This window comes from Mchenga conophoros, linkage group LG7, assembly GCF_057382185.1.
Source record: "Mchenga conophoros isolate Kocher_MC1m ecotype Shallow Benthic linkage group LG7, M_conophoros_male_GT1.1, whole genome shotgun sequence".
NCBI classification, from domain to species: Eukaryota; Metazoa; Chordata; class Actinopteri; order Cichliformes; family Cichlidae; genus Mchenga; species Mchenga conophoros.
In genome coordinates, this window is record NC_140532.1 from 52,867,876 (window position 1) to 53,011,123 (window position 143,248).

The 143,248-nt window shown below is 41.5% G+C and overlaps 7 protein-coding genes across 12 annotated transcripts; 4 read left to right on the forward strand and 3 right to left on the reverse strand.

Moving 5' to 3' along the window:
* Positions 1–20,818: 20,818 nt before the first annotated feature.
* agpat2 (1-acylglycerol-3-phosphate O-acyltransferase 2 (lysophosphatidic acid acyltransferase, beta)) lies at positions 20,819–40,619 on the forward strand. Of its 2 annotated transcripts, none has more exons than XM_085280108.1 (6): positions 20,819–21,365; positions 28,892–29,025; positions 35,079–35,254; positions 35,365–35,460; positions 36,761–36,798; positions 36,918–37,091. In XM_085280108.1, the coding sequence occupies exons 1-6, from the start codon at positions 21,181–21,183 to the stop codon at positions 36,949–36,951; spliced, it is 663 nt and encodes a 220-aa protein (XP_085136234.1). In that variant the 5' UTR covers positions 20,819–21,180; the 3' UTR covers positions 36,952–37,091. The 2 variants fall into 2 exon arrangements, with proteins under 2 accessions (XP_085136234.1, XP_085136233.1); XM_085280107.1 differs by having other exon boundaries at positions 20,822–21,365; positions 36,726–36,798; positions 36,918–40,619.
* A 163-nt stretch (positions 40,620–40,782) lies between these two features.
* On the reverse strand, positions 40,783–52,016 carry egfl7 (EGF-like-domain, multiple 7). 3 transcript variants are annotated; one of them, XM_085280104.1, is made up of 9 exons: positions 51,831–52,016; positions 48,482–48,739; positions 47,805–47,927; positions 46,769–46,881; positions 45,077–45,172; positions 44,781–44,993; positions 43,026–43,102; positions 42,539–42,701; positions 40,783–41,289 (listed from the first exon to the last, which is right to left on the reverse strand). In XM_085280104.1, exons 2-9 carry the CDS (start codon positions 48,559–48,561, stop codon positions 41,270–41,272), a joined length of 885 nt encoding a protein of 294 aa, XP_085136230.1. In that variant the 5' UTR covers positions 48,562–48,739; positions 51,831–52,016; the 3' UTR covers positions 40,783–41,269. The 3 variants fall into 3 exon arrangements, with proteins under 3 accessions (XP_085136230.1, XP_085136231.1, XP_085136232.1); XM_085280105.1 differs by lacking the exon at positions 51,831–52,016 and adding an exon at positions 50,673–50,798; XM_085280106.1 differs by lacking the exon at positions 47,805–47,927.
* A 22,565-nt stretch (positions 52,017–74,581) lies between these two features.
* tor1 (torsin family 1) lies at positions 74,582–78,726 on the forward strand. Of its 2 annotated transcripts, none has more exons than XM_085280112.1 (5): positions 74,582–74,933; positions 76,461–76,726; positions 76,817–76,992; positions 77,325–77,452; positions 77,533–78,726. In XM_085280112.1, the coding sequence occupies exons 1-5, from the start codon at positions 74,735–74,737 to the stop codon at positions 77,775–77,777; spliced, it is 1,014 nt and encodes a 337-aa protein (XP_085136238.1). In that variant the 5' UTR covers positions 74,582–74,734; the 3' UTR covers positions 77,778–78,726. The 2 variants fall into 2 exon arrangements, with proteins under 2 accessions (XP_085136238.1, XP_085136239.1); XM_085280113.1 differs by lacking the exon at positions 74,582–74,933 and adding an exon at positions 75,192–75,497.
* A 1,658-nt stretch (positions 78,727–80,384) lies between these two features.
* On the reverse strand, positions 80,385–83,303 carry nsa2 (NSA2 ribosome biogenesis homolog (S. cerevisiae)). The gene is made up of 6 exons (XM_085280114.1): positions 83,144–83,303; positions 81,719–81,906; positions 81,482–81,632; positions 81,165–81,344; positions 80,847–81,039; positions 80,385–80,654 (listed from the first exon to the last, which is right to left on the reverse strand). The coding sequence occupies exons 1-6, from the start codon at positions 83,144–83,146 to the stop codon at positions 80,587–80,589; spliced, it is 783 nt and encodes a 260-aa protein (XP_085136240.1). The 5' UTR covers positions 83,147–83,303; the 3' UTR covers positions 80,385–80,586.
* A 36-nt stretch (positions 83,304–83,339) lies between these two features.
* gfm2 (GTP dependent ribosome recycling factor mitochondrial 2) lies at positions 83,340–89,317 on the forward strand. The gene is made up of 20 exons (XM_085280109.1): positions 83,340–83,826; positions 83,922–84,006; positions 84,372–84,417; positions 84,511–84,608; positions 84,727–84,852; positions 84,923–85,011; positions 85,113–85,201; positions 85,302–85,362; positions 85,720–85,905; positions 85,998–86,078; positions 86,184–86,332; positions 87,078–87,218; positions 87,337–87,436; positions 87,533–87,719; positions 87,814–87,890; positions 87,972–88,110; positions 88,203–88,388; positions 88,537–88,652; positions 88,734–88,916; positions 89,014–89,317. The coding sequence occupies exons 1-20, from the start codon at positions 83,785–83,787 to the stop codon at positions 89,140–89,142; spliced, it is 2,310 nt and encodes a 769-aa protein (XP_085136235.1). The 5' UTR covers positions 83,340–83,784; the 3' UTR covers positions 89,143–89,317.
* On the reverse strand, positions 89,314–97,485 carry hexb (hexosaminidase B (beta polypeptide)). Of its 2 annotated transcripts, none has more exons than XM_085280110.1 (14): positions 97,169–97,485; positions 96,870–97,024; positions 95,163–95,228; positions 94,270–94,316; positions 94,040–94,150; positions 93,846–93,947; positions 93,627–93,759; positions 93,358–93,538; positions 93,185–93,271; positions 93,024–93,096; positions 91,516–91,696; positions 91,144–91,234; positions 89,835–89,939; positions 89,314–89,685 (listed from the first exon to the last, which is right to left on the reverse strand). In XM_085280110.1, exons 1-14 carry the CDS (start codon positions 97,417–97,419, stop codon positions 89,622–89,624), a joined length of 1,647 nt encoding a protein of 548 aa, XP_085136236.1. In that variant the 5' UTR covers positions 97,420–97,485; the 3' UTR covers positions 89,314–89,621. The 2 variants fall into 2 exon arrangements, with proteins under 2 accessions (XP_085136236.1, XP_085136237.1); XM_085280111.1 differs by lacking the exon at positions 91,516–91,696 and adding an exon at positions 92,081–92,255 and having other exon boundaries at positions 97,169–97,484.
* Positions 97,486–101,889: 4,404 nt separating this feature from the next.
* On the forward strand, positions 101,890–114,679 carry enc1 (ectodermal-neural cortex 1). The gene is made up of 3 exons (XM_085280115.1): positions 101,890–102,209; positions 107,307–109,122; positions 112,216–114,679. The coding sequence occupies exon 2, from the start codon at positions 107,313–107,315 to the stop codon at positions 109,086–109,088; it is 1,776 nt and encodes a 591-aa protein (XP_085136241.1). The 5' UTR covers positions 101,890–102,209; positions 107,307–107,312; the 3' UTR covers positions 109,089–109,122; positions 112,216–114,679.
* Positions 114,680–143,248: the final 28,569 nt, after the last annotated feature.

Here is a 143,248-nt window from a genome sequence, read left to right on the forward strand (position 1 = left end):
TCGCAGCGAGAGGGCGTCACCCGTCACCATACACAAAACATAACTGTACAAACAGCCCTGACCCGCTACATAGCCCCCACCTAAGGGGTCAGTCGTCCCCGACGACCCCATGACCCCACACAAAGTCCTGCAAATGTCCAGGTGCCTTCTTTTGGCGCACCGGCTGGTCACAACCGGCGGCGGAAAAGTCACTCGGGTCAGAACATGGGGTGCCACCATCATCCTCTGCCCCGCCGTCTGCCGGAGCGAGCGGTCGGTACGGTGAGAGCCTGTCCCGGTGCAACACCACCATGCGCCCGGGCCCTGCATGCGGATACGGTACACCACGTCTGTTAGCCGCTCCACGACCTCCGCCGGCCCTTGCCAGTGACTGCAGAGTTTGGGGGACATTCCCCTCTTGCGAACCGGGCAGTACACCCAAACCTTGTCGGCAGGCATGAAAACCCCCCCTCGGCACTTGGTGTCGTAGGCTCTTTTCTGTCGTACTCCGGCGTTGGCCTGGGCCTGGCAGGTGTAGTCATGAACCACCTGCAGCCGCTCCCTCAGCCTCCTGTAGTAGTCCATCTCTGGCCCACCATCAATCTCCGGCTCGGGGGGGGGGGACCCGAACACCAGATCCACAGGCGTCCGGAGCTCCCGTCCAAACATCAGAGCGGCAGGTGTGCACTGGCTGGACTCCTGCACCGCAGTCCGATACAACCAAAGGACCAGGGGCAGATGTCGGTCCCAATCCTGCTGGTGGTGGCTGGTGAGAATGGCGAGCTGGGTGGCCAGCATGCGGTTGAAGCGCTCAACCAAGCCATCGCTTTGTGGGTGGAGCGGTGTGGTTCTCGTCTTCTCCACCCCCAGTCGCCGGCAGATCTCCCCGAAGACCTTCGATTCGAAGTCACGCCCCTGGTCACAGTGGAGCTCGGCTGGGACCCCAAAACGGGTGAACATCTCCTCCACCAGCTTCTCGGCCGTCGTCGTTGCGCTCTGGTCCGGCACCGCGTAGGCCTCTGGCCACTTTGTGGAATAGTCCATAGCTATCAACACATACCGGTTCCCTGACTCTGTGACGGGGAAAGGCCCTAGGACGTCCACTCCCACTCTTTCCATTGGGGCCCCCACCAGGTACTGCTGAAGGGGAGCAGTGGAGCGTTGAGTTGGGCCCTTCTGTGCCGTGCAGGTGTCACAGCAGTGCACATGAAGTTCCACATCCCGTCGACAGCCAGACCAGTAGAACCGTCCCCTGAGGCGGCGGAGAGTTTTGGCGTTCCCATAGTGTCCTGCCCCCACCGAGCCGTGGACCAGCTCAAGCACCTGCGACCGCAGCGACCGAGGCACCAACAGCTGCAGGAGATCTCTGCCCTGACCGGGGGCCCGCCATCTCCGGTACAGGAGGCCGTCGTGGGTCTCCAGATTGTTGTGCTGGGAGTAGTAGGCCTTCACCTCGGGCTCCTGTCCCGACACCCCCGTCCAGGCGGGGCGTTGCGCCGCCTCCAGCCAGGCCCCCACCTGAACCAGCGTCGCGTCGGCCTCCTGCTCCCGCTTCAGCTGCTGCGTTGTCAACGGGAGCCACCCCCCTCTGCCGGCTGTGGCCTGAGCAGTAGCCACCCCCAGCACCTCCTGGGCCCGCTCCTCCTGTTGCAGGCAGTAGCGGCACTCGACGGCTTCGCAGGGCCGTCTGGAGAGGGCATCAGCGTTGCCATGCTGTCGACCTGGCCGATGCTGGATCTCGAAGTCATAGCCCTGAAGGACCTCCAGCCATTTCGCGGGGTTGAGCCACAGCCCAGCTCGTCGGATGGCACTCAAGACCTCGCTCAGGTGAGACAGTGCACTGTCGAAGTCGCCACTGTGCACCAACAGGTCATCCAGGTACACAACGCAGCGGCTACGAGGGATATCCACGAGCACCCTCTCCATCAGCCTCTCAAACGTCGCTGGCGCATTGCAGAGCCCAAATGGCATGACCCTGAACTGCCACAGCCCCTGTCCAATGGTGAATGCAGTCTTAGGCCTTGCGTCGGGGGCTAGCTCCACCTGCCAGTAACCGCTGCGTAGGTCGAGGGAGCTGAACCAACTGGAGCCGGTAACGTAATCTAGGGCCTCGTCGATCCGCGGCAGCGGGTACGAGTCCTTCTTGGTGACTGCATTGAGACAGCGAAAGTCCACGCAGAACCTCGGGCTGCCATCCTTCTTCCCCACCAGAACCACGGGTGCCGCCCATGGGCTATTGGACGGCTCGATCACCCCAGCCACAGCCATCTCACGGATCTTCTCCTCCGCTACCTGCCGTTTTGAGAGGGGCAGCCGGTGTGGACGCAGACTGATGGGCTGAGCAGAGCCAGTGTTGATGGTGTGCTGGACCAGACTCGTCTGCCTACAGTCCTTGTCACTGGCGGCAAAGATGTCCACATTCTCGTCCAGGAGGCACCTCAACCGCTGGCGCTGGTCGACGTTGAGGCCTACGCAACTGCGCTGCCAAAGGTCATCGACAGCCTCGATGGTCTCGGTCGAAGGAGGTTTGTCGGGCTGAGAGGCTGAGGCTGAGGTGAGTGGAGATCTGGTGACTGGGGGTGGAGATGACCCAGAGCCACCGGCATCCGAAATCTGCTGACCAGCAGCTGCCTGATGCCTGTCTCGTCTGGTCCCCGCTCCCTGCTTTTGGCCGCGCTGGAGGGCAAAAGTCTCTGCGCCAAGAGTGACAGCTAGCTTCGCAGTGTCGACGCAGGCCCCCCAGCGGCTCAGCAGATCCAGGCCAATTATGCACTGGTCTTGAATGTCGGCGAGCCAGAAATCGTGCACCAGCTCTAGATCCTTCACTCGGATCCGCAACGGTTTCTTCCCCCGCATAACAGTTTTCTCCCCCGTCACTGTCATCAGCTGGGTGTCCGTGGGCAACCAACCCTTCACCAGTGGCCCAGATGTTTCAGGGAGCACGCCAGGTTGTAGCAGGGAAATGGTAGACCCCGTGTCCACCAGGGCCTGGCACGGCTGGTCCTCAACACAGCAGCTCAGGTAGAGTCCTTTGAGGTGCCCAACTCGGCCCACCACCGTGCATCGTCCTTGGAGGGGGGGCAGGAAGCTGGAGCGGTGGTCCCCTCGCTACACCGCTCCCTCCTCGTTTCCCTGAGGCTGCGTAGTTCTGGTCTTCGGGGCTGGTGCTGGGCAGTCACGCGCCACGTGGCCAGGCTCATCGCACCGGTAGCAGCGGTCGGTCGACGAGGACGCCTCCGGGGCACCGAGGGTTGCAGCTGGGAAATCTCGGCGACCTCCCCCTCCCCGTCGCAGTCTGCAGCTCTGATTTGGGGGTAGTTTGGGGGGGGCACCTGCTGGTTAGGTCGCGAGGTGAGCACCGGCTCGGCCCTTTCAGCCTCAAGGAGCGCCTCACGGAGGCATGGCCAGGCAGACGTGTTGGCGTAGTCGCTCTGGGAAAAGTCCTCGCAGAAAAGCATGCAGGCTAAGCTCCTCACGGGCTGCTGCTGGAAACTCCGGGTAGCCACGACGAGCATACAGCAACACGTCTGCTGCAAAGGTGCCCAGGCTCTCCCCCGGTCGACGGCTCCGGTTGGTCAGCTGCTCTCTGCTCTGATCAGTGGAGTGCCGCTGCCCGAATCGCCTCTCGAGTGCCGCGGTGAGGGCCTGGAGCTCATGCTGCTCTGCCGGGGCTAGGTCGAGGAGTATCTCCAGTGCATCTCCCTCTAATGCTAGCGCTAGGTGTGTAGCAGTCTCCTCTTCGCTCCAGCCACTATGTCTGGCGGCCAGCCGCACTTGTGAGAGGTAGGGCTCTAGCGGGGTTAGCCCGTTGTATTTCGGCACCTTAACTGGCGTGGTAGGCATAACTGCTCGCGGCTGGGGGCTCGGCGTGCGGGTCGACAGAGGTAGCCCATGAAGCATTGCCCTAGCATCTGTCGCGACGGGCCGCCGCCGCGGTGCGTTCGCGCCACGCTCGCGCCACGCTCGCGCCACGCTCGCGCCACGCTCGCGCCACGCTCGCGCCACGCTCGCGCCATTGGGACCCGTCGGGGGACTTACATGGCCGCTCACATCCTCTCTCTTCAATCGCCAGTTTCCCAAGCGGGAAATGTTCTCCTCGATAGCTTGCTCCAGCCTCTGAATGTCTCTCTCCATTACAGCGAGGGTGAGCTATCCCACTTCTGACACCAATGTGGCGAGCTCAGAGATGGAGGAGACGGAGGTATCGTTTGGTATTGCTCCCCATGAGCTAGCCAGGGAGCACAGCCATTTATTAACAGTTGGAGAAGAACACACTGCCGCTAGCTAGCTGCTCAGCGCGGCAACAACAACAACACACAAGACATCACATATTTGCAAAAGTGCTCCGACGTTTTCGGAGATCTGACACCCACTATCTCGAAGCTAACGGGAAGTCGAGACCTACTACAGCCGGGAGGAACACCGCTTTCCCAGCACATCGTGCCTCGACCTCCCAGTCGGCTTCGAGCTGAAAGAAACTGATGAGGGTTAACTGGTATTTGATATAAGTCAGGATTTAAAACCAAACTGGAAGTGGGAGGAGAGAGACATTTATTTTTGTTTTGTTTTGGTGTTTGTTGACTTCGTTTACACATTTTTATATATATATTTTTTTGTATAAAATCTCTGCTTTTCATCAGTCTAAATAATGCATATTATGCATGTGTTTCTCTTGTATTAAACATCTGCTGAAATTCTGGCCTGTTACATAAGGGAAACATAACTGTGTTACTTGTCTATCCCTTTCTTTATTGAGTGAAACAAACCACGAGATCATGACAGATACTGGTAATAATGTAAAACATAAATGTGATGCCCCACTACACATGCAGCTATCACCTGTTTGTTGCTTTTATTCTTAAGATGAATTATTCTTGAATGAAGACATTCATTTGACACAAGTAAAAATATGGTTGATGGTGTGTCAAGAGATTTATTCTAAATGACACTTCTTCAGCTGAGAGTCTAAGAGTGAAGACACACACAGGCGCTGCAGTTTTAACTTGCAAGGGGGTTTCACAGAGCACTCACATCAGAGAGTGGGGCCCTGTGATCAGCGCCCTGTTCTTGCACTTGTCTTTTATTTATACAGAAGGAAAATGATACGTGAGCATGTGCGTATGTGATTGTGCGTGTGTGCGTGTGTGTGTGTGCGAAGTCAGAACTGCTTGTTCAACTTCCTACTATCGCTGTGGGAAAATTCAGATACAAATATCAGAACACGTTTCATAAAGAACAATCAGTTCTGAGCAATGAAAAGGACAATCAGTTCTAAGCAAGGAAAAGATCATCATGCAGCATTCTATCACAAATAAACTTATTTCATTAAAAGCTTATACTGGCTACTCAGTACAACTTTCCCTTAACATTCCCTCCTGTTGTCAGTATAACTTTTAAGTGAGATATCAGTATGTAACATCTTGTACATTTTCTGTCACATCATCATTAACCACACAAAGTCTTCACATTCCAACAGGTCGGGGTCATCATCATCATCATTTGTCACGGGTATGCATGCAGCTACAGTGAAAACGATTATGCGCTTAATCATGAGTTTTAGACATGGCAGGATACATGTTCCAAAAACACAAAATAAAAGTACTCCAACTCCGATGAGTAAGATAAGATAAGATAGAACTGTATTAAGATAAGATAAGATAAGATAAGATAAGATAAGATAAGATAAGATAAGATAGAACTTTATTAATCCCTCGGGTGGGTTCCTCTGGGAAATTCGACTTCCAAAAAAAGCACAGCAACGACCAAAGTTACAGTTACAGAACTGTTATATATATACACACACACACACACACACACACACACACACACACACACACACACACACACACACACACACACACACATATATAAATACAGAGACAAATATAAATAAAATATACAAAGGGGATAAATAGAATAAATAGGAATAAAAAATAAAAATACAAGTGAATTGCACATTTCAAGTATTGAGTCTATTGCACTGTTGACTATTTACAAAAAGTATTGCACAAGGTATTGTACAGTGAGGTGCAGAGGCACTGCAGCTTAGTTGTTCCCCCCTCCTTTGTCCTCCTGTTTCCCCTCCCTCTCCCCTCCAGAGAGGAGTTAAACAGTCTGATGGCGTGTGGGACAAAGGAGTTTTTAAGTCTGTTAGTTCTTGTCTTGGGGAGAAGCAACCTGTCACTGAACAGACTCTTCTGGTTGTTTATGGTTGTTTTTATTAATCCTATTAACTGTAAAATTCAGTTTCCAAATAGCACAGCACCGACAGAAGTTACAGAATGTGAGCATAATACTATATATACACATATATAAATACAGAGACATATATAAATAAGAGTATACAAAAGGGATAAATAGAATAAATAAGAATACAAGGGAATTGCAAGTATTTCAAGTATTTCAAGTAGAGCTGGGCGATATAAGATTTTTTCATATCACGATATGCTTTTTTCATTTCAGGCGATAACGATATATATCACGATATAAGCCAAATAACTATATTTGTAAGATTTAAATGTGCTGTTGCTCACAAGTAAAATGTGAAATAATCAGCAGCTTGTTTTGATTTAAATATTTATTTCCCATAATAAGTTCAACAGGGCAGATGTACTTAAAATGAGGCTTCAGTTTAGGCAAAAATAAAGGCAAATATTACAAACTACACAAAAGGTAGCCGCTAAAGCATTTAAGTTTCAAAATAGAACAAACAAAGCAGACTACTAAATTGTCAGTTCCACTTAGAAACAAAATATTAATTCTAAAAATAAATCTTTATAATAAATCTAAAGTTTATTTTACAGAAGAAGAGACAAAATTGACTAACTTATATAATATTGCTTTGGAAGCGCCATCTGAGAGAAATGTTTATGTCCAGGGAGTTGGTAACGAGGATCCATTACCTTAATTAGCTGCTTGAATCCTTCATTTTCGACCGTGTTTATTGGTAGCATGTCTTTAGCAAGACAGTAAGCTATGGCATTCGTTATGTTGCAATGTCTCTTAGCTTTTTTGTCATATGGTAAGACGCTGGAGAAAGCCGACTCAATTGACTGTTGCTGCTTCGCAGGGATTCCCCTGGTTGTTTTCGATGACGAATTAGCGCTTTCAGTCAGAGATTGAGCGTGCTCTAGTGGGTGGCACTGCTTCAGGTGATAAAAAAGGTTTGTTGTATTTCCAGACTTTGTGGGAACATGCTTTCGGCACAATTTACAGTGCGCATTACTGTTTTTTGTCAAACTTCAAATAGCCAAAATACCTTCACACTACGGAACTTCTCTGGCCTTTCCTTTTGATAATCTCTCCGGCATTGGAACCGTCATCTGTGTTCTCTTCGGTAACCTGGTCACCCAAGCTCTCGGTTGATTTTTCTCTAGTCGGCACACTCATTTCCTCCATTACCCGGCCGCACGGCGGCTGGCTGCTTCCCAAACAAATACACATGTGCGGCTTGGCACTTGAGCTGTACGTAACAAGTTAGGTGACGTGACGCTGCGGCTGTGATTGGTTCGGCTCTGTGCTACTTAATTTGTATTGGCTTTTCATATTTTTTATAAGAGAGGAAGAGAGAGAGAGATGAGGTCTATCGCAATAGTTTAATTTTTCTATCGAGAAAAAGTTATTTTGCAATACATATCGTTATCATTCTATCGCCCAGCTCTAATTTCAAGCTTTGAAGTCTATTGCACCGTTGGTTATTAACAAAAAGTATTGTACAGTGAAAAGGCAGTAGTAGTCTTTTTAGCACCTGTAGCCAGGAGCCAGTGTAAAGCCAAGAAAACCAGTCACTTGTATCACTTACATAGTCCTGATTTTGGGCCTGCTGGATCCGTCTCAAGGCGTTCAGGGCGCCAGTCATGTTTGATGAGTGTACATTGTCTGGTATGTAAGTGCAGCAGGCATTGTTGAAGAGGACGCAAAGTCCCCTTTTCTCTGCTAGTATCATGTCCAAAGCTACTCGATGTTGCATCACTGCGATCTGTAATGCATTGATTTCCTGATTCTGCTGATCATTGATCTTGCACGAAGCGTTCAAGAAGAGTCCAAAGCGGTAGTCCGGAGTTTCGATCCTCGGCATGTTTTTTCTGGTTCCCACCCAGGGGAACAATGTGTGGAGTACTTTCTGTCTGGTAGTCCACAGTTTGAATTCCTTGGGTACGTTGCTTCCCCATATCGGGTCATGTGGTTGAAGTTTAGGGAACGTTGACCTTCTTTTTCGGTGTGCTGTAGAAGTGGTATTTACTGCGGTCATCCTGAAAGTGTGGTCTGACAGGAATATAGGAGCACATGTTCCTGTCCAGCCTGGGGGCAGTATGAAATATGCCCGTTGTCCACATAGCCAGGCCATTCCTTGCACCCAGTACGTGCCGTTAGAAGGTCCACTCATATTCACAGGGGCGCCCTCTCCGTGGCCTGCAGTTTAGACACAGTTTGTCGTGTTTCCAACGGGTGTGTTACCTTTCTCTTGTTGATAACACATGGAGTGGTTCTTCCCTGGGAGTTGGTCCAGAAACACTGGGAAGTGGATGGATGTATTCCAGTTTGTCACGTTGAAATCGATCCAGAAGAGTCGATCACATGTTCCATTACTAAGTCCAACAGCGTGTGGGATTGTGTCGTTGGTGATGATTCGGCTGTGTTGGAATCCAATGCCAGCGAAGCTGGCTGCACACTTTGCTTGAGTGTTGTTCATATATTCACCATATAGTGTGGGGTGTGTTGATGTGCTGGGCATATGAGAACAGACATAACAGTCTGTATTTGCTGATTCTGCCTTGGTCCTATCGTGGATATAACGGTACCAGCCATTGTTCATCCAAGGGTGTATGTGGTCTTGCGTCATGTCTCTCAGGTGGGAGTTGTCGTGCGTCCATCTTTTCTGTCTGCCTCGTGATTCGGCTGTTGTTGGTGTCAGCTGGGGTCCTGTAAGGGTGAGCGTCGTAGTCAAGGTAACCAAGAGGGTCCACCTTCCCATGGTTGCACACAGGTCTGTCACACCATGTCACTTGGCCGCCCTAGAGTTGATCAGCGGCTGGCAGAGGTGGGACCAAGTCATTGTTTTGCAAGTCTCAAGTAAGTCTCAAGTCTTTATCCTCAAGTCTCAAGTCAAGTCTCAAGTAATGTCAGGCAAGTCAGAGTCGAGTCTCAAGTCACTGGTGTAAAAGTCCGAGTCAAGTCACAAGTCTGAAACTTTGAATTTCAAGTCCTTTCGAGTCTTTAAAAAAAACCCCGAAAAAAGCATGTTGCAGTTATATGCCAAATGTAAATATTAGACCATGTAATTTTTAAATCTGTGTTTTTCTCAACACATGACAAAATAGTGAACTTAGAAAATATACACAAATTGTGATTTTGCACCTCTATAAAATGCAGCTCAATTAAACCTAGCTCCAAGAATAATTTTCACCAACAGTTCTGAGATAAGCTGCATGTTATTCTTGGATGCGCTTGTAGGACCGGCTTTAAAATCGCATGACAAAAATATCATACATATTAAAAAAAACTGCATCACCAACTTAGCCTGGACAACATTTGCTAGTTAGATGAAGTCAGGTATCTCATCGTAGCATATTTATATGCATATTTATAATTATACGCTTCTTGGAGTGAGTGCATACACTCATGAAGTTTAGTAACTTCAGGTCACTGCAACAAGCCCAGGTACAGTTTACCGCCGGATGGGTACAGGACCTTGAAATGCACCGTGTAGAAAGTAAAGACCATCGTACGTATCATAAGTTTACCAGTCTCACAAATCGTCGTCATAAATACACATTTGTTAACCGTTTATTAATAGGACCTTTGAGCTCAACGGTAATTAATTAGTAGTGGAAATAATTTCTGGTAGCATCACAGAAATGTAGCAGTGACAAAAATACTGTATGCTGTAATCGTACTGGGCAATTAGTGATACAAAAAACCTGTTTTATCCTGTGAATAAAAGTATATGTTTTTGTCAATGTACCATAATAACAGAAGCGAAACGCAATATTGTGTCAGGACAATTCACTATTTATGCACAATAAATAAAGGAGCATAGCGCGACAATTTCTGTTCAGCGCCAGACTTGCTTGTAACCTATATCACTAATTATGTTATGAAAATGACGTATTAACTACAACAAAACTCTGACCTTTGTGTAAATGCTTGGAGCAGACTAACCTGTGAGCTGGAGTGTTCTGGGACGTTATATTTGATCTTTGAATGGCTGCAATCCAGGCCATCTGTCGCCTCTTTGTCACTTCGGAAACATGGCTCGAACAATTTCTCTTCAACGACGTAATCCGATAACAACCGATCTCTTTACCCGTCGGCTTCTCGTGGCTGTCATGCGACCGGCTATTGCAGTTAATAATACAACAGCTTCTTGATATTTTTGTGTTTCGTTTTATCGCTGTGTGACTGATTTCAATTGAAAACCTGCGTGCGCTAGTACCTCTTGCCACGAGTTCCCAGAATCCTTTGCGATTCTACCCGTGAATGACGTCACATTTTCAATCTCTATATAATATGCATGTTAAATTTTATATTTGGGGTAAAATATCAAGTCTTTTCAAGTAAACCGGTTCAAGTCCAATTCAAGTCCCAGGTCATTGGTGTAAAAGTCCAAGTCAAGTCACAAGTCTTAGAACATTTTTTCAAGTCAAGTCTAAAGTCATAAAATTAATGACTCGAGTCTGACTCGAGTCCAAGTCATGTGACTCGAGTCCACACCTCTGGCGGCTGGAGGTTGAAGTGCGAGCAATTCCCTACGGGCGCCCAATCAGCACTTCCCCCTCACCACTGAAGCAACCAAGTGAGGGTGAGACTTTCCTTTACTAGCTGATTTCTGTGAAGAAAGTGGAATCCTCGGGGACCTCAACTTTTTTGCAGTGGCTCTGATGTATCCAGGAGGGTCTCTCCGCTATTTTGCAGGCAGTTGGAGTGGTCAGAAGCACTTGGTATGGACCCTCCCACCGTGGCGAGCTCCAATTTTTCCTTTATTGTTAGTTAAGAAAAGTTAAGTGAGGGTGAAAAAAGAAAAGAAAAAGGATGAAGAAAGCAGGAGAGAAAGAAAAAAATGGAGAGGTGGTAGGAGAGAAAGGGAGAAGAGATGAAAATAAAGGGATATAAAGGAGGAAAGAGACAGAGGAGAGAAAACCCCAACAATCCCCTCTGAGCATGCACTAGGCGACTGTGGTTAGGAAAAACTTCCTTTTAAAAGGAAGAAACCTATTGCAGAACCAGGCTCAGTGAGGGTCATCTGCCATGACTAGTTGGGGGGTAGGGGGGAAAAAAGAAAAGAAAAGAAAAAGGATGAAGAGGAGAGGGGAGAAAGAAAAAACGGGGAGTGATGGAGAGTTAGGGGAGAAAGGGAGAGAAGGGAGGTAGAAAAGAGGTGGATGAAGAGGAGGCTATGCCTTCGTGTAATCAAGTGAGGAAGCAGAAGGGCCCCTCCTCCTCCTGAAAAAGCAGAAGCATTTTTCCTTCTTTTTCAGGCACTGTTCCTGGAGCTCAGTTCTTCTATTGTCATTGCATTTTCCTCCTCAAGTTTCTTGCATTTTTCCTCTAGTTCTTGTAATTTTGCTTGTTCTTCTTCACTCTTTTCTTTCAGATCTTTAGATTTTGCCTCCTGTATTAGCATGAATATCTGTATTCCGGTGTTATACTTTGTCGATTTCTGCTCTGGATTTCCTCATGCGTAAAGTGCAGGTCATTGCGTGTTTTCTCCAGTTCTTGCTCTTGCACCTGCATTTCATTGTCTTTGCGCATCAAGTTGTTATTAAGTTCTGTTTTTCCTGAGAATTTCATTTTTTTTGCACTTTAAGTTGTTATTAAGTGTCTCGAGCTCTGTGTTCTTTTTCAGCATTTCATTGTTTTTGTATTTTAGGTTCTGATTAAGTTTCTTAAGCTCAGTGTTTTTCCTAAGCATTTTATTGTTTTTGCACTTTAAATTCTTATTAATTTCCTCGAGTTCTGTGTTTTCCCTGAGCATTTTCTTGTTTTTGTATTTTACGTTGTTATTATTTCCTCGAGTTCTGTGTTTTCCTTGAGCATTTTCTTGTTAATATATTTTAAGTTGTTATGAAATTCCTCAAGCTCTGTGCTCTTTCTCAGAATTTCATTGTTTTTGTATTTTAAGTTCTTATTAATTTCCTCGAGTTCTGTGTTTTTCCTGAGCATTTTCTTGTTTTTGTATTATAAGATGTTATTAAGTTCCTCAAGCACTGTGCTCTTTTTTAGGATTTCACTGTATTTGTAGTTTAAGTTCTTATTCTGTCCCTCGAGCTCTGTGTTCTTTCTCAGGATTTCATCATTTTTGTATTTTAAGATGTTATTAAGTTCCTCAAGCTCTGAGTTCTTGCTTAGCATTTCATTGAAAATGTACTGCATGCCTGAGCATTGTTTTATCAGTTTTTCCCTTTCTCCTTCTAGTTCCATGATTTTCTCCTTCATTTCATTATAACATGCGTGTAGTTGTAGATTTTTCCTTTCTAAGTCTTGGAGAATAAGTTGTGTCTTTTTGTGCATTTTTTCCTGTTGCTGTTTCTCTTGAAGAAACTCTTTGTTTTTCTCCAGGGCTTCATCAAGTTTTACTTGAAGCTGCAGATTCTTGTTCTCAGTGTCTCTGAGATTCCCATAGAGCTCCTGATTAATAGCTTTCTCTCACCCTCTCTCGCTCTCTCTCTCGCACTTTTTTGCGCTTCACTCCGCATGCGAGCCTTGTGCTTTGCGCTGGGAGGAGGGGGGGGGGGGGGGGGGAGGGAGGGGCGGTAGTTAGTAGTTACACTCGCAGTAGCGGGAGGAAGAGAGAGAGAGGAAGAGAGCCAGGGACAACAACGTCACATTAGAAAGGTATAGTAATCATCCACAACTATTTTTAGTTGCGGATGATAAAGGATTCAGAAAGTTTATTCATGCAGGCCCATATGACAGAGAATGTGCATCTTCTTTTTGTTTTCATATTTTTATTTATATTTAATTGTGTTGTGGTTTGCAGTGTTTTGTGTTGTTTCACTTTAAATTTGTTTAAAAGGAAAATGCTGAAAATGTAAATAGTTAAAAGTTGAAATGTAAATAGTTGGTTTTTGTATTATATGATTTATTTATGACTTTTTATGTGGAGTGAATAAATAAAAATATATTTACGGTGGCCCCTAGAAACAGACAAAGCACGTACAAACTCCAAAACATGTAAAAACTCCAAAACACGTACAAAACACAACAGAAGTGTTCCAGGATGCTCGGCGCAGTGTTGAGCTTTTGTTACCCAGTGGCTACACAAGCCAGGCAGTACCAACGACCAGATTTGATGTGTGGTAGTAACAGGTAAATGAACATTTTTTTAAAAATTATTTCAGCATCAGAATCAGAAACTTTATTGTCATTGTCACGAGAACAACGAAATTAAGAATGGTCCCCGATCATTGCATCATCCCTAGCAACATCAAAATACAAACAAAACAACAAAATTCAATAAATAAAATAGATAGAATACTTAAAATACTAATAAGATGTAACAGTAAAACATTCACATACATTCCCACACACATGCTTCAGACCGTGCATAGATTAACACAAGAGTGGCGTGATGGACATTTTTTTGTAGTATTCAGATGTGTTATTGCAGTTGGATAACAACTGTGTTTGAGTCTATTAGTCCTTGCTCTGATTGCCCTGTACCGTCTGCCTGAGGGCAACAGTTCGAACAGGGAGTGGCCAGGATGTGAGGTGTCTTTTATGATGTTTTGGGCCTTTTTAGAGGCAGACATATATACACTTTTATTTATTTGAATATATATAGAATAGAATAGAATAGAATAGAATAGAATAGAATAGAATAGAATAGCCTTTATTGTCATTGTACAGAGTACAACGAAATTGGAGTGCCACTCCCTTGGTGCAAGATAAACAATAAATATAAATGTAAAATATAAAAAGTACAATAAAATAATCGCAAGTACTCAAACAATAGTATGTACAATATATACAGGATAGCAGCATTAATATAATGACAGTATGAATAGCAGCATAATATAATGGCAGTGACGGTATGGTATAGTTAAGCAGGTTCAATTGTTTTTGTGCTTATTTACTACGGTGATAGCTCTGGGAAAGAAGCTATCCCTGAATCTGTTTGTCCTGGTTTTATGTGACCTGTACCGTCGGCCTGACGGTAATAGTTCAAACAGTTGGTTGCTGGGGTGAGAGTGGTCCTTGATGATAGTGCCAGCTCTGCTGAGGTACCGAGAGTTTGCAGTGACCTCCAGGCTGGGCAGAGAGCAGCCAGTGATCTTCTGGGCTGTGTTGATGACCCTCTGCAGTTCTTTCCTGTCCGCAGCTGAGCACCCTGCATACCATGTTGTTATGCTGTACGTTAGGATGCTCTCTATGGTGGCTCTGTAAAATGTCACCAGCAGCCTCTCCTCCAGGTTGTTCCTCCTGAGCACTCTCAGAAAGTGGAGATGCTGCTGGACCTTTTTTACCACCGCCGTGGTATTTGCAGTCCAGGAGAGGTCATCAGATATCTGCACGCCCAGAAACCTCATGGAGCGTACCCTCTCCACACAGTTCCCGTGAATGTAAAGTGGGGCCGGGTCTGCTCTGCCCCTCCTGAAGTCCAAGATAAGTTCTTTAGTTTTCGTGGTGTTCAGTTGGAGGTTGTTAACTGAACACCACTCAGTCAGTCTGTTGACCTCATCTCTGTAGTCCGACTCATCCCCCCTTGAGATGAGTCCAACCACTGTGGTGTCATCCGCGAACTTTATGATGGTGTTTGAGAGATGGATAGGGGAGCAGTCGGATGTGTAGAGCGTAAACAGGAGGGGACTCAAAACACATCCTTGTGGAGACCCGGTGCTGAGTGTGATGGTGCTGGACCGGTGGGGGCCGAGTCTGACAGACTGTGGTCTATTTGTCAGGAAGTCCTTGATCCAGAGGCAGATGGGGGTGGAGAGTCCCAGGTGAGACAGTTTCTGGACCAGGATCTCCGGGATGATATGATTGAATGCTGAGCTGAAGTCCAGAAAGAGCATTCTCACATAGCTTCCTCGGTGCTCCAGGTGACTCAGCGCAATGTGGAGCGCTGTGGTGATAGCGTCCTCGGTGGATCGATTTGTCCTGTAGGCAAATTGGTGGGGGTCCAGAGTGGGAGGCAGACCCGCCCTGATGTGCTGACAGACCAGTCTCTCAAAGCACTTCATCACTACAGGCGTAAGTGCAACAGGCCTGTAGTCATTTGGGCTGGCCACAGCTGTCTTCTTGGCGATGGGGATGATGGTGGAGGTTTTGAGGCAGGGCGGGACGTTTGGGTGTTTGATGACAAGGAAAGGTTGAAGATTTTAGTGAAGACTCCGGTCAGTTCGTCAGCACATGCTCTGAGAATATGAGTGCTTGTGTATAAATACACAAACAATACAAATATGCTTTCAACTGTGTAATTTAAGTGATCTAGGTAGCTCTGTTTTGGAAGTTCAGTTCATGCTAGAAATGTGTTTTGGAGTTTGTAAGTGCTTTGTCTCTAGGGGCCACCGTATATATTTATATATAAACATTTATAAATAAAACCACCGTTTGTTTTTTTTTACATTAGTAATTCCTTTTGTGCATAATTTTATATTGTTGTTAATAGTAAATTAATTAAAGCAACAAAACAACCTGAAGAGCCATTTGGGAGCCGAAAGAGCCAGCTCTTTTTAGTGAGCCGAGCCGAAAGAGGCGGTTCTCTAAAAAGAGCCGGAAATCCCATCACTAATTAAGACTCGACTGTACACCGTGTTCGTGTTTTCCTCCGAAACAGTAAGTTCCGTTGGAGCAGGCTTTCAACGCTCAGGCTTTCTCTGTCTCTCGCTAGCAAAGTTGACCCAGACAACAAAGTAAAGCTAGTTTTCAGCTACGAGCCCGACACGAACCCGACGTATTAGCCAGAGGTCCCTTTACTACGGTTCGGAGCCACGGACCTTCAGTAATAGTAATAAATCATATTCATGTAGTTGTAAACATCATGATAATATATTAAATAATCCAAAGTATTCAGAATACGTTACTCTCATTGAGTAACGTAACGGAATACGTTACAAAATACATTTTGGGGCATGTATTCTGTGGAATACATTTTAAAAGTAACCTTCCCAACACTGGTTGAGAACACGCTCTTTACATAGCTTTGGTTCCTCCTTTCAAGGACTTGAAGTGCCTCCCCAAAGAGTGACAGAGAGAGAGAGTGGATAAATGTTTACAGAGTGTTTTGTTAACATGAATGTTCAAGATGTTCAATAAACATATTAAGTGCCTAAATTTTCCCTTTTTTCTCGATTGTTTGCTCATGCAAAATGAAATGCGATTAATATAGAATAAAAATGGATGATATCTAATCGTGATTAATCAAAATTAATCCACAGTAACCCTGTGATGAATCTGATTATATTTTTTTAATTGTTTGACAGCACTAGTATATATAATATATTAGTATATACTTACCTGTTAATATAGGTTTTTTAAACAGTTGTACTTCACAGGAGATAACCTATGCTAAAAGACTGAAGAAAACTATTCAAATTCTCTTTGAATCTAAGCATACATTCTTTGTGTTTATTCTGCATTTACTTCATTATATTGCATAAATTTCAGTTACATGCTTAAATATAAAGTTGAAAAAATGTAATTACAACCGGGCTACTGATCAAGTAATTGCGATTAATCACAATTAATTACAGAAAATTGTGCAATTAATTATCTATTGACAGTACTAATATGCATTTGTTTTTTATATAATGTTTAATAGGATATTGTAACCCAGGACAATATGATTTGGTGTGAATTGTATTTTATGCAATTGGGAATTGTATTCACATGAGTGTGAGTAGTTGTAATTTCATTACTGTGGTTCTTTTTTTCCATTGTCAAATTTGCTCATGGCAGCCAAATAATTTAACGTGGGCAACTAATCGTCACTGTTGTTACTAGTCACCCCAGAAAGCAAACAAAAATTTAATATACGTTAAATCAGAGTTATACTGTTATGGAGTTATGTAAGGATGACACGAGAACTTATCACATTTTCCTCCAACTTTAATCTGAGCTTCACTCAACTGGTTTCACAAGGTGCCAAAACATCTCCTAGAACCCAGAAACATTACTCCTCCCACTTTTCTTCTTGCTGGGTGTATGTGGAGTCCCCTGATGGTCTGCCACGCTGTCAACTTAATTTTCATTGAATTCTGACCACTTTTGCACCCTCAGTTAATATTAAAACAATGTGAAAGTAACTACTAAAGACCAAGAGGACATAAGTGGAAATTCAACCGATGTTAAACAAAACAAATTACTTAAAATACTTCAGATTAATGTATTTTACTTATCTAATATTACAATTAATGATGTAATGGTGTTGATTAAAACATTTTAACAGTTCTATTAAAGACTAGGCTCTAACATATAAGCAGCAAAAGACAACATCAGGCTATTTAATTTATGAAATCAAGATTAGTTTACAATCATTTTGGTAAATTCACTCCTGCACTGAATGATGTACTTCTCTGGTCTGGATCATCCTAACTGTGAGCTACTTATAGTTAAAGGAGAACTCACAGACTGTTACTGCTTCAATTTGCCGAGTTGCCTCATCTACAAAAGAAACCAAAACCAAAAAGTGACTGAAGGACATGAAAAAGTTAAGGAAAGGGCATAATTTGGTCAGATTTTAAATTTTCCACCTAAGACATGTCTCTCTGTTTCACTAACTCATCCTAGCTAATATAATCCGCCTGAAGTATCAGTTACGTTAGCAATCTAACTTCAGTTAATGACATTTTTGATGTGTCTAATAATGACCATGGTGACAGTCATACATCTACAATATATGTCAATGTATTGCATGTTCAGCAATATGTACAGATGGGGTGTACCACTGTGCGAGGGGTGCAATGGAACAGTCTAACTGATAATAGCTTTTATTTCCCGGTTAACTAGAACGCCACAACTTTTCAACTAAATCACACTGTTATACACATACACTGTCAGATTTCATCAGTATTTTAACATTGATCCAACATTTATATAGCACTGAGATTTCAATCTTGACTATAATGATAATGTGGATGAAAACTCTGCATCAGTTTAATGTCATCTTACTATCTGGGGCATTTTATCTACCTCACATCTATACCAATTTAGAATCACCAGATCTCCCCTGTGCTTTGAACCTCAGTATGTATTTAGTGCAACAGAGAGCTTGGATAACCTCCAGCTCTATTGCAAATTGCAAAATCATGCCACCTTTCCTAAGCAGTGGTTCCACTGCACATTCAGACTGCCAGTTTCCACCGTGTCCACCTTGCTTTACCCGTCCAAATGGATGAACTCATAACCACTGCTACATTATCAAGTGGAGTTATACCGTACACATTTAGTACGGTACCGTACTAAAGATATCACTAAAAGACCTTTAATCTCTTCACTGTTTACCCTCTTTAACTTGGAAAGTCATATATTGTATTTCTGACAATAAATTGTACTGTTAAAAAATTCAACTGTGAACATGTGAGCCATTATATAGATACAGTGGGGCAAAAAAGTATTTAGTCAGCCACCGATTGTGCAAGTTCCCCCACTTAAAATGATGACAGAGGTCAGTAATTTGCACCAGAGGTACACTTCAACTGTGAGAGACAGAATGTGAAAAAAAAATCCATGAATCCACATGGTAGGATTTGTAAAGAATTTATTCGTAAATTAGGGTGGAAAATAAGTATTTGGTCACCTCAAACAAGGAAAATCTCTGGCTCTCACAGACCTGTAACGTCTTCTGTAAGAAGCTTTTCTGTCCCCCACTCGTTACCTGTATGAATGGCACCTGTTTGAACTCATCATCTGTATAAAAGACACCTGTCCACAGCCTCAAACAGTCAGACTCCAAACTCCGCCATGGCCAAGACCAAAGAGCTTTGGAAGGACACCAGGAAAAGTATTGTAGACCTGCACCAGACTGGGAAGAGTGAATCTACAATAGGCAAGCAGCTTGGTGTGAAAAAATCAACTGTGGGAGCAATCATCAGAAAATGGAAGACATACAAGACCACTGATAATCTCCCACGATCTGGGGCTCCACGCAAGATCTCATCCTGTGGGGTCAAAATGATCATGAGAACGGTGAGCAAAGATCCCAGAACCACACGGGGGGACCTGGTGAATGACCTGCAGAGAGCTGGGACCAAAGTAACAAAGGTCACCATCAGTAACACACTACAACGGCAGGGAATCAAATCCCGCAGTGCCAGACGTGTTCCGCTGCTGAAGCCAGTGCATGTCCAGGCCCGTCTGAAGTTTGCCAGAGAGCACATGGATGATACAGCAGAGGATTGGGAGAATGTCATGTGGTCAGATGAAACCAAAGTAGAACTTTTTGGTATAAACTCAACTCGTCGTGTTTGGAGGAAGAAGAATACTGACTTGCATCCCAAGAACACCATACCTACTGTGAAGCATGGGGGTGGAAACATCATGCTATGGGGCTGTTTTTCTGCCAAGGGGACAGGACGACTGATCCGTGTTAAGGACAGAATGAATGGGGCCATGTATCGTGAGATTTTGAGCCAAAACCTCCTTCCATCAGTGAGAACTTTGAAGATGAAACGAGGCTGGGTCTTCCAACATGACAATGATCCAAAACACATCGCCCGGTCAACAAAGGATTGGCTCCGTAAGAAGCATTTGAAAGTCCTGGAGTGGCCTAGCCAGTCTCCAGACCTCAACCCCATAGAAAATCTGTGGCGGGAGTTGAAAGTCCGTGTTGCTCGGCGACAGCCCCAAAACATCACTGCTCTCGAGAAGATCTGCATGGAGGAATGGGCCAAAATACCAGCTACTGTGTGTGCAAACCTGGTAAAGACCTATAGTAAACGTTTGACCTCTGTTATTGCCAACAAAGGTTATGTTACAAAGTATTGAGTTGTATTTTTGTTATTGACCAAATACTTATTTTCCACCCTGATTTACGAATAAATTCTTTACAAATCCTACCATGTGGATTCATGGATTTTTTTTTTTTCACATTCTGTCTCTCACAGTTGAAGTGTACCTCTGGTGCAAATTACTGACCTCTGTCATCATTTTAGGTGGGGGAACTTGCACAATCGGTGGCTGACTAAATACTTTTTTGCCCCACTGTATAAGTGTGCAGATGTCTATACATGCATCTTTTACAGTGAAAGAGTGAGCCTGTGGTTTCTGTTTGAATATTTCACCCATGACCAGTGTGTTTGCTTAAACTCCAGTTTAAACACCATCATACCCTACCAGTGAAAAAGCAAACATTACCAACTTGTAAACACAGTTAAGTCATTTAATTTGTGGGTAATATAAAGTCGACATTAAAAAAAAAAAACAATTAAAAAACAAAAAAACATGCTGATCAAAATATTCCATTAATCTTTTTATCACAGTTTTGTTTTCATAAGACTACACATTACATTTTATTCACTGCTTACACAAAGTGCAAATTAGACAGCCTTGCTACTGCCTCTAGTGCCAAGTTTAAAGTCCTTGCTTAGGATATTAAATTAGGATTAATGACCGATTGATCCTAATCTTCCAAATCATGTCAAGCAGAGCTCTTGGACGTCGCTGAAACTTCACGATCATCGCTACGGACAGTGTCAGATTATAGTTGAGGACTGGATTATCACTGCTAATCCAATTACACATGGTGTGCTGTAATCGGCTGTGAAACTACTGTAAGTAAGGATGACCATTTGGAGACTGAATAAAAAATTGTGAACATGCACTCGTACCAAATAAATAAATAGGAAAGCTGTGGCTGTACCTAGAAATTATTTCCAAGTTTAAACGCCTACTGGCATAATAATTGATGTGTGGTTTGTAACGCCCAAATCTCGGTCGATACTTGACTATCTCTAGTGACATCGGACCATTTAGTGGTCAAGCAACCGGAAATAGAAAAACTCACAACCGATGACGATTTGACTCCACCTCATGATACCATTTAGCAACAGATGAGCAGCGCTTCATGTTCATTTTGTCGGGCCAGAGTGAAGCACAGCTGCTGCCGTGGTTTCCTGTACTTCACTGTGTAAATGTTTGTCGGGGTTGCGGTCCGTCCCTCCGTCCCTTGCACCGTAGCTGGCTGAAACCGTTAGCGGCTTCCTCATCCAGAAACACCCCGCGTGAGTCAGTGCTGCTGCTAGTTTCTGCGGCGGTTTCGCTATGGATGTGCTGTGGATGATACCGCTGCTGCTGCTCATGATTATTCCGCTCCTGATGTGCACCAGCAGCACGTTTGTTTTTTATTTCAAAAAGTTCTTTTACGTGGCCTGGATGATGGTCTTGGCCCTCATCGGTATACCTCTGTGCATACTAAAGAGCGGAGGCAGAGACATTGAAAACATGAGGTGAGTTTTGCAGAAATGTCGCTCGCGGCGCCGTCTGACAGCTAGCCCTCGCTAGCTCGTTAGCTGGCTAGCAACCGTGGTTGTTTATATTGAAGCATTTGGGTTTTTACTCTCAGCAAAAACAATAATGGCCTCATTGTTGCGAGGAGTTAAGTTGGCGTTACAGCAATGTGGCGCAGGAGGTGTTTCCTGCCAAACTGTGTGAAATTTGAAATAAATAAATAAGCAGAAAATGAAGAAATCCCTAATGCAGTTTTCTTTATCATTCGTATGCTACTATTAGCTCGCTTGGCACATTGGCAGTAGCGGCGTGTGGACATTAGCTAAAAATCAGGGCGCTAATGTGACGTTGCGTTCATGCTGGGTTAATGTTTGGTAAATCTTAACGCCAGAAAAGCAATAATATCTTTAGATGACGGATATTTTCAATGTATTTTCTGCAGGCACTTTCTTAGAATCCCAACCCATACAAGTATCCACTAACTTGTGCCCTCTGAACGTGTAATCCAGCACTGTATCCGCTCAATTTGTCCTGTCTCTTTAAATCTGTGTGTGTGTGTGTGTGTGTGTGTGTGTGTGTGTATAAAGGAGTGACTCATTTATTGAATCCATAGTTACTAGTAGTGCTGATTTAACTTTATATTTCTTTCTTATTCCACCTCATTTCATTTCTGTATTTTATGTATATAAGTTTAGATTAGTTATTTATAGTTGGTTTACACAGCGTTGTGTATGTATGTGTAATGTGTATATATAGACACGTGTGTGTGTGTGTGTGTGTGTGATTTACATTGCTGTGCTTGAGAGCCACCATCTACCGGAACCAAATTCCTTGTATGTGTGTGCACATATATTTGGCCAATAAACACGATTCTGATTATCTGCCTCAGTTTACATCTGTGTTGGGGGCAGAATGTTAAACATTTTACACCTGACACCAAAATCAGTCACCAAAACTGATCCTTACTGTAGGAATGTAACGCATCTTCAGTGTTGGTGTTCACGTTGTAGGGGGTGTTGTTGTGTGGTTGGTTAAATCTAGTCAGTGGTGATGGCTTGCTGCACACAAATGACTGCATTTCAGTAATTACCCTGAAGAGACAGATGCCAGATGGCACTTTCCCCTGATTGGAGCTGGGTTACTGAATAGTTATGAGACCCATCCTCAATGCAACCTCACTTGGCCCTGAACTGCTGACAGCAGCAATGTCGGTTACAACAGTAGACCTTACTGCCTCAGTGCTCCAGGAATAACAATGTCACAGTCATGTTAGCTGTGCCAGTGGTGTCATGTTGCACCAGTGTACCGTTCTATCAGTGCAGAGGTTATCTGGACCGGTTGTCTGTGACAAAGTGACCGAACTGAGGTCAGACCTTAGATGAATGAATAGACTTTTTGGATGGATATTTTACACGGCAGACAGGACTGGAAGAGAGAGCATTGTAATTCAGAGGGTTCTGTCACCTAAATTTACTGTTACACCAAAGCCTGAAGACTTGCTTTCCAGTCACTTTACCTCTGAATTAAACCTGTAGGCCACAGCAGGTATCCCTGAGTTCGCTCACTCAATAACATCTGTAAAGCATCAAGTTACAGCTTGTTGTGCTTTCATTTCTTGAAACACATCCATTAATTTACGTTTAATTGAAACTGTTTTATCCGTCACTTATGTGAATGGCTACTTCTGGGTAGAGCAGGGCGATATGGCCAAAAATATTTATCACGATATATATTTGAAAATTTGCGATAACGATATAACTGACGATATAATTGATGCGAGACAAAATACAACTCCACAACATTACTAGCGCAAAAAGACAACCTTCCATTTATTTTCACTTAAACAAGAAGCTGGTTTTTATGTACATTAAAGCTTTATAAAAATGTAACCGTGCAAATGCAAATTCCTTGCTGACAGTTTAACCAAAAGGCATTTCCAGTAGAAATGTGCTGACATATCCTGAGCATAACCATGTATAATATCCACTGAAGTTAAAAAGAGGTGCTTTGCAACATTAAACTGCAGTGTGCAGTACGTATTTTTCGGACCATAAGGTGCACGGGATTATAAGGCACATTAAGCGAAACAAAGCAGTCAGATAAATCAAACTTTATTAAACTCATTCTTCTTGCTTCCTCCACTTCTGTACCATTGATTCATTAATGTTGAATTCTCTGGCAACAGCTGCTCTATTCCCATGTTGTTGCAGTATATTAATGACTAACCTCGTATTGTGGATGGATTATCTCAGTTGTTCTCCTGACTGAAGTTTGGTCCGTTTACAGCATCCTGCCATGCGATTGCATTTGTCTCCAACTATCAGGAACTTTAACGTTAACTTTTATAAGTGGAAAAGTGTTAGTGTTCGTCCTCCAGCTTCACTGTTTATGTTATGCTAACATAGCTGTGTCGCTAGCGATCACGTAGCACATCATTATATACCAGCTAGCCCAACTTCAGTAACCCTACAAACATCACTGCTGTTTAGTTTCCTGTCTTCATTTATGTTGGAAGTGATAGCAGAGATGTACGTTTGAATTTTTTCAGAAATCTCTCAGTCAGAACATGCTATATCATGCTTAGGTAACTAGCGAAACTAGCAAGCTAACTTCCGCTAGCTTCCTGCTAACTTCTAACTCCGTTAAATGTAATAAATTTTGTTTTAATGGATGCCTGGAAGCTAAACTTCATAGTTACACCTGGTAAAGCAGCAATGCTGATCGTTTTATTAAAGATGAAAGAATTTAGACAGTTTTTAACTCTAAGTGATGCTGCAGTGTTGTTTGACCTGAAGCATACGGAGTTTAGGACCCAGATTACTCCCAGATTTAAGAGCATCTTAGTCCGACAAATACGACAATAACGACGGCCGCTTGCATGTTCTGCAAAAAAATGTGCTTTGTTGTGTATCTGACGGACAAACACCAAACCAGTTCCACATCACGGAAGTTGCACCATTTTTACAAACCAATTCTGGTTCATCTGTTTCACTCAACAATCGGCCATGTGCGTATGAAAACAAAGGCACTGCGCATGCGCGTTTTACTCCCATTCTATCGCGATATTTCATTTTCCTATCGTTGCCTAACATTATACCGGTATTACCGTGAACGGTATAATATGGCCCAGCCCTACTTCTGGGTATGGGTTAGTTATTAGGTAGGATCTCATGACAACAGATAAAGGACGGGTTTAGTTTTCTCACTCACAATTGCATGAGCTCATGTTCTGTGCTGTGTAATGGTGTCGAACATCAGTGGGAGATTAGTGGCCCTGTCTTTTTCGTAAAGGAGTAATATTGCCACTCAACTTACTGTATTGAAAACAACCAGTTTTTTTTTTTTTTTTTTTTTTTTTTTTTTTGCCATAGTATTTCTGATGGAAGTAATTGTTAGCTCTGTCACCCTGAGACTGTGATTAGATGCCTGTCCTTTGGACAACCTACTCACCTTAAACTTGTGAGTAAACTCAATAAGATTGGCAGTTTTACATTTTGGCAAAACAGGTCAGGCTGACCTTTGGAGTGGCCACATTGCATATGATTTGTCCTCTTGTTCAAATTTGATTGCACTCTCAGGGTTGCAGATAATGAAGTGAACCAAAGTAAATGCTTAGTGGACTGATCATAAAATATAATTCAACAGCGGTCACTCATTACCCTTGAACATAGAGTTGCTGCAACACTATATCGTTGCATAACCTGTGGCTTTTACTTCAGACCGAATGTGTTATCACTGCACCACTATGTTGTAAGATAACCAAAAGACTACTCTAGTTTAAAGGTTAACAACATTTTTCCTGTAGATTACCAGTCAAGCGCAAGTGGAAACAAAGTCTACTACAGTCATCAGAAGATAGTGCTGAGAAATAGCGTACCACCACTTACTACTTTATATTTTGCTTATAAGGAGCCGGACTGTGTTGCATTTTTATTTAGAAGTGGTTGAGTAATGGTTCTGCCTGAAGGTTGCTTAAAACATAAAAAAGGGCACCTGTTATGTCCACACATTATAACTTATCAAAGAACCAATTTTAAATTGTTCAAATGGTGAAGAACGATTGTCTAAGAGAGTTTAGGCTGTGTTGAAGAATAAAGCTGGTCATACCAAATATTAACTTTGCAGCTTGTTAGAATTGTGCAAACTCAGTTGTTTTTTTTTTTTTTTTTACTCTTTATGTTGTAGTTGCATGTATGCTTGCACATTTCAGTAAATACAGTACCTATGTCCTATATTTCCTACCAAAATCTAAAGACATGAATTGTGGTTCAAGACTTTTTTTTTTTTTTTTTTTTTTTTTTTGCTATATTTTAGTAAGAAACTAGGTCCAGTGTATATTTGAAAAAAGAATAATCTGGTAGTTCTTTTTTTATTTTTTTTATTTAATTTTTAAAGTGTAGAGTAGAATCACTATAAAATTCTTAAAAGACTGCATGTGAGGCCTTTGTCAGCAGAAAAGGGTGTGAAATTTATAAAAAAAAAAAAAATACAGTTAAAAGTATAAAACATTTTGCCCTTCATATTTTCCAAAGCCCTCTAGCAAACCGAACTGGAGTCTTTGCTGGACCAATTCTAGGTCCTGAGCCTTATGTTTGACACTCCTGCTTTCGAGTTGGCAGTATTGAGTTGGGATGTGCCTAAATCCTTAAAGCTGCTCCTTCATGGCACATTATTAGCATTAGTGGTGTAGTTTTAATGAGTATGTGTGGCATCAGATGCACGTTATGGCTGAAACTTGCTCAAAGATGGTTTTAAGTAGTTAGGTAGATGTTTTAGTCCATCGACACATTTTGTGTACAGTCATGAAACTGAGCTTAAATGAAAGCAGAGTTGAAGGTGAGTTTGGTTCCTGTAATAGCTGGTTTAGCAAGAAAACTACCCCATGTTACAAGAAGGATAGTTTGTTGTTTTTGTGACAGCAAACAGAGGGAATATGATTCAGGGATGAGCAAGGTCTCTTTTGTAAGTATTATGTATAGTATTATGTATAGCCTCTTCCTGAGGCCGGATTGGTAGTGCCTCTGCTCTTTTTCGGAGAAATTTCATTCAGATTATTGACAGAAGCCAGTTTTAGTGTGTCACACAGCTAGTTTGCTATCCAAAATTAGTGGTACAGTTTAGCATGGAGAATGTTATGGGAGTATGATTGTTCAGCTGCAAATGTAAAGTAGCATTTGCATGATGTGTGAACTCTGCCTGAGCACATCATGGTTGTTAAGAATCACACTGAAAGTTTTCCAAGCCAAGGGGCACCTTGGATTTGTCTTAACAGAGGTCAGAGCTGTTATCATGTTTGTGTCTATAAAGGTTAAGCTTTACAAGTCCCAATAGATCTCATCTGGTGGATCAGACAGTTTCAGGCTTTTAATAGTTGCAAGGGGGAAAGAAAAGCTTTAAAAAAATGGTTTTGTTAGATCATCAAATCACATTTATAAACAAGCACATGCTGACTAACAAACAGCTACAGTAATCACGTCATTATTGAACTTGAGTAATCATGCACAGTGCACCCCAAAAAAAACCTTGTTTCTGTTGAATTTTTTTTCTTCTTCTTCCCTTTTTTCCTTGTCCATTGCCTCATTGCATCAGCGAACCTCAGGTCACGAATGCCCTGACAGTAGGGCTGCACGATTTTGCATAAAATGAGAATCACGATTTTTTTTTTTGGCTTAGAATTGAGGTCACGATTCTCTCACGATTTTCTTTTCCAATCCATCCATCTTCATCCGCTTTATCCGGGGCCGGGTCGCGGGGGCAGAAGCCTAAGCAAAGAGGCCCAGACCTCCCTCTCCCCAGCCACCTCCTCCAGCTTATCCGCGGGAATACCAAGGCGTTCCCAGGCCAGCCGAGAGATATAATCTCTCCAGCGTGTCCTGGGTCTGCCCCGGGGCCTCCTCCCGGTGGGACATGCCTGGAACACCTCACCCAGGAGGCGCCCAGGGGGCATCCTTGTCAGATGCCCGAACCACCTCAGCTGGCTCCTTTCGATGTGGAGCAGCAGCTGCTCTACTCTGAGCCTCTCCCGGATGGCCGAACTTCTCACCCTATCTCTAAGGGAGAGGCCAGCCACCCTTCGGAGGAAGCTCATTTCTGCCGCTTGTATCCGCGATCTCGTTCTTTCGGTCACTACCCACCGCTCGTGGCCATAGGTGAGGGTAGGGACGTAGATCGACCGGTAAATTGAGAGCTTCGCTTCTTTTCCAATATAAATATTTATTGCACTTATTAACTGCACATTAACTTCGCAACAGTTGAAACTGAACATAAAAACAATAAATAATCATAAAAACAACAAATGTCTCACGTTTTGTTGTTGCCGCAAAATGTTGTACTGCTTGAAATTCCGTCTCCACCGTTGCTCGACGCTGCGAGTATAGAGCAGGTAGTGCAACAATAGAAAAATAGTTGCGGGACGGCACTGTGTAGCGTTGGTCTAGGGTGTTGATCATTTTCCTAAATCCCTGGTTTTGCACAGTGTTGATGGGAGCCATATCTTTGGTCAGGTGATAAGTAATAGCCTCCAAAATTTCTTTGTGCCTGCGGGAGTTCGACGGGTATAGGGAAGCGCTGTATAAGGTTCCCGTTATTGATGTTTGGGTGGTTGACCGGGACGGATTTTCTCCTGTCACTTTTTCGTCATCTCTGACGTGCTCTCCGTTGTTTTTTCCCTGCTAATTTTAGCATCACACAGCACAGCTTCTGTATCACGTGGTATAAGGCTCCGCCCTTGTCATTTGTTGAACAGGAAGAGTGAGCGCTTGTTTTCATGCAGATTACGTCCCGGATAAAAATGCGGTACAGTCGTCGTTTTTTTTTTTTTTTGTTGTTGTTTTTTTTAAAATCATTGTCATTTGGAAATGAGATCGCACAGAAGTATGAATCGAGATCGCGATTTTCTAACGATTAATCGTGCAGCCCTACCTGACAGTTTCTAGTAAAATTTCCTTGTAACATGTTTTTTTTCTTTTAACCCTAACTGCAAACAGATTACTTTTTTGTGATACTTGGAGAGCGCTCCCATGGAAGCCTATAGTTTTGTGAGTTATTGTAAGGTCAAAAGACGGCTGCTTTTGTTGTTGTCAGCAGACTAGCTCTGATAAACGAACTCTTCACTACCTGCCTATCAGAGTAAGACAGATAGTGACTATCTTGCAACGAGATAAAAAAATTAAATGTTCAGATAAATAAAAATGTGCATCTACTTTGACTAATCACAGCCTGTGTGTTCTTTTATGTAATGTTTGTCTTGAGGCAGGTGGATGAACATTGCTTTGTCAATGGTTACTGGAGCGTTATACTTGGTGAAAGTAATTATTTCCCCAACCAGGAAAAAAAACAATGCTTAAAGGGGTGTTGAACATGATTAATTTAGCCTATGTGTTTAAAGATAGTTGTGATTATATTGCCTGACACATTCTGCTTTTGTTTCTACCTTTCACAGGGCTTTGGTTAGTAATATGCAATACACTGGCATCATAAGTAACCAGTACATACTCACTGTATTTAACCTTTTTCTCTCTTTTAGGATCATCCGTTTCATGGTTCGACACGTCAAGTATTTGCTGGGTCTTCGATTTGAAGTGAGCGGTTGGGAGCATCTGCAGACCGAGGGTCCCTATGTCGTCATCTCGAACCACCAGAGCTCCCTGGATGTTTTGGGTGAGTCTTTTAGTGCTTCTCTGAAGACGGACGTTTTTGATATTGATTTAAATGCTTTCAAATACAGTCATACAATCAATTTCTTTTGGCATTTTAGCAAAAAATATAATTGGTGAAGCAGATAGAAAGGGCATGTGGATAAAGAGAAGGGTGTGCAGTAAAGGTCCAGCTGGCTGGGAATTGCTGGGATCCTGCTTGGGGCATTTGCACCCATGCAGGATGTCTTTACTGCTCTGTCACCAGGTAGGCCTGTTTGATGACACACTTAAAGGTTATTTGAAACACATTCAACTCTCTACTTATAAATGGTCATAAACATCAGATTGAAACGTGTTGAAAGTTTAGCAGTGACAGCGTGTCTCATCTGTTTCTCACTATACACCGACTTTTAATCTGAGAGGAAGAATGAAGCAAGGCAGTCATGCGGACGGCAGATTTGTCTCAGCTGTAGTTTTTGTGCTTTTAAGCCCTACAGACTCAAGAAAACAAACCAAGAGTAGGAAAAAGAGAGAATCCTCACCGGGGAAGAGTTGTTTTACAGTGAGTCCAGTTCATCCTGAGCAACTTGATACCAGATATGATGCATGCGGTCCTGAACATTTTAGTTGGAGGAGCAGCATTCCTCTGCAGTAGATGCATGAGTCCCAGATGGAAGAATTGTACCGTTAAGTAGGGCTGGGCGATATATCGAGTTTTTTTTAAAAATATCGATATATTTTCATACGAGATATAAGATGTGACAATATCGTTTATATCGATATAGTCTATGTTACGTTATAATTATACTTGTGGAGCCGCAGGTTTGCCTCTCTTTCGTCCACTTTTGTCTCTACGCAACGTTACTCGGCCTCGCCTCTCCTGCACTGAACACAACTCCCCCTCCCCCATAGCTTCACCTGCAGGCAATGACAAGATGAAAGCGGAAAATCTCCGTTAGCGAGTTACCGTGCGTGGGGCTGGATGGCGTCAACGTGTTAGCGAGCTAACCGCGCTAACGAGCTAACCGCGCTAACGACATGCAGCCCAGAGGGGCTGCACGGCCTAAAATCCTTTCCTTTTCTCAAAAATCGACAGTGCGCCTTATGTATGAATTCTGGTTGTGCTTACTGACCGCGAACCGATTTTATGTGGTACACAGCGCTCAGCAATCTGTCAAAAAATGTTTTAATATGACTTTGGTAAAATGGTAAATGGCCTGTATTTATATAGCGCTTTGCTAAGCTATGGAGCTGCACCGCTTGATGGATTGTCAGAGGATTACGGCTACCGGGGAGGAGCCTCGCGGAGTGATACGTACTGTGTGTGTATAAGGACCACAAATGGCACCTGTTCAGAGAGGTGGTGCAGCTGTGAAATCTGTCTCTTTGTTATTATGCTCAGCGTCTATTAGTTTACGTTTTGACTGCACAATTGTGAGCTTTTTGTTATGCACAAAAACAACATTGTTTTCTTTTATTTATGGACCATGATTATTTAATATATGCTGATAATTTATTTTTGAGTAATATCTACGCTGTATGTAAATAAAAGTGCCCGTGTGACATCTGGGACACAGTGTGACTAAGAACTCTCTTTTTGTTCTTAACTTATGGCTTTAAAAAGAAAAATCGAGATATATATCTTATATCGCCATCCAGCTAAAAAATATCGAGATATGAATTTTGGGTCATATCGCCCAGCCCTACCGTTAAGCTCCAACCATGGGAATTTTTGAATCCCACCTTAATATACGGTACATGTGACAAATCTCTACCTCATGACCTAAAGTAGGAAAGGAAAAGCTGATATTGAGCCTCGTCGACTGATGGCTAATTTAATGTCTGCTCCAATCACACAGGCCGAGAGACCAATCAGGGACCCAATAGGGCTAAAAATGTATTTACCTACTGGCTTTAGGAAGGCGCTTTTGTGTCTTGGTGAAATTGAACACAAAGAGGTTTAGGATTACTGTGATTGCGCTGGTCACTAGCAGATTACTCTCGTCACCTGTACATTTTGTAAGATGGATGATGCCAACTTGTCTGCAAACAGTTGCCAACTATTCACCAAGCAGTTAAGAAAATTTGAATTGTAAACACAAACTGAAAATAGGAAAATGTTGTGCTTTTGGAAATGTGTTCAGTGGCCCAACTTTACTTTGGAGGCATTTTGCAGCTCCAGTTTATCGCTCTTCTTCAAGTTTTACTACCAGTCTGTGGTTAGTTCCCCGGTATCTACAGACAAGTTGGCTTCTTCATGCAAACCGCTGGCAAAACCACAAAATATGCATATTAAATAATACAAGAACGAATCTTGAATATCAGAAGAGTTCATGTCACCTGTATTCTGGTCAGCATGTAGTGATAGCTAAACTCAAGCCTGTGTGAAAGCACAAAAGCAACCAGCTAACTGGTACAGATGTTTGCAGTTGGCTCAGTTCCTGCACATGTAGTAACAGATGCAACTTGTTTTTGTGTCAAACTTTATCCTTGGTCTCTCCTTTTGAAAGTCATATACTACTATCTAGAGCAGGGCGATATGGCCAAAAATATTTATCACGATATATATTTGAAAATTTGCGATAACGATATAACCGACGATATAATTGATGCGAGACAAAATACAACTCCACAACATTACTAGCGCAAAAAGACAACCTTCCATTAATTTTCACTTAAACAAGAAGCTGGTTTTTATGTACATTAAAGCTTTATAAAAATGTAACAGTGCAAATGCAAATTCCTTGCTGACAGTTTAACCAAAAGGCATTTCCAGTAGAAATGGGCTGACATATCCTGAGCATAACCATGTATAATATCCACTGAAGTTAAAAAGAGGTGCTTTGCAACATTAAACTGCAGTGTGCAGTACGTATTTTTCGGACCATAAGGTACACGGGATTATAAGGCACATTAAGCGAAACAAAGCAGTCAGATAAATCAAACTTTATTAAACTCATTCTTCTTGCTTCCTCCACTTCTGTACCATTGATTCATTAATGTTGAATTCTCTGGCAACAGCTGCTCTATTCCCATGTTGTTGCAGTATATTAATGACTAACCTCGTATTGTGGATGGATTATCTCAGTTGTTCTCCTGACTGAAGTTTGGTCCGTTTACAGCACCCTGCCATGCGATTGCATTTGTCTCTAACCATGAGGAACCTTAACGTTAACTTTTATAAGTGGAAAAGTGTTAGTGTTCGTCCTCCAGCTTCACTGTTTATGTTATGCTAACATAGCTGTGTCGCTAGCGATCACGTAGCACATCATTATATACCAGCTAGCCCAACTTCAGTAACCCTACAAACGTCACTGCTGTTTAGTTTCCTGTCTTCATTTATGTTGGAAGTGATAGCAGAGCTGTACGTTTGAATTTTTTCAGAAATCTCTCAGTCAGAACATGCTATATCATGCTTAGGTAACTAGCGAAACTAGCGAGCTAACTTCCGCTAGCTTCCTGCTAACTTCTAACTCCGTTAAATGTAATCAATTTTGTTTTCATGGATGCCTGGAAGTTAAACTTCATAGTTACACCTGGTAAAGCAGCAATGCTGATCGTTTTATTAAAGATGAAATAATTTAGATAGTTTTTAACTCTCAGTGATGCTGTAGTGTTCGTTTCACCTGAATCTTACTGAGTTTAGGACCCAGATTACTCCCAGATTTAAGAGCATCTTAGTCCGACAAATACGACAATAACGATGGCCGCTTGCATGTTCTGCAAAAAAAATGTGCTTTGTCGTGTATCTGACGGACAAACACCAAACCAGTTCCACATCACGGAAGTTGCACCATTTTTACAAACCAATTCTGGTTCATCTGTTTCACTCAACAATCGGCCATGTGCGTATGAAAACAAAGGCACTGCGCATGCGCGTTTTACTCCCATTCTATCGCGATATTTCATTTTCCTATCGTTGCCTAACATTATACCGGTATTACCGGGAACGGTATAATATGGCCCAGCCCTACTACTATCATTATTCTATGTCACAATGGTTATACATAACAATTCCTTTTTTTCTGGATCTAAGTAGCTACTATTTCTGAGCCGTACTCCAATTTTAACGCTCGTTCCTTTGTATGCAAACAGGAACTGGGGAATATGTAAATAATGACAGCTACATTGTGGGTTATGCCATGCGAAAACACTTTGTGATCAGACTGCAAGATTGTCTGCGGCAGCCGTGATGGAGCCAGACTGTGATCTGGTCTCATCCTGTCACAGTTTAGTTCTTCTCAGCCAGCAAACAGTGGAGCAAGACTTTAGCTGTGCCACCATCTACAGCTTTATAGCTCAGTTCATTAAGGGAAAGTCTGCACAGGCTACTCACAACTTATTGGAACCGAATGTTAAGGCCTTCCAGGTGTATCTCACTTTACACTCCCACCTACTTAAGCAACGGTCACCTTTTCTGGTTTGTCAGACAGGCAGTAGGCATGTTAAAACTAGGCCAATTGTTAGATTACTGCATTCCAGCTTTGTGTTGGTACACAGTGCTTGTCAGAACAGAACAGTTTTCACAACCTCTGTTGATACAGGATCACGTGCTGTTTGCTTCTCAGCAAGCTGAATAATACAAAACCTGGTGAAGAAACAAAGCACGGGCACAGAAAGAACCTGTTACATTGGTATGGGTTTTTAAACATTCTTTACATACTGATCACTTACTGTATGAATGAAATGTAGGCCTCGCAGAACCCTGTCTGAGCTACACACTGGTCGGAAACAAAAGCATGTTGTAGAAAGGCTTCGATTCCTCTTTTATTTATTTTCTTCAGCTTGTATTGTTGATAGTTGAGATGTCTTTTAACAGTATCTCATTCTTCCCTGTTCTAAACCTGAGTGTTGAGGGACGGTTTCTCTCCATCAGTGTGTGGGGGAGAGGGTTTTTCAGCACCGGTGAGTGATGAGGGCAGGCTCAAGGCCAGGGTAGTGATAGCAGGAGGAGAGCTAGGCGTCTAATTAGCACTGACAAAACTCAGCATGCGGTTTGTTTGGCGTCCAAGTTGCCATGCCGACTGCTTCACCCCAGCCATTAGGAGATGCTGATCCTAGAGCAGATGTTATATTAGTTTCTTCACCTTTCTGAGCTGCTTTTTCAGCTTGGTTTAAATGCATCTGCTCACCTGCTGTTTTCAGAGTAACATCTTATAAAGAGATAAGACAAAGAGGCCAAAGCATGGATGTTTTCATCTGGTCACTGATCCTTCTCTGAATGAGCTCCAGTCAAAAGGCAGAAACATGTGATTTCAGTTTGGGTGTTATCCCCTTCTAAGAAAGCGCCACTTCAGACATGTAGCGGTGCTACAAATATCCCATTCTGACCACTTATCAGGGTTCATATCCAGCTCTTCGTGGAGGTGGACTCTCTGCTTTGAGAGGGCGTATTTTTAAAGTCTCTATGGTATAAGTGCATTGCATTTGGGGTATTATTTAATGACTGAAAGGAAGACAATTTATTATAGTACAAGTTCTTATTGACTCTCTGTAACTTGTCATATTAGCAAACTTTGAAGCTACAAAGCAGTTGCTCGTAGAAAGCTGTGCGCTTAACTGCAATGTCTTTAACTTTTATTTTAATTTATTATTTTTATATTTTAGTTTTAAAAGTAGTTTTTGTGAAAACTGTCACCACAAGGTGTCACCGTTTCACTAGGTTGTAGTATAGCATTACATTTTTATTTTTTTATGGACATTTGAAATATGTTTAATTTTGAGAAACTGCAGTCTCTGTGCTCTTCTAGCTGCCAAAATAAGTCGGGTGCGTGTGATAGAATCATGAACTCTTTACAAGTATTGAGCTAACATCTGGTATATCTCATTTTGGACACAGCAGATTGGACTTACTGCACCATCTTGCGGTTCAAAGTGGTATTACATGGAAGTACAGCCAAGCCCTGTTTGTACTACAGTTGTCTCTCATACACTGCACAAAGACATCTTGGAAATGGAAATGATGAGCTGTTGTTTCTTTGCCAAAACCAAAAAACCTCACTATGTACATACAGTAGCTGTGATGGTTCTAAAAGTTTCATGATCCTGACGGTTAAGTCTCGTTTTGTCTCTCAGGCTTGATGGAGATCCTACCAGACCGCTGCACCACAATTGCTAAGAAGGAGCTGATCTATGCCGGTACAGTGGGCCTCATTTGCTGGCTGGGCGGGATCGTCTTCATCAACCGCAAGAAGACGAGCGATGCCAAAAGCGTGATGGCTGATGCCGCCAAAACCATGTTGGACGACCAGGTAACCTGCCTCCAGTTAACACAAGAAACATCTTCATCTCAAGGTTCTGTTGTAGTCTTTGTTAGAGAATGTGAGCTGGTTAAATCAACCTTGTCTTATGACTTTCACAGATTCGTCTGTGGGTATTTCCAGAGGGAACCCGTAACCAAAATGGCGACCTGCTGCCCTTCAAAAAGGGTGCTTTCCATCTGGCAGTGCAGGCACAAGTAGGTTTATTTATTTGCTTTAAAGATCTTAAATCTTACCTTGTACGTAGAGTGAAGGAGCGTTAGAGCTCTTCTAGCTTTTTGCTTCATCCATACATGTAAACATCCTGTTTATTCTCTTTACTCTGTCAGGCTGTGATGATTCTGTTGGTATTTCAGGAAGCTTCTGCCAGCTTAGGGTTCCCAATAGTGAGGGGGCCGATTCCAGACATGTGGGGGAGCTAGCAGACTTATGTGGGGCAAGACTAAATTATGAAATCATAATTTAGTAGAGAGCACAGCTTGCAGCCAGGTCATTTTCTATGATATTTTTTCGGCATTGTGTTTGACACAATGCTAGTGCGCTCTCACAAAGTGATTGGTGGGACAGCAGCAGACATGACCTCCAGTTCAGAATGGCTGCAGCTCAGCTGTGCAAATTTATGAGCTTTATCTCTGCGTGCATGCAGGTGGGAGGTCTCTGTTCTCCAGTTAATTCATATTTTCATAGCAACACTCGGGGTCAGAAAGGTGGGATAAATTACACATACGCAAAAAGAAAAACACTCTCGAATGAGACCTAGCCATGAAGCTACAACGGTGTGTGCATGTGTGAACCCAGATTTTGTAACTTGCAGCTGAAGATCGATATCAGTCGGGTTCAGATATGCACCAGAGTCTGCAAAAATAAAGCCCTGCTGCTCCTCGTTAGAAAACACATTAATATTTTGGTAAGAGGTTCTTACGCTTTAGAGCGCTTGCTAACGCATTCTCCAAACAGTGTTTAGTGGATGTTAACAAAAGCACTTTGTTTGCATTTGAAGTGCCGGAGTAACTCCATTTGAAATGTGTTGAATACAGTCTGTTTCATCTTTCCCTGATGGCTTTTTTCTTCTTCTTTTTTACACACTTGAGACTGTTTCTCTCTCTGCATTTGCTTCTGCTGAGTTAGGCCAGCCTTTTCATTCGTACCCGGCCGGCCAGATTGAGTGGAAACAGGACAGCCCCCAGGGGGAGCCGCGTTTGGCTCAGTCAGCCCCGCTGAAGGGCCACTCGGGGCCTTGAGACAGAGCAACTCGGCCTCTATTAGCGGGAGTGGAGGAGATGGAGAATGCTTGTGTCATGCTGAGTTTGTGTGTGTTTGAAGAAATGTGCTGCTGGTTTAATCAGGCATTTCGGCCTTTTTTTGATTGGTTTAGAAAGCATTTCCTTTTAGGGCTTCTTTTCTGTCTCTTTTCTTATTTTTGCCTTCGTTTTTTTTTTTTTTTTTTTTTTTTTTCTTCCAGGTACCCATCATACCTGTCGTTTTCTCCTCCTACAGCAACTTCTACCTACGGAAAGAAAAGCAGTTCAAATCAGGTAACTGTCCTCAACTTTTTAATTTGTGTTGGGTGAAATGACAATAACATTAAAACAACAGCTTGATGTTCCCCGAGACTCCTGACTCTAAAGTTTTTTGGGGTTTTTTGCCCCTGCAGGAATCATCAGATTGAAGATCCTTCCAAAGATTGAGACAAAGGGGATGACTTCAGACGATGTGGCATCCCTGTCTGACAAATCCTTTGACCTGATGCGCGCTGCCTTCCTGGACATCTCTGACTCCATAACCCGGAGCAACGGGCCCGTAAGGCACTGAACATTGATCTTCCACCCGCCCTCTGTTTTTTCAGCCCCATGTCTGAGATCCACCCCTCCCCAAGGCCCCCCCACTCTCCGCCCCAGGTTGTCCCACCGCCTTCAGGAAACAATGTGACACAAGTCTTTTTGTGACGAAAGCGCTTCATGTCTAGTTGACGCCTGGTCCGGTCCACCTCTGGCCTGAGCACACAGCACAGTCAGTCCTGACCCTCACTGTCGCAGCAGCAGCTGCTCTGCACTTTGTGAGCGGAGTGACGGACGGCGAGCCGAACAGTCTGGGTGTGTGTTGTTCATGCATGCCTTTTGGATGGCTCTGTCCACCTTTCATCCTTGCTTTGGAAATCTCAGCTTTCTTATTGTCTTACTTTATTGCTGTTTTCTACTTTTCTTTGGTTTTTTATCTTCACCTGCTTTTGTTCGTTTTGCCTTCTGTTCAGCAGATAAACTTTGCGGGGTGGTTTTTTTTTTTTTCCTGATCATAAATGTCAGTGGATATTTATGTTTTCCTCTCATGCTGCCTTGGTTTTAGTTCTCTTCGGATGCTTAAACAGACATACACAAAATCAAAGTACCCCATCTCATTTCTTCGCTTTTAGTTCTTTTCTGTTTCTCCCCTTTATGCATTCCAGTCTTTTGCCCAAAGACAAAAATGAGTGCGGGTCTCCACAAAGTGCGGAGCGTGTGGAAGGAAAGGACACCCACGACTTTCTATAGCTCTGTCGCTCTAGATTGAACTCTGTATCCACATTGGCTCATCAACCCAATGACCAATAGCTCCATGACACGCTTCATGATGTCAGAAGGCAAGGAATGCAAGATACCGTGTATAACAACAGCACCCATCTGTACTGGATTTATGGACTTCAGTGAACTGATCAGTTCTCAGTGTCGTATGTTGGTGTATCCCTGTACATTCTTCCAGTTTGTCTCTCTCTCCAAAAATGAATTGAAGCAACCGGTCTGCAGCAAGTGTCCTCCAGCAGTGCTCTAAACTCAAACTCTAATTTCACACTCTTGCTTTGTTGTTGTTGTTTTGTTTTTTCAGGATCACCTTTATGCTCCTACTCATATACAAAGTGTCAAAAGAAGTGAATTCTTTAAGTGCAATGTCCAACTGTTTCAACGTTACTACTGTTCCAAAGTGCGAGCTACCTGCTGTGCCATGACAAAGATGTTTTGGGAGGTTTCCAATGTGCGTGGGGTGGTTTATTTTTGTTTGTTTGTTTGGGTTGTTGTTGTTTGTTGTTTGTTTTTTTGTTTTTGTTTTTTAATTACTATCTCCTTACGGTCTACTTAACTGGTGACCCCTGAAATTATTTAAGGCATTTCTTGCCATAAACAGGGGGAGGAAACCTATGAGATGATTTAGATCTCTAGTATTTGTTCATTTATTAGGATTAAATCAAGGAATCCCAAAGTACTAACAAACTCAAGGATCTAATGACTGAAGATGTGTTATGTTGATTGGGTGTGATGGGAAGCCTGTTTTTTTTTTTTTTTTTTTTTTAATCCTATGAGAATAAGTTATTATATTTAGTTATGATGTTCTGATTATTTAACCTCACTGGAAACTATTAGATTATTTAAACAGGAAAAAGTGCAAAAATTTGGCCTGAATTTTGATTGTTGGCATCATTGGGTGAGTTTTGGTTAAAATGGATTTGTTGTATGATTTGTACTGAAAATGTCTTCGGACCACTGACTGAACCGCTTTCGTTTACACCCAGGTCTTAGTTTCACTTCGCTCAGAGTGCAGCCACAAAAATTATTAATTCTGCCCATCAAACACAATCTGAGAATGTACCACAGCATTCAGGACAGTTGTTTGTTACTAATTGCAATTTTTGAAAAAAATGACTTTTGCTTTCTTTATTAAAACTGTGACGTTGCTTTGCATGTACTTGGCATCAAATGTAGGTGACTTATTGGGTTGAGCACAAGGCATTAGGCTTAGTCTAACCTTGTTGTGCGCACTGACCTCCTGAGGAGCTCATGTGAATGGATTTATGGATACTTTGGTAGTATGCCCTGCTACGTGCGTTGCTGTTCGTAGTTGAGTGCACTTAGTGAGCCCTGCTTTGGTGACATGTGAGAGTCTGATTTCAGACAAGTTCCTAATCCAGTTTGGATCATAAGCCCTTACTATTAATCAATACTAATAACTCACCAACCTGTTCTCTATTATTATTATTATTCCTATTATTTTATGATTATTATAATTTTTTGTTATTTTTCTTTTTTCTATTCTTTTTTCTATTTTTTTTTTTTTTTTTTTTGGATGGGGGGGGGGCTGTCTAAGACCAGTTTATACCTTTGCAGCAGGTGTTTCGAATGTTCAAAAAGCACTCTACCAAATCGGTTTCTTTCCAAAAACCATCTATACCATATACATTTATTTAGTGGAGTGTGCTATCCATTTATTCCCTGTTCATTGTGTGTGTGTGTTGGGGGTGTTTTGTACAACAGATTGTGATTTGTTAGCTTTGGCTAACAGGCTCTGCAACAGTCCTGCCTGTTTAATTCTCCCCCCCCCCCCCCCCTTTTTTTTTTTTTTTAAATTTATATATATATATAAAATCTTTTGTCTCCCCCCCCCCCCCCAATAGGGCCGTTGTTTACAAACTAATATGTAAGATATTGGAAAATGTTCAAAGTATTCTTAAAGCACTTTTCATGCCGAGTTCTCGTGGGCAAAAAAAGTTTGTTTTCACCAAAGCTATTAATGTGTAATTTAGATGGATATGAGAAACAGAGCTGACATCCTGCAGAGCCGTGTGTGTGTGTGCGTGCGCGCGTGTGGCCCTTTATTGTATGTGTGTACATATGCACACATGGTATAGATGCCCATTATAAGTATCTGGTTAATATTTAATGTAGTGTTCTTGATTTCACATATTCTGGGTAAATGTGAATGCCTTGCATAACATTAAGTAAATAAATTCTTTTTGTTTTTTCTTAATTGGTCGTGTACTGAAATGCCTGTCTTGCCCTCCTCTGGGACTCATTTTAAAATCAACAGTGGAAAAGGTACTTACTGTATGAGACTCGGCAGTAATGGCTTTAATCTGAGGCACGACAGAACTTAGTTTGTTCCAGCTGTTTCTAGAAGTTCTCAAAGTTCACCGCACACCATCAGACCAGATCCACACATAAGCTTCGTACAGTTGCAGCAAACTACGCTCCGACTTAAAGTTGGGGCATAACGACCTGGAGGTACTTTGTTTCTATTTTCACTTTCTGCTACTTCATATTAATATTCCACATTAACTCTGTGACATTTGACTGCGTGTTTGCAGACATGTTGCACTGTGAAGCACAAAAAGTGTTCTGAGACCTAAAACCTTTTAATTTCATGGAGCAAAAAGGGGGGAAAAGACATTGCATTGATGTACTTTTAGGGAATTATGAATTTTCTAGAATGATTTCTGATTCTAAAGCAATGATCCCATTTATCTACAGAAAACAATCATTGTACAAAACTGTATCTATGTAAAGCATCATTTCTCATAATGTGGACTGTAGATATATATATTTTTTCCAAATCCCATTTTTCCTGGTGTGCTTTTACTGGAAGTATCTGAATACTTTTACCACTGATTGCAGTATTTCCTGTACACACATGAGGTCAGCAGGTTTGTAATTGCACTCTTCCATCAGCATTGTAGACAAGCTCACATATCTGCACACATTAATCAGTAAGTCGTGTTTTTGATTAGGAAGTTTTATTACAAAATGTTACAAAACTAGTTATAAATGTCTATTGGAGCACTGAGACAGACCTACAAGTAATCATAATTTAAATACATAAATACAGATGCCCCAGGTCACTTTGGGACAAAGCTGCACTGGTGAAAAACAAACTAAGTAGCAAGTTTGACCTCTGACTCTAACAGGGGAGTTTAATTGAGACGTTCCTGGGGTGGTGTAATAGTGAAACTGCCCCCTACCACAGGTACTGTTAGAAAATCAACAACGTGACAGTGATTCAATGAGAAAAGTAAATGAATCTGTCAGGAATAGTAAAAATCTCAAATGATTTCCGAGGCGATTACATCACGGCATAACGAGGACCGAGGCACTTTCTGACATCTGCAATCTCTTTGCTGCAAATGCCAGCAGTCTTGGCACGTCCAGTCTGGCAGGTTTGCGTGGACGGTAACTTTACTGGAACAATGGTGGCCCTGTTCAGAGGCTAATTCTCCTGACATGAACCTGCAGGGAAGAAGATGAAAAGACTTACCACAAGTATGTTTATAACTGTGGATTTTGAAATATGATTGAAAACACTGGGCGCTATCCGACAGGATTTCCATTAAAAGAACGATACTTTAAAAAAAAATAGAACTGTATTCCTGGCTCGGGAGACCTTTTCAAAGAATAGAAAAGAGGTTGGTTTCAAATGCTTTTATTTAAGTGTTTGGATTCCCGAAGTAGCTATTATTAAAATGCAATCAATCTAAATTTGGTTAAGTTTGTTTATATAATTAAACATTTACACTAATGTTGATGAATATATTCTGGTTAAAAACAAGTTAAATTTGATAGAAGACTTGGTTGTCTTCATCTTGTATGCCATTTATTCTTCATCTACTTTAAAATACCAGCATGACGGTGCAGGTTGTTAAGCCGAATGGGATGTGGGCTCGTGTGGCTGCACAGTAGCAAGAAAGTGTTTTTTAGTGAGCACAGCAGAGACTGGAGTGTTTAAATAAAAAGCGGCATGTCTGCCGCACGGCTAACGCTGTTTCAGCAGCTCTTCAACAGAACACCATTCTCCAAAAATCCCTTATTGTCTTTTACATCCCGTCTCCCTCCCAACAGCCCAAACCAGCTGTGGCAGACAGCTGCTCCTTGCTGCTCCTGGTTCTGTTGGAGGTTTCTTCCTGTTAAAAGCGAGGTTTTCCTTCCCACTTTTTCCATGTGCTTGCTCATGGGAGGTTTTCTCTGTATCATTGATACGTTTTTACCTTTTAGTGACTGTTGTTGTGATTCAGTGATATATACTAAAACTGAATTTAACCCCTGGTTACTCCTTTAGAGCCACTGTTTGTATTTTTTTATGATAGTTGGATAGACTGCAGTTCCGTATAACCAATACACAACTTGTGATTAATTATAACATTTCTGCAACGTAGTTTGTCTAACATAGCTGTCCATGAGCTTCAGCTGTGCCTAATTAGGTTAAACTTTAAGAGCAAATGTGTCATTTTTAGCTTGTACAGTTTACTGTATTACATCATAATCAAAGCTTATTACATTAGAGGCACAAGATTGTATTATATTGATGGATTGGATTGTGAATTTTATTACATTTGAGATTTTGTGTGGCCTCTTGTCTTTAATTTGACTTTTTTTGTTACAGATCCTACTTTCCCAGGAAACCAAGTTCCCGTGGAGTTCAACAAAATACTGGCTTTTAACTTATGAACAATAAAAAGGGTCAGTCTGTGTAGTCACTCACATGTGCCAAGGCGCTCCTCCAGAAAGCCGATCTGCTCGCTGAGGGAGTCAATGCGATCTAGCTGCTGGAAAGAGTGGGATAGCAAGGTGGTTTTCTCCGACATGCCCTCATCCAATGACAGTGGGAAGAAGCTGCTGAAGGGCGTCAGCACCAACTGCAGCTTCTTAACAGAGAGATGAGAGGAAGTTAGGAAAAAGAGAAAAATGTTCCACATGAGGACCATTACACATCGTTATTTTATATATTCATCCATTTGCTCTTTATAATTGTTTAACATGAGAAGGATTTTAGTAAACTCGTGCAAGTTTTAAAAAGCCACTGTGCAGGCCTGGCATATCTAAAAATCTTTGGTTGGGGGATTAAAGAGCAGCTAAGACGTCAGATCACACACAAGGCTCAGAGGTTTTCCTGGTGAGCCAGACTGGGAGGTATCAGAGTAGGTGGCTTTTATATGGTTGAACATGTGTTCTTGAGTTTTCCTGTGTACCTTTTCCAGGAGCTCAACTCGGTTCCTCAGGCTCTGTACCTCCTCTGTCACATTCTCCACCAAGCCAAACTTTCCATCTATAGAAAACCACACAAATGCAGACATACACATCAGAGTGTGGTGACTTCAGTCTGAATCTGTAGAAACAAACTGATGAGGAGCAGAACAGAGAGAGGGGTAAGGGCATGGATGTGATGATGCGTGAGAATGATGCAGAGTATATATTGCATTGGATTCCTTGGAGCATCTAGGAAGCCCCCTTCAGTCCCTCCTCGAATGATTCATGACCACTGCAATGTCTCCAAAGTATAAACCAGGAAGAAGACGGCAGGGCTGCTGAGAGAGAGGGGGAATGCAGGGCACAGAGGGGGGAATGGCCCAAAAAGCCAGTAGATAAGCTCAAAGACAGATCATGAGAAACATACAGGCAAATATTCATTCCTCCTGTGATTTGACTGTGAGGAAAAGCCTGGTTGTCTCCACTCGAAGGGGAATGTGTCTGCTGCAGGCCTTCGATCTGTGCCAGATGTGGCCCATTACTGAGACAAGAATAAGTTGAGAAACAGGGTGATGAAGAGGTGGAGGTTCAGGAGAAGAAAGGGGAGGGGGAGCTGGCGATGGCCCCCAGCAGACGGGGTTGATGTGGCTGGAATGAGAACACAAGTGTTGGCCAAGAACAGGGTGAAAAGAATGCAGGCGAGAGGGGGGGTAAAGACTGCAGCATAGAAATGTAGTCCAACACCCCTGGCATAATATCACTCTGATATGTGCATATGAACACAAATAACAGAAAACTGTCTCAGGAAAGACATCTTACAAAAACATTGCAATAATTATTTTTGCCTCTGACACAGAACACATTGCTTTCTTAAAGTACAAAAATTTGTCATATTGGCTTTTTATTTCCCTTTCCTCTGAGTGTTTTTCTGTCCTTTTCGCAGACTCAGCAATGCTTCCACTGATCTATCACCCCGAGTCACGGAGACGAGCACTTTCCTTTGAACAGAGAAAACTCGCTCAGTGTGAAACTCGATAAACAGAAGGGAGTCTGGAGCAGAGCCTGAGAAATTTGGCAATCTCACACACTTTACAGAGAAATATTTCTTTTTCTGCAAGTACAGGAGACACTCTCTCCTTTTGGATTTTAACAATGTGGTGACTCACAAAAAAAATCCCCCAAGTTTGAAAGCTCAGGATGAGGTACGTCTTCTTTAAACTTTCATGTTACATAAATTTCTGAGAGAGCAGATAATGTTGACACAGAATTGGAGTTAAAAGGAACATCCTCGGGTCAACGACCACATTTCTAGACATGGAGAGGGAGGGGGGGTTTGTATTTTTCTGTTGTTGCTAAGATACAGTAAGCACACACAGGGAAAAATGACTTTTTCTTGGTAGGAGATAACATTTAAACTTTTTTTAAGAGAGCTAATGGAGTGTGTGGGATAAAAATATGTCTGTATTAGCACGGGAGCTCTATTAGAGGCAGATGTTTGCTTTGCTCACAGGACTCATAGGAGTCATTATCAAAGCCCAATCGGTCCCAGTCTCGCCGCACGGGGCCAGACCGCAAGACATCTGTCTGGAGTCGGCACCAGTCGCAGTGCATTATTACTCACGGTACGAGTTGAGAGTGGCATAGCGCGTACCAAAAGTAATAATGGACCGCGAAGCTGGCCATGTTCCTCTCTTCTGTCCAGACACTTTGCTGCTGCGTAACACAAAATTAGACACACTCCTATCCTGGTCATTTACCTGCATCAGTGTGATGACTCACACCCACTGTTGCCTGGCTGCTCTGTGATGAGGAGGTAGGAGTGGCAGGAGGAGGAGATGGAGGAGGAAGGCTTTGACAGGAACGGCCGTCTCCAGCAAGGGCGAAGCCCTCTCTGCATGCACATCGATAGCTGCCAGCTGTGTTCACGCACTGCTGGGCGCACCGCTGCCGCTCACTGCACTCATCCACATCTGACAGGCAAGAAAGACCACTGTGAATATACACGCAGACACCCGAGAGTGGCTTTGCAGGTAAATGGTATGAGCACATGTACCTGTTTGGCACTGGTGTCCCGTCCAGCCTAATGGACAAGCACATTGGTTGGGTCTTAAACAGGTACCGCCATTCAAACAGGGTTGTCCGCACACAGCTGTGAAAGACATTTATGAAGCGATCATTTGGTTAAGAGATCACTCTTGTATATGGATCCATGGTATCACAGTTAGCAAGGGTTGGTTTATGCTAGCCTGGCTTTCTAACATTTTAATTGTTGTCAAATTTAATGTAGTTTGTTTTAATCTGTACAAGTGACCTGTCTAAGTTCTAGGAAATATGCAGTTTCACTTTCTCACTGAGATGAAACAGATGTTCTTGCTGAGACAGAGACAAAAAGATCGACATCAAAATAATAAATCAAAGCAAATTAATACAAACAATAAAAAATACACCGCCTCAGAACTTCAGAAAAAAAACAGTTAACTCATTCACTGCCATTGACGTCTATAGACGTCAATTACGTTTTTCAATGGGAGGGGCCAGAATACAACCTCGGGCAGCTTGTCAGTGAATTTTATTTTTTCATATATTTGTAAATAAATTGTTTTGATAAAACATAACCTTTCTCAGTGTTATTTCTGTTTTATAGAAGTGAAAAACTATTTTATATGTTAGAGGTGTCACAAAGCAAGAAATATTAGTGTCAAAGGCACTTTTCTGCTTGAAATGTATTTTTCACAAAAAGCTCGTTTTCTCCCTTTTTTTGGTCAAAACAGGCATTTTTGGTGGAACCCACCTCTCTTCTACAGCTGATTACTAAAGAATGGAAAATGGTAGAAACAAGCTTTTTTGTTTGGATGAAAGAAGAGAGTCTGTTCTTCATTTTGGTAGGTTCAGCGTTTATATGATCATAATACACAGTTTTCTGTGGCTCTTCAAAAATGAGTAAAATTCTCAAAAACCCTGGCAGTGGGGAGTTACCTGATTTGAAAATGGCTGGCAGTGAATGAGTTAATATTGTACAAAAATGGCTCAACTCTGCATTTGTGTTGGTAACTGCAACTTTTTAACATACAGAATGACTTCCCATATGATTTGCTATTATTTAAATTCAATAAAATGCTCTAAAAGGCAAAAACAGCATAAACACAGAGCATAAACACAGAGCTTAAATGCAGAGATGAAGCCTAGCAGGCAGCCATGACAGTTGTCACTAAAAGTTGCCACACCCCAAATAATGCAAACTTTAAGCCTTACCAACCTTACACTTCTAATAGAGTAAGAAATCAGTTACAAATAGTGTAGCGGGATGTAAATACGCTTATTTCTGCTCTAAATGTGAACATTTAAATTTGGGTATCTATGTGGAGTTTTAAAAGCAAGCCTAAAGTGGACATTTGAGGAACTGCAGTTTTGTCACTTGTATTTTTTATATTAACTGCCTCCAAGACTGGAGCTTGGACAGGGCCTTTGACTTCCTGGAATTTCTGCTGATCCAGTTTTTTTTTTTTTAAACTGGGCTAATATAGCTCTTTCCTCATTATTCTAATTATTATGCTACATTAAGCTAGCTGTAGCCTACAGCTTCATATTACATTTAAACATATAAAGGTGGGATCGAGCTCTTTATCTAACTCTCAGCAAGAAAACAAATTGGCATTTTTCTAAACTCTCTATTAAGAGTTGATGCTACACAGGGAAAGAAAATGAGGTAAACAACCCTGAAACTCATCACATCCCACTGAAATACCTTGGTTGCAGTTGTGAGAGTAAAATCTCCTCCAGCCCGGGCAGCAATCTGGGTAGAAATGCAAAGGAGAAGCTGCTCTGTTCACCTGTCGGTATGCCACCAAGTACGTAGTCCTGCGGAGACGAAGTACAGACACCCACAGCGTTTAGGCATTTCTAATTATTCATGCTGTCATCACTCTCATCTGTAAGTGTGTGTGTCTGTGCGTGTGGGGTTCAGCCTGTGAGGCCTTTTCCAGGATCTGTCACACAGCAGGAATGCTGATGAGAGGATGGTAATTTGGTGGAATACTGAACCACGGACCACTGACTTCCAAGAGTGTGTCAGAGATGAGAGAGGGGCTGGAGATCGTATCGAAAATCAGAGCTTTTGCTGCAGCCTGCTGAGAGCTTGGTATGTTTAGCTTGCAGGGGGTGATGAACCGAAAGCTAAAGGAACCCGTTTGGGATGTGCTTTCTTAAAACAAAACAAGGAACTATTTTCTAGGGCTGTAATCGTCTACATAATGAGCACACAAGTTACAAATACTTTAAAGTGAAGCTCCATTTTGGTGGCAAGAGGAGTTAAAGAGAAAAAAATGGGGAGAATGTAGGGGTGGGTTGGGGGGGGTCAGAGCTAGAAAAAGGGAGAGAGAGAAGTATGGAGGGAGATAGAGTCCAAAATAAACACGACCAGTCTCTGTGGGCAAGCAGTTCATTTCCCGTCGTTACACAAAGTATTCGATATTTAGATTCTACCCAAATATGTGCCACCATGACCCAGTTCTGTGAAAAATGCACATGTATGTGTATATGTGTGTTTGTGTGAAGTCAAGATCTATTTATGATTGTATTCCTAACCCTTTCCCTTCCTAAACATGTCAAGCACTGTTTACTCCTTAATAAACTAAACATCTTCAGATAAAGGCTGACTCTCGATGTAAACTGACCGTGCAGTTCGGCTGGTTTTTCTCCCCCAAAAAGCTGTAGATGTCTGATTTAGTTGTTGTGTCTTTGTGCTGATTCAATGTATGGAGGGCTGAGAGAGTTTGTCTCACTTGTATGTGCTGCAGAGGCGATGCCCCTGACACAGGGTGAGGTAGGGCTTGTGCACTGGCTGGACGAACGACTCTGTCGTAGTGACAACACTGTGACGGAGGTCTCTGCCGCACACCCTTCTCCTGTGAAAGGCAGACGTGAGATTTGATGTTAAAAACTGACCAGAAGTGCACATTTGTAGGCGCTCCAGCTGCACCGGAAGCTGAGCTGGTTTTTAAATGGAGACATTTTTACAGCTTTTAAGTCATTCCAGACCCAAGTTCAAACAGTTTGAGATATTTAAGCCCTAAGTGGTCCCCAATTCACATGAAAAACTCCAGATTGGAGTCTAATTGCTCCTGAATGACCTATGTAATCACTCCTGAATGTATCCGAGTTAAGAGCTGATCTTCGACCTCCAAGTTACCACTTGACCTTTCATTCACCTTTCAGTTAATTTTGGCCTATGTACAAATCAACTGAAAAGGACAAAATGAGCCTGCCCATACTGATGTGCATCTAAGAGTTGGAACAGAGACTGAGGTCATTTGACCAACCTGTATACATTCACATTGGCTGAGAATGTCACAGTATGAATGACAGCTAAAGGGGAGATCTGCAGCTGAAATCAGGACAGAGCTACTGACTAAATGACAGGCCATTACAAACACATGAAGAGTATTAAGTGAGCTATTACCCGTGGTGAGCGAAGAACTGGGGAGTGGCCATCACATGAAGGATGAAGAGGGAGGAGGAAAGGAGCAGTATTTGGTACATCGTCTTCCTCTTTCCCACGTTCCCTCGCTGGGTCTCTTGGACTCTTCTCCGTGCCAGTCGGAGGGAAGAGGAGAGGAGGATGAAGAAGGGGTGACGGGGGGAAGGGTGTGGATTGAATCCAAAGTCTCCTCACGCTGAATATCTATGTGTTTCCTTCAAGGAGGACCACTCCAGCTACCTATAAGGAGAGGGCATGGGGAGAGGATGTGTTAAAGCAATAAAACGGAACAAAAAATTATGCGAACAAGGGGATAAATAAAGAAACTTAAATGGAATACAGTTCATTCTTTTGCAGCCACAGAGCAAATCCTACTTCCTTTGAAGCCATGGACCACTAGAGGGAAGGACTCTGGTGTCAGTGTCAGCTGTGTCATGTCTGCATTAGCAGATTTCTACAGGCGACCACACCAGAGCCTCTGCACTCCTTTTCAAAAAAGGATTAGCACCCATTAAATCTGTGTAGAAAATGTTAATGGGTCTGGAGAAGCTCTGTCACTTATGATTAGTGGGGTCGCTGAGGACAGGTAAAGGGGAAGCCTGAGAAACAGCAGATTACTGAACCCGGAAGTCATTAAGTAGCAAATAAAAAAAAAACTAGCTGAAACTGGAAAGTGGTCACATTTGTACGGCAGGGAGCAGCTTGAGCTGAGAAGTATGGGTCTGGGCAAAAGAGACACGCGATTGTGTCAAATAAAAATGAGAGACTTTACATCTGGAAACATCTCAATTAAAAAATGGATCGTTTATAGCTCTTTTCAGTTTTTACTTTCAACTTTTAACATCCCTGATTTGTATTTTATATCACAAATAAAGTTGTTGCTGTTGGGTTTTTTCTCAGTGAATGTTTCTAAAAGTTATTCAACAGGGTGCAATGAGAAAACAGCAATAAAGACCTAACATGTATCTAAAGAGTTCATTTGCTCCCACTGTACATTTGGATTTCTGCGCTAACCCTAAATGTCCAGTTGACATTCCCAACGACACAGAAAAGCCTTCTGGAAAGATATTGGAGATCTCGCTGCTAGGCAGATGTTTGAATGCATCCAATAAGAACATAGAGGGGCATCGATGACCTGCACCTGCCCTGCCTCTGAGGTCACAGGGTAAAAGACAAAAAAGCCAGAGCACTCTCATTTCACAGATATGTTCATCCACCCTCACACCATTAAAAAGAAAGACTGAGCCACCCATTCCCAAGTAGGACTGTCAGAGTGCATGACAGTCAGCTTGGACCCGCTCCTGCCCTAATGTAAGCCTACAGGCATGTTTTAACACAGCCGATACTAAACCCCTGGGAAATCTCTCAGAGCACATTAAATCCATCCAGGCGGTATCACCAGTTTTCAGGACCGAAGCCTGCTGGAGAGTCCTCAGTTATCCTGGAGGTGACACTAAGCCACGGATGACAGTTTGCATGTCTCTCTGATCTCTGGCTGGCTTTGTGCCTGAAGACGTGACATGCACTTCTAAAGCCCTGCATTCATTCACAAATCACTTCAGAGAGCAGGACGCTGTGCAGCAGGTAGCCACTTTCAAGATGATATGTGTTAACGATTCAGCATCATTACACTGGCAGGGGAAGATCGCCACAGGGGGAAACACTTGTCCAAAAAGTTAATGTCGGTTAGGACATTGGAGTTTTATCAGCTTTATTTTAAAGTCTTTTGGGTGTCAGGAAGTACATCAGGAACACCAGAGACTTAATCCGTGTTTGTATATGCACATGCAAATGTTTCAAAGCATAATCAATCCTGGCCTACTGACACATTAAAAAGCAATCGGACCATTTTTAGATTCACCGCGAGAGGGCGCTGTTTTACAGGCACTGTATATAAAGTCTAAGAGACCCTCTCTCCTCCGCGCTATTCTCACGCACACAGAGTCACGTTAAACGCATGGTTTCACGAGAGAATCGGAAATAAATACAAAGAAAAACCAAAGAGTCCTACATCAAAGAACAAGCGGGCATGCCGGACACACCATTAAACACGAGCCAAACTCCGGGGCGCCCGCATGGATACATAAGAATAATGACAAACCGTGCAATAAACTATCAGCTCCTCTAAGATGACTCCCGCAAAACAATTTAAAAAATTAAAAAGCACACACACTTGTACACTGCTGGTAGTAGAGAAACAGCCGGAGGTCTGATAAAAGTTAGTTTCCTTATATTCCGCCAAGTGAGGGGAGAGTCCAGTGATAAAACTCCGCCAGTACTCAGGTTTGTCCTAGAGCTCGGACTGTCAGAGAGCATGGGGGGCGATGGTAGGACCTCCTCCCACTCCTCCAGCTGGGTGTCCCGCAGCTCACTCTTGCCTTCACTGGGGGTGGGGGGTGGGGGGGGGGTTCACTCGTGTGTGACATCAGTAGGTAGACTACTCAGCTTTTTCATTCATAAACTATCGACTGCCGACTGGTTGGTAAAGAGACCCGAGAGAGGCACGCTGCCCCTCCCTTCAAGCAATTTACCCATCACAAGGAGGCAGATTTTGGGTGCTGGGATCACTCCTCCTGCTCTGTCTCACACACACATAGGACAAAATAATCCAATCCTTTAATTAACTGCTAAAGCTGAAAAAATAAAATAGTCCAAGGAAATCTATATCAACAATACTTATAAATCATGTAACCTATTATTGAGACTTTAAACATTACAACCCTGTTATGTGAAAACAAATGGCTACCACCCCCCCCCCCCCACCCAACCAATGGAAATGAGCTCAGAAAGTCACCACACTGATGAAAAACAGCGTATTTTTTCATCCAGGTCAGAAAGTGTTGGACCTGGTCTATCTACCAGATTACTCTTTTAATGTATGTAAGTTGTACAGGCCCGTGATTCGGTATTTGCATGTACTCTGGTGATTTTAAACGAAAAAACCCCACCAATTTGAAGTTTTACTCTATACGATAGTTAAGCACACACGGTGCAATAACACATATAATTATGTGATCCTACAGATCCGCAAAATACACTACTCTCTTGTGATTTGCGGCACTTTTAACCCTGTATAGATTTTTATCAACAACATGGATAATTTTGCTAAGCAACTCTTCTCAGTACAGCTAGCCAATGCTGAATTTGAATTAGGTTGTTTTATCTAGCTAGCCTTACGAATTTCCCTTCTTTGAAGCGCACCTGTGAGCGAGCTGAAAAGTAACGAGCCCACTGTTTGTAGTATGTGAAAACTATCATTAACTTTGAAACACGGGTTAATGCAGTGTCCTACCTGCAGGAATGTGACCTTTGAAATAGGCACAAATCTTACCCTTGCAGTATGAGGTCGTCAGGTGCGTGTGCGCGCGCAGGCTGAGCGGCGGCCATGAGCACGCGCCGCTGGACCGGCGGGTAACGAGACATTTCCATGGTGCCAGTTTCTTTTAAGAGCTTCTAGCGTTGGTGCATCGAATTAAAAAACCCTCGCTCTTCATTCGAGGTGCTCCCTCTGAGTCGACTGGCGGCAAATGAAATGTCTTTGGGCGTATTTCACTTGCTTTTTATGCAAAGCTTCCTGTGGAACGCAGGAATTGGATGGACAATCCCAAACCGGAATTCCTGTGAGTGTTTGCCGCTGATAAAACCCCCTCTCATGCACAAACACTCTCCATCCTGCTCAAACCGCTTGGCGAATCTGATTTTGAAGCATTTTTTTCTCCCCCACCACCACGTCCATTGTGACATTTTTAGTTTTTTTTTTTACGGCAAGTGCCTCCAGTCTTCTCACCTCACGGCCTCCTGCTGCCTATGCAAATATAGAGAACAGTGAAGCTCGCACTAGGCCCAGTGCAACAGCACTTACTACTATTCCATTAGAGGGTAGAGTCGAGTTTACAACTGTTTAAGGTCACTGCCAGATCAAATCTGTGAAATTGCAGCTTGTTACATGATAAGTAAGTAGATTCTTTTCCCTGCTTGCATGCATCCATTGTAGATCAGTGCAGTGCAGTGGGACAAATGGTAGCCTGTAACTCATTGTCAGACCACTATTATTATATTAAGAAAAAAAAGAGACTTTCCTGATCACCTCCCTTATATGTCTCACTCCCACCTCCACAGTAATGACCAACAGTTTGATAAACTGCAAACCCCAAACTTCTCCTGACATTTTCCAGATGCATGAATTCACTTTAGAATTCCCATTTTTAGAATTCCTTCCTTGTGATTCACTTTTTGAATCCTTGTTTGTTTGCCTGACGTGTGAGAACTCATTCGTTTGTTGGGTTAAATCGCCGCGCTCAGTCTTGTAAAGCTCCTGGAGCGTGTTGGATGTGTTCCTGCCTGTGTTCATAGGAATCTCATTTGAACCAAAGTGCATTTCGGTGGCTGCAGCTGACATTGTATCAGCAACAGGCTCCTCAACCTTCTCATTTAAACTGAGTTTAACTTTGACAAATCCGATGAGAAGGATTTAGTGTGCAGAGCTGCTCTGCTGCACATGCATTTATGTGTGCGTGCACACTCAGACAACTTCAGTGTGTGCATTTAGGGTGAGCTTTAAGTGGCAGAAACCGGAACTTTCCTTCTGCACTAATGATAAATGCCTTGATTTTTAAAAAATATGTATTTGTGTTCTGGCTTGTTTCTCTTTGTTATGCAATGATGCTGCTGTGGGGGATGTTTGGCCCTTTTTTAAGTGTTTGTTCAAGAGCTTATATTGACTAAATCAGACCCTCCCAGCATACAAAGAACTATTTTCTCCGATAACAAAGAGCCTACGTGCTGAGGCACCATGGGAACCTTTGACTTTGGGGTCGCAGGTGAGCATGCACCTTCAGCTCTGATTGCTCAGAGGGGGCGCATTAGAATAAGATGCAAAAATCAGCGTGGGCTTGTTTGTCAGCGCATTAGCCTGTGTGTGTTTGTATATTAAGGCTTGTGTAACAAAGTGGGAGGGTGCCTCTTTTTTCCTTTCTTTTTTTTAAGGAACTTTCATTCTTTGAAATCAAGACTTGGCTGACAAAAGCAAAATCATGTAGCTACTGTTCCAGATTTGTCCCAGAGAAGATGTGGGGGGAGGGGGGGGGGGGGATGAAAAAAAGAAGCAAAGCAGCACTTCCTCTTCAAAAGGAAACAGGAAAAGGCTGGGGGAGTGAGATTCTGGAGCCTGCTCCCTTGGAACAATAAAAATCTCACTTTGACAGGAAACGGATCTGCGTCAAAGAAGGCCTGACAGATTTTACTAAAGGGCAGTAGCAGTGACCCTGGATGGGGCATGAACAAGAGGGCAGCTGTTCCCCGACAATAACTCATTTAACTCAATAACTTATTACTTGCATTTTGAAAACACAGATTCCAAATCAGTGCTGAGGAGAAAGCTGCGTTAGTATGAATGCAGAGAATGGGGAGTAATGGGCAAACTTTTACAAGAATACACGGCTAATACGTGCACATCAGATACTTCTTAAAAAGGGAGTCAAGGAAAATCTAAATTATTAAAAGAGCAGCGAGTTGTTGCTCCCAGCAAGCCTGCTAGTCTGTTAGGCCATTCGCAAAAGCATGCAGACCTTTTAGAGAAACGTAAGTGTGGAGACGATTCCTTTTCCTACCAAGTGTTAAATTCAAGTTTTACTTCAAGTTTTTTTTAAAGCTTGCGTCATCCTTAATCAGTGTCGTGTGCCAGTGGAGCAACATAATCAACATAAAAGCCACTTTTAGGGTGAGATCTAACATTTTAGAAAAGGGACGCCAAAGTAGTGACTGATTGTGTTTTAGGTTTTACTGTTAAATAGTCAGTATGACAGTATGTAGATGCAGTAGTTTCACATAGTTTCTCTATTTCCAATCTCTGTGTTAATATAACCTTGGAATTTACAGAGGAGTTGCGAAGTATTTGATTTTGCCAAAGCCCTGCTGATTCATTCTGCTGAACAAGACTAGAGGTGCAGCCAGTGTCTCTGCTCTGATTTCCATGCTGAGCAGCCAAGCAGGACATCCTGTTGTCCAAGTCCTGCCACTAGTACCATCACTCCCCTGTCACCCCCAAAGCCAAAGCATGCAATCCTCCAAAACCATCGTGTTAATGACTTCATGTTGGTGGTCTCAGTGCTTCCTCTGTTCCGGAGCCAGACTATATCACACTATAGTTTGAGACTGATTGTGAACTCTTACAGACCCAACAAAACTATAAAATATCTCGTGAAAAATTTGTCTTATTTAGTTCTAACAAGTTTCAGGAAAATATTGATCGAGTGTTAGTCCTTCTTAACGACTCTATTTACTCTGTGAGATCTCCCAAAAAAAATTCATGAAAAATTTGCAAACTTCCATATGGTTCCTTAAAAATCACTTCCTAAAATATGGCATATTCTGGTATTTGTCCACTGAAAAACACATTTGGTACACTATTCTACTGAAATAAGTTAATTAGGTTGTCACTTTAAAAAGAACTCTAAAGAAAAAGGTTTCACTGTTGTGCTTTAGAAATGAGATCTGGGAACCGCTTTATTTAATTTCTGAAACAGGGCATAGGCCTGTAGAGTATTGTCTACATTTGTTCATTTATTTTATTCATTTGTTTATCCTCTGATCTCTTCTTTTTCCATCACCCCCAACTTGTTGTTGCAGTTACTTGCCTCTCCCTGTTAAAAGAGACTTTTTAATTGCCACTGTTGCTAAGTGCTTGCTCACAGGGGGTTATCTAATAATTCTCTCAATTATTATACGGTCTTGACATTACAATGTATGGCAATTGTTGTTGTGATGTGGTGCTATATAAATAAAGCTGAACTGAATTGAATTGGTGTGTTTTCAACAAAAAGACCACTATTTGTTAGATCAGCCACAAGAAGATCTCTTCATCTTGCCCTGTTTTGCAGAAAAGGTGTCAAATAATACTGTTATTCTGTAAGGGTTGCTTTCATGTTTCTTTTCTGGCCTGATTGATATACCCCCTTTTATGGCCTCTTTTTCATAGAGTAATTTTTTGCTCCTCCTGCCAGCTCTCTGTGTCAGTCTGTCAACAGTGTGGACTTTAAGCACATTCCCCAGAAACACACGTGAGTCTGATTGGTTTATTTACCGTAGTAATCACATTCTCCTGCTCTGAGGATATTCTGAACAGTGGCCATGTTAGTTGTGGCTTAAAGTCGATCCAACATTTGTTCTTGTTGTGTGTTAAGTGTGGGTGCTGTCATTGCTTAGCCGCACAAATCCTAAAATATTTTCTCCATTCATCCAGCATGATTTAATGTTAGTTCACACACAGATATTTATTGCCTAGGTGAGGTGTCACAGCGAGGAGTGATGTTTTATGAAGAGAAATGCTAATATGTCCTGGATATGAGATCCACGATACCATTGCCAGCTCTAATGATGTATTTGGTGTTTTACTGATGGGTTTTTTTCCGCTATTCTTAGATTTACCTTCTGTTTTGTTTTTTCAAACTTTTGCAGAAATAGGAGCGTTAGGAGCGCTTTTTATTTTCTCTTTGGATGAATAGGCATGATCTTTACAGAATATTACATTAAAATAGTAATTTCTTTCCAAAGAGTGCTGCTCATAAAGATTTCTAAAGAGTACATTTTCCTGGCTAGAGGACAAGATGAGATTGCTTAAGTCTTTAGGATTCCTCTACATGACTTTAAAGTCTTGAATGGCATTCTACCTAATTCATGCTGCTTGTGTACAAATATTTTACTGAGAAAAGAGCAAACTAGATATTTTGGCAGGATTTTGACGTGCTTATAGTTTCATCATCAGATAATGCTTACTACCTTAGCTATCTTTGTCTTCTTGTTAGGACAAACAGAAATGTTGTAATTGAGAAATTTTAGGCCAGCACCAAAAAGGGGCAGAGGCAACAAGACTAGAAAAGGTGTGTAAAGATATATAGCAACTAATAGGCCTAAAAAAAGATGTGTGGAGACATGGTTCAACAGTAAATAGCATTTTTCAACATTATCAATGGTCCAATAAATTCAAAGTGTCAGAAAAGACCCTCAAATCAAGGCTGAAACCCAATAATTAATGGCTGTGATCGTCAGTCACCAAAGTGCATTACAACAGGCACTAAAGGAGGACAGGGACATGTCTGAAAACTGCTGTCAGTGAACAGGGTTTGTTGCTACATCCATAAATCCAAGTTGCCTTTTTTAAGAATGACCATGCTGTTTAAGTAAAACTCTACACCACATTATTTTAAATTCTCCAAAGACTTACAAAGAGTTGTTAAGTATAGAACACAGTGGTAACAATTTAGATCCACATCTAAATGTTTTTGAAATAACTGTTGGTGTTATATACAAATGAGCCTTTTTTAAAATTACAGTTTTGAGTTTGGATATTTGATACATTTCAAGTTTACAATTTTCAATATTATAGACTTAAAACTGTCTTCATAATAATTGTATTCAGTTTTTAAATTTTACACTAACATGGTCAGGGTTGTAGCTTAGAGCAAGTGTTCAGGCCAGATTATAGATGCACTAAATAAAAGGGTATGAAAGCTCCACTTGGGTCAAGAACAATTCTACTAGTTGGCTACCTGTTTATTGTTCCGCTGTAAAAATTGGGGCAAAATTTAATTGAACTTTTGCCATCAACGGTGAGCTCTGCGTAAACCAACATATAAAAGTTCTGAAAGTCTGCTCTGAAAGTTAGAGGCTCAACATAATCGATTCCCTTCTTGCAGTAACCAAAGAAGCCAAGTCAGTCAATTCTATAGATTTTGATGCCAGTCTGGAGCCGCTTTGATGACAGCCACAAGGATTTTGTCTGCACTGCTGAGTGGAGGGATATTGCACCAAAAAGGCTGAGTGACATCAGGCTGGAGCAGAGGGGGGGATTCTGCTCAGCCAGGCAGCCATCTGTTCCTGCGCTGAGACAAAGTCCACGGTTCATTAAAGGCAAGACCACCAACATGTTGGCGGTTTCTTCCTAAGATGTGCTACACAATCTCTTGCTTACTTTCAACAAGTTAGCAACATGCTAATGTCATGTATATAATAATATGTCATGCATATTTGAATTAAGGTTAAGTAAACCGATGATTCTGTCGATACGTTCCCATCAGCGCTTCCCAGTGTTTACTACAGATTAGCAAAATCTCAGTGGTAAATGTTTTACCAACTGCACTTCTTTTGTAACTTTTGCAAACAAAAGTCCAAAAAATCATGGTGCACTTAAAAAGAAAGCGACGCACTCCTTTTAGGCACTTTCCTTTCAGCAGGCCACAGACGTTTTTTTTTTTTGTTTTTTTTTGGGAGGGGGTTGGAGGGGGGGTTGGTTTGCTTTTTTTTAGCTGGTGCAGACAAAACACAGTATCAGTGTGAGTTAAAACTCAACTGTTGTCAGTGAAGCAGAATGACTTCTTGCACTGATGAGAGTTTTATGAGAATCCACCTCGGAGACCCCCGCCGTGCTCTTTCTGTCAGGTTACAACTTGATTCTGATTGATGTGAACTGAGCATTAAAGTGGACCACCACAGCTTATGAGGGAGAGTGCAGTCTTGCAGTGCAGTTCTGTAATGACATACAGTGCTGTCTGAAATATTGTATTTACAGAGCCATCAGCAAACCACAGAGGGAATACCAGCTGAATGCTGTTGCTTTCTCCTAAAGTCTTAATGATAGGTTCATTAAAAAGGTATCTTGCTCTCTAACTAAGCACAGATGGCTGACAAGCAGTTATGGCATATCAAACAGGGGAGATTTATGTCAAACCGCAGCTGAACCTCGGAAACTCTGCACAACAGTCTCAACATTACATCTATTTGAGCTCTTGCCTGCCTCTGTTTTTACACAAGATCTAAAGCTGCACTGTCCCTGACATTGATTTAGGATAAATGTGACCATTCACAGCATCTATGGAGGGCAAACCAAGGCAAATTTAAACTGACAGTTCGCTCAGCATTGTTTTAAACATACCTGTTTAAATTATATCGCCACCAACTGGAAACATAGTCTTTGGTTTCCCTCTAACAGTGCCAATCAAAATTCACTGAAAAAGAAAGATTATCAAATAGAGCGACCTCTCCAAATGAGACAAATTGGCCTCTCTTTGATGGGGCTTACAGCTACTGTACACAGGCTTTATGAGACAAAGTACTCTCATAACTTTGTCAAAGACATTAGCAGCAGAGCACTAATGTGCCCACAAAAGTGTGTGTGGTATTGCACCGTCCCAAAAATGTCTCAAATGCAATAGCACTGATGGCACCAAGGAGCTGATGATGGCATTAGGAAATAAATGGAGGCAAGGAAGGGTAGTAAAAGAAGGGAAAGTGTGTGTCTGCCACGAAACGATTTTAGCACAAACCCTTTATCCATTTGCCAAAAGCAGTGTGGTGCACAACACACCCATGTTTATTCTTCACAGTGTCACAATAGCTCAAATTGTTTGACATTTTGGGAAATGCTCATTACATATGCACTCACTATGAAGCGAGAACTAGCTGCGGGTTAGCTTATGTTAATATAACTATGTCTGGAGGTAAAAAACTGGTCAATATAGAATGTTTAAACACACTAATTGTTATGTTTAATGAAAGCAGCTCACCATCTTTGAGCTAAAGCTTCATGTTTCCTCATCTGACTCTTGGCAGGAGAGTGAATTTGCAAAATGTCAAACTGTTCCTATATATGGGATGAAATAAGTGACAGTCTGCTTAACAATGTTTCTTTATTTTTCACTTTTGCGTGTGTGCAGTTCAGAAGATTGTAGATTGTTTTCCCATCAAGCTTTTAGATGTCGAACTAAACCAAAGTCACTGAATTATGCAAGCCTGCAACGGTTGCCAACAGCCCAAAAGGGTGAGAATTCAGGCTCACATCTGTGAAGGCTCGTCAGACTGGCAGTGGAAAAGGTTTGCTGTGTTTCAGCCCAAATCCCTCTGCTGCTGACTGCAGTTTCCTAGAGAGTCATTAGTGGGACTGAAGCCTTTCTCGAGAAAAATGGTGGATTTCCGCATGTCTGTGAGCAGAGAATGAGGCATAACTTGAGATGTCCCAGGAGAGATATACCCACTTACAAATAAAAGCCTGTAGACACGCTGTTGGTGAGCACAGCATGACTTACATCCTGTCTTCACCAACACAATGGAAGTGCCAGGTGTCTGAAGATGTGGAAACCCACTGAGCCAGTCATCTTATTTGGGAATGTTAACAAGTATTTGAGTCGCACATTTTAAGCATCAAGTTGCGAACAGTGTGTAGCACAGATGAGCAGAGATGCACACACACACACACACACACACACACACACACACACACACAAATACACACAGACTTCCTTTTAGGGGTCAGTGTTTATGTCAGTGTGCTGGGACTGCAGGGCTTGGTATGTCTGGAAACAAGGACAGACCTGCTACAGGATGTGAAGCGGGTGTGGTGCTCAAGTTTTTCTCAGTCTCCCACAGACCTTGGGACACATACAGGACGCGTACGACACACACGCACACAAAACCAGCTACGCGTGATTGGCTTGATTCGCTCCGACAAGAGAAAATAGACATAAAAAGCAATCTTGTGGGAGCCTTCGACTAAAAACTCCTTCATTCACAAACACAACCCACAAATAGTCCCCACAGTGCTTTCCCATCTTACTTATGCAGAGGTTAATGAACTTGTTTTGAATTCCTTCACCTACTTGACAGGAACTACATTCCGAGCCTTGAAAATAGCGGCTGAAACAAAGAGAGGAAGTGATGTGAGAGCACTTCCTATCGACTCCCTTCTGAATTTATCTCAGTCCTGCAGACTCGCCTCCCACTTGGCCCCACCCTAAAAAAGGTTAAGACAAAAAAAAAAAAGCATACAGATATCTGAGCACCTCAGCACGGTTCACCCCGCCATTTGAGATCCAGCAAAACAAAATCTTCCAATTGTTCCCGGTCTTTGATCCCCCTGGTCCCGAGCCTTCACTCATTCTTTCAGTCAAGGTCAGTCTGGTTGGGATTATCCACCCCGGCTGGCCCAGACTTAATGTTTTTTAGTCAATTCCCTTAACTTAAAATAAATGTAGATGTATTGGCGGCGAAATGAGCAGGATACATCTGTAACAAGCGTTAGGGTGTATTTTGCGCTTGATTCAATATAAACCTGCTGTGAACTCTGACCTCTGATTCATGTGGCATTCTGCCTCGGGGCCTGTGGCAGAAAGAAAATATCCTTGAGTGCAGAAGGTGGGTGTCTCGTTCGGGTTCCCTGCTCAAAAAGTCTGCACTTTTGCCTTGAATGTTTATTCTGTCACGATTCATTTGGATGTGACAAATGGTCACCGTGTAATCCACTTCTTTTTTCATAAATATGCAAAACCCATAATTTACAATTTTCCTGCACTGTACAGGTACGTATGACTGACTCGAGAGCATATTTGCCACGAGATAAATGTCTAAACGTGGCTTTAATAAGCACACAGCTAGAGTTCAATTTCATAAAAAATCATTAAGCAGGGCTATACGGTAGCATGAGGCTTTTAATGTTGATGTAATGGTTCTGTAGGCAACATTAGAGAAGGGAATTAGGGGTGAGAGACAGGAAGCGTCATTTAGTTACTGGCTCAATCTGCAGAAACAGATCTTCCGGTCAGCCGGCGCTTCCCTGTGTTAACACTACAACAATATATGAGTCACATTGCAGGCTGATAGATGAGGAGATGAACAGGAGGGAAGGGTGGACTGCAACGGAGATAAAAGCCTAACAAAACCGTGCAGTAGTAGAAGTAGAAATCTATTGTGTGCAAGACAGATAGACAAAGAGGGTGGTCGGTTTGGCCAGCAGCATTAAAATGGGTAAGCTGGCTGTTCAGCTAACAGTGAAAATGGTGTAAAATGAATACCTTCTGTTGTGATTTGTGCGAGAGGAAAGCTCTGCGCTTAGGGTTTTGCGTCAAGATGAGGTTTAGTGTCAAGGCCGCCAGAGAGTGAAAGATGAATTACATACACAGCACTCCGTCTTCAATTCACCGTGGATATGCCGTGACCCTGTTACCAGTTGAGTTTTTTTTAAAGTAACTCAAGAAAAATAAATCTAGTCTTGCCTCGACTATACTTGGTCAGTATTAAGTTGCATTCAGGGACACAAAACAAGCCCGATCACTTGATTTCCTGCAACCTGCTGATGCTGATATTCTTTCTCTCAACCTCATCTCCACTCTCAGTCACTGGCACCATCTGCAGCATTTCCCAGCATGTAATATAGACATATTATTTAACAAAACAAAAAACAAAAACCCCCACATGTAGTAATGAAAAATCTAATAAAGTGTTGAAATCCCATACAGGGAAAATCCCCTCGGTTCTGTCATGTTTGCACACAGGCACACACGCTAATACGGGTTCACGTTTCTCTCTGTCTGTATGAATGCGTGTTGGACTTTCTGAGTAGAAGTAAGATTTAAAGACTGCTAAATATAATGACGACCCATGCCCCCCTCCCCCAAATCTTGCTCCTAGCCAAAGGAAAAATCTGAGGTTCCCACCTTTAACAATCCTCTGCAGGCCCATCTGTCTTTCTTAAGAGCCTGTCAGTCAGTGCTGTGGGATTTATCAGGTTGATAAATGGGCCAGCTCTCACATGGAAAGGCGCCATCCGAGGCTACCGGTCATAAAGTGGCTTAACGTGATTTTGGATGTCACCATCAAACAGCTGCTTGTCTCCAAATTTGTTCACACTACTGCCTTAAAAAATTGATATTTGTTTGGTTTTCAATCCAAACTGGTTTTAATTGACCAGACAAGTTGTGCAGTCTGACAAATTCTATATTTGAATTACCAATAACAATAAAGAAGGAACTGCTGGCTTCCCTGAGATTTTTATTTTTTCTGGGGCAGTGAACACATCGCTTTTCTGCCACACATGGCCAACGAAGATCTGGGTTAAAATTCAGTCTGCTTTTGTTCACAGACATTGCTTTTGTAAGGTTTAACAAAACCTGGATAAGACTGGGAAGAGGGGAAAAGGTCTGCACACTGCGTGGCTCCAGTTTATCTAAACATCCTTTAAAGGCAATGGGATCTTCTTCGGGCATATCTGACGACTGCAACAAAGACAAATTGTGTGTAGACCTTTTCCCCGCTTTGTAACTGCTATTTTCGGTCTTAAACCCAAACCTTTTTACGTGGATACACACAATATTTTGCTCTTTTTCAAAGGTTTGTGGTTCTGAAACTTGAAGTTGCTGTTTACCTGTTAAAGCAGAAGCTACAACCACAATTGCTTTGCTGCATATTTAAAACACATTATCAGTTAACATCTCACAGATGTGTTCACTCAAAATTTTGTGACTTGCCAGATGTGTTTGGATAAGGTTGAGCCGTTGTCTCTATATGAAGTGAATCCTTTGCACAAAAACATTCCTTTCTTCTGTGTATGCAGAATTTTTGTTTTTCCATGGATGGGGTGTGGGTGGCAGCACATCACTGCAGTGACCAGGGGCAAACAAACACACACTTGTACACATGGTGTCTGGCTATTGATCATCAGCCTGACTACTAGCAGCTCTTATCAGCGTGTTGGCCCGGCTTGGTCGGCTGTCTGCACTGGCTCACTTTCTCAGTTCAACCAGCTCTCTGTGTTTATCAGTTTGCGTGTGCATACTCTGTGTGTGGGAGAGTAAAGGAGGAGTCGAAGAGCAAAGGAGGGAGAGTAAGTAAATGAGTAGCGAGGTATAAAGGTTGCAGATGGCTTCAGCAACCTTTCGCTCTCCGTCTTTGTCGGGACACTTGAAGCAATGAAGTGTTATCTCACAGCTGAACTGCCTATTGAAGCTCCAAGTGTCCTTTCAAGGCTTTTAGCAGGAGAATAATGAACTATGTGTGTGGAGGTGCATCTGTTTCCTCTCTAGTTTTCCTACTTCATTTAATGCTTTTTTAAAATTGTTTTTTGTTATATTTTTCAAATACATGTTACACATTACTTTAAAAAAAAACTACATATATATATGAATTTGTAATTAGAATTTAAATCGACAAAATTCTAAAGTATTTTATATTTAATCAGTCACATAATGTTATAATTTTTCATTTGCATTTTGCTATTTTATTTGTATTTTTTATTTTTGCTAGCTCAGCCAGAGTTAAGCTGAAGACATCTTGGTTGGTGGTGTAAGATTAGCACATCAGGCCTCAGACGGTTACAGATTAACTGACTAAGGCAGCACTGATATAGTATGCAAACACTTACCTTTTAGCCCTTCTGGTAAACAAAGAGCAATATTTGTTTGGGGTTTTGTTTCTGGATGATCCTTCATGCTTTTGTGGGGCTCCGCTATCTCTCATGGGATATAGCTTCTCTTTAGCAGCTAATTGCGCTTTTATGTTCACCAGCTCCTCACTACATCTGTCTAGCGGTAGTGAGGCCAAAGAGCTACCTGCTAAATGAAAAGAGCATTGATACGAGTTGTGAAAGGAACAAAAACAGGAAAGAAGCCTATAGGAAATCACAGCCTGGTGATAACGCTGCAAGGACACTTTTTACAGGTTTAGGTTTATCAACACCAGTGTTGGGCAAGTTACTTTGAAAAGGTAATTAATTATAGTTACTAGTTACTTCTTCAAAAAAGTAACTGAGTTAGTAACTGAGTTACAATATTTTAAAAGTAATTAATTACTTGATAAGTAACTATTGTGTTACTTAAAAAAAAAACGTTTAACCCTCTGGGGTCCAGGGTATAATTGGCCATTTTTAACTACTTTGGATTTTCCCTCCACATTTTCCCTTTAAAAACTATTTACTTTGCCTTGTTTGGTTTCATCCTTTTCAGCACAACCTCACGTGTCTGAATTTATAGTTATGTTTTCATTTTGACATACTGTATTAACACAATTGATCTAAAATCAGAGTAGAAAAAAGTTATATTTTTTACTGTAGCAACCACAAACATGTTTAATGAATCATATTTCATACTTGTAACGCCGTTATTCCCATCACTGATCAACACTCACTGCAAATGCTCTATATTTAGCATTTAGGTAAACGCCAACAAGCTAACAGGCTCTTCAGCTAACACGCTAACAGACTGATATTTATGATGCTACTTTAGCTGCTGAAAGATATAGCAGGCATTTTGCCTCATCACAGAAATAGCACAGTCGTAACATGTATTGGATAACTACTGATATGAAACTCAGTCATCCTTAAGGTTATTCATTACACCTGAGCCTGTACTGACGTGGCAAGTCAATACAACTGCATAAAGCCCAAGTGTTGCTGATTATAATAGGAATGTAAATTTAGGCATAAACCAAAGTCTGGAAGTTAATCTCTATCATTAAGGATAGAGTTTAAATTTTTTAAAGGCTCAGTAAATATATTCCAGTACAGTCTGGATGTTAATGAAGCACAAGTGTTAGTGAAACAGACATCAAATTTTGTTAATTTGTTTTCATAGACAGGATTTGTGTTTTCTATTTTCAAGAAGACACAAAAAGGTTGCAGCACAGTTTTGTAGCAATCTGTCAAGTAGATTTTTAATTTAAAGCAAGACTGTAAACCTTCCAGTGGCACTGAAGGAAGAGTCAGGAGCTCAGATCAGTTTGATTTATGATCTGGGCAAAATCTCACGATATACCACCCAGTAGCTGTATGTATATTTCAGCCTGCATCAAAGCTGTAGAATCACTGACTTGTCAGCCTAACAGTGTCATCACCAGAGACATGCCACCAGCATAAGTAACATAAAAATATTTCTGATGCTTCAAATATGTTTCCCACTGATGATAAACTTGAACATGGAAAAGGCTTCTTTGGTTAGGTGTACTCGCCAGTTCCCTTCTGTCGTAGCTTGTATAGAACAGCTGATGGAACAGGTGGGTGTAAAAACTAACCTCTTGCTTGTTTGTTTCTCACCACCACCCACCGTTGCTGCCTCAGTTCATTTATTTTCACTTTCCTCGTTTCATCCCTCACCTGCTCCGTGTGTGACAAGTTGTTTGCGAGCTTGTTTTACAGCTGGGAGTCACACATGGCAGCGATAGATTTCACTACTATTTCTGATCTGGTAGGACTTTGATGTTATTCAGTAGTACTGCAAGTTCTTACGTAAACAAGTGGAGATGACACACTCTGTATTGTGAGGAGATCGGTTGTGTACAGATTCTGCTCCGGCCGTTGTTGGACACCTGTTTGAATAGTGTGATCCAACAATTCAGTCTGTGTTTGTTTAGCTATTAGACCTGAAGGACGCTGACTCATTTACACACCAAAGCAAGCATAACTGAATAGACCAGTTACTCTGAAGGTGAAAACAGTCTTTTTGTTCTCAGCTGCCCTCTTGAAGCTCTGAGTTGTTAAGTTTGTATATATGAGCCTAAAGCTCCCAGAAGACTAGATTCATTAAAAGCAAATACATTTATCTGCTTTATCGTTCCTTGTCACATACTGTAGCGCTGAAACTTGCCATTGTTTATGTTTTATATGCTTCCAATGTCGTTCCTTGTGTTTTTCTAAGATGGTTATAGCGAAATGATTTATTCGGGCATTTAAAAAATAACAGCACCACCGTTCAGCTCCAGTGCTTCTGCAGATGTTAATGGAGTGAATTGATTGAACCCAGTTTTTAGAGCTGTGTACATCCTGGGATTCAAAGTGAGTAATTTTCTTCCTGTGTGTGATTTTTTTTTTTAAATGAAGGTATGTAATGACCCTTAAATTGAGTTAGAAAGTTACATTTATTTCTTTCATTCTTAGTTTTGTTTCTCGTTGGTTTTCTCTTTGGTCGTTCCCATACACAGTTTACAGGTTTGTTTTAAAACGGTACTAAATTGATGCATGTAGCTCTCCATTCAACCAAGTATGTTTACATTTTTATCAGCTTATTAGTTCCTGGCAGGTTATCGGGCTCGTTTTCTACATTTGGTCTGTTGTAATCAGCTCCACTGATTACATCTATCCACAGAGGACCTTTCAACATGACACGGCCACATGTTTTTCACTATACTACACTTTACAAAATAAGATAAACAAACAAACAAAAACAAAACTATGTGGGTCGATGTAGATAAGATATATTTTATTTACCCATATTTTGTAATTTTAAAAAGAGCCTAGCAGAGGAGTACTATAGCTCAATATAATAGAAGACAGTATGATAGAAGGTAACAACTACTGTGAAATTGATGTACAAAATAAAGTAAAACAAGTAGAAATATAAATAAAAGAAACCACATCCACATTACAAGGAGCTGCTCAGCCATGGAAACCGATGCCTTATAAAGCATACAAAATGCATTGTTTAAAATATTTCACCTTTAGAACGATCCATTTATTTAAATTGTTTATTTTCCTTCTGCAGAGTCGCTTGTAATTTAGATTTTACACACGTTTTTTTCATCGCTAAGTGACTTTCCATGCACAGCATCAGATAAATGCGTTCATTTGATTTTGCTGTTATTCATTAAAGCAAACAACCTTTTGTTCAGATTGTGTACCTCAATTCTTTTGTTCTCTATTACGGCAAAATGCAAACCATTTTTGTATGCATTTCGTTTTGTGTTGTCTTACTGGCTGATTTGTAAGTCTGAGCAACTAGCTATGCAAAATAAAAAAATTAAAAATGTAATATGTTATATAAATACAGACTCCTTCAAATAAATCTTTTGGTTACGTTTTTGATTGCTTAATTGACGGCCTTATTTGACGTTTGGTATTTGCATGAAGAAAAGAAAACACTAAAATGGACTGTTGTGTTGGACTGTTGGACTGTTGTGTTATAAAATGCATTTATGCTTTATGTGTGTAAGGTGTTTATTTTACACATATCAAAAATAAAACTAAGAAAGACATTTGGTGGTTTTACTGTTAAATTACATTAGCAAAGACTAACTAGCTCTTCCATCACTCCCTTTCCTTGATCTGAGAGTCCGGGTGCCAGGATCGTTCACCACCTAAAAGAGGAAGGCTGAGGCGGATGTTGGATATGAAATCACTTCCTGCTCGGGGTCTGAATATAGTCGTGATTCGGTAAAGAGAGGATGTTTACATATTGGGCTGCTGGCCTGACACAATAGGAACAGCTCAGAGCATCTTTGTGGCATGACGGCAAGCATTGTTGTGCAGAAATGTTCTTTCTCTCTCAGTCTCAGAGTAAAGTTCCACTTAGTCCTTATTGTCCTGCTGCATGCTGGGATATGTGTGTTCCTATTTTGCTAGGAAAAATGTAGCTTTCTGGAGGCTGATGCCTCAGAGGATGAACATTGCCTTTCACTATTTCTGTTTATCTACTTGTTGTGCGCCATGTTTGTCAGAATTTTTCCTTGAGGGTCGACTGTGAGAGGTTTTTGCTTATCTTTAGTGATGTTCGTATCTACGCCAGGATGAAGCTAATTTCGGTTTATCGTGAAATAATTATTCATTCATTGCAGCTTGAAAATATTTGCAAGCCAACAGAAAACCCAGCTCACTCCTGCAGGGATCCAGAGAATAATGTCACACATATGGTGCAGTAGTACAAGCCTGAGAGCAGGTGTTCCATGTTATCTGTGGAGAATTGACTCTGCTCTCCTGGCTCATTCACGTTTCTCTGTGAGCTGCTCAGTTTATATATGAACATGAAATGTGGACGGAAGAAGACACACACAGACACAGTTGGTTTGAGTTTGAGTGTTTTGGGTGATTTTTTTCCCATATTTTAATGTATCGAGGAAAGCAAAACAAGACCCCAGCAGGTGACTGCCATACATCACAGCACCAAGGCAAGAGATGTAATCTATAATAACAGTGATGTTAGCATCAGCAAAGGAAGATGTCATGTTAGGTCATTTGATGTTTGCTTTTTTTAAATTTTTATTTCTTTTTTTTTAAATTTTTAACTATGTTGTCTGAACCTCTGAAAACATTACAATGTCAAATCTTAAGTAGGTCGACCACTGAAACCAGTGGTTTTAACTGTTAAAAAACCCTCAATCCAATTACTCTCTTTCATTTAGTCTACTTGCTAAAAATGTTCATATTTCATAATTCATTCTTAAAACTGATAATAAAGTGCACTTTCAGTAATGCTTACGTTTTTCACATTAAGGAAATCTAATGTCATTACTGCCGTAAATCACCAAAACTATCTTTTCAAACCATCTTTTCATGTATTTCACATTAGTGTGGACCACTGTGAAGTAAAAGACAAAAAACAAACAGGAGATCCTCGGTTATTTAATGTTTTATCTATCGACAAAGGAGGACATTTTCTGTAATGTCTGTCTCTGTAGGTTGTAAAGTGACGATGACTCAAACTCTTTTGGCAACCAATCTCGTGATGCAATCTATTCTTAAAGATTTAAACGTTACACTTCCTGCTGTAAAATGCACTCACTAATCACCTAATGCTAGCCTGGCTGTGGAGGCCTGTCATGTTCAAGAAAACAGTTTGAGATGATTTGAGCTTTTTGATATAGTGTGTTAGCCTGCTGGAAGGACCCATCAGAAGATGGGTACTCCGTGGTCATAAAGGGATACAAAAACACTACTGATTAATTGTAGTGTTTAAACAGTTTCCAGCTTGTACTAGAGGGCCGGAAATGTGTCATAAGAATATCCCCCCATACCATTATGGTATTAGTTTAGCAGGATGGAGCCATGCTTTCATGTTGTTTATGCCAAATTCTCACCGTACTGTCCAAATGTTAAAGCAGAAAGTAGTTGATCAGTAGTAGCTCATCAGACCAGGCAACATTTTTCCATTCTTCTAGTGGCTCAAGAGTTGGGAGTTCGCCTTGTAATCGGAAGGTTGCCGGTTCGAGCCCCGGCTCCGACAGTCTCGATCGTTGTGTCCTTGGGCAAAACACTTTACCCGTTGTGGTCAGAGGGCCCGGTGGTGCCAGTGTCCGGCAGCCTCGCCTCTGCCATTACGCCCCAGGGTGGCTGTGGCTACAATGTAGCTTGCCATCACCAGTGTGTGAATGTATGGGTGGATGACTGGATATGTAAAGCGCTTTGGGGTCCTTAGGGACTAGTAAAGCGCTATACAAATACAGGCCATTTAGTGCTCATCTTCTGTTAGTCTTTGTAGTTGTAGCCTCAGTTTAAGCTAACGGTTTGACAGTTTGGTGTTTGACATCCTTGGCATATACTGTGAATACTGTCTGTCAACTTTTAAAAATCCAGTTTTATCCCTTGCAATACACCCATCAAATCTGATGCAATTTTTATTCTTAGCATTCTGATCATAACATAAAACGCAAGTATCTACGATCTGTGCACAGAGTTTGTGTGGCTTAGATTTTTGACTTTTGGCTTATTCTACACTGTTTGCCCATTTTACTTACCAAATTCATCACTGTGTTAAAACTAAATTCAGCTCCCTAAGTAAGGATTAATCGTATTCTTCTAAATTTATTTATTATTTTTGAGATCAGGGTGGATAATCTCAATTTATTTTAAGAGCAAGCAGTGCCATTAATCTTTCCAATAGTAGTGAGTAGAGGTCAGGATCAAGGTATTTGTGCCGGTCCAGGAAAAAGCAGCAAACCCTGCAACAGCACACTAGGAATGAGGAATGTTTAGCCTGTAGAGGGAGCTGTAATCTACACAAACTCTCACATACAAGTCTCCAGATAAGCATGTAGCTGATCATTGGTGAGCTGCCTGTCCTGCAGCACCACCATCAGGTGGAAGAAACTGCAAAGAGGCAGTCTGCACTCTTTTCAGCATATCATCGATCAGTTTTGTGGAAATTATTTGAAAGAGATGTTTTAATAAATGCTTTGGCATCACCAGCAATACAAAATACAATCCTTCTGAGGATTTTACTTACAATTTAGCCAAAAAGCATGTTCATTAAATTGCATTTTTCCTTGATTAATCAGCAAAAACAGATGATGTTGCTTAGCTCTGAGCTCTCATGTAGAACACATTGGCAATCAAAATGTGTTACACAGACTTTTAAAATAAACTGTTCTACTTTTGAGTGGATTTATTCCAGTGTCTGATTATCATGATGCAATAAATGCGGCTCTAAGTGCCCACTACGCGTGACTCATTTTTTTGGTATTGCAGATCCCATGTCTATTTTTGTTTCCCCTTCTGTTTCTCCTCTAGTTTCCATTATCACACACTGCAACATGAAAGCGGTGAACCCCTCGTGGTGGCGGTAAGCCTGATTTTCTCACTGTTCACTTCACAAGAATTTGCTTTCAGCCGGGTTCGATTCTTTAAGTTCAGCCACAGCTATCGCTGTGAGGGGGGTTAAGGCGAGGGTTAGATGAGGTGAAAAGAGAGGGGAGTGGGGGGTCAGTGTGAGGTTGCAGTAGTGCTATTTACAGTGGGATTAGAGGTTGACCCGTCTCCTCTGTTCTTCCCTCTGAAGCTCTGATGCTTTGGGGGACAGAACAACAGCACCCATGAGAAACTGGTGGGAATAAAAGAGGAGAAAGGACTTCTAATCTGTTACTAACTGGTAACAGCAAAGTTATTTTAAAACTAGTCATATATTTTTACTCTGCAAAGTTATTCTTTCTCACTTGATGGCTGTTGAGAAGGTGCCCGATTTGTCAAGCGCTGGAGTCAGTGAGGGGAAATCCTGTAGCACAGCAAACATAATGAATACAGTCATAGTTAAAGAAGCCCTATCTAAACTTGGTAAAGTGCTCTCAACCCACCTCCACCAAGGCCAGTGTGCTATTACTTTTAAAAGCATCTTAATCTAAATAGATTTGTTCAATGGAAGTAGCACAGGTTAACCTCTGGTTAATTTAGCTTGTTTAGCAATTGTTGCAGTATTAGGAGCACATTTATATCAATTTATGAAAGGCAGCCCTCTCACAGTTGACTACCTTGAAGGACGTTTGCAGCTGATCTGCAGAATCAGGGAACTCTTAGTGTTTCCTGTCAAGTTAATTGATAAAAACAAGGAAAGCAGCACAAATATATCGTTGTTACATGTTAATTTTCCAGCTGTTGTGCTGGTAAACACAAATGATCTATCCACCATAAATCCCACGTGTGGTCCAACTAGACCCCACAGTGGAGCTAGTCCTGGTTTTGCTGGTTAGTTTAACTTTTTGGGATAATTATATTATTTCTTTCTATTTTTGCCTATGCATGCACATCCCACAGTGGATTTTAAGTCATATTTTAAAATTTGTCTTAAACCAGTAAATAATTTTAGATTCAAAGGGTTTTACAGAGGTATTGCATTTACTGTTTGGGAGTTCCACTCGAAATGACGTAACTGCAGAGCTGCTTGACAGGCAGCTTCAAGGCCACGCAGGGTCTGTTTTCTCAATATTTCATCACAAGCAGATAACAGATCTGGAGAAAGATGTGGAGGTGAATCCAATTGTCAAACTGGAGGCTATCGTTCTGCTTATTTATTTATTTTTTCATCTGTTCATTATTATAAATACCCTTAATCAGTTATGTTTGCACATCTGAAAGCTGCAATAACAATAACGATTGTTAATATACCAGCAGAGTAAAAACATATTGTGACCATTTTAAAATTAAGCTGCAAAAAATGATCCAGGTTACACTCTTCCCAATCAGGCCTTGCACTAGTTGTCTTAACGTGCTAAAAAAAGTTTATGTCAAGCTGAGGCAGGAGGCGACCTTATAGGACATGAAATTTACATTATCTGCACATTATTTAAGCAGGTAAAATCACATCACATAGTCATCACAATGCAGAAATACCAAGAATGGAATAGTGGCAAATATATGTTAGAATATATGTTTATATGATAGGGAAAAAACCCAGTAATGGTGGAAAATAGCTAGTTCACTCATGAATTTCACTTTATGTTATGACATCTAGACACATTTTTGAGACATTTAAAGATGATAAAATGGTTAGGGCTAGGAAGCACCCTAACTGTGGTCTATCTTTAGCAAGATTTGAATTCATAATTTAAGCCCATAAACATGTCCTTCTTTGCTTTGTGATTTGAGGAAACACAACATCAGGAGAAGGAAACTAAACTGACTGCTTGGAAGACGAAAAGACTGACAGGGAAGGACAGATGAAAGTATGCAGAACAGGGGCACAGAGGTAATCCAGAACTGAGAAACAGAATAAAAGTGTAGGATATATGAGAGAGAGAGAGAGAGAGAGAGAGAGACCAAGTCAAAGCAGTGATGCCTCACACTGGTTTAGGATAAACTTTGAAATGGATATTTACACAGAGTGAAAGTTGCTTATATAAACTTTTATTAAAATGGATCTGGAAACCCATCTTTTAACATTTAATGTGAAGACGTGGCATCAAATTCCTTATCTTTCTGTAGTTCACTGCTCTTCCTGCTCCCAGAATAGCTAACAAGCCAATCTAAACATCTATTTAAGCAACATAATTTATATAGATAGAATCATTATTTACAGCAGAAAAAAATACTTAACTTTATTGAACATTGTCTTTCTCTCCCAGGTCCTTGTTAATAAATTATTTAATATTTATTCTATTTTGAGTGTTAATTTCTTGAAGGAAGAATATGTTGGTTTAAAAGACCCATTTCCTACTTAAAAGGAGTAGAACTGGCAACAATCCTTACTGATGAACTAACCCTAGACAGAGATGTAATTGATTGTCTTACCATTATTTGGGCTTTTATTTGAAATATGATCAGTTTATTTTAATGAAAAGGCCAGATAGGTTTAAATTTGTTGTAATTAGACCATTACATAGTCAACCTTTGTTTGATTCAGATGCCTTAGATGGTCATAGACCAATTTCTCACCTTTTTTTAATTGCAAAAATTCACGAGTTGTTTTGAAACAGCTTTGCGATCACATCAATGGTTTATTTGAAGACTTCCAGCCACGGTTTAACATTCTAATTACACGACTGCCTTAACTCTACATTAAATTGATTAATAGACTCAACTGGCCTATCTCAAATTCTAAATGAGCCCACCCATCATCTTAATCACACTCTCAGTCTTGTCATGACACATGGTAGAGAAATGGAAATCCTTCCTTTGTCTAAGAATTTCTTAATAACCTATTATCAGACTTTTCTGAAAACTGTGTGAGATGCTTCTAGTTCATCCAAAACACCACAGCCAGAGCGCTACCCATGACTATCCAGACACTCTTTTTTTATAAGATTGTATTTAAAACTTTCTTTTTCCATAAAGTTTTTAGTCAGGGTAGATTAGGTGACCCCTCCTTTAGTTATGTCAGATGCTGTTAAACTGTCTTCTCTCTCCTATAGTTTGTTTTTTTTATTTCTATGCTCTTCTTTTTCTCCTGCCAGTCTGATCACCACGGTAGTGTGCAGATACTACCATGGTGATCAGACTGGCACTGGAGTGCAGATAGATGCTGAGTGCTCAGCTCTTTGAGGATCAGGATCAAAAAGACATCAGACCACCTTCTTCCTTAGGTCCACCTGAGGCCTTTGTTTCATTATAGCAGAACCAGAGCTGTCATATTTATACAATTAAAAATAAATATCAGTGCAAAGATTGTTGTATTGTTTCTTTTTTATTTATGTAAAATGTTATATTACGTATACATGAATAGCTTACAATTCATTTTGTAAGTGCCAGAATTAGTAAAAAAAAAAAAGAAAAAAAAAGAGTTTGGATGTTAAACAGATGTTTTACTGGACAAATGGCTCCGTCAGAAGTTCAGTGAATTTTGCAATAATTTTGAATGGTCTTTCAAAACTGTCATATCCTGATTTAGTCTGCAGCTGAGGTCAGTGATTTTCCTCCATAACTGTTATGCTGTGGGAAATGTTTGTGTTTGGCAATGCTCTCCACCAAAAGACCAGCTTCACAATACACAAGACAACAAAACAATATATAGTATATATAAAATATGGCGGCCTCTCCTTGGTACCAAAACTATCCTGATTTTTGACAAGTCCAATGTGACCTGGGGATATTTGGCTTACTGTAACATATTGTAAATAAAGACCTAATGTGAAACCATGGAGGAGCTTTATGAGCACAATTCCAAAGACCACATAGTGTGGAAGAATATTGTAAAACACAAATATTTAAAATTAAAAAAAAAAGAAAAAAAGAAAGAAAGAAAGAAAGAAAAAACAAAAGGAGTGCACGTCCCTGCAGGAGTCACTGACTGCAACATCCGGACCTGGGAGAGGCAGACGTCACGCGCGAATTGTCAATCCTGCCGAAAATAGATAAGGAGAAGAAGACGCAACCTCACCTTTGGACCCATGACAACCGCAGCGCCACCTTCGCCAGCTGACTGTATCGAGTTCACTCACTCCGCTCACAGGCTCCCTGCTTTTGTTTTTTTCCTACTCTGTTTTATGAAGCGGTGACATTTGTGAGAAATGAAGCCGAGTACGCGGCACATCCTGCTGCTGTGGATGCTGGTGTGCTCCGGCACGACGCAGGCGATAGAGCCCATTAGCACCACCATAGCTGTCGGCATGGCTGCGGCTCTCACCGGGATTTTGGCTAGGTATCAGAACATTTTTTACTATTTCCACGAGTGCTGCCGACCAGAGTGGATTTCTTTCAACAAGACAGGTAGCATACCCACCAAACACCCCTGAACCTATTCTGAACTGCACACAAACAACACCCCAACTGTCGCTAACTGCCGCTTTAACGTTAGCTGAGCGGGGGATGTGCTACATGATAAGCTAGCGATACGACTAGTTTATTGGTATAAACATGTATAGTGCTTTTCTCTTCTTTTCTTGTCTTTTTGCATCTTTAAACTTGATAAACATTTTTTTGCCTGCTGAGCGTAGAGCGACGCATTTGTCACGTGTTCGTGACGAATAAGGAAGTTCTGCGTTGTAGAGCAAGAAGCTAGTTGGTTTACATGTTTAGCGCGGTATCACCGTGGTGCTATGACTATTTTGCCACAGAAAACGACTCATATCCGAAATTAGTTAGTTTTAACGATGAGAGCGAGACACGTATATGTTCTTTTGCATATTTTTTTGACTGTCGGCGTGCTAGTTAAAGCATTTGATCCGATCACAACAACAGTGGTTATCGGTATAGGCGCGACTCTAGGGCGGACTATCTACAATTACTTTCGCGAAAGCTGCGATTCCAAATGGATCGCCTTCAATGCGACAGGTGAGCAGGTGCCCCGTGCAGTGTAAACATAATAGCTCTGTGCACATGGTTTGTTTGACCTCGATTAAAAGTGCAGGCAGCTGTAACGTTAATTAGTTACGTTATCGTACGGCGCCGACGTTACAGTGCTATCGGTGTGGCTTATTTTAACCCTCGAAACTGAAAGCTAACTATCAGAGTAAAAGACTTTTAGATCACCTTTCAGCAGTGAACATTATGTAGACCCATCGGGTAACCTGATCTAAGCCAAAGACCGCCACTGCTGCCTCTTTAAATGTGAAAGGACTGAAGGAGCTCACTGTAGATGTGTATAAATGTGCTGTGAATGTTTACATTAACTTTTTATCAGCCTGTAAAATGATGGAAATGTTTGCTTATGTTTGACACCACTGTTCTAGGTAGTCTTAACTGCTCATCTCGTCTCCGTGCAGTGTATGATTAAGAGGGTGTTCTAAATGAAGTTCTTCTAAAAGGCACGATGTTAGCCTTTTTTTATCCTCCAAGCTGGTCAGCTTGAGGATCTGGGAGCAGCTTAAAGTACTTTGGTCACATGAACCATAAACCTAGTTGCAGCTGGAGTTTGATTCAGATCTTTTATGGCCATAATACAAATTTAATTATCCATCCGCCTTCACAGATTATCCAATGGAGAATTGGAGGTTACCCAAGCTGTCAGTGCACTTAATAAATTTTTTTTAAAGTATTTATTCAAATTTTTATCCATTCTATTTTTTAACCATTTGATCAGTTACTCTTTCTTGCACACAAAGTTTGTACTGTCCTGTCAGGTACTTGTTGATATATCTTTCCACTAACTACATGAACATATGAACTTATAAATGGTTTATGATAATGAAGAAGGTGAGACTTTTAGCAGCCCTACTGCTGTGGCTAAGGAATGCAAGAAAATAGTTTTAGACTCATACATTTAGCCGTTAATTCCTTTGACATTCTGCTGTGTAGGTCTCCAAAATGACCTGGATACCAAACTCTTTGGGCAGCACATCGCTTCACGCATCCTCTTAAAAGCTGTGAGTGGATTCATGAGCAATGAGAACCCGAAGAAGCCCCTGGTGCTCTCCCTGCACGGATGGACGGGCACAGGGAAGAACTTTGTCAGTAAGCTGATTGCTGAAAACATTTACAAGGAGGGAATGGACAGCAGCTTCGTTCATGTGTTCACATCCACACTTCACTTTCCACATCAAAGTCAAAGTGCATGCTATAAGGTACGGAGAGCCACGCATTTAGCTTTTGATTGAAACCCAGTGGTCTTGCTCTGTTTGGTCCGATTTATTCTGCTGCCTCTCTCTCCTCAGTCTCAGTTACAGCAGTGGATCAAAGGCAACGTCACAAACTGCGAACGCTCCATGTTCATTTTTGACGAGATGGATAAGATGCATCCCGGCTTGATCGACAGCATCAAGCCCTACCTGGACTACTATGTCAAGCTGGACGGAGTTTCTTACCGCAAATCAATCTTCATCTTTCTCAGGTGAAAAGCTGAATGCATTTCCACAGGACTAAGTCACTTTAAGCAGGTTCTGTATCTGTGTGGGTGTTGCACAGTGCATGTGAACAGCAATGCTCCTACTCCTCAAAAACACATTTGGAAAGAGGTTTCTGAGATGGTAATGGCTAATGGGCTCTTATTGTTGTTATTAAATCAACTGAATATGAGCAGTGCTGTCCACAAAAAAAAAATCCCTAGCAGTATAAGGAGTGTGCTATACTTATTCTCAACAATGAAGTAAATAAAGGTATAAAGGCTGTGAGTGATAACAGACAGTTGAACGCTAAATCTTATGTTTCTAATCTTTGTCATAGCAATGCTGGAGGGGAGAGCATTATACAGACGGCGTTAGATTTTTGGAAACAAGGGCGAGATCGAGAAGAGATTGAGCTCAAAGACCTGGAAACATCGCTCTCTCTGTCAGTGTTCAACAACAACCAAAGTGAGTGTAAACGACACTAATATTTCTGCCTTTATCCTTTATAAATGAGTAACTGCTCCACATGGAAATCTTTGTTCCAGGTGGCTTTTATCGTACGAATTTGATAGACAAGAACCTGGTGGACTTCTTCGTCCCTTTCTTGCCTCTGGAGTACCGACACGTCGTCCAGTGCGCCATGGCCGAGATGAAAGCCAGAGACATCGAGCCAAACGAGGACGTGGCAGACATGGTGGCCAGAGATTTAGTGTATTTCCCCAAATCGGAGAGGGTTTTCTCTGTGAAAGGCTGCAAGACGATAGAGAGCAAGCTGGACTACTACACATAATGTCAGCATCTGATGGATGCCGGGCTTGGTCACTATGTGCACTTTTTTTTCCCCTGAGGAAAACACTCAGCCAAAAGACTAAAGAGCTGACTCAAGAGGTCTTTGTGACGGTTTCTGTGTCTGGCCTTGTGGTCATGGAGATTATATCAGGAGGCCTTCTGTAGTGTTACATGTCACTCGCACTGAATGAAGGGCTGATGAAGAGCGCAGTGCCAGCTGAATGAAACATTAATAAGAATGAAATACTTTCCATTGCAACTGATCAAGGAGCTTGATGTCTGCTTTTATGTCGCAAGAATCTCAAAGAGAGATTTTCCTGAGAGCTTCTTGGTTATTAAGGGTGTCCTTCAGTCAGTGAAACTGTCACTGTGGTGCATGAATGTGTAATGCATCCATATAGATTACTGGAAAACACCTGCCTTACTACTTAATTTTAAATTCTTTTTAGTACTTTTAAAGTTAGGTTTGTTTTTGTTTTTTTACCCACTGGTCCACTGTACATGTAATTAAGTCAAGGGAGGACTTTGTAGGTGAGATCATCACAGTGAAGCTGTTATAGAAAAGGATTACTGTGCAGTCCAAAAAGTAATGACGCAGAATAGTTTTACATGTGTCATATTAAAATTAACATTTGCAAAACATGTGTGCTACTGTTAATGTCTTAAATTAGCTTCATGTGATTCATTGCAAATATATTATATATGATAATATATTATGAATGTTTGTAATGCATGAATATAATCTCACTTGAAAGGACACCACAGACTTCTCTTTTTTTTTTTTTTTTTTTTTTTTTTTTTTTTGCATCACTGGAGCTGCAATTGGGCCCTGCGTAAACTCAGGATTTTTATTACTATTGTTTTGGGTTTTTTTGATAATTCAAAAATGTGGTTGTATGTGACTGGTTATCTTATTTTGATTTAAAGAAAGTAAAAAATGATTCCCCTCATAGCACAATACTGTCTGGGAAAGATGAAAGGAAGAGCATGAGAGCATACACTTGTGTTATCGTGGCACTTTCCACAGGAGGAAATGATCTGCTAGTTCCCCCAAATCTGACACTTTATTGGGTTTTGAAAGCATTTCAAGGATCTTTTTCATATTCTGCACAGCTGTTTATGGCTTCCTCTCACTCTGAGATAATTGGTGCTTATGGAAACTTACCTTACCAAGCTTCTTGGCTGCAAACACCACCAGAGTAGCAATGCACAAATAAAATATCCAGTTTTCTTTGTGGGACTGTTTTGTTTTTCCACATTTGGTTAGAACATAGGCACATAGCAGGACACAGTGGTATACAGATTGTATAAGGAGTATCTGAAAGCCATGCGGAAACCAATTAAAATAGCTAAATGTTAATTGTTACAGTACTCGTTATTAAAAAAGAAAAAATGTTAGTGGTTAAGCCGTCTACTTGCAAGGTCTTTATGAAGTCGTCATTCCTTAATGAAAGTGGTTTGACTTTTTAAAGCAGGGGGTCTAAGCCATGAGTTGCATAATAATCAAACAACTTGCAAAACCTGACTGTGCAAAGTCTAAATGAGTGAACCTGTCTGAGTGAAGAGGAGCGTAACTTGATATACATTCAAGTACGACCTTGCTCTTGTGCCAATATAAAGTCTAGTAAAATGTGAAGCTAAAAACACATTACAGAGCAAAAATCATTGTTTTATTGAAAGAATTAAGCACTGCAAAAGTAAAGTGTGATGTCAACAGTTTGAGGAATATTAACTAAGCTTTATGATGCATATGTGCAACTTTATATTGCAACAGACAAAATTTCAGAGTTCAAAGTATATGTGTCCCATTTCGTGTACTAGAGACAGACTAATAGTGAGTTTTGAAATTAATCTTTATTTATGGGCATTTTATTTCAGGATAAAACAGTATAGTTTGATTTATCTGAGAATAAAGTTGAAATGTGGAGATTAACAGTGTTAAAGTCAAACAACTTTATTCTCAAAATACAATTTTGGGTTCTTATCTCAGTCTCTACACCACCACAACAGGTTTGTAAATCAGTCGCCTTTAACTTAAATTCAAGGGATTTTACAGAAGTATTGCTGTTCTAGAATTTCAGCCATTTTTCTACAAGGTCTCTCATTTCCAGAGGCCCAAAAGCAACTGGACAACTGACTGACAGGCAGTTTCATATTCCGGTAAAGCCTATCCCTTTGTTTGATATTTATGGAATTGATTCTATACACTGAATTTGCATTTGGCATCTTCTAACTGGAGCTCTCAATATGAGGTCCAAAGAGATGTTAATGCAAAAGAAGGACGTCCTCATGTTTCTATGATGCTTTTCAACAGCAAAGGGATCCTGTTGCTAGTGCTTAATTATTATCTACCATACACTGCTGTAAACTAAGCAGTTTGTAAGACGTTAAAGCGTCATGAACACATAGCACTCATATGTCTGATTATAGCTGTGATCTGGCTTTATGTAACAGCCCGTCAGGATCCCACACAGTCCTCCTTTGTTGAACACAGTATCTGAACCCTCAATATTATCAGCAACAACCAGTATCCCTGTTTACGCAGTGGAAAACATCATGACTTACTATTTTTTATGTGTGCACACAAGTATGCAAGAGTCAAAAAGGATCTGGTGTCATTTCAAGTTTATTTATTAAATTTCACACAGTAATTGCCACACTTTTTCCCCTCAGAGTGTCCTTTTTGTTACAAACAATGTTACCAAGCTCAGCACCAAAATCTTCATGAGTCTGCAGATTTCATTGCTTGTTGCAAATTTAGGTGGATACACAACAGCTACCAGGCACGGTCAGAAGGCAGGTCCAAAGTCTTATACCAGCAGAACTGCATTAATGCAGCCGTCGTTCTCTGGGTTATTTGTCACCTGAGCATATTTACCTAAGGAGTGAAATAGATGACATTTAAATATTTAGCATTTGTAGCCTGAAATACAGTAAATATACACACCGCTGCACTCATCCAAGAATATGTAACCATTTGTCAACACTGATATTTTGTCATCATTTACCAAGACTGGTGAGTGATCGGACTGTTGCAGCACATGTAAATGAGCTGAGTTTAAAGACTCACCCCAGATAACTTTTCCTCCTTGTGTTACCAGGCCCAGCTCACTGACATTGACTTCTATAACTGTTCCTTTTGTGATGACTCCTAGAGAGGTGTAGAGGGGTGAGGAAGGGTTCTTCTTCACTCCCAGGATCGGAAGACAGAATGTTGCTTTCAGCTCTGGGTGTGTGACGTGAGCCTTCTTAAATCTCAAACCCTGAAAACAGAACAGAAAAATGGCAATAAACAATGAGCATGTGAAAGAAAGGTGTTTCCTTCAAGTGCAGAATATAACGTGTAACACGTGCAAACATTTCAGTCTGTCATCTGCTTCCATCTTACCGTCGGTCTGATGAAACGTTCATACTTTGGAGGTTTACGGGTAAAGCCGTCGCCCACAAAGCAAACTTTTGTGACCATCCTCTTCCAGGCTTTCTTTTGTCTCTTTCCGGTTCTGATAACTTTAAGCACCTCTGTCTCTCCTTGTGCGCGCACCTTGGGCAGAGGCACTTCCCATTTGCCCTACAGAAATGAATCAAGGTGGAGTTTACAAACAGTGACAATATTTCCACACATCACACATCGCAAAATGAAAGATGGCCCTGAAAAAACAAACTAGAAAAGCTGCAGCTGATGAGCAGATATTTGCCGACACTTACGGCCTTCTCTTTCCTCTTCTGTTTGATCATGTTGGAGAGAACTTTGGCACGAGACTGTCCCTCTCTGTCCAGCAGGTAGGCTGGCACTGCTCCCTCGGGGGTCTTATCATCGTTCTTCTGCTTCGTCTTTCTCTGTTCGTGCATTTTGATGCTGCAAAGACACATTAGATATTTGGATGTTTATGGAAGTTGTATTTTTGTGTTTTGTATTTGACTTTCTTTTTTTTTTAAACTCACGTCTTCTTCATCTGGATCTTCTCTGCGTGTCTCTGTTTGTGGTACAGTTTGGCCTTCAAACCTATCATCTTCTTGGCTTTGTGAGACCGCTCGTGGGCCTCACGGCTCTCCTTCTTCCTTTTCCTTTCATGGTGATCCAAACGGTAGCCGTGCCGCTTGCGGTGTAACTCAATGTGCTCGTTCTGGGGCTACAAGAGAAACAAAACAATCATGAAAATCAATTGAACCAAATTAAAACATATAATAAGAGCATGGCTTCTCTTTGAAATTTCAAGTAAAATCTACTGCACAGGATTCAGCACACTGTAGCTCCAGCACTACTGATAACAGCCTGTTCAGTGATTTAACTCCACAACCGTCTAATTCTAAAAATAAAAATCTATAAAGAGTACCAGAGGCTGTGAAGCAGGCACATCTGAATTTACTGCTGAGCTATACGAGTTTCTCAATGAATTCAGATCAGTCTGGTGGTATTTCTACAGCTCTCTGAACCACCCCACCAAAAATAAGATGTAGAAAGCACAAGGTTAGCAACAAAACAACAACAAAAATAAATAGGTCAGCACATATTGTCAAAATGAGTGTGTGTTTTCACAGATTCTTATTAAAGGGCAGCAGGCTGGAGATGTTGTCCCACACACCTCTGATCATGGAGGTCAACAATATTTTTCTGATTCAAAATTCATGATTTAAATAAGTTGTAAACAGCTGACTCTGTGACAGCACTGGTTCAGATGGCAGAAACAGAAATGCCAACAAAAATTCAAACCTTAATGGTTTCATCACAACACAAACGTTTCATTTAACTTAAACCTCCAAAACACTACGTTGGGCTGTGAAGTTATTTAATTTACATTAAGAAGCTTAGATCTACTTGAAATTTAATGAAATATGTTCATCAAATATTATATCAAAGAAAAGGGCCAGAAGGGTAAAAAAACAGAAAAAAAAAACCTTGTAACTGATTGTTTACATGTAACGTTTACTCATTAAAGGCTAAATTATGAATTTGTTTTACACAAAACAGGCAGGTTTGTCCAGATGTAAAAAGACAAGGGGAGATTATTTCAACACAGAAACGCATAAGAGGTATGACAGTTCAAATGAACTTCAGTCAGCTTCACTGTCTAAAATATAAAAGCTCTACAAAAGCAGAGCGAAATGTTCTTTAGCTTCACCTAACATAGCTCTTCCACAGATAAATACCCGAAAATATTCTTAATTTTAACATTAGAGGGAATATAACGCACCCGGTTAAGTAGTATCAAAATGTTTTGACACGGTAAGAATCACAGTGCTGTTCAGAGCAGCGGAGCGCGTCACTCAGCCACATGTAATCCAAAGCTAACGCTAGCACGACATGCTAACGCGTTAAACTCCCTGATAAAAGCCAATTTGTGTATTTTAAACGATTTGATTTCTTACCATTTTGTGTGCGCGGAGTTACGTGTTACGATAAGCGTGTCGTAGAAACTAACAGTTGGTAAAGACGCAAAGTTTCGGTGTTTTTTTGCTTCAGGCTGGGGTCCTTCTGATGTTGTTTTCCCCGGAGCCGATACTTAGAGGAAGGACGTCATCGTTCTGTAACCACTTGTCCGTTCGTTTCAACTGACCGGCCTCAGTTTAATGTAACACACGGACGGATAAAGTTTACTGTACACGCTGCGAATAGAAAAACTTACAAAACCGCTATTGTAATTTATAAAAGTATATAAAATGAGCTACAGCCGCAAATATGGACGGAAACGGAATTGATTTCATAGCCGGAACTATGTTATGACCTCTAAGGTGTCCCGGGGATGCATTTTGACGTGTACCAAGCGTGAATGTTTTGAGAGGTTTTTCATTTATGTAGGGCTTCTTTCGGTTTTGGGTAAAGTTCAATAATCGGCTGATTAGAACTACAGTCTTCCCGGCTCTCCTGTTTTAAATGTTGTGCTGCATCCGTAAAGAGTCGGCTGACATTGCTTCGTTCAGTCCTCTTCTGTCTAATGTTCCTCCAGTATGGCTCAAGTCTTCTCTGACTCTGAAGAAAAGGCAGCTCGGATAATAAGCAGATATTAAAAATGTCTCTCAGGGGATTGCAGACCTTTAGCAGGATGATTCGGGTGAGACATAATTCTCCCCCCCCCCCCAAAATCAGTACTGCCAGTGATTAGATATATGAACTCTTATGATTTGATAACCTGGTTTTGGTCCACAGGGGAGGCGTTTATTCGCTGCGGGGCTGCAGTGCTGCAGATGTAGACTAAGCTGTCACGTAAAGAGACATTACAGCCTTCTTCCAGGTAAGTTCTCTTATTGGATTCATTGGTTAGGTGAAGATTCGTGTTATATTTAAGATATATTTTCATATGAAGTGCCTGTCATTGTGTGTGTTTTAGTTTGAGATTGTTAAACTTAATTATTGCTCTGCATTTAAAAACAGTTTGAGACCTTCTTAAATAAATTAAATTATTTTGCAGAATGTGAAAAAAACAACTGGTTCAGAAATCTTGGGTGTATGTTTGTAAAGATATCAATAGAAAGCGAACTAGGCCTTTGCTGTTCTTTCCTGTAATACAACAGTCAGTTGCAGATAAACTAGTCAGTGATAGACTTTAATGTGGCAGCAGTGAAATCCTCATAATTGTGCTTCCTGTTCCTGTCATAGATGATGTCAAATCATTACGGGCTCTCGTCAACCCTGAAGTATCCAGGTGAGTAATTTAATTGCATTCTGCATCTGCATTAAAAAGTACCCGGCAGATTCTGCTGTGTTCTTAGAGTCCCATCAATTCGTGTGTCTACAGAATCCGAAACATCGGCATCATGGCCCACATTGATGCAGGCAAGACGACAACCACAGAGAGGATGCTTTACTACGCCGGTTACACAAGGGCATTGGGAGGTGTGCAGGAAAACAGCATGCAGCAGTGATGCAAATTCTTAATTATCCAAACCTGACTGATTCTTTTTTTAAAATGTTTTTTTTAAACAATTTGATTTCATGTCACTGTTGTTTTTAGATGTTGACGATGGGGATACAGTGACAGATTTTATGGCCCAAGAGCGAGAGCGTGGCATCACCATACAGTCAGCAGCAGTAACCTTTGACTGGAAAAGTCATAGAATAAATCTCATAGACACACCAGGTAAGAATAAAGAAATAAGGCAATTTCTTGTAGAAATTTAAAAAATGACTGAATGACTGCGTCACTACAGGACACGTTGACTTCACGCTTGAGGTGGAGCGGGCACTTCGTGTGCTTGATGGGGCTGTGGCGGTGTTTGACGCGTCGGCTGGCGTTGAGGTTATTTCCCCTTTTGCAAACACCTTCTTTTTTTCATTAAAAAATTGGTTTCAGGCTCTGATCATTGTGGGGTTTTTTTTTTCCTTTGAAAACGCCAACAGGCTCAGACTCTGACCGTGTGGAGACAAGCAGAGAAGCACCACATCCCCTGTGTTTGTTTCCTCAATAAGATGGACAAGCCTGCAGCGAAGTGAGGGACTCAGTTTAAGTTTTCCCATTTAATGGAAGTTTTGTTTTACTTTTCTGTTGCAGTGTTAAAATAGAGACTCTTTCATTTTGTTTTCTTTCAGCTTGAGTTTCTGCATTGAGAGCATAAGGCAGAAATTGAAAGCCAATCCAGTCCTCTTGCAGGTAGGTCATCAGAAATTTTTAACAGCTCTTTACGTTCCTGAAAAGTTTTTCTGTTTTATTTTGCCAATTTTATTTACACATAGTTTTGAGTGTCCAGCCTCAACTGACATCTACACATCAGCAGCTATTTAAATACATACATACATACATACATACATACATACATTACATTTCACAGTTTAAACACTGCACCAGTGTGCATGTAAGCCTAGGATATTAAATGTGATCCTAAACTTGGCTAGCACAAAAACAGGTTTAAAACAAAATGTACTTACTGGATGAACTGAACAGAGTGTCTTTTAGTACAACAATACAACACAGCAGCGATATTTCAGTCTATAAACCCCTATGTCATAGATTCCTGTTGGCAGTGGAAAGAACTTCACAGGTGTTGTTGACTTGTTAACCAGTCAGAAGCTGATGTGGAAGATGAAATCTATGAGAGATGATGGCAGAGTGTTTGAAGTCAAAGCTCTTGACCGGTCTGATGATCCAGACCTCCTGCAGGTGGTCAGCGATGCAAGGACAGCTTTAATTGAGCAGGTACACGATCAGATTGGAGTAACGTTTTCCAGCATTACTTAAGGTGCCTCCGATTTTTTCTTCCAGTTTACACGTCTTTTCTCAAATCACAGGTCGCTGATCTGGACGATGAGTTTGCAGAACTGTTGCTAACCGATTTTAGCGAGAATTTCGATGCCATTCCCTCTAATAAAGTAAGTCTTGCGAATTGTAGTGCCCCAATATGACCTTTTAAGGTACATCAGTGCTGCTGTTAGTTCTTGTGAATATAGACTTATCAGTGTCGAACACGTCTCCAGCTTCAAGAAGCCGTGCGGCGAGTTACTCTGGCCCGTAAAGGTGTACCGGTCCTCTGTGGGAGCTCTTTGAGAAACAAAGGTGTTCAGCCTCTTTTAGATGCCATCACTGCCTACCTGCCTGCTCCTAATGAACGACACCATGATGTGGTGTAAGTGAACCTTTCATCTTACTGCTAACTTAGACTAGACCTGTTATAACACCAAGTTAAGTATGTTTTTTACCGTTCTTATCATTTTAGATCACATTGCTCTAGTTTAGATCAGATTAGGCTGGAAGGATTGGGTTTTTTTTGGGTTTTTTTTTCAATTTGATATTATTAATTGTAACTGAAACGATTGTTTCTTTATCTGTTGACTAGATTACAACTGAACCTAACTACAGAGAATGCTTGGTGTTGATGCTGTGAATAGCACTGATTATCTCTTCGTCATGGCTTCTGTTAGCTGGTGGGACATATTAGGCAGCAAGTGAACATTTTGCTCTCAGAGTTGATGCGTTAGAAGCAGGAAAAATGGGAGAGCGGACGGCTTTGAGCGAGACTGACAAAGGCAAAATTGTGATGGTTAGACGACTGTGTCAGAGCATCTCCTAAACTGCAGCTCTTGCGGGGTGTTCCCGAGTTGCAGCGGTCAGTAGAAAGGTGAAAGAGAGGTGTCAGAATACACCGTGTGTCCCAGTTTGTTGCATATGGGGATCCGTAATCGCAGACCCGTCAGGTTCTCCATGCTCACCTCTGTCAACCTCTGAAAGGGCCAACAATGGTCATGTTAGCATCAGGAATGGTTGACTTGGCCTCCAAATTCTGAAAATTCAATCGAGCGGCTGTGGGATGTGCTGGACAAACAAGACTGATACACGGAGGCCCTTAAGCCCTGTTCATTATCATCTCACAGGCGGTGGTACAAAGACGACCTGTGTGCACTGGCCTTCAAGGTTCTCCACGACAAGCAGCGCGGCCCTCTGGTGTTTCTCAGGATCTACTCTGGTACTCTGAAACCACAGATGGCGCTCCACAACATCAACAGGAACAGCACGTATGCAGTTTCGAACCTCTGATCTCCACAGCAGCTGCAGTGTAACACACTTTCACAGACGTACTCCATCACAGAGTCATTATTACAACACAGCATGTCCAATCTTGTATATTTGCAGTGAGAGGATGAGCAGGCTGCTGGTGCCATTTGCTGACCAGCATGTAGAAATCCCTTCGATGACAGCGGGAAATATTGCTCTTACTGTGGGACTCAAGCAGGTAGAGCTTCTCTAAATTTCCAATATTTGCTTAAATTAAGATCCCCCCCTCCACCATACCATCAAATGTTCCTTATGGTTTCTCCTTTCATTTAAGACAGTTACAGGAGACACTATTGTGTCATCGAAGGCGTCAGCAGCAGCCGCGGCCCGTCGAGCCCAAAATGACAGCGAGGCGGGAAAGAGGAGCAGAGAGTGTGCCAGCGTGATCCTGTCAGGAGTGGAGGTCCCTGATCCCGTCTTCTTCTGCACCATAGAACCGCCATCTATGTCCAAACAGGCCGGTCAGTTATTTGAGGCGATTATGTGCAAAGTGTGTAGCTGTGCTTCACCAACTGTGCTCACTCACTTATTAATTTTTTTTTTTTACCATGAAAGATCTTGAAAATGTGCTCGACTGCCTCCAAAGAGAAGACCCCAGTCTCAAAGTCCGAGTTGATCCAGACTCTGGTCAGGTAATGCATCGGATTAGCCGGGACTTTCTTTGTCCAGTGCTAGAATGAGTCACCGAAACCACCTTCGCTCTCCGTTCTCAGACCATTTTATGCGGAATGGGAGAGCTGCACATCGAGATCATCCACGATCGAATCAGAAGAGAGCACGGCATTGAGACTCACCTCGGGCCGCTGCAGGTTGCTTACAGAGAGACAATTCTCCACGAGGCTTCGGCTTCAGGTACAAACACTTTTCACTTGTTACATTTGGAGGAACAGTTTTCGTCAGCTTCGCGCAGCAGCCGTCAAATTCTTTTTATGAATTTGGTGCAGACACGCTGGACCGGACAGTAGGGGAGAGAAGACATGTCGTAACAGTGGAGCTGGCTGTCAGGCCTGTGGATGTCGCCTCAGTGGGTGGTTCATGCGAACTGGCTTTCACGGAAGAATTAGAGGGACAGCTTTCAGCAGAAATGAAAGAGGCAGTGGAGAATGGAGTGCACAGCTCATTTCTTCAAGGTAAATGGACCAAACTCATTTTTTCCCTCTTTCAGGGAAACACACAAAGCACTGGAACGTCCCTTATTTTAGTTAAATATTTTTTTAATTATATGCTGTATATTTATTACAATTTCCCCCCCTTAATTGCAATAACTCCTTCATTCAGGGCCACTGCTAGGTTACCCATTGCAGAGTGTGTCTACACTGATGCAGCGTGTTACCATAGAACCTGGGACTTCACCTGCCATGGTGTCTGCCTGCGTGTCTCGCTGCATGCTGAAGGTAAAAGCATTATTGATAAGCTCTAATTGGTTAGTGCTGGAACTATAAGGCTGAGCCATGGTTCCATTTCTTTGGATGCAGGCCCTGCGGCTCGCGGGCGGACAGGTCCTCGAGCCAGTCATGTCGTTAGAAGTGACTGTCGGCGATGACCACCTCAGCTCGGTGCTGGGAGACTTGGCTCAAAGACGAGGAACGGTCAGAGACATCCAGAGCCGTCATGACAACAAGGTGCTCTTAGCAACCGTGCCCCTGGCTGAGATGATGGTGAGAGGACACTCAAACGTTAACAGATTGCTTTTTTGGAGGGTTTAATTTGCTAGTGAGAATTATTTCTGATTTAAAAATTTGTGTCCACGTAAAGGGTTATTCCACCGTTCTACGAACACTGACATCTGGCAACGCCACATTCTCCCTGGAGCTGGATACCTACGAGGCCATGAACCCTCAGGAGCAGAACACACTCCTCAAAAGACTCTCTGGCCTGCTGTGATCCCAGTTCAGTAATGTGACCAGAAGCCTTCTCAAACAGAGAGATGATTTTTTTCCTCCCCCTCAGACAATAATAATTAGTCTGGATCAAATATTTATTCTGTGAATATCTACAGCTGGTTAACAGAGACAAGAAGTTGTGTATGATGTTCTAAAATAAACGTGAAACCAGTCACTTTAAATCCTTGGTTTTTATTTTGTAAACAACCAGAAAAATCTTCTGAACTTTTAACTTTTTATTGACAATGAATTCTAGAAACATTCATTAAAAAAAGTGCAATCATAACAGTAACACCCTCGACATTAAATGTGATTTAAAAGTTCTGTGGAGCAAATCTAAAAAAAGGACGATGTGTTTCAGAGCTCATCGGTACAGTGATCTAGGAAGTTCAGCATTTTAGTTTCATATAGTTGAAGAATAGTCAAAAGAATATGAATTTCTTCCCTTTCCATTTCATTTGCTGGGTCCGGTCTTCGTTTTCAGACACCCTTGTACTCATGTGGACAGTAGCTGGAAAACAGCGGCTCAGCTGGGATGCCGCGCCTAATGTAGGACAAAATTATTTAGTAGTGGAACAACACCTTAATGCAAAATACCTAAATGAATCTCCTCTTAACAGAAAGGCACCTGCTAACTGATAAAATTAGCAGGTAGATACAAATTAGTGGTACAAAGGCTCCTCTGATACTTACTCTACCATACGGCAGCGGTGCAGCGAGAGTCTGTTGAAGGCATCGCCGATGTCGGTCACGTCTTTGGCGCTCCACAGCCGCTCTGCCACAGCACTGGCACGAGGCCTGGAAGTAATAACAAGAAGCAGAAGTTTTGGTTGTCTGGAGTATTCAGGTTAACTCAATGAGGGAGGAAAGCAATCAGCAGTGATCTTAGAGAAGCAATTGTTGCTGCCCATCAATTTGGGAGGGCTTATATGGACATTTTGAAAGTCTCACATCAGAAAAAGACTGAACAAGTATGGGTTTGTTTGGAAGACTTGCCAGGAGAAAGCCTCTCCTCTAAAACATGGCAGCACAGATTAGGTTTCGGGGATAATATCCTTTGAACAGATGAGACTAAAACAGAAGTCTTTGGCCAAATTGGTGGAAATCGAACACAGCATTGGCACAAACACCTCGTAACAACTGCCAAGCACAGTGGTGGAGGGGTGATGATTCAGGTTGTACCGAGTCAACCATGAACTCTGAATACTAAAGTATTGTAGAAGCAAATGTGAGATTTCAGAAAATTCAGAAAACCTATAACAGAATGGCTGAAAGAGAAAAAAGTAATGCTGTATTGGCACAGTCAAAGTCCAGACCACGCTCTCGACCTCAAACCTGATTGAAATATACTCCACAGCATTAGATAAATACTTCAAGAGAGCTGTGTTCATGCAAATAGCTCTCAAAGGTTCCTGAAAACCTCAATAAATTGAACATTGTAAACCAGAGGTCTCCAACCTTTTTTGCGCCATGGACCGGTTTATGCCCGACAATATTTTCACGGACCGGCCTTTAAGGTGTCGCGGATAAATACAACAAAATAAAACTAGTACCGGTACCGAAAAAAAAGAAGATTTATTCATAACACACGTGAAAAGACCAAGGAAAACAGAGTTAACAATAAAAACGATAACAAAATAACGCTGAAAACCGATAAAAACCCTGAAAACCATACATTTCACACCTGAGCCTCAACTCTCGCGGCCCAGTAGCAAACGACTCACAGACCGGTACCGGTCCGAGGCCCGGGAGTTGGGGACCGCGGTTGTAAACAATAGAGGGCCAAAATTCCTCCACAATGTTGTGAGAGAAAACAATTACTGAATGATAAAGTGCACCTCGTTTTCTATACACTGCTTCTGCATTTTTGCTTAGTTATTGAATAAAAGAGTGTAATATGTCATGTGTTGTTGAGCTCAGGTAGCATTTACCTCATTTAGAACTGAATAATATGCATATTGTCTGTTAATCGCCTATTAAAATGCACCTATATCAGGCTTACCAAAGTCTGGGTGTGAGGTTTGTGGCGTCCACATACTCTCCCCACAAGCAGGCCTCTCCACCAATCACCAGCTTTTTCTGCTCATCAGTTCCTGTTTTAAAATTTAGCATTTGATCGGGTCAGGGAAATTCAACAATGACACATTCGAAAAACTGAAAAGGGACAAGTGATGAATAAAATAATTTAATTATTTAAATTATATATTCTCCCGAATGACAGTAAAATATTAATTTATTGTTCTGCTCGTTACTGAACAGGCTTACACCAATTTACACAGGAGTGACCTTCCTGAAACTTGAGATCTAGGCCAAAAGTTGACTACAGTGTGACCCTGACAACATATATATATGAATCATTAATGCAGACACAAACCCTTAAAGTCCTGTGGGTCGGCCTTGTAAAAACCCTGCCAGTCCTGCCCGTAGGAGATACGGTTCAGGTACCAGGGAGTGGACAGCAGGGTCTGGTACCCTGATGCAGTAACGCTTGCCATCTCATTCTGGTATTGTTCCTGGTTTCCCTTCCAAACGTGGATTAGTGTGTCTGCTTTCAGCTACACAGCACACACATACACAGACATCTCAGTAATGAGAACATAAGAGAAAAGTACGGAGAGGAACTAGGACAAAAGCTTTTTCTAGCTTTATAGAGAACCAGTCATGCACAAATGTACCCAACATTGTTTACTCATGACTTCCTTCTCATTTTTTTCAGTATCATTTCAAATATGCGATTGGTCCCCCATAGTGGTGAAAACAGCAGCACATTAACAACATCTGAAACCACCAACCACAATGCCCCATGTTCAGTCTGTTGGCCTTTTGTCACAACTGTGCAATTTTCAAGTGTACAAGTGTAAGCCTGTTGGAAGTAACAAAAAAATTGAGTTCATATCAATATATATTCAAAATATGACCAATTCTTGTTTAAAACTGACCTTCAAAGTTGAGTGGTTCAACTTTGTAGTACTTCTGCCAATCCTGCCCGTAGCTAATATAATCTAGGTACCATGGAGCAGAGAGGATGGTGGTGTAGCCTGCTGCCGTGACATTGCTCATCTCCTTATCACTTCCGCCACCAATCCACACATGCACTACCGTGTCAGGCTTTAGCTGGAATGGTTACAAATCAAACTCGTGCACTTGAGTTAAATCGTTACATGAAGGTTGACTGTGACTAAAGAAATGATTAGAGGACATGACTGGTGTAACATCGTTTTGCTTTGTTGTCAAGAGTTAGATGAGAATCTCAAGACTAATTTCATGTCTGTCTCTAAGTTAGCATAAAAAGCTAGTAAGCTAAGCTTACTACAAAGTCTTGAAATGGGTAAATTGCTGTTACGGCCTACATCATAAAATCCCAAAGTCTAATAAGCAGACTTTAAATCTTTTAAGCCATTGACTCTCAAACTTTAGTAGCCAGGACCCCATACAGGCAAGACAAGCTTCTTAATGATGCAAATTGAGCTAGTTTGGACTTAGCATCATTTCACAGTATTGATTATTTGAATATTTCTCTATGATTGTCAGCTAGCTAATATTAACAAGCTTCCTGAGAAAAGTGACTAATTTCATGACAGTTTAACACAATTATACAGTACTGTGCAGAAGTCTGGAGTCACCTTTCCTTTCAGGCTCATGAGAAATATATATATGTATCATGGTAACTATAGCCCCAGTAACCGGCTACTAGTGCGAGCCTATAATTTAGCATTTAGACAATTGAGTATTTATCCAACTTTCAGCAAGAAAGTAAAAAAGCATAATTTTTCCAATTAGTCCTTCACTAACTAAATGAAAAACTTCAAATTAAATCAAAGTTAAATTGATGATAAAGCATTCAACATTCAAATTGATTTAGCTAATGTTTCAAGAACTTACCTTAACACCATTGTCAAAGACCTCCTGCCAGATCAGGTAGCCCTTCTTGGTAGAGGTCACAATATCCAAGAGTCTGTTGGATCAAGAAAGCATCAAAGGAAACTTTTTTTTTTTTCATTTCAACTATTAAATAGCAAACAGAGGTTTGGTGGGAAACACACTTTTGGATGTAGAATGATTCCAGTTTTCTGTAGTCGTCTCCAAAATGTTGCTGCTCCATGAACTTCTGAATGTCTGGGTTGGACTTCCTGCAGGACAAAGCCAGCAGCTAATATCTGTTGCCTGACCTCTGAGGCGAAAAGTAATTTTTCTGACTATGCGTGCACAGTCTCACCAGCATGTGAAGTCCACCTCATCACCTCCCAGGTGAACGTAGCCATCGGGGAACACGGTGCTGATCTCCGTGAAGAACTGAGCCATGAAGTCGTACGTGGTGTTCAGGATGGGATTCACTGGCCCGAAAGAGCCAGAGGGTTTGGACCCAGAGTAACAGGGTGTGAGAAGATCTTTTTGGCCTGATGGGAAATGATAGAGTAAAGATCAAGACATCTTCAAAAACAAAAAAAAAATTGTTAAAACTAAAAAGTTGTCTAAAAACCTCACCTTTGCCCCAAGACTGTGTGTGTCCTGGAGTGTCAAACTCCGGTATGACGCGAATGCCTCTTAGACGAGCAAACTCGATTACCATCTTCACATCGGCTGGTGTATACATGTGGGTGTATGGGTGGTAAGCTCCCTGCGAACAGTGGATCACAGCACTCTTAATAAAAAGCACCCTGCTCCTCTCTGGTGAAGTTTAAAACCAACAAACTTTGTACCGACTTGCTCGCTGAGCTGTGGGAAGGTTCGGCTTAAGTAAGGGAAGGACTGATCATCAACAATGTGCCAGTGGAAAACATTGAATTTGTTCATTGCCATTGTTTCCTGTATGAATGAACCAGGAGAGAAAGTAATTTAGAAAGTCTGTTAAATGATTGAAAGGTAAAAAAAATTTTTTTTAATGGTTTTACTCGCACCAAATTGGCCAAAATGACTTTAATGGGAAGGAAGTGCCGAGAGCTGTCCAGTAAGATGCCTCTGTGTTGAAACCTGGGGAAGTCATTGATTATTGCTGCATTGATACTTTTCTGAAAAAGATGCAAAGTTGGGGGACAAAAATTCAATTCAAATCTAGCTCACAAAAAGTTCTTTAAGGATTAACATGGTAGAAACAAAAAACAGAACCAGCCAAATGTCTTCAACTTACAGCTCCATATTCATCTTCAAACACCAACTGGCTAAAGGTTTCCAGGCCTAGAAAAAAATATAGCAATCCAAAATAAACACATGATACAGTTCTTGGAAAACATTACACACCCATAAAACTAAATGTAATCTGAAAACAGCAAAGGATAATATGACCAAAGTTCAACAACAACAAGTCGTGTTGAGGTGTGTCCTGTGTAAAAGCTCTTTGGCATTAACATCAGCACAAAAACTGCACTAGGAACTTCGTGGTCTGGGTTTCCAAGGCTGAGCAGCACCTGTAGGTGGCCCAGTACTTTTGGACAAAGAGTCTATGAAGCTACAACTATAGTTAGCTTAGCATTAAAGCTATAAACAGGAAGCTGTGGCACGTCTACCAATTGGAAGGTTGTGGTTTGATCCCGGCTCCTTCAGCTTACATGTTCCCAGTGTGTTCATAGGATTTTGAGTGTGTGTAGGATGTGTAGGACTTTGGGTGAGTGCAGTAAAAAGCACTTTGAGGGCTCAATTAGAGCAGAAAAGCACCATACAAGTATGAGTCCATTTAGCATTTGCAAACACGGAAGACCTGAGCAGACTATTACTGTACACAAATAAATGAGGTGCAACATGATCATTTATAAGCCTGAGAGCTGCTGGATGACTTTGTTCACCCCGTTTCTAGCTAATCAGGGCCTTGATTTGATAGCTATCATCTCGTCTCTCAGCCAGTAATCGAATAAGGAAATTTCTCAAAAAACAAACAAGATAAACAAAAACTATTCATATGAGCTATTTAATTTAAAAAAAAAACGACAAAGAAATCTTTATAGAATTTCTTGTTTTCTTACTACTAAACAGAAAAGGGGAAATAAGAAATTATTTGACAAAGAAAATAAATGCTGTAAATCCTACCGTGCAGAGCTCCCCAGACCTTAGGTGCCTTCAGGACAGCAACTGGCTGATTCACTGTCAGTTCATCTGTAAGAAACCACCACCTGTTTACTGCATATTCAGCGTGTCAAAACTTGGCCGATTGTTGTAGAGGTGTTCAGGTCAGGGTACGGAAATGGTCAAGTCACGGCCTTAAGGAAGGATTTGAACATTTGGTGTAGATTAAGGTTAGGGTTAATTCTAGTATTTGATCTCCAGGTGATCACTAATTCCACTGCAAAGTCTTCAGTGTGACCACGGAAACCAGCCAAAAATGCTCTAGTGCACTGAAATTACCCTGCATTTCCAATGTAAATAAATGTATCATCAATGAAATATTAGTCAGAGCATTCACAGAAAAATGAATGTTATAACTTTCTTTGAATGAAAACAATTTCATTTGTAAATCAAATAAAATGCAAGTTGGTGGTACTAAAGTCAATACTGACGTTTTGTAAGAAGTCACATGTCAAAAATGTAATTAAACTCTGTAATTTAATGAAATTTTAATCTCTTTAAAACGTCACAATATAAACCTGTTTTTTTTCTTCATTTCAGTCTGATTTCTAAATGTACTTCTAAGTTAGGTGTTAAAGTCTAAGAAAACAGGACAGAAACCACAAGCAAGAGTAGATAAATATCATGCTCATCATGCAGAGGCAGATAACAGTTTGCAATATTCATTTCCGCATAATCACAGATGGACGAAGTGTTAAGATCATTTATATACGCTTGTGAAAACGACCTTGTCTACAGGACTACGCAGTCCTGTTAAAAACTACGTACACCCCTTGATTCAGCAGCAGAATGCCTCAAACTATTGTTTGCTTATTGTAGTATTGTACTGTTGTAGTGTTCTCTGTATGACTGGAATAGTCTCTCGTTGGTGTAGAGGCATTTTGGCCCAAAAGCCATGGCTGACAGTTGGTATGAGGTATTTGTGCTGATTAACTGCGTTCGAAATTTGGAGTTGTAAATTATGACCAAACATCACCCCTTGGGCATTGTTCCAGAAGTGTTGTGATTCATTCTTATGCACATAAAAAAAAACAAACATAAAAAACCTCTCTAAACAACCCATTTGGAGAGGCTGTTTGTAATTGTACTATCATGGATTTTAACCTTTAACATGCTAACTGAGGCCTGTAGTGTCTGAAATGCTTTTGCTCTGACCTTGGGGTGAATTTCCTGGGATGTTAAATGCCCAAACTTGTGCCTTTAGAGAGGTGCCCACAGTGGCCAATGATCAATTAATCAAGCTGGCACCTGGCTGCCACTTAACCTTTTAATTCCTATGGGAGCTGTAAGCGTGTACTTAGTTTTTCCACATGGTTGCATAGTATGAAAATTTGTTTTCAGGTGGCAATAGTTACAATCAAGTTAGGAACACTTCATACATAATCAATATAAAACAGCTGTACAAATTTGCTCCATATTTTCATTCATTCGGTTTCACTTTCATTGCACATCTTTTTCGTTTGGTTTGCTTTGTAAAATCAGAAAGTGGGAAGTACCCTGAAAAGCTGGAACATACATGTAATAGAGTAAAAAGTACACAATTTCCCCTCTGTGACGCAAGGCAGTTTAGTAACAGTAGTTACAGCTTGTTACATGGAATAGCTGAGGAAGAGGCGCCTGATTGGATACCGCCGTAAAACATGACATGAACGAGGAAGGGAAGGTACTCACATGACTCGTCAGAAGTCACACTGGGGTATCCGTCACATTCAGAGTCAGGTGATGTGATCCACACCTGCAGCTCGGACAGATCAGAGGGATCTGATCGCCTGTTGTTTTTGCTCCACCACTGCTTTTTAGCGCTGCCGAACATGTACTCATAATACCTGCAGAGAGAGACCGCACGAGGGTGGAAACTGGCCCCTGAACGCAACACGGGCTGCGGTGTTGAGATTTCGCCACATATATAAATAATGTGCAGCGATTTAAATAAATAAATATAAAAACAGCTTATAAACACAGCTGCTCACCTCCTGTATGCGCTCTGTAGGAGACTGCAGCTCGGTCCAGCGGACGATGCTTTGGCATCAACAATCCTGAAGCTGCTACTGGTTAACTTGAATGAAACCTCTGAAATCTGCACTTTCTGCGGCAGAGGCCACAGGGAGCCGTACTTTGACGCCTCGAAAACGGGCTCGGCCTCAACATAGTCGTCGATGTTGTTGTGCTGCAGGCCCTGGCAGAAACTAAGGGCCAGCAATAGCGACACGAACTTCAGCATTACTGTTTTGTTGACAAGTTACAGTCAAGTCACAAGACCTTGCGACAGCAGCACTTTTATTTTGCGAGAGGGGGCGGGACTTCCATGCGGAAGTCAAATTTAACAGAAATTTAAAGAGAAACCACAAACCTGCCTACTCTCTTGAAAAGTACAATGTATCGTATATTTACTCACCCAAATCATCGAGTCGGGTCCAGTATGAATGAAATGTTATTGAAGTAAGCTGATTTACTAATGCTAAACTATTACAAAGTACGCAGAACAATCAGCATGAAGCTTGGTGAGAAAATGATAGCTGTTTGTGTGATTATTCAGAAATGGAAGACATACAAAATGACAATGAATCACCTTTGGTGTGGAGCTCCATGCAAGATCTTGCTTCATGCGGTGAAGATCATCATGAGAAAGGTGGGGGATCAGCCCAAAATTACAAGGGAGGAGTTTGTTAATGATCTGAACAATCACAGAGAACACCATTGGTAACTCAGTAAGGACTGAATGGATGTAATCGATTGAAATCCTGCAGTGATCATATGGTCCCTGTACATGAAGACAGGTGTACAGGCCCATCTTAAGTTTGCCAATGATCATTAAATGATTCAGTGAAGGATTGTGAGGAAACGCTGTGGTCACTCGACCCGCCATGTTTAGAGGAAGAGAAATGCTGAGTATAATCTAAAGAACACCCTTCCCACAGTCAAGCATGGAGGTAGAAGCATCATGCTTTTGGGTTGTTTTTCTAATAAGGATACAGGATGACTTCACCATTCAGCCAGAACACTGAAGCTGGATCACGGATATGTCTTCCAGCACGACGGTGACCCAAAACATGTCATAAAATCAACAAAGGATCGGCTAAAGAAGAAGCACATTGATGTTATCAGTTTAGTTTCCAGAAGATTCTAGTTTATTCTGCCACAATAGGCAGGCTGTCATGGCAGCTGCGTTTTTAATAGTTTCTCTGCTTTTACTTTTGTATTGTGTAAGTCAAAAGCACACTACATTATTGTGACATCAGGTTTCTGACTTGGCCTTTTAACAATATTCCGTTTTTTTCTTTCTTTGACTTAAAAAGAAGGTTTTTTCACACTATGTTTTGGGATAGCACCTAAATGTACAGTATGCTTTGCATCACGAACCTACCTTTCTGTTTAAAAAGAAAGACACCAAACTTTGACCAGTATGTAAATTATACCTTATTATTCTATTATCTAGATTATGTGAATGTGTTTACAGCCTAAAGTGAAGTGTGTGAATTTATATACAACTTGCCATCGGGTATATTTGCTTACTCATTTCTAACTGACGTGCTTGGCCGCTAAAGTTAGTGCTAAACAAGAACAACAGGTTTTACTGTGTATCTTTGACAGCCCACATGACAGGGTAATCTAAAAAACCGTAACATAACTAGCTCTTTGCATGCTTATTCGTCCATTAATTACTTTTAAACACAAGAACCCCAAACTGAAAGAATAATATGCAGATTGGAGCATTTATTTAACTCACAAATGATAAAAATATAGGCAGACACTTTGGGTAAAACAGTATTTGCATTGTCATTTGGTCATTTTAACTCATCACTGATGCTTCCTTTCAACATCTACTAACCACAGTGTTATTCAGCTGTGTGAGGCCAATGTTTTTTTGTTTCTCATGTCATATAAAGTATTTTATGTCATTGGATTGATGGCTTTGCTCCTAAATATGGCACATCATTTTGTTATCTATATATGAATCGACAAATAACAGTATGATCCCTGCTTTAAAAAAATTGGTGTATAGTATTCAGAATACCATTTTACTACAATTAGAATAGACAAATAAATCTACCAAACACCACATGGACTTGATCAATACACTATGTAGTTGAATATCTACCACTTGTAACCACTTGTATAATGGCATACCAATAATTAGAGGTATGCCATCATACAACATAGCATACCACTTTATCTATCCATGAAGCCAGATAGGACACAACAATTAGTTAAACTGCAGTTGTCTTAAAGACATAAACACCATGGATGGCCTCTAATTTTCTGCTTCTAAATTCACATAAAACTGAGGTTATTGTACTCAGCCCTAAAAATTGTAGAAATATGGTATTTAACCGGATACTTATTCTGGATGGCATTACGGTGGCCTCCAGTAACACTGTGAGGAACCTTGGCGTCATTTTTGACCAGGACATGTTCTTTAATGGACATATTAAACAAATATGTGGTACTGCTTTTTTGTATTACCGTTATATCTTTGAAATTATGAATATCCCGTCTCAGGATGACGCTGAAAAACTAGTTCATGCATTTATTGCTTCTAGGCTGGACTATTGTAATTCATTATTATCAGGATGTCCGAAAAACTCCATGAAAAGCCTTCAGTTGATCCAAAATCAAGAGTACTGGCAGGGACTAGAAAGAGAAAGCATATTTTGCCTATATTGGCTTCCCTTCATTGGCTCCCTGTTAAATCCAGAATCAAATTCAAAATCCTGCTCCACATATAAAGTCTTGAATAATCAGGCCCCATCTTATCTGAATGACCTCATAGGGCTGTATCACCTCATTGGGGCACTTTGCTCTCAGACTGCAGGCTTACTTGTAGTTCCTAGAGTATTTAAAAGTAGAACGGGAGTCAGAGCCTTCAGCTTTCAGGGCTCTCTTCTGTGGAACCAGCTTCCAATTTTGTATTAGGGAGACAGACATCCTCTCTACTTTGAAAATGTTAGGGCAGGATCAGGTGAGCCTGAATCCTCCCATAGTTACGCTGCAATAGCTGCTGGGGGATTCCCATGATGCACCTTTTCCACTCACCATGTCTTTATACACCTCTCTGCATTGAATCATTAGTTATTATTAATCTCTCACAGCAAGAGGATTCTGTGTTGGAATCCGCTGGAGTACCAGGAGTTCTCCCCATGTCCTCCAGTTTCCATCCATGCTAGCATATGTGTGCAGGGTGTACCCACCTTTCACTCTATGGCATCTGGGACAGGCTCCACCTTGAAGCTTCATGTAAAGTAGTATTACCTAATGGTGATTTGTTAGTGTATGTATTATCAACTTATAGAAAGTACAGTAAAGGGATATCACGTTAGCTTGGACCTCTGACCTCTTCTTCAAGGTCATATAAGGTCAAATTTTCATAAAAGTGTTGAGAATGAGCTGCTTAGTTAGGAATATACTGTAATATAAAGTTATTCAGTTATCCATTGTCTACTCCTATATAATGTTTGTATAATAAAGAAAACATATGTCATGCTACATTTACCTGATTTTTACTGCACTACAAACTTCTTACAAGTGAGCAAAGAAACAATACAAAAACCTGTTTGTCTGCTAGTCTGCTGTTGACAATAATTAATTATTTGACAATAATAATTATTGGCAAATATATTAAATTGTCATTATTTGGCGACAATTATGCTGCCAAATAAAGTAGCATCCTGCACATAACAGGCCTACTTGCATGACTTTGCCCACTAGGTGTCTCTCTTGCCATACACAAAGTCCATGTTAGAGCGCAAAGACGTTTCTCTTCAACACTTTTCAGAGTGTACTTCCCTGGTGAACAGTATGCTGCGTTATCCTCAGCATAAACCGATTGTTCGGTTTTCATCAACAGTCGATGGGAAAGGGAACTGGGCGTGAGTTCTCAACAGCTCTGTGGCCACCACACTGCACATCAAAAACAAACAAACCAAACAGCAACATCACAGCCTCGAGGATCCTCTGAAGAGTTTAGTCACAGCCAAATGCACCGTCAACGAGCACCGCAGATGTGACTCACACAAGATGCTCACAGATAAAATTGGACTTCCCGTTCCCAGCTCTCCCCCCTTTTACTAAAAACCACAGAGACCTTTGTAATCCTATAGGACCTGACACTGGCTCAATGTGACTCAGTCAGACTTTGTGGCATTTCCTATATGTTATTGTTTCACAATGTCTTGGAGTGGCTGTTTAAAGTCTTGAGTCCACAAAGCACAACACCGGAACAATACCTTTAATTTTCTCTTGACTCTTCTGTCACAATGCTGGGTGGATCCTGTTTGGTCTTCTGAGGAACCACTAAACCATTACGTGGACTGCTGCGACGCAGATCCTGCACACTGTATCAGAATTTTACTAAAGCATTTGCCTTTCAAACCAAGTTAAGCACTGCTCCTATCCACGCAGCCTGCTTAGTAGTTACTTTGTAGAAAGATTTAGAGACATATATATATATATATACAGATACGTTAATCATATTAATGATTACGTTAATCATGCATTAGACTCCTCTAATGCATACTTTATTAAGAGTCTGAACGGTCAGAAAGTCCTTAAAAAAGAAAAATTTAACTGAACTCATCTTTAGCGATTACTTGGTAATTATCTTACACAGTGGGATGGTATGGTACATGTTCTCTTTCCTTCGCTCGGTTTCGGACACACCCACTTGTTTCAGTGAGAGAGAAGTGGGAGCGCAGGAGAAGGAGGAGGACACATAGGATTCAGTCACACAGCAGCAGCAGCTTTAGAGGAGCTCATCCAAACATCTCCGCTCATCCTTCACATCACAGCTACCATCTATTGATACCCGGCTGCCCAGAGGTCCATTGAAGCCTCGGTAAACTACCTGTAACTCACAATCGGCGTGGATCTCGACTTAGTATTCCGTGACCTTTCGGATATAAATCCCACGGAGTTGCACTCCCCGAGCGTAAGGCTTGCATCGTGGCTCTTGTAGAAGTGGCATGTTCGAGGGAAACTCCGGGCACAATTGAACTCCTGCTTTCACCCAAAGAGGTAAAACAAAACAAAGCATAATAATAATACTGATTATAATAATGATGATACTAATAATGCTAAACCACCTCACTGCATCATGTTAAAGCGTGTGGCTCGATTGTTACATAGTAACTACGAATGCATCCCCCTTCTGCTCCAGGATGGAGCATTAGGAAGCGCAACAATGTTTACATTCGCTGATCACGTTCAGGTTCATTTTATTGATTTATTGATTTATCGATAGCTGATCTCCCCTCGGTCGTCTGCGTTCATGTCCTCAGCTGTTTCCTTGCACATTCGTGCATGCTGGGGATGTTTTGCTTGTTTAAAATGCGACGTCAGGTGTGACACGCTCTTCTCGACGTTACAAAGCCATGATTTTAATTTATTTAATTAGGTTTTTTTGTTTGTTTTTTCAATTGTACGGCGTTTGTTTGTGCATTTAGACTTGAGATCGTACATTTCGATCTTCAACACTGAAGAAGCAGGCGAACACATCTATAGCTCATTGCTCTTTCCTCTTGTTTTGCATCTTGCTTCAATTACCGCCCCCACTCACCGAGTGGCAGATGTACAGAACGAGGTCCACATAAGCTCCGGTGTTTACTTTTGAAGTGACTCCCCTCCCATCCCTCTTCCTGAGTCCATGGTTGACTGTGAACACCTGGCAATGATTTTTAAACAGGCTGTAGTCAGCCAGGCCCTGGCTCGAGTCCAGTGGCTGCATGTGCATGTCCTTTAACTGTGTGCTTTCTGAGTGAGGCGTGTAGTGTGGGCTTTCTGGGCTGTGTGCTCGGTGTGTGGATCTGATTTCTGTGAGGGGTGGGATGAGGAAGACATCTCTCCCTCTCTCAGCCACTGAGCCAACCACACATCTTGGCACTGCTGGCATTTCTTCCTGTCTGGACCCTTTGGTGTACTGACTGTGGTATTATAATAGAGGGAAGTCCTCCAGAGCAGCGTGGAAACCTCAATGCTGATAAGCTGTCACAAATTATTATTTTAGTCTAGTTGTTTGTATTAACTTGTGCAACAGAGATATTTGCTTTATTATACCACAAGCTGTCACATATTGTAATGGTCATCAAAGGGTTTGTGTTTGAAATTAGGCTGCATTATCTGCACATTTGCGGTAAATTGGGCACCACCTTTGCAACTGTGAGTCTTTCTCTCCACTGTCCTTAAAAATAAACTATAAAAATGACCACTTTGTAAAAGAAATAGAAATATTAATGGCACAGCAGAACTTCTCAGTACTCACAGCAATGTCTTTTGTTCTTTCTGACCAACAGTACAAAACCTTCAGGAATTTTCTCACCAATTTGGTTTGAATGGAGGCAGGGCGGGGACTTAAACTACTTGAGGTTGAACCTCTTTGTAGGTTATGTTAATAAAGTTTCATTAACCTAAAAATCTTTGCTACTTTGCTTTGTCATGAAGCTATGAATAAGTAGGAGGAAGAATGTTGCGCAAAGAAAAAAGAGTCAGAAACATCAGATAATCAGATAAATTATGGTATGAAAAACTTGAGTCACCAAAGAGGGAAGTGCATGTTTCCCAACATGTTATGTAAATGTTGTCATTTGCTTATTATTATTATTATTTTTACTTTGAAATTGATTATATTTTCCTATATTCTCATGGAAAATGATTGCGTCTGCAGATGTGAAGATGTGTCCAGGAGTTTGTTCTCATTTAGAGCAGGAGTAAGACAGCCTGCATTAGTTCATAGCCGAAAAGGGTTTGTCAGTTTAATCCTAGCTTTGAAATAGTTTTCCTTTTGTAACTTCCATGTAATTTACAGTTTCCAGACAGCTGTTAGGAATTTTTACAGACTTGTCACACTCGTGATGTTTGAATGCGCTCTGTGCCTGTGCCCTGTGGATGATGAGATTAAGCAAATTTAAACAGTGATACGAGTTATCTAATTTCCTCTGTAATCAGTGCTTAAGATCAAAACAAGAGAAACGTGCTTATGTTTCAGAGGTTAGTCTAAGTTTAAGCTTATAATCAGGAAGCAAATCCAACACTTTTAAGCGTAAGTGCAGTCTTCAATTATTCTTTCTCGTTGCATTGTCTAAGATTTGTATAAAACTTTTTTTGTTTTGTTTTATTTATTTCTATTTTGAATCTAGCCGTGCTTGTATATGTCACAGACGGGTTTCGGGACCAGCTGCTTGAGCTGGTAATCCAGGCTTTACCCTTTAATATGCAAATAGTTGAGGCATGTGGTTTACTGATCTTTTCATTGTTCACCTTTCCCGCACTCCCCAGTATGCGGGCGTGAGTGAGCACTTTCGTTTGACAACAGGGAAAATGAAGATTGTGCAAACAGATCACCTTTGGTAATTGTGCTGGCCACCAGTGTTGTTTGGAGGAATGAGTGCATTGCAGTGAGATTAAATGGAAAAGCTGTGTTATGCTTTGCTATTTTATTGCCACTAAATGATTTGTTTGGCAAAAGAACAGAGACGGTTAGCAGCTCAGCTAAGTGTCTATCATTTACTGGTAGACTATAATTAGCTTGTAATCATTTTGCTACCTAGTATGAAGCTAAATTATTGGACTAACTGAAGTGTTTATCTGCCAGCTCCAGTGCCTGAGAGTACCAATGGTTCTATTTATTAATATGCCAATGATTAACAAGTGTGAAACCTCTTCATTTTAGCGCCTGACTTATAAGGATCACATATTTAAATCGAGTCACTTACAACCTCCAGTTAGAAACCCTGAGCTGCAATGTGTCCGTGTGTGTGTGTAGCATGTGACGTGTGCAAGGAGATTAGGTGAGGATGTTCTCCTTACAGATGAGCCAGAGGCCAGGAGTTGACAGGTTGCCAGTTTTGTCACTGCAGGAATGCAATAAATCCTGTTCAACCGGTGGCGGTTGGTTTTGGGTTTCATTAACTTGTGATAAATAAGATTCTTCCTCTTTATACAAAGACGTGGAATGGCTGTCCTTTGAGCTGTGCGCTGACATCCCTGTGCGAACATGTTCAAAGGGACAAAGCCCAGAATCATTAGGATTCATCCTCTGAGCACCCTGAATGCCAAAAAAATAAAATCAAAATTCATAGCTGTTCATTCAGTATGCATTGAGATATTAAGCCCAAGGTATGAGTGCCACTGCTCACCAGAAATCCCCACTGGACTTGCATTTATACCTGCAGGGATTGGGCTTGATTTCCTATTCATGAGACTGCATTCTGAGGATTTTGGAACAGATGATGCAACTTAGCGAAAATGGAAACTGTCCTTAGCTCTCTGTAGCTTTCTGTTTTTTGAAGAGGAGTCATTTATGACAGCAAGGAACTTTTGAACTCTTTCACTCTTGAAGTGAAAATCCTATCATTCGAACATCAAATGCTCGCCACCTCAGAATCAGAATCAGAATCAGAATACTTTATTGATCCCTGGGGGAAATTATTTTTTGTTACAGTGCTCCATTTTAAACCAACATTAAGACAAGACAGACAATACGCTAACTAAGAATAGTACAATATATACATATATATACATACATACATACATAAGTCACTCATAAATAAATAGTTGGAAAAGAAACATGTGTAGTTGTAGCAGCAAACAGTGTGTTAAGTGGATGCGTTGTACAGGGAGATGGCCACAGGCAGGAATGATTTCCTGTGTCGTTCAGTGGTGCTTTTCGGTAATCTCAGTCTCTCACTGAACGAGCTCCTGTGACTGACCAACATGTCATGGAGTGGGTGGGAGGTGTTATCCAACATTGTCTTTATCTTGGACAGCATCCGCCTCTCCGACACCACCTTGAGGGAGGTGTTTTACAAACCTGTAGGTTTGTAAAACATTTGCTTGCTGACAGAGCATATATATATATATATATATATATATATATATATATATATATATATATATATATATATATATATATATATATATGACTTCCTTTAAGCGTTGAACCTCCATAGAAATTCATAGGAATTCAGTTTTTATTAAACGTCTACATCTGTTTTATACCTAGCATATAAATGGAAGTCTGTTCCTTCTTCTGAAGCATTTTATTGATGTTTTTTTTTTCTTATTGAGCCATCAGAACTTTTTAATCATTATAATTTACAGCAGCTGTCAGGTTGTGGAGCTATTTGCAGTCAAGAATGAAATTACAAAACCATTAGAAACAAGCCCAGTCCTGTTTTTGTACTAAAACCTACCCTTACTACTAGGATTAACCAGCCTTCTATCAAATTCTATCAAGACCGATAGACTTAGGGGCAGGCTGACAACTTAAAATGTCTGTCAGCTGTGGATTTACTGGGTCAGACAGAGACTTGGTCCCTCTGTAAATAGAGTGCAGAAGGCACTAGACATGTCTAGAAATTGGTTGGAATAAAAGCGAGCTGTGAGCGAGCACAGGGCGAAGACAGTGAAGATGGGAGCTGTGATTTTCTGGAAGGAGAGTGCATTTCTCAGAGGCTTAAAAGAGACCCACTGTCTCTTTCTTTTTCCCTTTTCATGAAGAATCCTCTGCAAAGGGAAACTTCATTGTTAATCGTGGCATCTCTGAAAGAGGAGGATTAGCATTGCTCAGAGCTGCAAGGCCTTGCAGTCTCTGCAAGAACACAATTGTTATCTACTCGACCTTCAGAACCCTCAGATTTATGCTGTTTTGTAATTTGTAATCACTTGATCTCTTTCTGAATATCTTGATCTCTTGGGAATGATTGAGATTCCTCCTCCAAAAATACATTTTACGTTTTTGTTTTTTTATCTCATTGTGGATATCAGTGCCCAACAATGTAATATATCAGCATCAACATCACCACATAGTGCATCCACTGTATTCACTTCACTAAACCTACATTTTTATGACTAATTGTACAGGACAAACAGTTTGTTTGCACTGTAAAGCTCCTGATTAATAGCTACTACATGCCCCATTTTTCAACATAAATTGCATCTAGCTTTAAATTTTAGTGGATGTGTTTAAAAGGTTAAGATACACCATATTACAGACTATTTGAAGACGGAAGATACACGTTGTGGGAAATGTTGAATTGGTGAATAATAATTATGTGTAGTGGGCTTCAAATGTGCAGTGCATTGATGAGAGATTTTTCTTTATCTCTTTCATTTTAGGATTCAATGAAAATGTCCGTGTGTGTCCATGAGAACCGAAAATCGCGAGCCAGCACCGGCTCCATGAACATCTACCTTTTTCACAAGTCCTCCTATGCCGACAGCGTCCTTATGCACCTCAACTCGCTGCGGCAGCAAAGGCTTTTCACCGACGTCTTGCTCCATGCTGGCAGCCGCTCCTTTCCCTGCCACCGCGCAGTGCTGGCTGCCTGCAGTCGCTACTTTGAGGCCATGTTCAGCGGTGGCCTGAGGGAAAGTCAGGCCAGTGAGGTTGACTTCCATGATTCGATCCACCCGGAGGTTTTGGAGCTCCTGCTGGATTACGCTTATTCATCACGGGTGGTCATCAATGAGGAGAATGCAGAGTCGTTGTTGGAGGCTGGGGACATGTTGGAATTTCAGGACATCCGGGATGCCTGCGCAGAATTCTTAGAGAGAAACCTTCACCCATCCAACTGCCTTGGCATGCTTCTGTTGTCAGATGCCCATCAGTGTACCAAGCTGTCAGAGCTCTCCTGGGGCATGTGCCTCAGCAACTTTCCTGCTATTTGCAAGACGGAGGACTTCCTCCAACTGCCCAAAGATATGGTGGTGCAGCTTTTATCACATGAGGAGCTAGAGACAGAAGACGAGAGACTGGTTTACGAAGCTGCTCTTAACTGGATCAACTACGACTTGGAAAGGAGGCACTGCCATCTCCCGGAGCTCCTGAGAACGGTTCGCCTTGCGCTATTGCCTGCCATCTTTTTAATGGAGAACGTCTCTACCGAAGAGCTAATTAACTCCCAGGCCAAGAGCAAGGAGCTGGTGGATGAAGCTATTCGCTGTAAGCTGAAAATCCTGCAGAACGATGGCGTTGTTAACAGCCCATGTGCTCGACCCAGAAAAACCAGCCATGCCCTGTTTCTTCTGGGTGGCCAGACTTTCATGTGTGACAAGTTGTACCTTGTGGACCAGAAAGCCAAAGAGATCATCCCAAAGGCTGACATCCCCAGTCCACGGAAGGAGTTTAGTGCCTGTGCAATTGGATGTAAGGTGTACATCACTGGTGGCAGAGGCTCAGAAAATGGCGTGTCCAAAGATGTTTGGGTCTATGACACTGTCCATGAGGAATGGTCAAAGGCGGCACCCATGCTGATTGCCAGGTTCGGCCACGGGTCTGCAGAGCTGAAACACTGTCTCTACGTCGTAGGTGGTCACACCGCAGCGACAGGCTGCCTTCCAGCTTCTCCATCAGTGTCTCTCAAACAGGTGGAGCAGTTTGACCCCGTGGCAAACAAGTGGACAATGGTAGCTCCTCTGAGAGAGGGTGTGAGCAACGCAGCAGTAGTTAGCGTCAAACTCAAACTCTTTGCTTTCGGAGGAACCAGCGTCACCCACGACAAGCTGCCCAAGGTGCAGTGCTACGATCCGCAGGAGAACCGATGGACCGTGCCTGCATCCTGCCCTCAGCCATGGCGCTACACAGCCGCCGCTGTCCTGGGAAACCAGATCTTCGTCATGGGCGGAGACACAGAGTTCTCAGCATGCTCAGCATACAAGTTCAGCAGCGAGAGCTACCAGTGGACAAAAGTGGGTGATGTGACTGCCAAGAGGATGAGCTGCCAGGCTGTGGCATCAGGGAACAAACTCTATGTGGTGGGTGGGTACTTTGGCACACAGAGGTGTAAAACTCTGGACTGCTATGACCCCACACTGGATGCATGGAACAGCATAACTACAGTGCCATACTCACTCATTCCTACTGCTTTTGTCAGCACCTGGAAACATCTACCTGCTTGAGTTCAGAACCCTCTACATGCACCCTTTCCATTAGGTAAGATCGTGCTCCTGATGCCTTTGATTTTACGTGCCTTGTGGAGTACTGGTATTATGCGATATATGAGAACAGTTGTATGAAGCAGGTTTTTTTTGTTTCAGTTGGAGCTGTAAAAAAATCCAATAAATTGCCTGAAGTAACTGGAAATTTAACTAGAAATACGAAAAAAAAAAAACCCCACCTCAGCAGTACACTTCCCTTCTGTTTGAGACTAGCACCTCGAGGCTATGTTAGCCACTGCTATAAGACATCTGACTCTTTGACAGCTCTGTCAGCATTCGTGTTTGATCTAGGGCAGTCCAAGAGTCGGGTTTTCCCAAGGGAAATCATACAATTTGATCCTTTTTTAAGAACCCTCTATCACAAATCTGACAGTGCTACACTAGAGCGATTCTTTGACGCAACCTTTGAAGGGTTTGACAGTTTTTGGTAGTATAAACACTCAGTATTGAATTGCATTATTAATGTTTTACCCCCGTATAGATGTATGTCTATGTGAATTGCATTTAGAGTTTGAAGTATCATGATTTTAAAGTTAAAAAGAATTCAGGCCTGTAACATGATGCAATTTTTCACTCTGTTAGGCTTTTAGATTTTCACAATAAGAGTTATACTGGCACGATAAGTGGAGTGGAGGGCAGACCAGTGGGGGATTGATAGGGCTTGTGTGCTTTAGTTAAGTGAGTTATGCGGCTGCGGGGATGGGCCGAAGGACAGAGAGGGTAATTGAAAGAGAATAGGATACTTTTATTGCTCCTGTGGGGGAAATCTCTCTAAGAGGGAAAAAGGGGTCTGCCAATTAGACAAGCTCCACACCAGCAGGCTGCAACACCCCAGCGCGGATAATCCACTCTCAGTTGCCTTCCTTTGATGAGGTTATGGTCTTTACACTGGGTGAGAGGGAGGTGGCCGGCGACTCACGCAGTGTCGGAAACCATTCATCATCAGCTACAAGATGAGGCGACTGCGAGAAGTGGCAGCGAGGGACATGAGGAGGCGTTGTAAAGCTAGACGGCGTGAGACCTACCCCTCAGCCCACTCAAACACACACCATCCTTCATAGTAGTGGCCTCGCTCTGAAAATTTACGGTCTCTTCCGGTTCCGTCTGTGCCTTCCTGGTCTTATTTTTAACTACGGTCTCCGGCTCTGATGGTAAATAGGCTGGACGTATGTGGAGCATGGGTAGTGAGCTGGCAAACCTGATCTTTCTGCGCACTGCAGGCTGGAGGGTCATGATCACATCACATCAGACAATCACTGCAACCTACTCCGATGCCCACGCACACATAGCCTTGCAGACAGTCTTTCATTTTTCTCTATTTTTTTCTGAAATGGCTAGCAGGTATGAATGCAAAGTACTGACACACACAAACGGTGTCCCACTTGATAATCCCAGGAAACTGCTCGGAGTGGCATCACTGCTATAAGGCTGTGATGTTCCTCTTCTTTACTGGATGAAATATTTTGCATTGTTTCTTTTTTTGTGTGTGACTTGTCTCTGAAAGAGAGACTGAAGGCCTGAACTATCTGTAAGCCAGCGCAATAAAATGCTCAGTGAAGTGAATAATCCTGCCACTAATTTAATAGAGAATTTGTTTTTTTTCTGTGTCTGCCTGTCATGGCAACTGACAGTCTACTCAATGAACGCGGTGAAAAGATGAAATGTGGAGGAATGGAAAAGAAGGCTGACTGTTTAGGAATAAAAGGAGAATGAAGGATGTTAGACCTCACAGGAGGAGATTGTAGCTGTGAGGGGAAAAAACGAAGTTTGCAGTCTTTTTCTCCCAGGGGAAAATTCCTAACTCCTCTTTGAGTTCTCCTTTTTTATTTTCTCAGAAAGCTGTTAGCAGGGGAAAATGGTTGAAGAATTACCACCAAAATGCCTAATGTGAGGCATAACAGAATCATTTTAGGCCTCAGTCTTTGTATGGGTGAAGCGAATATAATGGTTGATGGCTTTTGTTAGCGTCAGATGAAGCCACGCTAGCTTTTTCTCAATTTTCCACAGTTAGCTGCTAAGCTAAACTAAGATAAGATAAGCTAAGCTAATAATCCCATCTTTTAGAACATGTCAGAGTAATCAGGCTTCAAACAACAAACTATTGACATAAAAGTAAACAAATGGAGATCACACAGTATCCACTGCTTTAAATACTCTAGCAAATCTGTGTTAATCTCTGGACTAAAACAAAACTCAGGACTCCAGTTTTCAGACTACTAATAATTTTGAACAGAAATCCAGTACTTAAATAGGTTTCTGGATCTGAAGGTACACAACAGCACTACTCATACGGGGAGAGTGTAACACAGACATATACTCATATGCACTTCACTCATCTCTTTTCACTCTCTATGTGTTTATGCACTACTTTGCATTTAGTCACGAGTTATTATTATTAGTTTCTTCCTGTTAAAAGGGGGAGTTTTTCCTTCCCACTGTTGCCAAGTGCTTGCTCATAGAGGGTTGTCTGACTGTTGTGGTTTTCTCTGTATTATTGTAGTGTCTTTACCTTACAGTATATAGCACCTCGAGATGACTATTGTTGTGGTTTGGCGCAATGTATAAACAAAATGGAATTTAATTAAACTGAATATACTGCTAACAGAAGGAAACTTGTAACCAACATGTGAGGCACGCTCACCCAAATGACACCAAACACTACACTTCTCTCACTGTGGTTCCCAGCAATACATTCACTGAGTTTGAATTAGATTCACTGATTCTGCAGTAAAACACAACCTGTGGACTGTTCATACTCCTAAATTGTTGTTTAGATCATGTGCATCACTCATGTCTGTCATGATTATTAAGTGAATTAAACACAATCCAATACTGCTCATGTAAAGACAAATACACGTCTCCAAAAAGCTGACTCAACAGCAGGGATACAGTCCACTAGGCAGGAGTTTGGTTTTATTTTGTGCACCCTGACTCTTTAGACAGAAAAAAAATCTTTTATTCCTAATCCATCTTCTGTACTGTTTTGATTAATTAAAAGGTCACCTTTAAACTGTTTAGCACTGTTTGCTTTCAGGCATTTTCACCTTATTAGCCTGCCTAATGAGTCTTTCTTTTCTCTCTCCCTTAGATTTCCCTGTTTTGCATCATCTACTGGTCTCCCAACTGTGAAGAAGCACACATTCTTTTTCTCCAAAAGAGACACTGAGCAGTGATGTACAGACGCCCGCATTCATTTTGATGTTGCAAAGAGGCAAAAAAAGAAAGAAGAAAAAAAATCAGAGGCATGGACAGATGGACGCTTTCACTAGAACGATGCCATCTCTCGTTTTGTGAGATGGAAGCTGAGGCGTACAGTAAAAAGAAGTTCACGCAAACAAACCAAACAAACTGCTGCTTGGCACAAACTCCCACTCTGCGTGGGGAATTTTACACTTGTGCTTTCATGCTGCCACTGGCGTGCTGAAAACATATCACACTACCTGCATTTCTTTCCCCCCGTTCAGTCATGAAATGCTTGTTAGGACTTTATTGTTGTTTTTAAATATTAAGAGAAAAAGAAGAAAAAAATGTATAGCATGACAGATGCCCTGTTTAGATTGCTGGAGGTGGAACACGAGGATAGGTTAAAGTTTGACTGAACATAGATGATTTATAAAAGGCAGAATGAAGGAGCAAACACCCCCTCAGTCCTCTAATAAGCTCTTCCGTTTGTATCTTCTTTTGCGTCGTTTCAAGCTTGTGCGTCTAACAGCTGTGACACAGAAACAAACCAGGCAGTGACAGGGCACTGCCTGGTTTGTGAGGTTTTGATGGCCAACACAAGCTGAGTTGGAAGAGGTTGGAGGGGTAGATCTGTGCATGGCCAAGGAGTGGGATGGGGTGAAGGTGCCTTGAGGTCATGACCTTACATGTTTGCATGTGACGCTCGCTGAACCAACCCACTGTACACAGGGCTGGGCGGATTTCGGCAGGCTCGGAAGGAACGCCGTAACACTTCATGCTGTAAAAGACTGGCTTTGCTTCTGACAAACGCAGCGGCTCGCTCGCCTGAGTCGTAGCTGAACCCTTTTTTGAGCATGTTTGTGGTGATTCGCTAAGAAAACAAACAAAAGATAACAAAAAAACTGGCATGGACTCTCGTCACCTTAAACGCAAACTGAGAAGTTATCAGTTTCTTCTTAAACTTGCTGCAATGTAGTCTTAATTTATATGGCAATGAATACTCTTGTTATGTTAAGATGTTTTAATCGTATTTATTTTCTTCTCTGCCTGTGTTCATTATGTGAATGTATGTTTGGGTTATGTTGTGCATGGCCGGTTGTTGTGTTTTAATTTCATCGCAGTTGGGGCGGGCGGCTGTATTTTGGACAGTCCAGTTTTTTGCGTGAGGTACTTGGTTCTTTTAAGAGAAACCTCTCCCAGGGTTTCATGGATGCAAGAGGCAGAATGACTCACACTACGGATAATGTAAAGCAGTCATTAGCAAGACTATAGAGTCCCTTACACTATAGAAGACTGAACGGCTTTGAAAGAAATGTTGTTTTAATTCTCTTTAAGCTCTAATCTGGGTCCAAACTTGCCTTAAATCAGCCTAAATAGGAGACCAAATGAAGTGGGTTAGATGAACCATAAAACAGAAAAGGCTGGCAGATTGGTGCAGTATATGACCCAGTACCAACAAGGGAGAGTAACCCTGACATGGCTAAGATTGTGACAGCTGGACGACTGTCACATGTGCTAACTTGGCTTCTCGTGAGTCTTTGTAATCATTAGGTTAAGAACTCCAGTAAGCTGTGCATTGTTAAGGGCAGACACCACAGTGCTTTTCACCATAGTGTCATTCATACACATTAAAAAAAAGAAGAAAAAAAAAAAGAGGTATCCGAAGACCAAACTATGTGTCATTAAACACTTTCATATGAAACACTTGGCAACATTAATCAGCGTTTTTCATCTGTGTGTCTGTCTGTGTGACCTGAACATTGGCGTTTTACATTTGAATATTAATGGTATCATTGAATTTCAATGTAAGAGGTAATGTTTTGGTGGAATATGTATGTAATTTTTTTAAAACTTCTATGTGCACTCAAATTAAATCAACAGGGGATTAACAGCCCAGTAAATTCTGCTTCAGCGCCCCAAGCCACCCAAAAGTTCCCTTTTATTGTCAATTTCAGGACAAACCATTGTGGCTCCATAAGTTTGACCTCATCCAACCACGGAACACGGAGCCTCCGGCCCCGCCAATCAGACGGGAGTACTTCTTTCCCTGTAGAACACAAGTTTCCCTGGCAACAAGAGAGTAATGAATGCCCCTTCAATTTGCACCTAATTGCTGAGTGGCATTTCCCATTTCAGCTCTTTGCCCTCCTTTATCCTCTTGTTTTATCTGGAAATCCAGCCGGCTCAGAATCGGATGCAGTATCTTGCTTTCATGTGTTGATGTAAATTAAGCCACCGTCGGTGTGCATCGGTTCCTTTCGTCATGTAAGAGTTTTAATTTCTATTTTTATGGCATTATTTTGTACATGTGATTTTTTTCACAATGTGAAATTCATGGCTAAATAAACATGAGAGTTTTTTCCTCTTGACTGTAAAGTGTTGTGTCTTTCTTCTCAGTGCCAAAAACCATTTGTCCATTGGCTTGTTTTAACGCGGTGGTGGTGGTGGTGTGTATTTTAAAGGGCGCAAGGCAGCTTCAGCACAGCATAGGAGACTTTCTGCACTGCTGCATGTTTCACATATTTCGGCAGCTTTGGGGTGAACGCAGCAGCCAGAGCGTCCTGAGGTATTTAAGGCAGTATATCATGCGTACGGCTTTTGTTCTGTGGAGGAGGGACTGAAATCATCTTATCTGTGCCCCTGGCTTCTGAGCTTCCTGCACAAGAACAGCCAGATACTTTCCCTTTCTCTGTCAAGTCACCTTGGCAACAGCAACCTTTTTTTTTCCCTGCCAACTGTGGGGGCTGGAAGACATCATGAAATCTTAAAAAGCACCTCCCCAGCCCTGACTCCCCCTCTCACTTTTTACACCCCCTCCCCCTCCTCTATCTTCCAATGAAATGCATTGCAAAGCAGCACGCTAGTAGTGAAGTCCTTGCTGCTTTAGGACGTCCCCAGGTTTTAACAAGTAACAAGTTTTAACATCCCATCAGCCCGCGACCGCAGAGCGCACCGCCACCGGCTGAGTTCCTCCAGCTCCAGCTCTGCTGACTCTGTTTACATTCTTCGCCCTGACACAACTCCTGACCGGTGACATGTGGTTGAGAAACACCAGTTCTACTGGATCCCCGACCCTCATGCAAGCAAAAACACGCTGGAGGGGAGGGGATGGTGGCTTGAGAAATAAACAAGTGTTTTTTCTGACTGTGTCAGCATGTGCTGAGATGTTGTGAAAAAACAAAAAAAGCTGTGAAAAATCGTACCGGCACCATTTTCACTTTTCTTACAAGAATGTTTTTCTCAAGCACTCTGAGATCCGGGGGAAAAAACCAACATCAAGCTGACACTGAAGGTTAAATGCGAGGGCTTTGTGTGTGGGAGGCCCCTCTGTGCCTCAACAGTCCCTTCATTAATCAAGACAGGAAGTTGGGCTTCCTGTCCGCCAGGATGTCGGCCTTACCCCCACCTCCCTGCGCCTCCCAGACCATACCGAGGGTGGCTCGACCCTTTAACACTGTGAATCCTTTGGGTGCTGTAAGCTTATGCAGAACTTGGCTTGAACAGACTAAAAGTCTAGGATTTTGTGTGGGCAGTCTGTATGTGTGGCCGAGTGTGATAAAAACAATGTACCTACATGTCACCGTCGCCTGGCAACGCAGGCATTAGGCTTGACTCAGTAATGTGCATACACGCACACGCGCACACAGACAAAAACATTTCAGATTTTTTTCCAGTAAAATATAAAAACTGCACATTTGTTGTGTCTTTACCACCACTCTGTGTTTTGTAAATGTCAGCAGATGATCTGGAACATGAATGAAAGATGAATGAAAAAGTATCAAAGGTCTTATTGATTTATTTATACAAATTTTGAGATGGGGCACAAAAATGTTCCTGAACAATTAAATATAATTACGTGGCTATATGGTATCATTATATTTTATTCATCTTGCATTAGAAGGCCAAAACAAACAGTGCATAAGTCTCAGTGCTGGTTTGTCTGGGGTACTGAACTCCAAGATCTTTGGTTCCTATAGAAAATACAAATACATATACAGATATTTAGTTTCATTTTATTTGTAGATTCTTCCATTTCTCAAAACTGATGGGCACTGTAGTTTTTAACTTTACTGCTACTCAAGCATGAGTCAGAGTGCATTTTATGTCGGTGACTTTTTACAGTTGTTTACGAGTACACATGTGATGCACTGATGAGTACTTCCAGCATTGGCACTGTGTATGTGAGATGGCCCCAGAATGAGGGCGAACATTTGGCAAATGATGTTTTTAATTGCCTTTGGAAACAATAAAGCTCCATGGTACAAAGAAATTACAGCATACAATATCAGATTAGTACTATGCTCACAGTAGGGGGAAGGCTTCTGAGAGTTAAATGTGCATATTCTCTTCAACCTAAAGCCATAAATTCAATATCAGGATGACATGCCACAAAGCGGCAGTGTCAGACATGAGGCCTAGGGGGCCAGTATCGACCCGGCAAAGACTCAATTAGCCCAGTGGATGGCTTTGGAAAATAGGAAGGATTTCTATACTACATGAAAGCAATAAATTGATCTAAAATTTATTATTAGCACAGAGGAAGCATACTAAAAAAGAGGACGTTTTCTGTAAATTAACGAAACCCTAATATTTGTTTGATTTTATAACTACAGGACACTCTGTGCTACCAGAACTTTGTGTGCAATTTCACACACATTATCATGTCATTTCACTGGTCAAGCCCACAGTACATTTGCATAATGACTGAAACCAGCCCACTGAAGGAGCAATGGGCTGGGAGGTCAGTTCCTTAATCTTAATTATGCAAATTCTCATGACCATTGATCAACACCACTGACCAAAATCCACTGATCAAAGCCCCCCCAAGGATCGGTTCCCCTGACACAAACAGAGTAACGTAGTGTTTGCTGTCAAGTGCCAGGAGGATTGCCAGGATTTATACATCGGGGAAACCAAACAACCTCTGGCGAAGCGGATGGAACAACACAGAAGAGCCACCTCATCAGGCCAGGACTCTGCAGTCTATTTACACCTACAGGCCAGTGGATACTCTTTCAAGGATGAGGATGTGCACATCTTGGACATGGAGGAATGCTGGTTTGAGCGCGGAGTCAAGGAGGTCATTTATGTGAAAAGGGAAAGACCATCAATGAATCGAGGAGGGGGCCTAAGGGTACATCTTTCGCCATCTTACAATGCTGTGATTGCAGCCATTGCCCAACTCTCTGTGAATGGTACTCATGGCCATTGATCAGTGGGTTTTAGTCAGTGGTTGCTGATCAATGGTCATGAGAATTTGCATAATTAAGATTAAGGAACTGACCTCCCAGCCCATTGTTCCTTCAGTGGGCTGGTTTCAGCCATTATGCAAATGTACTGTTTATAAGATTGGGGAAACCTGCAGTCAGCTGAGACTGAAGAAGTCACTTGGATGAGTGACGAAACGTTTCTCCCACAAAACGCTACGTCCAGATGAACAGAATCAACTTTTGGAGACAGCTGTGCAGAGGTTCAGGTACATGGACACAAAGCTGGAAGCTTCTTTGGTTTTGCCCAACCACGAAATTTTCATGCCATTCAGGGTGGAGCTGGTTCAAACCACCCCAGACAGACACTGTGATCATGCCAGGAATGTTTTCGAAATGAGAGAGCCTTCCGCTGGGCTGTGCTCGCTCTGACCTATGAGTTACATCAGCATTCAGGCAGGCAGCTGAAAACCAATCTGCCTCAGGCAAGGGTACTGTGTCAGGGGCCAGTGTGCCACTGTCACATGTCCCAAAATGAAGCTTATAGCAGAAAAAAAATCCACATGATAAAGTTAATCTTTCACTTAAAAATTTAAAAAGTTTTCAAAGTACTCTCTAAAATAACTTCATAGCACAAGTACACCAGGTTTCCCTTTGAAATATTATATTACATTTTCTAGATTGCTTGAAAATGCAATGGTGACATTGAAATGTTTTGGTATTTCTTTTGAACCTTGTTGTTTTCTGTGTCCTTCAGTGAAGTTTAATTTACTTTCAAAAGCCCTTCAGCATATGCTGCTTATCTAGACCACAAAGCAGACTCAGGAGATAACATAACGGGCAGGAAAAAAAGAAAAATGATAAACTGCTAAAGAAAAGGCCATGCAAGGCTCAGGTCACAGAAGACTTTCAAAACCTTCCTCTAACCTTTATCAAGGCTTCCTTTTAACTGCAGACAGGAATGTCTGCAGAGATGTTCTATGGTTTTGGCTTATTGCTGTTTGTCTCTACCAATTTAAATTTCCATTACATGTTTGTTTTTGCGTCTTTCTTTTTTTTAAACGAGTTTATTCCAGTTCATTTAAAACACCTTTGTTCGTTTTATTTATCCTCCACAGCACGGCTCTTGCATTGTTGTGAGAAAGCTGAATGAAAATGGATGGGCAGAAAATAAGTCTGAGGAAGTCTCTCCTGATCCACAATGACTCTGTTTCTTATTCTTTTATTTATCTTTGCCCTGTGCTTTTGTCTCTTGCTTGTGTCATTAATGTAGCCTCCCCCAAGGATAATCCTACTGACCCTGTCCTTCAAATTTTGTGGGTATCCCTGGAAAGACATCCTGCTGATTATGGTGCTTTGCAGCCACAAGCTAATTTACTGCTTTACATCACCTGAAGGGAGATGAGGACATTAAGAAAAGTGCTTTAATTAAAAGAACACAAGGGAGCTACTAATGCATGACTGACCTTGGTTTTGTTCACCTCTCAGTCCAAGTGCAAATTTAGACAGCAAACTTAGTTTGTTAAAGTTTTGCTTCATAAAAAAAGAAGGGAAGGTGCCTGTTGTTGTTGTGCCTGTCGATAAACACGTGAGGTGAGCACCATGACTCACAGGAAGAAGAAGTTGTTGTTAATGACTTGTTCAATAAAGTAGTGTTCAGCAAGAGCTTTCCTGCTCCTGGTTTTGTTTGATTTTGGAAGACTTTAGAACTAGGTTACTATTAAATGTGTTAATTAGTGGGCTTCAGAGGTGCTGTCTGTGTTTTTATTTTATTTTATTGACAGAGGCAGGCTAGCATTTTCATCTTGTTTTCTATCTTTTTGCTAAGTTCAGTTACTGACTACCAGCTAGCTTATCTTATCTTAGCACAGCACAACACAGCACAGCGCAGCACATCCATTCATCCATTCATCCATCCATTGTCTTAGCCCCAGAAATGGTTAATGGATTGTCACTTATATATATGAGGACTCAAAGCATGTTCTTCACATAAGTGTGTACCTTGACTAGTAGTCGCACTTACACTCTGATGGCTGCATCTGCAGAAACTCGTCCCAAACTGGTTGAGGATGGAACCATTGGTAGAGACAGTGAGCCCCACCTTCCTATAGTGTCTCTCCGTGTAAAAACTGACACAGACAGCCACTCGCCCACCACATTTGCGCCTGTAGCCATTTCAGAATCAACAATTAGTTCCGATACCTGACTTGAAGGATGCCCCATTTATACACTGATTTATACACAATACACACAATTATTAATCAGGTTTATGGTTATGCCTGGTTTATAGTTTTGCCTACACATTCATATGACTTTCAGTGGTTTTAAATCCCTACTGTTGGCTGCTTAGTGAAAATGCACATAACTTACACCGAGTCTTTAGACAAATTGTTACGGCTGGTACGTTGAATGACAATGTTAACATATAGCAGGTTTAATATTTCCAGTCATTTGACCATAAATCACTGGACAAAAAATAAGAATTCACCTGGAGGGGGCATACACTCAATAACATAAATGTCAACCTCGTGGTGCTGCAAAGGGAAAGGTCAGGGGATCCATTCATCCATTTTTTTAACCGCTTATCCAATTTCGGGGTCATGAGGTGTCAGTTGCCGGAGCTTATTTGAGTGCAAAAGGCTGGACATGAAAGGGCCAGCACAGAGAGAACAACGACCGCACGCTCACCCATCCACACCTACAGTCTATTAGAATCACTTATTAACTTAACTAGAGATGGCACGATACCACTTTTTTATGTCCGATACCGATATCATAAATTTGGATATCTGCCGATACCGATATGAATCCGATATAGTGTTTTTTAATCAACAAAACTGTTTTTTAAAATATCTTGCTGCATTTTGCAAGTCTGCAAGTTCATACTCAAGTTTAAAACAACAACTACACTAAAGCTATTCTGTTATACCTGTATACAAAAAAAATATTTCATAGTTCAGTAATACTGATCAATCTAATAAACTTAGACCTACACCATCCTCCCTATTCTGGTATTTTAAAGAGTACTTAGCGTAAATATTAAGCAACCTAACTAATAGGGTTCCAACTCCCAGCAACAACAAAATTAAATAAATAAAAAATAGGGAACCACCCCTCACGCGCCACCTCATGATGCTTAATCGACGTAATCAACCTTAATTTGATGCAGTGTGAAAAAAAATGCACAGAAATCAATTATTTTTCAAGAAATATTAAATAGATTCAACATCTTTCTTCAACAAAATTGCAGACTGCACAGATGGTACCTTCCCAAAGTAAAAAGTACTATAGCTTACTAGGGTATATATATTAGACTTAATAGTCACTATGTACAGTAATTGACTTCTATTCATTTTACATCAAATTAAAACTTTGGGTGTCAGATAATTATTTATTAAAAGCTAGACATTTTAAATGAGAATAAGAAAGAAAAGTATGTCTTTGTGCCCCCTTTTCCCAGTTAATGCCCTATCGGCCCCCCTGGCTAAACTTTGCTAGATCCGCCCCTGCACAGTGTCAGCTACGTAGAAAAAGATCCTGGTGTAGAAATTAATATTAAATAAATTCTAACAACAGCTTATCAAGCTTAAACGTGCTGCTGTTGTTCAGCCGCTGGTTTGCTCTTTCTGGCGCAAAGTGGACCAAAAACAAACGAGAGACAGACTCGCGACAGAAAAGCCGATCAGCTGATCATTTAAGCAGTTTCACGATTGAAGTAGCAGCCGGAGAGCGAGAGGCAGTCGCTTGTTAAGCTTAACGTGGGAATGCTTTACAAACATTCAGAGATGGACTTACACACTTGCTTTACTTCTCTCGGGGATAACTTTGTCGGAGATGAAATGCCAGGTTGCTAGCGAAGCTCCACATGCTATCCAGACCACCGACAGGTCCTGCATGCCACAGCTGCTCTATCACGTGATGCCTACGTTCTGAGGTGAGTTACGGCGTGTTGCAAGTTTTGTGAGGTGCTTTCGTGATATTTAATGGATCGGATTACATTTTTTATTTTTCTCCGATATCCGATCCAGTAATTTAGGTCAGTATCGGACCGATACCGATACGTAATATCGGATCGGTCCATCTCTAAACTTAACATGCACATCTTTGAACTGTGGAGGGAAAGGCCAAACCTTCTGTTCTGTGACATGACAATGCTAAGCAGTCCTTTTGGATCCCCTAAATGACACATATACATTTTGATTCAGGAGTTGCTAGGGTTTTTTAGTGTGGACACACCACCTAATCAATATTTGGCACGGTCTTAACAGGACCTATCCTCCGTACAATATCATTTTCCAGTCCAAGACTTCCACCAGCTAACATTCCTGCACGTGATGAAATAAAATCACCTTTTCTAGACTTTCCAAATGTTATTGGATCGAGTGGTTTGTGATGCTACACAAGATTCATCATTGCACAGCTGCTGCTGTTCCAATGACTGTGTATGGGAGAAAATGCCTTCTGGGACAGAGCACATGTATCATGTGTAATGACACACTCACTTGCATCTCCCATAGGAGCTTGAGAACAACTGAGCAACCAATCTACGGGAATCTTATCTGAATTGTCACTGAGACACCATACCTCTTGACAGAAGCACCCGTGACCCTTCTTAAATTCTCCTCTGCTGGATTTTAAACACTTCACGCTGCTTCAAAGCTGTGAGACAGAAGCAATTTAGATGGCGTAGATGGTGAAAACACAAGGCTTTTTAGTTATGGTTTAATGGTTTTGAAAAGGACACAATCAGGAGATGAAGTTGTACTTAGGTGAGGCCGTAGATAAGACTGTGTTTCTACCACAGCTCAATAACTGCATGTTGCAAGTGTCATGAATACCTACACTCCTTTTTTTCTGACAGCTGCAGATTTACGAGCCTACGAATCAAAACACCACTTCACCCTCTGGTTATGCTGGCGCTTTATCAGGCCTTTTTATGTTGATAAGATGTGTTTGGGAGTCATTAGTACATACTTATTAACCGCTCAGGGATGCTTTTAAGGCCACTTAGCTTACCTCAGCTTTCTCAGGCTTATCTCAGTGCTGAAAACCACAGAAAGATGAAATGCCGAACTACTTCATAAGATGTAATAACAGTGGGGTGAGTTACTGCAGGCAGCGTGCTCCTAACATTGTTTATGTCGTCTTTGAAATGGGGTTGGTGGGTCTTTTAATCAGTGTGGCTCAAAGGCATTTGCCCTGCAATTTCTGCTGTTATATGGATTTTCACTCGGGTGTGGTTTGAGGTTGGGAAAGGAAGGGGTGGGGGGGAGTAGTTGAAGAAGGGCCTGGTGGTTTAGGTGGGTTGATGGGGTAAAAGCGCTTAACTTTAAAGTAGCATAGCTCAGGCTGAAGTCTGTAAACATTATTCCCTTGTGACGTGAATGAGAAGCCAAAACAATCAATTAACTCTTGCCTTCTAATTAAGGGAGGGAACAGGGGCGGTGGGGTCTAAATGTGCCCTGTTTGCATCTTCCACTCCTCGTCAGCTGCCCTTTTCAAACAGACAACATTAGGAACAAGTATGGTGGCATGTCACTGTTGACCTATATCAATCTGACAAGATGTATAGCTGCAGAAATCATTCAGAATAATCAGTTATGGGGGCGCTTCATGGCTTAATGGTAAAGAGCACATGTCACAAAACCACTAGCTTGACCTTTGCTGTATGTCTCTATCCTTTCCTACAGTTCCTGTCTGTACCACCAGTATCACTGTCAATACAGGGACAAGCTAAAAAAAGCTACTTTGAAAGCAGACTTTGAATGTGGCATGGTTGTTGGTGCAGGAAGGGTTCATCTGAGTGTTTCAGGAACTGTTTAGTGTAGTGACAGGAAAGCTACAGTAACTCAATTAACCACTCTTTACTACAAAAGTATGCAGAATACCATCTCTGAATGCTCTTCAGTAGCAGAAGACCCACAGGTGCCACTCCTGTCAGCTTACAACAAGGCTGTGTGGTGCCAGGCGAATGGCACCATTAGACAAAGTTACACCAAATGAACGTCACATCCACTGTCGCAAGATGCCATTTGTGCCGGTCGTGCATCTTTCAACCATGTCAGTTTTTAACACAGTTTCAATGGCACACCAGCACAGAGATTCACAGATTATACAGAGGGAGATGATGTGGAGGAATGTTTTAACTTGCAACACCTACTGTTCAGGAGAATATTGCAGTGGCTAGTTAACGCCAAGCATGAATGAATGTTACTGTGTTGACATTACTGGCATGCAAAGTGACTACTGTGGTATACTGTGGCCTTAAAACTATTGCATGATGCTATCACAAGGAATTATTTCAAGACCTTGCTGAATCTGTCCACCTGGTACCAGCAAGATGTATGTTGCAAAGTAGCTGGTGAGTGAACGTCATACTTTAAATAAATCACTTGCATCCTCTTTTAGGGACAAAAGCAACACCCCATGACATAATTGATTACATTTTAGTATGAAGATTGAGTATAAGGTAATTAGGGGTGCAACGATACACAAAATTCACGGTTCGGTTCGGTTCGATACTTTGGTGTCACGGTTCGATATTTTTTCGATACAAAAAAATGTTCATGCACTTTTAATTTGTCATTTATTAAAATTATAAATATATATTTTAACTCAAAAGTACAGTTTTTAAATTTAACCCTAACCCTTGTGCGTGTTTTTTTATTTTGACAGCGAATGCGCACCTGCGGACCACTTATGTGCAGCCCTGGTTATTTAGCTCGTCATATTGCAGCCACAGAAATTATTTTGTCCAAAGCTGCACTTTCTTTTTGCCTTATAGTCTGATTTGTCATAACTTCTCCGTTTTGTGGTAAGCTTTTCTTTGGCTGTCACTTCTTCACCCTGACCTGTCTTATTTGGCTCAGCAGAACTAAAATATATATATCTTGCCGCTTTTACACATGCACTCACATAAGCTCAGCGATTCTCTGCGCGATCAACCTCTCACATGTTTAAGCTGCGGGAGATTTCACTTGTCATGTTTGCATAGTAAGCTAACGATTAATAAGACGATGTCAGAGGAATTGGTGCACAAATTATCATCACTCACAGATCAGTGCTGTCGCTCTCTATACACAGTTCGCACGATTGCAAAGTGAAAGCAAAAAAACAAGCGCAAATTCAAACGCGACTTCAATATGTCACATATTGACAGTGGCTCACCGATGCCAATGACATAATTACCCAGCTACATTTCTGAAAGAATGCAAAAGCATTGACATATATTTTTCCTACAATAGCCCGACGGGCAGGGAAGAGATAGATTTTGGTAGCCCGACTGAAAAAATCTCTAGCCCCGGGACGTCAGGCTTGTGCATGGGGGCTAGACGGCCAACACGTTAACGAGCTAACTGCGCTAACACACTAGTTCCCACCCATGTAATTGAGCATTGCATGGCACATCCAACATACTGTTTTACTTTAGTCCATGACTCGCTTACCTTCAGGGTCATACGTCACATGAAAACCAAAATAATTCCAAACGCCAGATCTGAATGAGGTTCAATTTGCCTGTTGCAAGGAGAGCTTAACTTCTGTCTCGCTAGCTTGCCCTGCGCTCTTCCTTCTGACTATGCTGTCTGTGTTGAGCGCTCAGTGGATCTGCGCTGGACAGTGCAGCCTAGGCGGAGTAGTCGAACACAGATTCACTGAGCGCTCAACACAGACAGCATCGTCAGAAGGAAAATTGATAAAATAAATTACATGTTGTATTGTTCGACACATATGCGTACCGAACCGAAAGCACTGTATCGAACGGTTCAATATCGATACGAATATCGTTGCACCCCTAAAGGTAATATATGGTTAGGTTTGGGTTAAGAGGTTAGGGTACAATGGCATGTTTAGAGGTAAAATTAATTAACTCTTTAATTTAGGCCCCTCAATCCAAAATGGTGCAAATCCCTCGTTTCACTTTTAAGAATATTTTGAATTTTCTGTTTACCTCTGCAATTAAAGTGAAGTAAGTTTTGCATAAAATTGAAAAGTAGCTCAAAACTGTTTACTCTCAGGGACTTAAAACAGTGCACCTCTAGCTTTCCTGATTAACCAAACGACTGGAATTCTGCAATCTTCAAGGACGGACATGATGTGAACTCATTATTACCCACCGTTCTCTGGGGACAGACTTTCCCTGATCCTTTGAAACTACCTGTCAGATAAAGGTCAGCGCTGCTTTTACTCTGACAGACATGTCGGTACAAACAACTCCGGGCTAAGACCTTAATCTGCAAACCAAAACAACCTGACTAAGAGGGAAAAATACATATATATCAAGACAACAATGAAAAGAAAACATAGCTGAAGGAAAAGAAAACAGTGTTTACTGAGGTTTGCTCACAATGAGCTTGATAAATGAATGTTTGCTGATGTAAGGTAGCTTAGCCGCAGCTAATGAATGAGTGTGAGCGGTGTGCAGAGCTGCAATTTCTCAGGCATTTTTATAAGCACTTGAAGTCAGACTGCAGGTTTGAAGTATTTCTCATTAATTAGGAAAGTCTCCTTAATTAAATGCCACGCTCACAGATGGAGCAGAGGTGAGGCTGGGACAGCCGAGGGTGTTGGAGGTGGTCGCAGGGGGGGGATCTGGAAACCCACAGAGTTTGTAATTAGCAGAGTAATGCAGGACGTCTGACAGCTGGTTAGGATTTTGACTGTTTTATCCGTTGCTTGGCTTCCATCATGGCAGGTTGTTATCTGAGCCTTAGAGGGATTTCATTGGCTTCCACTGGCTTCCCTGATGAGGCTATGAAGCTTTATCTCAGGGCCCCAACAGTGGGGGACACCTAAACTTTTAGTCTTAATCGCACAAAAGGATTCCTCGCTTGACTCGGGCATGTGGTCCCCATTGGGGTATCAACAAGCACGCGAGAAGATGAAAGCCTGCCTCTCTTTCCCGTTCCGAATGTGCTCTGCGCACGCCAACCCCGCCGATGAGTGTCCGCTTTTGTTCTGCACCGGACCACACACGCGCACATGAACATAAACACTGCAAGCCGCACATGCGCCCGAGCACACTTCCAAACACCCACAGACACACTCTGCTGGCCGCAGTCGCTCACACACCCAGTCCCCAATGCCCCAATGTGCAGTGAAAACTTTTCGAAACACCCAAAGCTCTGCGTCAGAAACGATGAAAAGCGTCTGGCATTTCGGAGGAGCTTTATCACACGGCTTTACTGACAGCTTTAGTGGCCACATCAAACTTTACTTTGGGTCGGCTCCTTAAACATGTTTCCCTCTCCAGCATTTTGCTTCATTTAGTCTAAGCAAAGGAGATAAAGACGGGCAGAAAAGGACCAACATGAAAAAGCCATCTTTTCAGAGCAGATCAATGGCAACAACATAAACTTAAAGCACTGGATTGATCTTTAGAGGACTAAGTGTCCCATTTTCATCACAATTTTTTTTAAAATCCCACTTTTAAACGTGCACACTGGATGTATTTGACAATATATGTGTGATCGGGCTTAATCACATTGGCCGAGCAGAATGTGTATTTCAGCAAAGTAGATCAACATATGGAATATGTTAGGAAAAATTACTGGCTTAAGCAGGGTAAGCTGCTCTTTGCCAGCAACCTGTTTATAGTCTGGAAGCGTGGCCACAACAATGCACGACGGCAAACAGAACCATAAGGCTGAAAGGAGCAAGATGAAACATTTAGTTAGCATAACCTTGCAGAAAATGTCACACTCTGAATACAACCCATCTCGAATCCTTTCACAGGATTTAATCGCTGCGCCTTTATGAATAATGAGCCTGTGCTGTTTTTAGAAGATTTCGGCAGTTGGGAGAGACATGGACAGCGGTGCTGTGGTCCATGTGGAGCTTTTAAGGTACAGTCGCTGGCAAAATTATGAGCTAAATAACAATTTTGGAGCAGAGCAGATCCAAACACGAGCCCTCTATGGATTAGCCACAGTCCACTTTTTGTTCGAACAGTAATTATAATTGGCCTATGCCAGCTACCACTCAATCCTCAGACCTTGTCATCTTAATCTCCACTAATCCTCCTTTGTGTTTGCAGAAATTAGTTCTTAAAGTGGCCTCAATCTAGGTCAATCCTTTGGGCACTTTGGAAAGAGTCTGATGGGGGTTTTGTAGATGTGTGTGTGTGTGTGTGTGTGTGTGTGTGTGTGTGTGTGTGTCCCTGTGACAGATTTGATGTGAGGTTGGAAGAAGGGAGGATGGAGCTGGGGTGCAGTGGTGAGCACTGAGTTGGGCAAACACCTATTATTGCCATTTTAATTGGAGATTAGTGTGAGGATTTAGCTGTAGTCTGTAGGGAGGCAGACAGCAACGGGTGCTGGCAGCACTCTCTGTGGGCATGACTTTGCACTCTCTACATAAGCCTGCAAATCTGTTTATGCTCAATGTGGAGGGAAATGTCTCTTTGGGGAATAGTGAGAAGACTCTTCCTTGCTTTTTTGTCTTCCCTCGTTCTTTCCTCTGAGAAGAAAAATAACTTAAATGTGATGGAGTGAAGTGACAATTTCAATTATAGTGCCAAATGAGTTTGCCCTTCGACAACGAGAGAAGCAATATTCTTTCAGTGGATTCCCGAGACAGTAATGGAAATGGGTCATGCTGTATCATGAGCAGAAAAATAACACTGAATGTAAAATGGACGACACAATGAGGTTAGAATAGTTTGTAAGTGGCAACACATGATAGGAGTACAACCTAATATATTCTGGCTTTTGATTAATAATTTAAGATATAAATTATTGTCTCCAACACCTCACCCCAACCTGTCGCGACAGAGGTTTCTTCCTGTTAAAACCGAGTTTTTCTTTCCCACTGTCTCCAAGTGCTTGCTCACAGGGGGTCATCTGATTGTTGGAGTTTTCTCTATATCATTGTAGGGTCTTTACCTTACAGTATAAAGCACCTTGAAGCAACTTTTGTTGCGGTTTGGAGTGGCTGTAGCTCAGGCGGTAGAGCAGGTCATCACCTATCGAAAGGTTGGTGGTTCGATTCCTAGTCTGCGTGCCAAATATCCTTGGGCAAGATACTTAACCCCAAATTGCTCTCCAATGCATCCATCGGAGTGTGAATGTTAGTTAGAAAGCACTAAGAAAATGTGCTTATGCGAATGGGTGAAAGTACAAGCTGTGTAAAGCGCTTTGAGTGCTCAGAAGAGTAGAAAAGCTCTATATAAGAACCAGTCCATTTACCCTTTACTATAAAACTGAATTGAATTGAATGTGTATCATCAATAGATGGCTAGGCATCAATCAGTGTGCTTATCCATCATTCCATATTGGATTCTAGTCAATGGATGTTGACCTATGGATATGGATAGATGGAGGATATCCATACTCATTAATAGATTCTTGATTGAGCCACATTTAAAATCTGCATAAATGTTGGAAGAAGACTGTGTATCAAACATTAAAAAAAAGAGTTGTGTTTGTGCGATGTGTTATGTATGACGGTTGTTCTGTGGAGAGCTCTTTTGGCCAACACTATTTTATGGTTTCAGGTTTCAAAACTATGCTATGATTAAAGCAACAAGAATGATCTTAAGATTAATATAAAGCTAGATTTGGTGTGCAAAGGTGGACACATGGTACCATGGTTGTGTTGGGTTGTTTGTATTTGGCTATGCGGAGTGAAGAATTATGGAATGCAACCTAAGCAGATGTGGTTGCGTGTAGTCCCCCCAAAAAGCCACAGAGCCTGACAGGGATGACACAACCTGAATGCTGACTGGTTAAAAACGGGCCTCAAAAGGAAAGGGAGCATCAGCGGAGTTCACCACAGCATGAAAAGCGCAGATAATGCAAAGGGTAGTTTGCATTGTTTCAAACAACCTGTGCCACTTTAGCTCTTTGTATGTTATAACTTACCTTCTCTTCTGACTGATGAACCAACAACAGCACATGGAAAAAGAGTCCACAGACCATTTGTTCCACATATTTCTGACACTGCAACTTGCTTGTAGACAACAGTGCAAAGAATGTATGCATAGGGTCTTTGTAAGAGCAACAGGTCCATAATTGTAAAACAGGCTTTATAAAGAATGTTATTTTCATTCTGCATAGATACTATTATATGAAATCCAAACATATTGAAAGTCTCAAGAAAGTAATACTACACCATCTCCTGTTGGAGCATTCACTGATTGACTCTGTGTGACTACATAATAGTACCTTACATTTAACTCCGTGTTAGAAGCAGCCCTGCAAACCCCTACTGAAGTTATTTACTGACCTGTCGACCGGCCCAGTGAGAGGAGCTAAGCCTTAATTATACTCTTTTAAACCTTGATCATACTCTGTTGCGGACACGGACAGCTGGAGACACCATGGTCGAGTAATCATTCCTGTTATACTTCTTTTAAGTTGGTTTGAAGTCAGCCGCCTGAGGTGCATGCATAGTTGGTGTTTAATTACATGAAATTTCCATGGACAAGTCTGCACGGTAGCGAAAAACTAGCAGATGAAAAAAACTGGACAGATGCTCACACTCTGAAATGAAATCTGTGTTACTTGGACCTAAGTAAACTTGGAGATACGGAAAGGCAAGGCCTCGGGAAGGGTTCACATTTAGGTGTTGCTTCAGTGACAGGTGTGCTTGACATTTGAAGATATTATCACAGCGATAACAGTCACTGTAATGCTGAAATCATCATTCAGCAGTGATAGTGTGCTGGGAGTCCATGGGCAGCCCATCTACTTGAGAGCGTCTGTTAACGATGGTACAAAGTATGCAGTACAATCGGTGTATGATCTACTCTTGCTTACACTGCGACCAGCTGTGAACCGTTATAACATACAAGTGTTATAAACAATGAACACTGCAATCAGTCACTTGTTTTCATGCTATATCCTTTGATTTTTGATGTTGGTTCATTCGATCTCAAATCAACATGGGCCTTTTGCTCAAGCCTTTTGCTTCATACTTTAAAGTATGAAAAAAAAGCCCAGTACTCCTGCAAAGTCCTATATTTGAGTGTAAACTAATAAGAAACTGCATTCTATTACTACATAATTGTATTGCCACTAGCTGTCTTTTGCAATGTGAAGTTTCTCATTAGTGTAAAATACTGGATTCTGTAGGACAGCATGAATTCTTTTTTGATCTGTCCAAAATTACAGATTCTGGTTTAATTTGATGACGAGAACCACCAGTGAAAAATTTAGGCTTTCATCTTTTAATAGTTTTTGAGACATTCCTGTTAAAACATTACCTCATCCACATCTAGTAACGTGCACCTACAGCGAACGTCTGCTGTCTGTATGGAAATCTGCATGCAAATGTACACACATCAGTTTGCATGTTCAGGTAACACAGGATAATTACTCAACATAGTGATCAACTTCTCCTTTATTTGATGTCAGATTACGGGCTGAAATAATAATATGATTAGACTGACTAGTGGCAGCAGTGGATCACTTAAATAAATGTGGTTTTATTGACTTCCAAATATAAGCGTTTCTCAGCTCTTCAGCACAAACAAACTGAAGGAGCAGATTGGTCCAATACAACAACACATGACGTCACCTTTTTTTCAAGGTAAACAGGATGGAAGATCGCTGAAACCTGAAAGGTGTGCCTCGGAATGTGGCGTTGCTGAAATACAACACACTTCACACTGAAATCAGGTACATTAGGTCAAAAAAGGCGAGGGGCAAATAAGCAAATTTTCCTTTTTAAAAAAAGAAACATTTCAAACAATAATGCCGTAGTAAATGAGTTTAAAAGAGTTTAAAAGCAAAGGGTGCAAAAGCACAGCCTCTTTTAAAGTCAAGTCAGCATATTTAGATTGGTGAAAGGACACGACAGATCGGAAATGTCCTCAGGGGTTTCCCTGTGCTGAGCCTGATGAGTAATAACCACAATTTTAGATTTAATTCTAAATTCTGCTGGCAGCCAGAGCTAGAATAATGGCTTCCTGTACTTTATTATTTGTGTCTTGTCATGTTTCAAAAGCATGGCATAATTGCCCTCGATTTTTTTCATGCCAACAGAGAAATCCAGAGACGAGTCAAATGTGACAAAGTGCAAGGAGCGGATTTGTTTTGTGACTCAAAACAAATCCATTTGCACAGCAAATGATTAATATATTTGGTGATAAAACATGAGCGTGAAAAGCCTTTGCACAAGAAATCTTTGAGGGAGAAGAGAACTGTCACTATCAAGGTGAGTTTTGGAAACAAGATTGCCATCGCTATTAAGATTACAATGCTGAGAGAAACTGCAGTGTATTTCTACTTACATTTCATTTAAGGCACAATTAAATTTTACTACCTCTTGGATTCACACCTTCAGATTTATCACCAAGTTCTATATCTATACAACAAACAAGCTGTAGGTTGTAGTCAAGTTACTTTTAGTCAGCATCAGATTAAACTGTCATTCAGAAGACTCAATCACACATTTGTAAACCATAAACTCTTCAATATTTAAAAAACCACACCTCCAACAAACAAAGGATCAAGATTTAAGTAGCTCGAAACGGTCAATAGTGCTGAGACTGAGCACAAACAGGCTGAATCAGCAGCCATAGTGCAGGTGCTCATTGATAAGAGTTTTACGATTACGGTTATCTCACACAGCACAGCACCTTCAGGTGTTACCTTCTGACTACTGTCATATGTCTCCACAGAAAAGTGGACTGTGTTTAATCTTGGGTGTTTAAACTGCAGGAAAATGTGCTGCCATAAAATATGCAGGGGTATAACCTTGGCCAGAGTGTGTTGGGGTGTGATAACACATATGGCCCTCAGCGCTAATAGGCAGAAGAGCTGAGGGGGATCTAACATGATATACTGCAGCTTAACGCAGTTAATGTGCTTGAAAGAATGTCTTGTTATCTTGCTTATTTTGCTTGTTTCCCACAAATTTATCTTCTCCGGCGCTGTATCCGCCACTCTGCCTCTCATTTCTCACTGTCCGCCCAACCATTTCTTCCTCAGCTGTAATTTTCCTCATGTGCGATATATTTAAGCTGGTTGAAGATCACAGAATGAGAAAACCCTCCACTCCACCTTCACACCCCACTTTAGACGGCCAAATTAAAGACTATTGTACATTTGTTTAATTAATAACACTCTTGTATGTGTGCTATAAAAATGTAGCTACAGCTAGCTTAGCTAATTAGCTTAGTTAGCATCAAGGGAATAAAGTGGGGAGGTTCAGCTAGCTTGCTGGATAAGCTATTGGAGATAAAACAGAGAGTTAAAAACTTCAAATTTCTCCCAGGATGCAAAGCTGCTTAAAAATGTTCTTTACAAAAAGATTTTGTAAACTCATGTGAAAATCTCCTTAGCTGTTTCATGCTTTGACTTTTTCGTGTCTCCCTGCAGTCACTGTTTAGCAGTTCACAGTGAGACTAAATATGGGTAAATGATGAGCAAATATCTGTATTTTACCCTATCCTCCTCAGATTCAGATGTGATCCCTATTTCTTTCTGCACTTAAATCTCAAGAGACACTGGCCCACTTTTCAACTTTAAACTCATCTCGACTTTTCTGTGACAGCAGCAGCAGTAAATCTCCATCTATTACATTACATGCAGGGAGCACAACCCCCCTACTCCCTTATGACTAATCAGCTGGAACAATTCTTCCCAAAGCACTGCATACCATCCTCTCCCACACAGACTGTAAACTCTTGACCTCACCTCACACCATTTGCAAATCACCAGTTTTACCCTGAAAAAATAAATGAAAAAAACAAAACAAGCAAACAAAAAACTATCATGCTGAAATAATTACTGGGCTAATTAAATACCTCAGTCTTTCAGAAAAAGAAATGAAGTGTTAACTGAATGTATTTTCAAACTGATAGAAACTGACATGAATAATAAAAAGTATTGCAAGGTTGTTTTTTCAGGTATAAGGTCAATTAAAATGAAAAATTAATATAAAAAAAGTAGACAAAACACCTGTTTTTAATTCCATTATATTTTGCTAGGATAATGGGAAATAAGTGCAAAGATTTATTGTAACATGTGCAAACATACTTGGTTGTATGTTTGCACATAAAATCTGTTTCCAAGTATTTTCATTGCAGTCTTCTGTAATTTGGCACACCTCAGCCTGTTCTTCCTGTTACCCTTCCATAAGAATACCTTCTTGACAGCTACCCTTCCACTAAGACCATTTCTGATGAGCTTCAGTGAGGAGTAGATGTATCAGCTGAAGGGGCCGATGCATCTCTCAGGTCCTGTGTCACGCCTTTGATGGATATTTTCCTGTTTCTTAAGGACATGTCTTTCAGACCCTAACCCTACCATACAGCTCATCTGCTGTAGATGGGTAGCCTATAACACATGGGAAAAACATGACAGAAAGGATGACAAAATACCTTATTACTGTAATCATAATAGCCAGTCACAATCTAAGCTCTCCTCTCCTCTCCATTAGCAAACTTTAAGTAATGCTGACCTGCTAATAAGTCACCACTTTGGTCCTCTTTGGCACTGGCTATGCAGTGGACCATTAGTGATAGAGCTGCTTCACTGTCTTCCAGATCACTCAAGGTCACTGTTCAATACTTATATGGCTGTTCCCTCAGGCAGCTCATTTACTGTGAGGTTTTTCCTTTCCTGTATCTGAGCACAGAGAGAAATTATTTTTTTGTGTCATCGGATGTCCTGGAGCCAAAACCTGAAGGCTGTAATCCTCATAGGTTTTTATCATCAGGTTGTGAAACCATTTTAAAACACCATGGCTGGTATGTTACACCAAAATGAAAGCCACTTCCTGTGAAGCCACACTGGAATTTTAATTGACCTTGAAATCAGAGCCTTTCCTATTTTGCTTCTGCTGCAGAAATGAACACATTACGCTGTACACAGTACATTTCATCTGACCAGCTTACCTTTATTCAGGCATGAACTAAAACTGAAGCTTATGGAAGCTAATATAAACTAAAATATTGCTTCACTTAGAATCAACACATTTCATCACAAATATGTTGAATGTAATGCATTTAGGCACATAACAATAAATACATTTAGGTCCTGTCAGAAATGCTGAAACCTGAAAAAATATTTAGCAGTATTTTAAGTATTAACATATCGATGGTTGCATTAAAAACCACAAATATCTTTGTTAAAGCCCTCTTTCTAGTGTCACAAAGCAGGTCACATATCAAGATTTAACGCTACTTTTTTGGCATACGATTAATCAGACCAGGCCACCTTCTTCCATTACTGTGGTCTAGTTCTGATGCTCATGGGCCCATTGTTGGCACCTTTGGTGATTGACAGAGGCCTGCGTGACACCCTGACTTGTCTGCAGCTATTCAGCCCAATACGCAACATACTGCAATGCTCTGTGTATTCTGACCTTTACCTCTACCTCACTATGTTATAAGAGTAAAATTTATACAATTAAAATGATTCTGAATTATTTATAATTACATAGTAACTATCCTTTCTGCGGATGGCTCTTGTACTGGCTGATAGTATAAGCAGTTGTTTCTACTTTCCAGGCTCTTAAGCTGGATCTAGCATGGCACACTTTCTCTACCACACTTCGATTACAGTCACTTTGTTGTTTGAGCTACCAGCTAACTGGCCTGACGGATTTAAATATGCATCACGTTCAGGATAGTTTCCTGAACATGTTGGACAAATCACAGGAATGATGGTACACAACTGACCCAAATATAAATCAGTGTTTATCTGTTACACACAGTCACCTGCCAATGTGCCTCAGGCTGCTGGCTTGTCCAGTCTTGGAAATACCAGCAGTCATGTCTAATGCAAATCAGCTTGTGTAGTTGCATCTGAAAGGGCCACGTAAGACCACAGGTTACAGTTTAACCCTGCTTGTTAAAGCAGTCAGGTAGCGGCACTACTGTTTGCCAACCTATTTCTCCTCCCACCCCACCCCCGCGCTCGATTTCCACACTAAAATCCTAACAAGCCTATTGTGATTCAGGAGAAGGCGTTTAATTTGCCCCGGAGCCAACATTTTTTCCAGCATGTGTACACTGTAATGAGATTTCCACTGCATTTCCCTGAGCTTTGAAACCATTCTCACCACATTTGAATACAGAGAAACTACTGCAATTCTCCCCAGAAATAAAAACTCAACGGTGAATAACAATAAGCACAGTTGGTTTTTGCATCACTCTGCTGTGCCTGGGACTCAAGCCTCTGAGAAAAGACCCAGTAACATAATGCCTTGTTTACTCATTACTGGAAGTCTTCTGCTGAGAAGAAATAATGGTCTAAAATGACTCATCCTGCAGCACTGTGGGTTGAGCAGCTTATTGTCATTTGTTTTTAATTCGTTGTTTGGTGTTGAAATTATTACTAATTTCTGCTCGCAATTACAAAAAATACAGGATACCAAGTGAAATTAAATAAAAGTGTACTGCAGTGCACGAGTACGGAAGGATCATTTATAACACAAATTAAATGGTATTACTATGAAAAGTTTGCAAACATATATGAAGATAATATCACATCAACAGTGTCGTACAGCATGTGGTTATTTATCAAACTGACTGCAAAAGGAAAAGTGCCGCTGCTGGGCAGACAATCAATACTGGAACAAAGAGAGCCACAAATTGGCATTGTATACAAATTCATACGCGTCAACAGTTTATGAGTTATAATAGAATACAATGTTTATTCAGTTTAGAAAGAAAAACTTGTCATGCCACGAGTCTACTCAGAGACAAATGTGCGATTTGCATTTCCCCCCCTGCAAAATGTTGGCCAAGTTGTCAAAAGTTTTGATGTAAGACAAGCCCGAACTCATCATCGTTTCTGTGAAAAATTCAAATTGATGACATTTTTTTTATCTGCAGGAGGTTAAAAAAACAAACAAACCCATTAGGTGTAAATCAAGAGGAACAAATGCAGACATTAAATCAAACACAGGAACATTTTGTGGTGGTGGTGGAGCGGTGGGGGGGTGTGTGTGAATAAAATCACAAGAAATCCATCCATACATAAACAGTGAGAAAATACCGAAATGCAGACGTGGAGATGTGATCTTATGCTAAGCTAACCATCAGAAGACTGCCAGCTGTTCTTTTTCCTGTTGGCTAAGAGTAAAAAAAACAAATCTCTTGGCTGCAGCCAATTCATATTACAGAACCAGATATCTCATTTACACTCTTAGCTAATAAATGTATTTTCGTACATTACCGCGCTTCTCATTTAAAGTAGTAATACTGTCACTGTCACAGTGAGGAAGATTCTGTTGTGATATTTTAATCAGATAATCACAAAAAAAAAAAACAACAAAACCCCTGAGAATTACAGATAACAATGGTTCTGAACAGTGTTTCAGCAGGAATGTGTTTACTTGTAAAGATTCATAGATCACTGATGTTAAAAAACAAACAAACAAACATCTGTGTCTCGCAGAAACGCCTATAAGTAGGACTGTAAAGCATAACAAAGATAGCATGGGGGCGACTAAGAGAGAAATACACTGTAAGAGCTGATCTGTTATCAACAAAATAGACTCCCAGAACTGAATTAGTCACACCAATACATCAGCTACAAAACATTATGAATCATATTTGAACCAGCTTCTCTACAACCTGACTTCACTGCACTACATCATTTTTCTCCAATCCCCATGCGTTGCCCCGTCTGACAAAAATCAGTTACATATGTCTGAAAGGCTTTAGGGCTGTCTTCCAAAAGGCACCAAAACATACGCAACCTCTTCAGATAAACCGCCATACAAGAGACACAAGAGGCCTACCATGATGTGTCATGGCTTAAAGAAACAGAGCCTGAAGGGACAAAGGGTGGATCTGACTGTGAAGGGACTGACTGATGACTTGTGTTTGAGGAATTTACTGATTAGTTACCTGGTGAGCAACTACCTATCAATCAAGCTCGGCCCACCCATAACAATGCATAATCAATTTAACTGTGTGAATTCTAAAAATAAAAAAAGATCCCACGCAGAGCCAGGTCATCAGAGTCATCAGAGGTCACAGAGCAAGAGAGCCAAGGGTTGTTTTTCCATGGACTTCTATGCAATCATAAGTCTATTGCAACCAGAGGAGTTGGCTTTAACAAGAATACAGATTTAAGACAGAAGGTAGTGTGTCCTTGGCAGTGTTGGGGAGTAACGGAATACATGTACCGCCGTTACGTATTTAAAATACAAAATATGAGTAACTGTATTCCGTTACAGTTACCGTTTAAAAAGGTGGTATTCAGAATACAGTTACTTTGTTGAAATAAATGGATTACACTGCGGTACTTTCCTGTTTCATTTTGTCGCGGGTCAGGACTGTTTGGGTTTTGTTTGACAGCTACGTTCTGTTGTTCCAGGCGGCAGCGCTACGGTTGCCATGGTTACAGGGCGACGCTCTCTCTCTCTCTCTGCGACTGTGTGTTTCCTGGGTGAGAGAGCGCCTTTTCGTTGTTGTTGTTGTTGTTGTGCTAAGCTAACAGGCAGAATGCTACAAGCATAGCTCTAAAGAATGTAGCATCATGGCCAGTGTAGTCCGTGCTGCAGGGAGAATGGACTGCCATACACATTATGGGTCTGTGAGCGCGAGGAGGGAGAGAGAAAAAGGGGAGTGGAAAGGTTGGAGTTGTCATCGAGGAAAAACGGGAGCTGGAAGCATGTAAATATAATAATAACCACTTCAGCCAAGAAGAGTGCCTGACGAGCCCAGTTGTAAGTACGCTATTAAGACTCGACTGTACACCGTGTTCGTGTTTTCCTCCGAAACAATAAGTTCCGTTGGAGCAGTCTTTCAACGTCTCTCTCTGTCTCTCGCAAGAAAAGTTGACCCACACAACAAAGTAAAGCTATTTTTCGGCTATGAGCCGACAGCGACCCCGCCGTATTAGTCAGAGGTCCCTTTACTACAGCTCGGAGTCGCGGACCTTCAGTAATAGTAATAAATCACACAGCAATAGTACATTCACGTTGTTGTAAAAAGCATGATAATATATTAAGTAATCCAAAGTATTCAGAATACGTTACTGTCATTGAGTAACGTAACGGAATACGTTACAGAATACATTTTGGGGCATGTATTCTGTATTCTGTAATGGAATACATTTTAAAAGTAACCTTCCCAACACTGGTCCTTGGGCAAGACACTTGACCCGTTGCCTACTGGTGGTGGTCAGAGGGCCCGGTGGCGCCAGTGTCCGTCAGTCTCGCCTCTGTCAGTGCGCCCCAGGGTGGCTGTGGCTACAATGTAGCTTGCCATCACCAGTGTGTGAATGGGTGGATGACTGGATGTGTAAAGCACTTTGGGGTCCTTAGGGACTAGTAAAGCGCTATACAAAATACAGGCCATGTCCATCTGTTTTATTGTCTTTGGGACTGATGTAATTTTGGGACCAAACTATAGCGGATATTTGGGAACTGAGATTTTTGCTCTTTTTTACTCAAAACTTTCCATTTGCCTCAAAATGTGTTATATTCATAAAAATGGAAGGTCAACAAGTATGTTCTATATAGAGATAGATTCAATTCAATTCAATTCAATGTTATTTATATAGCGCCAAATCACAACAAAAGTCGCCTCAAGGTGCTTCATAGATGCAGAGAAAAACCCAACAATCATATGACCCCCTATGAGCAAGCACTTTGGTGACAGTGGGAAGGAAAAACTCCCTTTTAACAGGAAGAAACCTCCAGCAGAACCAGGCTCAGGGAGGGGCGGGGCCATCTGCTGCGACCGGTTGGGGTGAGAGAAGGAAAACAGGATAAAAGACATGCTGTGGAAGAGAGACAGAGGTTAATAACAGATATGATTCAATGCAGAGAGGTCTGTTAATACATAGTGAGTGAGAAAGGTGACTGGAAAGGAAAAACTCAATGCATCATGGGAATCCCCCGGCAGCCTACGTCTATTGCAGCATAACTAAGGGAGGATTCAGGGTCACCTGGTCCAGCCCTAACTATATGCTTTAGCAAAAAGGAAAGTTTTAAGCCTAATCTTAAAAGTAGAGATAGTGTCTGTCTCCTGAATCCAAACTGGAAGCTGGTTCCACAGAAGAGGGGCCTGAAAACTGAAGGATCTCCCTCCCATTCTACTTTTAAATACTCTAGGAACAACAAGTAGGCCTGCAGTGTGAGAGCGAAGTGCTCTAATAGGGTGATATGGTACTACAAGGTCATTAAGATAAGATGGGGCCTGATTATTTAAGACCTTGTATGTGAGGAGCAGGATTTTGAATTCAATTCTGGATTTAACAGGAAGCCAATGAAGGGAAGCCAAAACAGGAGAAATATGCTCTCTCTTTCTAGTCCCTGTCAGCACTCTTGCTGCAACATTTTGGATCAACTGAAGGCTTTTCAGTGAGTTTTTTGGACATCCTGATAATAATGAGTTACAGTAGTCCAGCCTGGAAGTAATAAATACATGAACTAGTTTTTCAGCGTCACTCTGAGACAGGATATTTCTAACTTTAGAGATGTTGTGCAAATGGAAGAAAGCAGTCTTACATATTTGTTTAATATGTGCGTTGAAGGACATTTTCTGGTCAAAAATGACTCCAAGGTTCCTCACAGCGTTACTGGAGGCCAAGGTAATGCCATCCAGAGTAAGAATCTGCTTAGATACCATATTTCTAAGATTTTCAGGGCCGAGTACAATAACCTCAGTTTTATCTGAATTAAGAAGCAGAAAGTTAGCGGCCATCCAGGTCTTTATGTCTTTAAGGCATTCCTGCAGTTTAACTAATTGGTGTGTGTTAGATAAATTTCACATTTCAGCTTTGTGTATGCACAGTTTTCCAGATTCTTGGAGTATCATTTTATATTATCCAATGCGATGCACGAAGATTAAGCTGAACTGAAACGAAAAAAAAGAAGATGAAAAAAACCTGCTGACTGTATATTTGTATGAAACAACCAGCTACTTCAGAGAGGTCCCTGGCAACTGCTGCCACTTAATTGGAAGTGGTTGAGTGTTTTGTTTGCGGTGCTCACACCCTAGCACTCTCCCACCTCTTCTCTCCCTGATATATCTCTCCCCTTAACTTCTTCACCCATTCGCCTTTGTTACTGCTGGTGTCACCTGCTGGGACAGAGTGTCATCTACTTGTTAGCTTCTCACCAGGTTGCCCATTTGGAGGCGTAAAGAAAAAAAAAACCCTAAAGTGTGGGGGGGATGGTACGCTGAGGTAGCTTTTTCCAATTTAGAAAGCTCTTCAAGGGGTTGGATGAGTGTGATTTGAGGTGAGAACCTCACATCTCTGTCTTTGTCTGTAGTGAGGCGAAATACCACACCCATAGAGACCACTGTTTTCCTTTATCTCTGTGTCCTGTGAATTTCTATAGCAGAATTATTTGGGATGTGGAGAGTAGTTCTACACACACATGTATCTGCACCTATCTACACAGATATGTCCTACAGTTTAACATGGGTGCAAAGAGTTTACTGCTTGGCAATCTGTTTAATTAGCATTCAGCCCAGTAACAGGTAGACTGTACATGGAAATACGAGGACTTTTTAGTTGCTAGATCCTTTTGTCCCATCTCCCTCTCCTCAACCCTAACCAGTCATGGCGGATGGTTGCCCCTCTGTAAGTCTTGTTTGCGCCAGATGTTTCTTCCTGTTAAAAGGGAGTTTTTCCTTCCCACTTTCGGCAAGTGCTCATAGTGGGTTGTCTGATTATTTGGTTCTCTGTATTATTGTACAGTTTTTACTTTACTGTTACGATTTAGCGCTATATAAATACAACTGAACAGCTTTTGGTGAGATCGTTGAATGATTGGAGAGAGTCAAGGCACAACGGTGACCCTGGGATCAGATTCAAGATTTCAAGGTGCACACATCTTCCTTGCTTTTGTTGAGCATAAGCCAAAACTGGTAACAGAGATAGACGTGCTAGGAAAGAGAAAAGAAATAAATTGCTAATGCTGTTCGAATATCTCACCCACGATTAGAAAACACTGTCAAAATGAATGCCTGATAACACATACGTCAGAGTAAACAGACAGCGAGTTTAGTTTAGTCTATTCAAACCTAATTAAAGTCGCATTGTATAAAATGAGCATTTGCATTAAAGACAATAGGCTATGCTCATACAGTGCAATTGATCGTGCCATCTGTTGACATCTAATTAATGTGCTGACTAGAATTAATTGTCATAGTTAACACCAACTTGCCAAAATTATGCTATGGTTTCATTAAACAAATAAACAAATAGGAGAATGGTATGTTTTGCAGTAAGCTATGGTCAGAGATGATTGTTTCTATTCCTGTTTGTAGGGTATCATCATAGATATACACACTTTGGCCTGCTGATGTTACAGTTGCTACATTAATCACATTAAATCCTCAAACTTAACAACATTTTGCTGTATCGTGTCCACTGTGCTCTACAAATACTGTTCTTTGTTACTGAGGTTTGGCAGGTGGTGTTTTGAAAAACTAGGCTAGCAGAACCATAGTCCTGAAAATATGGTTTCCAGTACTGTAAGAATCACTCTAAAAGTCCAAACTGTGATAGAATTGGTTAAGAAATGAATGTATTAAGATACTCCTCCCTTTCTGGCAATCCCCTCTACTCCTTTCAGAGGAACAGCAATATATTCCCATGCTTGTCAGAAGACACAACATCTCCATCATGGTCTCCTCCAGCTTCACTTGTATATTCAGCTCTCTCTTCACTCCAGCAGACCGGTACAGTTACAGTCGTGTCTTCAATCTTGGAAGAGGAGACTCACTCTCTTCTTCAGCACACTGACTCAGACCCAGCAGACAGAGTGGTGGCTGCAGCTATATCTACTCCGTATCTTTCAACCTAAAGAGCTAGCCGCGGCTCCTTCCATGTTCCAGGAACTCATCCTCTGACCGCTGTTTGATCCACACCAGACCCCATAGCTCTTTTGCCATGGATCTGTCTAGTGGCTTGGCCATCATAGTAGTCATTTTATCCATTTGCAGGCTTGACTCCAGTGTGAGTCCCCAGTAACCCAGTCCTGAGACAAGTCATAGTCACAGTCATTTTTTTTTTCATGGTGATCTTTTAATCAGACTTTTTGGTTTTTTTGCCACTTTTGCTCAGGGAGATCCTACCAGGCTTCCCAGCTCACCTGGGTGCACAACTCACAATACTCTTTTTTTCTGTGTCCAGTGAGAGACAACATTTTTGGTGTTTTTTGTGTTTGAATGGTAAGAAAGACAAGTGGTCATAACACTTAAATGCCCATGGAACTAGTATTCTTCTGGTACGATGATGATGCAGTTATGTCTGACTTCAGTAAAGCGTATGTGAGTGCAGACAGTATCATCACAAATGTCTATCACCCGCTGTAAGTGTGCATCACTGGTTTTAAATGTATAACTGCTGAAGAGCTTCAATAATTCACTGCACTGTATGTGTCAAAGTTCTGTTGTGTGCAGGGAGGACTTGTGGGCGTTAATATTTGATGTCCTCCTTTCTAACTGTGAGCTGGTGCAGAGCTGATGGATGACCCCTGATGTTTGCGCGTGTCAGTGTTATTCATCAAAATAATGTGGGAGAAGGAAAGAAAGAGATGGAGACTCATCCAGGCCGTCTCAGGTCACAAGTTTTTCTTACATTTTCTTTCACTTTAGCAGCTAGAGTATTCAATTCTTAACAGACCCATCCTACAGATAGATCATGAATAATTTATTGCAAATCTTTCCCTCACCTCTACAAAAACTGTGTCACTCAAGCCAAGCTTTCAATTTACAAATGAAAAACAATGAAAGAAAAACAACAAATAATACACAAGATGAAACTTAAGTGCTCCCACAGTGAAGCTGAGCACATAAACAATGTCAGA

Bases quoted from the DNA above. Each gene is read 5' to 3' on its own strand.
- agpat2 (XM_085280107.1), top strand. From the start codon at position 21,181: ATGGATGTGCTGTGGATGATACCGCTGCTGCTGCTCATGATTATTCCG. The intron at 29,026-35,078 runs GTGAGTCTTTTA...TTTGTCTCTCAG, and splicing joins GAGCTCCCTGGATGTTTTGG to GCTTGATGGAGATCCTACCA. The intron at 36,799-36,917 runs GTAACTGTCCTC...TTGCCCCTGCAG, and splicing joins AGAAAAGCAGTTCAAATCAG to GAATCATCAGATTGAAGATC.
- egfl7 (XM_085280104.1), bottom strand. From the start codon at position 48,561: ATGTACCAAATACTGCTCCTTTCCTCCTCCCTCTTCATCCTTCATGTG. The intron at 44,994-45,076 runs GTACATGTGCTC...CTTGCCTGTCAG, and splicing joins GGGACACCAGTGCCAAACAG to ATGTGGATGAGTGCAGTGAG. The intron at 42,702-43,025 runs GTACACAGGAAA...CTCTCTGTTAAG, and splicing joins GAGTTGAGCTCCTGGAAAAG to AAGCTGCAGTTGGTGCTGAC.
- tor1 (XM_085280112.1), top strand. From the start codon at position 74,735: ATGAAGCCGAGTACGCGGCACATCCTGCTGCTGTGGATGCTGGTGTGC. The intron at 74,934-76,460 runs GTAGCATACCCA...TCTGCTGTGTAG, and splicing joins GATTTCTTTCAACAAGACAG to GTCTCCAAAATGACCTGGAT. The intron at 76,993-77,324 runs GTGAAAAGCTGA...TCTTTGTCATAG, and splicing joins TCAATCTTCATCTTTCTCAG to CAATGCTGGAGGGGAGAGCA.
- nsa2 (XM_085280114.1), bottom strand. The intron at 81,040-81,164 runs GTAAGATGGAAG...TTCTGTTTTCAG, and splicing joins AACGTTTCATCAGACCGACG to GGTTTGAGATTTAAGAAGGC. The intron at 80,655-80,846 runs GTGAGTCTTTAA...TTCACTCCTTAG, and splicing joins AGGAGGAAAAGTTATCTGGG to GTAAATATGCTCAGGTGACA.
- gfm2 (XM_085280109.1), top strand. From the start codon at position 83,785: ATGTCTCTCAGGGGATTGCAGACCTTTAGCAGGATGATTCGG. The intron at 85,202-85,301 runs GTGAGGGACTCA...GTTTTCTTTCAG, and splicing joins ATGGACAAGCCTGCAGCGAA to CTTGAGTTTCTGCATTGAGA. The intron at 87,720-87,813 runs GTCAGTTATTTG...TTACCATGAAAG, and splicing joins ATCTATGTCCAAACAGGCCG to ATCTTGAAAATGTGCTCGAC.
- hexb (XM_085280110.1), bottom strand. From the start codon at position 97,419: ATGCTGAAGTTCGTGTCGCTATTGCTGGCCCTTAGTTTCTGCCAGGGC. The intron at 91,697-93,023 runs GTAAGTTCTTGA...TGTGCTGTGTAG, and splicing joins TCTTTGACAATGGTGTTAAG to CTGAAAGCAGACACACTAAT. The intron at 89,686-89,834 runs GTAAGTATCAGA...GTCCTACATTAG, and splicing joins CACCGCTGCCGTATGGTAGA to GCGCGGCATCCCAGCTGAGC.
- enc1 (XM_085280115.1), top strand. From the start codon at position 107,313: ATGAAAATGTCCGTGTGTGTCCATGAGAACCGAAAATCGCGAGCCAGC.